The sequence below is a fragment of the Protomyctophum bolini genome (assembly GCF_963924005.1).
Source record: "Protomyctophum bolini genome assembly, chromosome: 15".
NCBI lineage: Eukaryota > Metazoa > Chordata > Actinopteri > Myctophiformes > Myctophidae > Protomyctophum > Protomyctophum bolini.
This window is the reverse complement of record NC_137876.1, coordinates 31,346,759-31,469,286: the sequence shown is the minus strand read 5'-3', so window position 1 is coordinate 31,469,286 and position 122,528 is coordinate 31,346,759. Positions and strand designations below refer to the sequence as shown.

General features: G+C 40.2%; 14 protein-coding genes across 25 annotated transcripts in view; 10 read left to right on the top strand and 4 right to left on the bottom strand.

Annotated features, from left to right (window-relative positions):
* Positions 1-8,711: 8,711 nt before the first annotated feature.
* ankrd66 (ankyrin repeat domain 66) lies at positions 8,712-9,533 on the top strand (the record flags this gene model as incomplete). Its single annotated transcript, XM_080784327.1, has 3 exons — positions 8,712-8,850; positions 9,001-9,229; positions 9,431-9,533. 3 exons carry the CDS (start codon positions 8,712-8,714, stop codon positions 9,531-9,533), a joined length of 471 nt encoding a protein of 156 aa, XP_080640453.1.
* A 615-nt stretch (positions 9,534-10,148) lies between these two features.
* On the bottom strand, positions 10,149-17,629 carry adgrf3a (adhesion G protein-coupled receptor F3a). The gene is made up of 17 exons (XM_080783188.1): positions 17,583-17,629; positions 17,375-17,429; positions 17,255-17,267; positions 17,011-17,142; positions 16,759-16,911; positions 16,310-16,416; positions 15,789-15,847; positions 15,563-15,687; positions 14,979-15,209; positions 13,242-13,493; positions 12,970-13,107; positions 12,557-12,756; positions 12,259-12,441; positions 10,816-12,153; positions 10,610-10,651; positions 10,473-10,508; positions 10,149-10,388 (listed from the first exon to the last, which is right to left on the bottom strand). Exons 1-17 carry the CDS (start codon positions 17,624-17,626, stop codon positions 10,329-10,331), a joined length of 3,168 nt encoding a protein of 1,055 aa, XP_080639314.1. The 5' UTR covers positions 17,627-17,629; the 3' UTR covers positions 10,149-10,328.
* Positions 17,630-19,815: 2,186 nt separating this feature from the next.
* On the bottom strand, positions 19,816-29,515 carry slc5a6b (solute carrier family 5 member 6). Of its 6 annotated transcripts, none has more exons than XM_080784424.1 (17): positions 28,766-29,515; positions 28,068-28,503; positions 27,860-27,925; positions 26,869-26,920; positions 26,710-26,777; positions 25,910-26,064; positions 25,481-25,621; positions 25,109-25,238; positions 24,512-24,600; positions 24,098-24,210; positions 23,855-23,925; positions 23,669-23,755; positions 23,142-23,323; positions 22,870-22,976; positions 22,656-22,777; positions 22,086-22,173; positions 19,816-21,844 (listed from the first exon to the last, which is right to left on the bottom strand). In XM_080784424.1, exons 2-17 carry the CDS (start codon positions 28,413-28,415, stop codon positions 21,834-21,836), a joined length of 1,830 nt encoding a protein of 609 aa, XP_080640550.1. In that variant the 5' UTR covers positions 28,416-28,503; positions 28,766-29,515; the 3' UTR covers positions 19,816-21,833. The 6 variants fall into 6 exon arrangements, with proteins under 6 accessions (XP_080640550.1, XP_080640546.1, XP_080640545.1 ...); XM_080784420.1 differs by having other exon boundaries at positions 19,816-22,173; positions 28,766-28,890; positions 29,241-29,515; XM_080784419.1 differs by having other exon boundaries at positions 19,816-22,173; positions 28,766-28,879; positions 29,241-29,515.
* Positions 29,516-29,642: 127 nt separating this feature from the next.
* cenpo (centromere protein O) lies at positions 29,643-32,879 on the top strand. The gene is made up of 6 exons (XM_080783781.1): positions 29,643-29,788; positions 30,224-30,384; positions 31,271-31,421; positions 31,582-31,847; positions 32,097-32,256; positions 32,747-32,879. The coding sequence occupies exons 1-6, from the start codon at positions 29,782-29,784 to the stop codon at positions 32,854-32,856; spliced, it is 855 nt and encodes a 284-aa protein (XP_080639907.1). The 5' UTR covers positions 29,643-29,781; the 3' UTR covers positions 32,857-32,879.
* Positions 32,880-33,204: 325 nt separating this feature from the next.
* On the top strand, positions 33,205-38,167 carry tp53i3 (tumor protein p53 inducible protein 3). Of its 3 annotated transcripts, none has more exons than XM_080783779.1 (7): positions 33,205-33,325; positions 35,442-35,592; positions 35,728-35,995; positions 36,432-36,644; positions 36,875-36,956; positions 37,097-37,211; positions 37,729-38,167. In XM_080783779.1, the coding sequence occupies exons 2-7, from the start codon at positions 35,452-35,454 to the stop codon at positions 37,930-37,932; spliced, it is 1,023 nt and encodes a 340-aa protein (XP_080639905.1). In that variant the 5' UTR covers positions 33,205-33,325; positions 35,442-35,451; the 3' UTR covers positions 37,933-38,167. The 3 variants fall into 3 exon arrangements, with proteins under 3 accessions (XP_080639905.1, XP_080639904.1, XP_080639906.1); XM_080783778.1 differs by lacking the exon at positions 33,205-33,325 and adding an exon at positions 34,473-34,561; XM_080783780.1 differs by lacking the exon at positions 33,205-33,325 and adding an exon at positions 34,473-34,561 and having other exon boundaries at positions 37,784-37,941.
* Positions 38,168-43,250: 5,083 nt separating this feature from the next.
* Positions 43,251-51,645, top strand: dnajc5gb (DnaJ (Hsp40) homolog, subfamily C, member 5 gamma b). 2 transcript variants are annotated; one of them, XM_080783040.1, is made up of 6 exons: positions 43,251-43,408; positions 44,105-44,230; positions 46,706-46,919; positions 47,193-47,346; positions 48,477-48,527; positions 49,457-51,645. In XM_080783040.1, the coding sequence occupies exons 2-6, from the start codon at positions 44,118-44,120 to the stop codon at positions 49,561-49,563; spliced, it is 639 nt and encodes a 212-aa protein (XP_080639166.1). In that variant the 5' UTR covers positions 43,251-43,408; positions 44,105-44,117; the 3' UTR covers positions 49,564-51,645. The 2 variants fall into 2 exon arrangements, with proteins under 2 accessions (XP_080639166.1, XP_080639165.1); XM_080783039.1 differs by having other exon boundaries at positions 43,251-43,662.
* Positions 51,646-53,689: 2,044 nt separating this feature from the next.
* LOC308329677 (proton-coupled zinc antiporter SLC30A2-like) lies at positions 53,690-57,382 on the top strand. The gene is made up of 6 exons (XM_080784153.1): positions 53,690-53,975; positions 54,151-54,304; positions 54,671-54,857; positions 55,351-55,456; positions 55,595-55,729; positions 56,350-57,382. Exons 1-6 carry the CDS (start codon positions 53,783-53,785, stop codon positions 56,493-56,495), a joined length of 921 nt encoding a protein of 306 aa, XP_080640279.1. The 5' UTR covers positions 53,690-53,782; the 3' UTR covers positions 56,496-57,382.
* Positions 57,383-58,128: 746 nt separating this feature from the next.
* Positions 58,129-70,480, bottom strand: coq8ab (coenzyme Q8A-b). The gene is made up of 15 exons (XM_080784152.1): positions 70,222-70,480; positions 69,605-69,746; positions 68,833-69,111; positions 68,631-68,697; positions 67,061-67,132; positions 66,634-66,759; positions 65,706-65,791; positions 65,476-65,616; positions 65,274-65,355; positions 65,066-65,159; positions 64,183-64,324; positions 63,735-63,842; positions 63,527-63,592; positions 60,969-61,055; positions 58,129-60,072 (listed from the first exon to the last, which is right to left on the bottom strand). The coding sequence occupies exons 2-15, from the start codon at positions 69,728-69,730 to the stop codon at positions 59,776-59,778; spliced, it is 1,773 nt and encodes a 590-aa protein (XP_080640278.1). The 5' UTR covers positions 69,731-69,746; positions 70,222-70,480; the 3' UTR covers positions 58,129-59,775.
* A 577-nt stretch (positions 70,481-71,057) lies between these two features.
* On the bottom strand, positions 71,058-75,417 carry LOC308329113 (putative deoxyribonuclease TATDN3). 2 transcript variants are annotated; one of them, XM_080783321.1, is made up of 10 exons: positions 75,324-75,417; positions 75,201-75,233; positions 74,997-75,070; positions 74,678-74,762; positions 74,501-74,563; positions 74,259-74,368; positions 73,753-73,808; positions 72,517-72,629; positions 71,950-72,030; positions 71,058-71,690 (listed from the first exon to the last, which is right to left on the bottom strand). In XM_080783321.1, exons 1-10 carry the CDS (start codon positions 75,375-75,377, stop codon positions 71,547-71,549), a joined length of 813 nt encoding a protein of 270 aa, XP_080639447.1. In that variant the 5' UTR covers positions 75,378-75,417; the 3' UTR covers positions 71,058-71,546. The 2 variants fall into 2 exon arrangements, with proteins under 2 accessions (XP_080639447.1, XP_080639448.1); XM_080783322.1 differs by having other exon boundaries at positions 71,950-72,027.
* A 239-nt stretch (positions 75,418-75,656) lies between these two features.
* fuca2 (alpha-L-fucosidase 2) lies at positions 75,657-81,148 on the top strand. Its single transcript, XM_080783107.1, has 7 exons — positions 75,657-76,128; positions 76,598-76,785; positions 76,926-77,265; positions 77,411-77,621; positions 79,103-79,293; positions 79,566-79,674; positions 80,482-81,148. The coding sequence occupies exons 1-7, from the start codon at positions 75,938-75,940 to the stop codon at positions 80,617-80,619; spliced, it is 1,368 nt and encodes a 455-aa protein (XP_080639233.1). The 5' UTR covers positions 75,657-75,937; the 3' UTR covers positions 80,620-81,148.
* A 708-nt stretch (positions 81,149-81,856) lies between these two features.
* hivep2b (HIVEP zinc finger 2b) lies at positions 81,857-98,957 on the top strand. Of its 3 annotated transcripts, none has more exons than XM_080783959.1 (7): positions 81,857-81,905; positions 88,762-92,742; positions 93,218-93,378; positions 93,744-93,919; positions 94,080-94,178; positions 94,751-95,559; positions 95,886-98,957. In XM_080783959.1, the coding sequence occupies exons 2-7, from the start codon at positions 88,867-88,869 to the stop codon at positions 96,306-96,308; spliced, it is 5,544 nt and encodes a 1,847-aa protein (XP_080640085.1). In that variant the 5' UTR covers positions 81,857-81,905; positions 88,762-88,866; the 3' UTR covers positions 96,309-98,957. The 3 variants fall into 3 exon arrangements, with proteins under 3 accessions (XP_080640085.1, XP_080640083.1, XP_080640084.1); XM_080783957.1 differs by lacking the exon at positions 81,857-81,905 and adding an exon at positions 85,145-85,323; XM_080783958.1 differs by lacking the exon at positions 81,857-81,905 and adding an exon at positions 85,312-85,429.
* Positions 98,958-99,851: 894 nt separating this feature from the next.
* txlnbb (taxilin beta b) lies at positions 99,852-108,550 on the top strand. Its single transcript, XM_080783766.1, has 10 exons — positions 99,852-99,991; positions 101,303-101,561; positions 101,982-102,073; positions 102,793-102,963; positions 103,778-103,972; positions 104,375-104,494; positions 104,800-104,874; positions 104,998-105,090; positions 106,499-106,594; positions 107,741-108,550. The coding sequence occupies exons 2-10, from the start codon at positions 101,318-101,320 to the stop codon at positions 108,302-108,304; spliced, it is 1,650 nt and encodes a 549-aa protein (XP_080639892.1). The 5' UTR covers positions 99,852-99,991; positions 101,303-101,317; the 3' UTR covers positions 108,305-108,550.
* Positions 108,551-110,468: 1,918 nt separating this feature from the next.
* On the top strand, positions 110,469-113,095 carry LOC308329824 (peroxiredoxin-like 2C; the record flags this gene model as incomplete). Its single annotated transcript, XM_080784326.1, has 5 exons — positions 110,469-110,605; positions 110,948-111,062; positions 112,232-112,354; positions 112,448-112,585; positions 112,985-113,095. 5 exons carry the CDS (start codon positions 110,469-110,471, stop codon positions 113,093-113,095), a joined length of 624 nt encoding a protein of 207 aa, XP_080640452.1.
* Positions 113,096-116,920: 3,825 nt separating this feature from the next.
* The window catches only part of afdnb (afadin, adherens junction formation factor b), a gene marked incomplete at both ends in the record, with an annotated part of 13,140 nt that continues 7,532 nt past the window's right edge, over positions 116,921-122,528 (top strand). Inside the window, 7 exons of the mRNA XM_080784325.1 lie at positions 116,921-117,016; positions 117,415-117,607; positions 119,283-119,488; positions 119,903-120,048; positions 120,989-121,083; positions 121,375-121,646; positions 122,032-122,175. Of these exons, the coding sequence (XP_080640451.1) occupies positions 116,921-117,016; positions 117,415-117,607; positions 119,283-119,488; positions 119,903-120,048; positions 120,989-121,083; positions 121,375-121,646; positions 122,032-122,175 (1,152 nt within the window). The remainder of the gene's footprint in view (positions 117,017-117,414; positions 117,608-119,282; positions 119,489-119,902; positions 120,049-120,988; positions 121,084-121,374; positions 121,647-122,031; positions 122,176-122,528) is intronic.

The following is a 122,528-nucleotide window of genomic DNA, read 5'->3' as shown; positions in this document are numbered from 1 at the left end:
TTTGTCACAGGAGAATGTACAAACAGAAGTGTGGCTTTCGGTAAAGCCGCCCAAGAAGAGCAAACAGATACCTCAGCCTACATCAAACGGTGAGGAAAATAAAATAAATAGAGGATATAATACAACTAGTCCATAGGAAATCAAATCACAATCAGATGTTAGAATGTTTACAGTAGATGGCATATAGGCCTATTATGTGCACAGATGTATGTGAATATGAAAGCAACAACTGTGGTTGTGTGTAGCCGCAAGCAATTATAGATGCTGCGGGATGAGGCCATTGAAACAGAAAAGTCCTATCGGATCGTATTATTAGCCTGCCCTACACGACGTTAAACTCACCAGTCACCAACATTTCAGCTGTACGGAAAGTTTGGTTTATCCTTTGTATCGGTCAAGTTTTTGTTTTATAAAAATCCGACCTACTTTCTGTCAGAATCCAGATTCCGCTTGTTTTCGAAATTGCATACATCAACTCTGGGGCAGGCCGAGCTAGGGCAGGCCCTGAAACATGACAATTTCGCCCTGTTTTACACAGTGCTTTATTTACAACATCTACATAAACGTTGAGATTTCAAATATAAAGTGCTCACCCCTTGGCCACAGATGTTAACATTTTTGCTCGGGCATTAGTTAGGCCTACTTTAAGGTAGGCACCCGTGCCTGCCTTCGGTATTGTTTAAATAACGTCAAACTCACCAACATTGCAGCTGTACGGAAAGCTTGAATTATCCTTTCAATCTGTAAAGTTTCTTTGATAAGAATCCACCATGTTATGAGCTAACCTGACTCCGCCAGATGGGGCAGCAGAGAGTACTCTGGGTCAGGAAGGGGGAACCCAGTGTACTCTCTGCTGCCCCATCTGGCGGAGTCAGGTTAGTTATGAGCAACTTCCTGTATGAAATTCTCATAACATGTCTAACTGTACAGTGGATTTCTGCAAACATTTTGCAGATGGAACGAGGATAATTCAAGCTTTTCGTACAGCTGCAATGTTGAGTTTGACATTGTTTAATACAATTAGATACGACTTTTCTGTTTGGATGAATGGGAAGTTGCACCAAAGAGATTCTATAAAGAGACAGTCCTTAAATATTTGGAATAGCGCATAACTCCAATATGGCGGCAGCACTTTCTATGTAACACTTCAAAGTCAAACACTCATGTAAACATGCATGTTCGCGTGTGCCCACATGCACCCTGACATTCTGAATTTCTGATATATATATTTCTGCTAAATATGATAAATGAGTAAATCAATACGAGAGTAGAATAGGGTAAAACTACTTTTTGTTTTGTACAGCATGCTTTTTTAATGTTTTTGAAAGTAACTGGAAAATACATCATCACTCCAATATGGCAGGGGCACTGATTGCTACTATGGGACTTAATGGGAGTGTCGTCTCTTTATATAGAATCTCTTTGGTTGCACCTACAGTAGTTGGCACCTTGCTGGCAAGATGGATGCGGTCTGCAATATGGTCAATGGAAGCAGCTGCCCTGTGCTTTTGTCACCCAATTAATAATTATTAATTAATTGTGTCCTCAATCTAGATTGTGTCCCTTCCAATTTCTTGTTTGTCCTGTACTCTAAGATCTCTTGGTATGCCAACCTGAAAATGCATTTTCTGTTTACTGAAGCCATAGATGGCCAGATGGGGAGCGAGACTCCTACTGAACACTCGCAGTGGTTCTGGTACTGAACACTCGCAGTGGTTCTCAAAGTGGGGTCCGACAGAGGCTCCCTAGCAAAATATATCAAACCATTTTAACCCATTTTATACTTGGCTATTCAAAAAGCTCACAACGCATCTTATGTGCATCCCTGGTAGAACTGAAGAACCTTGTACCAGGATGTGGGTCCTTGAGATAAAAATGTTTTAGAATCATTGCTCTATAGCAAACAGTTATATCAAAACATAGAGCATAGATGTATTTAAAACACAGATTTACATTAACTTGGTATGGTATAAAGTTGTTCTCATTCATTTTCATGTCGAGGACCCCAAATAGATTTATATTTGGCCACAGACCCCCATATGAAAATATTTTGCAAGAGATTTGTCAAAAAATTAGGAAACTCTCCCACTCCAGCTTATATGCTATTGCTAATTCTGAAATGCCAATAAATGTAATGGATAGATGTTTGTTTATAGTTCAACTGGGTTTCTGGGACACCCAGTGGTTCCTCAGAGTTACTGCAGGGGGACTGCCAAATTGTGTTATACACTTGAACCCCAGTTCTATTCTGGAGGGAACATTTGCCTAAAATGGCAGATCTACAATCTCTCACTTAAGGGTTGGTTACTTTGGCCTGAAAAACATTGCAGACCCCTGGCCTAGGCCCACCCACCAGTTAAATATATCAACAACCACTTCCAATAGCATACACATCAGAACATTTAGTTTTTATTTGTATTGCTTGAACACAAAAGTTGTATCCATTTAGCTATTGCCGTTTCAGAATTAAATACTTGAGTGGATATAGATTTTGTGTAAATCGCTGCATATTATAAACTGGTAGACATTTTGCAATTTAGCTCATGAATAGTGTATTTTTCCAATAAAAGTAAAAATCCATGTCTTTCTGCTTTTTTGCAGGTGAATCTTTATGGCCTGAAAATGTGTTCAATTCCTGGGCTTCCAACACCATACAAGGAAGTGTCTGTTCTTATAACACGGGTAAACTTAACCTCCTCTGGTCTTGTATTCTTGTGGGCTTACATCGATGATGGACGCAAACCTGTTTATGAACAAATGAGAAGGGAAATTCAGAATCCCAAACAGCGGTTCTGTAAGTCAGAAGGAAAACCTGGAGACCTGTGTCTGGTACAGAAAAGTGAAACATGGCACAGAGCTCGGATTAAATCAGTTCACAGGCAAAATTACAATGTCTTTCTCATTGATGAGGGACATGACCACATCACCACAAGTACCATGTTGGCATGGGGCCAAGATGACTTTTTTCTTCTAACCCCTGAGATGGAGTACTGCGTTCTTGCTAATGTTCAATTCCTTGATAATAATTGCTCTGAAAAAGATACATTTTTGAAATCATTACCTGGCAAAACAATTAGTGGGTCTGTTCAAGATGTACTGATGGCAGATAGAATTATTGTCCTCAACATTCCGCTTGTTTCTAAGCAATTACGTCAACGTGGATTTGCAAAGAAGATTCCAGCAGACCAGTTTAAAAGCCTTGTCCTTTCGTTTCAGCGTTCACCAAAAGGAGGGGGTTCTGAGGCCAGTGCTCAAAAGCCAGAGGAAAAATCAAGCAATGTTGACCTGGAACTTGAGCAGTACTTCTACCCAGAACTGCAAACGGGTGCATTTGAAAGTGTTGAAGTTACGGAGATCAGTGACACACGGCACATCTTTGTCCAACTCTCAATTTTCTCCACAGAGCTCAGGAAGGTATCAGTGCAGATTCAGCAGTACTATGAAAGGACATTAGATCTTGTGAAGGGACAGCCACGGGCCTGTTGTGCTCCATGTGCAGCAAAAGGTACGAACGGAAAGTGGTATCGCTCTCTGCTAAAGCATGACATTGTGACAAGTGATGGCACTGTGGAAGTGTTGCATGTTGATAATGGAAGGAGTGAAGTTGTCCCAGTATGCAACATCAGACCACTACATAGAAAATTCTTCAGGATGCCAGTAGTAACATTCCGCTGTTGCCTCCATGGAGTAGCAGAAGAGGATGTGGAATGGACGGTAGAGCAAGTCGATTACCTGAAATCAGTGATCCTGCACAAGTCTGTTGCAGCCCATTTTGAGAAACTTGATGAACCAAATGGTGTCTATTATGTGACACTTTATGGAGATTGCAGTGAAAACATCAACAAATGTTTCATGAAGATGGCAGTGCGTACAGAAGAAGCACAAATAAAACGGGAACAACCACACCCTGAGAGATGCCATACCCCTGGAGAACATCTGGTCCAGGAGGATCCTATTCTGCTTGTGTGTGATCCATACACAGATAACTGTACCGATAACATTGAGGTGGGAGGGAAAGAACATGTGTGGATAACATGTTCTGAGACTGTTCATCACTTCTATTGCCAGCTGAACAGAAATGCCAGTTGTTTTGAAAAACTGTCAGGAAAGATTCAGCAGCTGTGTAACCAGCCGCAACACACAGCTCACCCACTAATGCTTGACACCCCTTGCTTTGCCAAATACACTGACAATCAGTGGCACAGAGGTCAAATTACAGCAACGCATCCAAACATCCAGGTATGTTTTGTAGATTATGGTGACAAACTCGTGGTAAACAAATCTGATATTCTTCCCATTCCTCTCCAAGCAAGTACAGTCCAATCTGTTCCTGTGCAGGCTGTTCGACTCGCACTGTTTGAGGTACCAGAAGAGGTGCCAGATGAGATCAATAGCTGGTTTAGTTATCATGCTGTCAACAATGTCTTCAACATATCGGTGGTAGCAAAAGACCACAGTGGAAAGCTGCTAATTGTACTCTGGGATGGTAGCCTAAATATCAACAAAGAAGTCAGAGAGAGGATCTCGAGAATACGGAAACCAGCTGGCCCAGTCCATAAGGGTCAACACGCCCCCTCTTACAGCGAAAAACACACTATAGCGGGTGTGTCAAGAGACGAACAAGAGACTGTGCCACCATTAAGGGAGATTGTGAAACGAAATGAAGTCCAACGCAGTAATGGAATGTGTTCTGAAGGTGAAGTCAGGGCAGATGGACAGTCCACACCTTCAATCTCTGTGCCACAAGGTATGAAGAGCAGTAATGGAGTCTGTGCTGAAGGTGAAGTCAGGACGGATGCACAGTCCACACCTTCAATCTCTGTGCCAGAAGGTATGAAGAGATGTGCTGAAGGTGAAGTCAGGACAGATGCACAGTCCACACCTTCAATCTCTGTGCCACAAGGTATGAAGAGCAGTAATGGAGTCTGTGCTGAAGGTGAAGTCAGGACAGATGCACAGTCCACACCTTCAATCTCTGTGCCAGAAGGTATGAAGAGATGTGCTGAAGGTGAAGTCAGGACAGATGCACAGTCCACACCTTCAATCTCTGTGCCACAAGGTATGAAGGGTATAGATGAACATGGAAAACAAGCTAACGAGCAAAGGAATATCAGAATTAATGACTTGCCACCAAGACTCATTAAACAAGGCTTTGTGACGGAGGTGTATCTGTCTAATTTCAACAATCCCGGCAGTCTTTTTGTTCAACTGAAAAATGAAGAAGATGACTTATACTATCTGGAAGAGAAACTAAACAAACCCCAGTCATTCTGTGACACACCAGTAGAGTTTAGTGCCCTGCAGATTGGCGATTTGGTTCTCACAGAATTTCCAGAGGACAATGCCTGGTATCGTGCAGTTGTCAAACACAAACTCGAAGACAACGTTGTTGCTGTTGAATTTATAGACCACGGTAATGAATTGGCAGTGTCACATCTCAAGACACGTTACCTTGACAAGATGTTTGCAGTGAGTCCAAGGTTCAGTGTTCCCTGCACACTTGAGGGCGGATGCAACAATGATGTACAGTGGGATGAGGGTGCAGTGTCTGAATTTAAAAAGGCCATAACGGAGAATCCTAAGACACTTTCATGCACATTCATTAAGGAGATGGGAAATACTTGGGACATCGGGTTGGAGGATCAAGGTATTAGTTTGGCAAACTCATTAGTCCGAAGTGGTCCAATTGAATCGGAGGTGACACAGGTTAAATGCCCTGAGGCAAATGTGACCTGTAGGTACAATAAGCCAAACATTTCTCTACATAAGACTGAGGAGGTGTATTCTTCCACCATAGCAGCACCCTACTACTTCTGGTGTCAGCGTGCCAACTCTGAAGAACTGGACAGTGTGTGTAGTCTGGTTCAGGAATTGGGTCAAGCAGGACAGCAGGATGTGTCATATTTGGAGACCCTGGAACCTGGGAGTGCCTGTCTCGCGCTCTATTCTGAGGACAAATTGTGGTACCGAGCACAGGTCATTCGCAAAACTGGAAATATTCTATATGTCCTGTTTATTGATTATGGAAATGAGTCTGAAGTTGACATCAAGGACGTGAAGTCAGTCCCTACCACTCTGATGGAGAGGGCCCCACAAGCATTTGTGTGCTCTCTGGATGGATTTGATGAGTCCAAGGGCACCTGGGATGACAGTGCTGTAGATAAATTCTATGAGCTCATTGTTGATAAACGGCTCAGTTTGACGGCACTGCATGTGGAGGATAATGTTGAGAGTGGGATTCCTCAATATATTGTGAAAATTGAGCTTGAGAAGATGGATGTGAATCAATTGATGGAAAAATACTGGAAAGTGTCTTTCACAGATGATGCAGAGTTGGCAGCAGACGGCCATCCTGAATCGGGTCAGTCAACTAACTATACAGTATCTATTGTTGCCTCTGAAACTACAATTTATTTACGTCAGATTTGAAATCTGATTTTGTATGTTTGTAACAATTTATTTTGAACTGCATTCCTATGAATAAAAAGTTGGGAGATAAAGTTTGTCTTATCTGTACCTTCTTGTTCTGTTTTCTCAGGTTTAGCATCATCATGGGGTCCAAGACATGCATGAGAATGTTGGAACCACAACCATGGAAGCAGGTGATGAAATGGTAGTTTTATATTGGGTTTCACTGACATTGTCAGGTTTACAGTAGAGATGTCTATCAGCTGGTATGAAACATAAAAATGTAATGTGTACATATGCTTCAGCATTTCAGAATGTTTATATTAGGAAAGCCTTTAATTTATGACTGCATCCAGTGAGGCATCACAATAAATGAGTAGATCATAAATAAAATAAATCATGTGTTAATTCCACAACATGTGGACATTGGTTTTGGTGAAAAATCCAGCATATATTGTCAGTTGATTGAAAATTAAGGTTTGGACAATATCGGATATTGGCAAAAAACAAAGCCAATATCAGACATCCCTAGTTTAGTGTCACGTGAGTTCAAATTTGAGTTTCATGCCTAATACAATTTTATATGTATGCGTTCATGTTGAAAATGGGAGAAACCAGCAATTACAAAGGATACAATACATATAGTACTCCATTGTGTTCAGAATGCTCTATAGTTGATATATACTGTATATTTGATACAAGTTTTTGTTCATTTGTTTTCAGAGCTGAACCCTGACCATTTCACTGACTGGGGAATAAACAAATTGTCAGGATTTGCTGAGCTGACGCAACCTGGCCATGCCATTTTTGTTTGTATTGTTTTAAGTAAATGCGTTTCAGCCACCCACTGATTCCAATTTGTCAATAAAGTTGCCTATCGGCAGAGTTAAATGAGCTTGTTTTTTTCCACCCCAGTATGTATCTTGATTATCCAACAAGGAGGGAGAACTCAACAGATCATTCATCAGATTAAAATGTAATTTCTTTTGCCATCACTTACAATTTCAGTTCCCTGTCCTGTTTGGGCAAAATTGGTAAAGGTAATTTACATTTGGAGAGACTTGATTTATTTATGAAGTAGTTTTATAATGACCAACGTCAACCAAAGTGCTATACCGATCAAAACAAGACGGCAGAATAAAAATATAACTGTAAAATACAACTTCAAGAAAAAAACAGTAGGGCATGGTTTTGGGGTGTGAGTGAGACTGGTCAAGGTCAGTCTCACTCAAGGAAAATAAATTAAATTGGTTATTTTTTAAATTGCTAAGACTATAGAAACAAAATGTGTCCCATTCAGGACGGGAACCCCTTTTGGTGTTTCACCCCTTCAGGACGGGAATCTCTTGGGGTTCATGTACAGTATATTGTCAGCATAACATTTGAGTCACTCCAATGCACAGCAATGTGTCGCTGGTTGTCACTGCTGTGCAGCCTGACCCACACACCAGGGAGGAGGGCTTGTAAGTTGTACAGTACAGTACAACAGCACCACTCAGTTCAGACGGGTCTGATTTTGAATAAATATTTGACAGAAGTCTTATTTCAGTATTTAGAATCTGCCTCAGTCCTAAATGGGTTTTAATAGATTTAAAATGAGGCAATTTTGGGCATTAACAGTTTATGGTCCGATGTGATCGCAAATGCCATTGTCGGATAGTGAACCTGATTCTCGAATGTTTGTGTGTGTGTGTGTGTGTGCTATTTGTCTTGCCTTTTATGACTTATTTTAAATAGTGTTTTTTTCTGTAAATGTTTGTAAGTTGCAACTTTGCATACCCACAGGGCTCACTTTTAAAAGAGATTGTGTATCTCAATGGGATTTCACCTGTATAATAAAGGTAAAACCAAAACTTCAGAATATCAATGGCCTCCACCCTAGTGTAGGCCTATAGTAGTTTATTTAGGCCTAGGTTGTAATTACTGATGCAAGCTAAGAATTCATTTCAGTTTGACGTGACCACTGGGAGGCAATTTCTTTAGTTTAGAAGTGAACCAAACCGACGCCATAGGAAGCAGCAGCATCGTGAGTTGACCAGTATAGTACTCTTTAGTGTAGAGATCATCTCCAGAAGGGAGTTTTCGTGTTGAAAACGCTGATTTTAGCCAATGTGACGAGTCAACTAATATAAATAATTCTGCTGTTTTGTGTTATGCATAGAGGTTATGTGCATGTTGACAAGACAACCAAATCAATAGCCAATCACAGCTCGGCCAGCCATGTCCCCGGCCATGGGATCATCCACCCAGACTTTGGTACCCTCTTGTTGATACGTTGCTTGGCAACATGTTCGCCCTGAGAAATGACAGAGTTACACCAGGCAGTAGCGGCTGGGGACTTTGATGTAGTTGAGGAAATTATGAGAAAAAATAAATGCAACCTCAATCACAGAGACATTGACTGGAACTACAAGACGCCTCTCCATTGGGCTGCTGCGAAAGGTAGCGTATTGCCACGGGATAGGCCGCTTACAGCTATATGCCCTCCTCTTGACTTAAATTAATTTAGCTCAAAATTAAATAACTAATTAGCCAAATGAATTCATTGTTTTGTATGTGTACAAAAGACAACTGTATTTTACACTGTTTCAGGGCACACCGAAATTGTTAAAATCCTCATTGAAAACGGAGCCAGGTCCTGCCTCAGGACCGATCAAGGATGGACACCTGCCCACTTTGCTGCAGAGGCAGGGCGACTGGCTGTGTTGCGTTTGCTCCACTCTCTCCATGCCCCTATAGACAAGGAGGACCGCTGTGGCGACAAACCTGTCAGGATAGCCGAAATATATGGACATGAGAACTGTGTTCGTTTTCTTCAAAAGTAAATAACACATTGAATATGGTTAATTTCTTCATATCTCTCTAAAGTAATGTTGGCCATGAAAATGGTCTTTAGGACTTTAATTGTCCTAAAGACCTCATGTGACAATTGCTCTTTCTCTAGTCTACTTAAAAATACAAAACCTTCAAATGTATATCAAATCAATTAGACAGTAGACTAGTACTTCTGTTTTTATTGCAGTGCTGAGTCAGAGTCCAAAGCCTACCACAAGATGGCAGCACATGAAGACATTTCTGTGGATGACGCCGATGAAGAATGGGCAGAACCAGTATTTCGCTTTTAAGGTACTTAAAAGGGTAAGTGGTTTTTTGTGTGTGCGTGTTAAACTGTAAAAGCTCTATATTTGTTTACTAGGGGTCTCCCCATCTGTTTAGCTATTATATAAACAAAATATATTTTTAGGTGCGTTGCCAATTTCATCCAATCAGGAGAAAGTACCCATTCATCAGCTTCAATGTTCCAATTTGGTCTGCTCATTTCTGTGTAATCACTTCCAATTTCACTATATTTCATACAGAAGCTTTATTAAATAATATAGCGCCTAAGAGCCCATACCCTGATTGGATGAAATTAGTATCCCAACCAGCTAATGCCTACCTGCTTGCTTAGGGATAAATTGAAATTGAATTTGCCAAATTAAAGCACAATATTTGCCTTTGAAATGTAGTAGTGGAAGTCAGTGGAAGTCAGTGGAAGTCATGCACCCCCCCCCCCCCCCCCCCCCCCCCCCAATATATTAACTGTACTTTACAGTAATACAAAACTGTTGGTTCAACAGACCATATGCATCAGATTTGTGTATGGTCATGGTATGAAAGTATTACTCAAAGCATTTATCAATAACCAGATAAACATAATCTTTAACAAAACTGAGATTACCAAGTATACAGTAGGCTATATGCCGTAATGATCGTAGATTTAGCTACAGGTTTCATTTAAATTAACAAAACAAAAACAACAGTAGAAAAATCTCTTTAAATAATGATTATAGGCCTATAAGGCAACATCTAATTTACAGATACAGATAGAGTCAAATGTAGCTTGAAGTGGAATATTGTACACAGATTTTAACCAGTTTTCATTTCTTCTTTGATGCTGATTTAAGCTTCATGGAGTCCTTGGTATTTTGTGACTGGTTCTAGGGAAAAGAGTTGAAATGAACAGGATAAGATCAGCTGTCGTGTTAAATCTAAAACATATTTTAAATGCATTGTAGACTCACTTGAGCTTTACCACGCTTCATCAGTGCATCTCGTATCTGTTTAAATGGAATAAAAAAAAAGGTTTAACATTTTTTTGTGCATCATGTTTTCAATGACTATGATTGTTTAAACCATGTTTAAATTAATGGCACTCTACCGCTTTATCTGCCAAACATGTTGTCAGCAAAATGAAGAAACCCTAAAAAAAACAAAAACAAACAAAAACATGACATGTTACTAAACAGGGTCTGATGTACCGGTACTTTATGATGTAAGAACAATGGCCGTCATGTGAACATGGTCAATGCACGCATATATCTAAATGTTTGCTTGAACATGATTTTATTGATTTCAGGATCATACCTGGAATGCATTCAGCAGGGCAAAGGCGTAATTGACAATGTAAGCAATGACTCCATATGTGAGGTCAACAGCCCATACGGCAAATCCAAAAATCCATGTCGTACCAAAGATTGGAGTCAGGATGATAACTGTCCTCAGGATGTGTTTGGAAGCTGCTTTTTCAGCACGAAGGCTACTTGTTAAACCCTCGGGAGATTCCAAAAGCTTCAAGATTACCAACACCATAGTGAACATATTGAACATCACAATTATACCAACCGGCATAATAAATGTATGTACAGTCCCTTTCAGGAGCCCAGAGTAAATCAGCCAGCATGTCTCAGAGGTGTAGTAGAGGCCTTCAGAACCACTGCCATTGGTAATGAATGTGATTGCAACAATCAAGAAAGGACATGCATAACCCAGAAAAAATGAGATGCTCATGTACTTTCTTTTGGTAAACTGATGTAGCGGGAAATAGGTTTGATGTAAAAGAATTAAGCTCAGACACAGCATCCAAAAGAACATGGACAGGTAGCAGAAGTGCTTTACCACCACAAATATCTGACACCAATTCTCTGTAATTTTGTCAGGGAAACTAGATGCGAGGAAACTGCAATCTGCAATCAGCAAGGACAAGTAGATGTTGACGAGTGCAGTATGGCGAAGGCATGAGCTTTTGCTTGTGATGACATCATTCCAGACTACCAATTCTATTCCCAGACAAGTTACAAGGGAAATGATGGACAAAGCCAGTCCTACATAGGTTATCTCATCCATCCCTGGAACGTACTGTGGGTCCTTGGACATGAGGATGGCGAAAGAGGACAAATGAACACACTCGCAATATGCTTCATTAGTGGGACCACCCCACTTACAGCCATCTTTAGTCCACTGTCTTTCACTTTCACTCCATGATACACACTCCATTTCGCTGTTACGAGGTCTTTTGTTGATCAAATGGAAGTCTATTTTTACCTTCGGAGATTGGTTCTTGTCAACAGTTGTTGAAACAACAATGCTATTAATCTCACTCTCTTGGTTCTTGGATGGCAGGTATTCACCCAGCCTTCTAAACCCTGCTGTTTTCACAGGGCTGGAACCTGAGTTCTCCACAGAGACAGTGATGTTGAACACTGTGTTTGTACAATGTGACTCCTGGGTACTGCTGCATGCCACTAATTCTACGTTTGGCGTACTCACATTGACACCTGTTATATTTGTTGCATTAATCAGTCCCTCGACTGAGTGTAAATATCTTTCAGCCATTGTCAGATTTTCTTTGTAATGTTTTTGGTCCTCTTTCCATGATTTTTCAAGCGAGTCACTAAGGATATTACTTGCTGATTCAACAAGGTCCTGAAAAGAAAAGAGAATATAGTTGAATTGCAAATCTACTAGTGATGAAATGAAAATGAAATGAAAAGCATGGTAATATAGGACATCTAAATTTGCTTAACTTACATCCAATACAGTCCCTTTGTATGTGTAATCTGATACAATTTTTTGCATGTTCGAGAGAATGCTAACAGACGCATTCACGTTAGCATAAGTGTTTATTTTCTCTGTGTCAGTAGTGGAATTCTTGAGACGAACAAATACATTTCCAGCATTTTCATCTAGACTTCCAAGGCCTTTGTCAAGAATCTGTAGAAACAATTATGATTTATTAAATTTTCTCAAAGTGCATGTCCAATTGTCCATTGCCTGAGTTACAGTGCTTAGCAAATGACAATGTTAAGGAATTTAAAGTAGGCCTTACTGTTGTGTCTTCAAGGATACTAAATAGGTCAACGTTCACACACTGTGATAGCTCATCCTTCCACGATCCATGTTTTGCACGTTCCATGTTTTCACATTTCCTAAATCTTTCTCCATGACGTTCCTGACATCTCAATCTAGCAGTATGGTCAGCTTTGGTATTTGGCCAGTCGCCCTCTTCTTCACAATATGTAGAAGTAACTGTTAAAATAATAATAATACCAGCAGTTAAAATGATTTACTTACAAAAGGCTGCATATACATTTTTGAAAAACACACAGAAATGTTCAGGACTGTAGTGTTCATAAGAAAAACTAATATTCTGATTCATAATTCTTTCCTACTAACATAGTTAAAACTTATGTGACCTATAATTGTATATGTTGATGTAGAAGTAGAAGCAATGAAACATACCGTAAATGACTTCAATTTTGAGCGAAGCACTTATGTTTTGCATCCCGTTACTGAACATGCATGTTATATTTGCTGGGTGCTTGTCATCCACGCATCCTACTTTTGTTTTCGCTACATACGTAACTCGGTCTCCATCTTCTGTAGACAGATGGAGATTTGTCATGTCAGTAAATAAAAATATACATTCCAACTGGTTTTAATGAATGGATGAATTAAAGAAAAGAAAACAAATGAGCATCAATGAGCATAAGAATGTGTGATGACACACTTACCATAAACGTTTACATTTAATTCTGTTTTGTTTCCTGAGCCTCCCCATTGGACATCATAAGTTTCAGAGTTGTTCTTTATCTCACATTTAACTGCAACCATAACTTCCTCTGTTGAAGACCTTTTACAGAGTGGGAACTGAGGGTTACTGATGATGTCAATATCTGGCAGGACTGCTATATCCAGTGTTTTACTGGCTGAGTGAAATATTTCCACAGAACTATTTGTTGGTTTGAAGGTGCATGTTAAGAGTCCTGTAGATTGAAGCAAAACACAAAATAAGGGAAAGGGTTTTGTTAATAATAATCCAGATAACATAGGTCTCATCTAGCTCTGGTCCATAGCTCTAATGCCATCGCATTTAGAGCTATGTTACTGTCGACTTCCGGTGCTCGCATAAATGCAGACCAGCCTCTCGTCTGTAGCATAAATATAAAGAACGTTTTACCTACCTACCAATACAAAAGCGGCTTGTTATTAGAAAGCCTACTTTCCTTAGTGGACCAGAAAAATACTTTTAGTTACGCCACTCCGCCCTCTACCGATATTGCCAAGAGAAAACCCTCATAGACAAGATTTTTCCTTCCGGTGAAGGTGAAAAAAAATCCCTTTCTGGCTAAAAAGTGCATTTTATACATGTGGTGGGGGCCGGGGGCTCAGAGTGTGTCCACTAAGGAAAGTAGGCTTTCTAATAACACCTCTTGAATCTTGAATCTTGAATCTTGAACATTCTTTATATTTACGCTACATATGAGAGGCTGGTCTGCATTTATGCGAGCGCCGGAAGTCGACAGTAACATAGCTCTAAATGCGACAGCATTAGAGCTATGGAGTATAGACCAGAGCTAGGTCTCATCAATGCCTCTACATAGAATATATCTATATATGAGTATCGTGCCTGTCACAGACATGCGCAGAGCAAGTTCAGTCAGGAAACTCAGTGCAGTTGCTGTAAATGGTGCATTTATATAGCGCCTTTATCCAAGGCGCTTTACATAGATTGTGCATTACATTCACCCATTCAGACACATATTTATACACTGATGGCAGCGGAAACCATGCAAGGCACCAACCAGCACATCAGGAGCAATTAGGGGTTCAGTGTTTTGCTCAAGGACACTTCGACACTAACTCTGGGGGAGCCCGGGTTCAAACTGACAACCTTGTGGTTACCATCCAATCACACACCATTCCATCTTCATACCGGCTGTTTAAACTGGAAGTTTGCACTGCTCAATTTGCTTGCTTGCTGTTGCATACTGATATTGCTTCGCTGCTGTCTGCTTAAACTTTTGCTGCTCACCCTTCTCCACCCCAGCTACCACCTGTGGTTTTGGATCTTCTGTTTAGGTACGGGGGATTCCGAGTCCCTTGCGCTTGATCTGAGTACCTAAACTATATATTGCTCATTTTATAATCAATAAATATATATTCTATCCATTCATGAGTTGTCCTGACTCCTGACTGAACTTCAATTGCCTCTTGAAAATACTACGAGTAGTATTATTATTATATCAGTGGTTCTCAAACATCTTTATGTCAAGGACCCCCAAATTAGCTCTGTGCATAACTGTAGTCCCAGTCTTCAGAAGGTGGCATGCCTGTGTCTAGTTTCAGTTCATTTTCAGATAGCTTCATTCGATCGTGTCCGAAGCAGATTTGAACTGGAAACACGCCTTCACATGTTGTTCCAGTCCAAACCTGCTTCAGACCTCAGCCTATGGCTTAAATGCACGTACCTTCCCAGATTGCCGATGGTCTTATCAGAGTGAGTGTAGCACTCCTGGTTGTTGATGTCAGGTCAGACTCTGAACCAATGGTTATGTTCAATATTTGTGTCGGTTTTGTCCTATGTGTTTTTGTCAGGGTCCATTGTGGCTTTGGATCCATTTCTTCATCTACTGAGCAGTTAATTTTGGTATGACCGTAAACAGACAAAGGGTCAGACGGCATGTACATTTGAACATGACCTGTGGGAAAATGCGCACAATGAACCCAATATTAACGATATGCTAACATTTAACAAAACTTAAAAGAGTTGCAGCTGACTTTTTCCAGATTCACTTTAAGAAAGGTAAACCATACAAATTGCATGAGGAAGTAGTACTTCAAAATCAGATTTCTTTCCACATGGCATTGAGAATGAGAACCAAAGTGAAGAAGAATCATCTAACCTAAGTCAAGGCATACAGGAAAGAAATTCTGAGAACCTCTTTTTGAGACTCAGAGGTTTACTTCGGATGTTAGTAAACTAATTATATTTTCTGATGAGATTGCTAATTCATTGCAATTTATATGCTATAGTTCTCCATACTTTACTTACCGGTTGTCTTCAGTATAAAAGTAGCGTTGATTACACGTTGCAACTCTTCAGATCTTTTGGCCAGTTCCTCAGAACTGACATCAGAATTCAATGTAATTTCAAAGATTGCAATCACAGATCCACGCCTTACAATGGAGATAGAAATCAACAATTCTGTTAGCTATGGAAAACAAGTTAGATAAACTACTACAAAGTGTACTTTCAGTTGTAAAAATGCTTGGCCTACCTCAACTCTTTTATTCTCAAAGTGTCAAATTCTTTCAAAGTGCTGTACACTGGTTTCATCTAAAAGATAAATAACATTATAATTATAATGTTATTATAATGTTTGTATTTACATTAATTTAAGAGATTCTTCTGAGATGTATTGCCTTATTTGCCTATAATAATGTGTTCCGATGATAAATCTTCCTACTATTTATTATTATTATTGTTATTTTGCTGACTGTATCGATTATGTTACACATTTTGTGCTTGTAGATCGGCTATATTTGGCATACAACACTGTGTACGACGAAGTCAAATTGGGTTTAAAAGATTCTGTCACCTCAAGTTCCCAAGGGAATTATCTATCTCTCATTCACTTAAAGGGGCATTTCATTTTAAAACACTTACCCCTTGAATTTCAAACCTAGACTAATTGAAAACTTTTGTCCCTAGTTTTAGTGACTGATATTGTCCTTCTAATGTGTGAGTTATTTTATATATACATTTAAAGATTAAATGAAATAAAATACTTCAGCATACCTGATCTAGCAGCTCTTTACTCAGCTTCTTAAATTTGTCAGAGTTTGGGTCTGCCATGCTGTCGAAATATCTTTCCTTATGCAGTCTGCATGAGCCAGTGATAACGACTAAGAGGACAAATAATGTTAGTTTCAGTAGTCAGCAATTATGTAAGAAGGCGCGTGCACACACACACACACATACACTGACGCACGCACACACACACACACACACACACACACACACACACACACACACACACACACACACACACACTATACATACATAGGTGCCATTATTATTGGGACTTTCCATTCACTATAGTTATTCCCTACCATCTAAGCAGGGGCATAACCATGAGAGCTAAGCCCCAAATAGAAACTTGGAAAGTGAGGATGACCACAAAGTCACATACCCAAACACATACAGTACACACAAACGGTATGCCTAATATATGTTATTCACAATACCTCTTTTGTTTGTATAACACATTTGAGGGGTTTTGTCTGGAAAAGTACAATTTCTCTCCCCACAGCACTTGGGGTGAGACTCACAAACTACAGTGCTCCATTTGTGATCTGGCTCACAGGCACAGTTCAATTCATCCCCGAGAGTCTGACATTCTAAAAAGAAAGAAGATTATGCATTTAATAACTGGGTTTATCACATTCTCAGTCAAAATGAGGAATAGAATGTAGAATTTACAGCAATACACAGCTTACTTGTTGTCATTTTAAGGCCATCAACACGCATTGCAGAGTTAGACACACTGAAAGTGTTGAGTATTTTAGTTATGTTGCTGATGGCGCTTTCCTCAACACTTAGAATAGTATAGTATACTTGTGTTGAGTTGCCTAAAAGATACACACAAAAAGTTCAAATATATGAAATAGTGGAATATAATTAAAGTAATTGTAAGTATAATTTTATGATTATAATGAGTTCTTTCAAACTATTTTGTTCCACCTTGCGCAGAAGCCTAGAAAAGACATAGATGAAGTTTAAATCAATGTCTAACAAAGGAAAACATTCCAATTTTGAAAACGAATGTTTTTTTATATCTAATGTGCTAAAACTGTGACCAACCTGATTGTAGATTAGTCCCATAATGAAAAGAAACATGAATGTCCTCATTCTGATCCTGCCAAGTGGAACAGGCAGTCAACTATTCTGTATTATTCAGCATTATTGGCAAAAAAATATTTTTCTAATCTGATATTATATTTCATAATATACAGTACTTGGAAAAACTACCTGTTTTTTTACTCATAAATGTAAAGATAGATCCACCTACCTGTACTTGATTTGTATCAAGAAAACATAAGCACGCTTTGTCATCCTTTCCGCATCAATACCCACATAAGTTGATTGAAGTTTTGCAGAGAGCCACTATAACTATACATAATATATTCTAGATACAAAATCCCCCCTGTCCTCTTTGCATTATTTACAGTACAGTCAAATTTGCTGTAGACATGCAAAGTAGTACTGTGTATGTGACTTGTGGACCTTCTACTTTGACTATCAAAATTGGAACGTTGTATGGCATGTTTGTGTTTGGTATTCTAGAGTATTCAGTCCAAAGTTCCACAATCTTTTCCATGTAAGCTGTAATACTATTATCCAGTCTTAAATTAATGTCTGAAATATGAGATGCTTATATATAAAAAAGTTCACATTATATAGATAAAGATTATTATCACAAAATGTTAAACCGTTTTCTAGTGTCAACATCTATATTGAAAAAGAGGCCTGTGTATACCACACAGTACAACTGCTAGCCCCTCCAAAGCATGGCTTTCTGAAATTACGTCAATATGTGGAAGTCTATGGACTTTTAATGTTTGTTTAGAGCCTAAATAAAAATAACCGGTCACCAGCCAAGTCTATGGACTTTTGTTTGTTTGTTTAAGGCAGTAAATGACAATGTAAGACGTACATCTTGCTGATTTGAGTACTGGACTCGCTGCGTTTCTCACTTCACACGAGTGTGATTTATTTTTTGTCTAATTATGTTGTTGAGAATAATACAGTATGTTCACTGTTGATATAATGCATAAAGTTAAAGTACATTTCCTCTGTCATCTGATATGTAAATAATTATGACTGGAAACATTTTGCATGCATATTTTGCATGTTGTTTTTCCCATGGTTTTGGCCTATTCAAAGCCTGCCATTATACTATTACTGTGTATAATAATTAAAAGAAAGTTAGTACCTTGGCCACATTTTCACTGATAATCTCCATGATGATAGATATTTCTAGCCAGTGCTGCCCAGGCTAATATGCTGCTTTGTAGGTTCAATATGTGTTCAGGTCCTGTCAAGTGTGCAACAGTGCACCTTTTAAAGCATTTCGCACTCCCATCATGTACAGCTTTCTTGTGGTGCACACTGCACATACAAGAACGGTAGCATGCAGAGACTTAAAGTGGCCTACAATGATGCCCATTACCCCAAAATATATAATATCTGTGATAATCACACTTTAAAGTCTTCCAGCTTCGACCTTGGGTTTGAACAATGTAAGGAGATGGAAGGGAGTGGTGTGCAAAATGTGAAAAAAGTGGCCAATTTATGTAATTCAAACAAATGAGGGTCAAATATGATTTTCCATCTTCACATTTCTTTCGCTATATACAGATAAGCAGTTTTACTAAGACACATGTTGCTATATTATCAGTATCATACTTTAAACAGCATCAAGCACTTGATAGCTTTCAATGTTAGTCCAGGTAGTAGAGCGGCCATGTCAATTTTATACCAGACACTGTTCAAGCAGGTGACAATCAGGACAGGCAACTACAGGAACTATCCCTTAGTGAGGATTTTTGCTTAACATGTTTTACGAATATTCATTCCATAAATACTCAACATAATTTCATTAAATTCAAAGGAATACATAGATTGGACTACTCGAAGGTTAAAGTAAATAAGATGTATCACAGTGTGTCAGCATTATGTAACAAATGTAAAAGCCATGATGGCACTCTAACTCATCAATTATGGCCTTGCCCAATCACTACATTCTGGTCCTCTATATTTGACTTTGACTCAAAAGCATTTGACAGTGGGTTCCCTGCCCCCCTGTGGTCCTCAAACAAAGTAGGCTTGCCTTGTACTCTGGTAGGGAGAAGTAGTCACTGGCAAAAAAACTCATTTTAAGACGTTGGAAGTCTAATGCAGTACCCTCATTTGAAAAGTGGTTGAGAGAGCTGTGTTTAAGTCTGCCATAATGTTTAATTATCTTTGTTTGCCTTATGTTTTTTGTTGTTTTGTTTATTGTACGTGTATGCAGTGCTACTCAGAAAGTCTATTTGGGTTTCCTTTATGCTGCTATTAAGAATGGCAGTTACAAGTTAAAAGAACAATAAGATTCCCTGGATTGATCAATGATTGTATGGAGAAAATATCTCCACAAGAATGAAGTTGAACAAATTACAAAATATTTTAATCGTATGACAACATGGAAAGGAGGGACACCCACTTGTTTGGTTCAGAGCATTTATTGACCTTCCTCAGGCTTAACAATCGTATGACAACAATGGCGTTTCAGCATAACTAAGGCACATATACAAAGCCTGACATATACAACTGAAGCCCATTCGTACAGCAGTACCACATCAACCCCAGACTGAGTCCCTGTTCTAGACATCGATCTCATAATAGGCAAAAATGGCCAATCTACAAGGTCACAATGGATCGTGTTGCGACACGTGAGCTTTGCTATTTTCGGTAAGAGAATTGGTGTAAACTGTAAAGGGATCCAGGAGGCCAAGTATAGACCCCAAGGGGACACGTGGTCAACAAAGTAGTACAGTATATAAGTAATACTGCACACAGAGTATAAAAAGTATAAAATCGTTTTTCTCATACAGCTCGGAATAATACCACATTTTAACAACAAAAGATGTTCAGACATGGCTCTGTAGCTTAAGCAACTGTACAGTGTTCAGACTGATAAATAAAGTATAAGCATCTAATGATTTACAATCCTGCACAAAAAAATACATTATTGACCAATTCGTCTCAACAATTCAATGGCAAACTTTTGTCTATTTTGCATTAACAAAACAAATTACCAATAAATGCCGTTAAAAACATGCACAAGTATTACGGTCATCGTACAATAAAATAAATAAAATAGGCAAAGATTTGGTATAGAGCAGTGTTTTTTAAACAGTGGTCCTTGAGGTTCCAGTTGATCCCCAGCTAAATGATGGAAGAGTTGGTAACCAAATGGACATTTAAAGATCTTTAACTCTTGAGTGTAAAATGTACGGGTCCATTTGGTTTCATTTTACACTCTCAAGAGTTAAATTATTTTTAAACACCTGCATTACTTAATTTACAAGAAGTCTACAAAATTGGAGAATGTAGAAGAGTTGTTATTTTTATCAACGTTTGCCTGTTATCAATAGCATGGAATTGTGGACAAAGGTTTTGGGTCTGAGAGGCTAAATGTCATCAGATGGTGGTCCATGGCTCAAATGCAGAATAAACTAGAACTGCACTCTGTCGAGTGCCTACTTGCGCGTTGCACACAAGTAGGCCATAAATGGTCTACTAGTGCGCAAGCAGAGCACGCAAGTACTGTCGACCGCTACGAACTTACAAATCTCAGCCTCTCTGTAAAACATTGAAATTAAATACTAAAGTCGGGTTATAACTGGCTTTAGTAGTAGTAATAAAGATAGGTTTCAGATTACAGACATTACCATTAATTCACCCGCCACTGAAACATATCCTAATTACGTCACCATCGACAGCCAGTTATAACCCGACATTGATGACATCAGGGATCTCCATTCCTGGTGTCACGTGCTCCATCCCTGATGATGTCATGTGATGTCAGGTGCCCGACCAACACACAAACCGACGGGAAATGCGCGATTCCATAGTTAACTGCGACCTTAGGTCGCAATAAACATCACACCCGCGTGAAGTGAGGGGTGCTCTTATACATCACCTCAATCTGGCCAATCACAATTTGCATCCTCACCTTCGTCTTCAATGTTTGTGTTTACACAAACCCTCAAAGCTGGCCATTCATTGTCAATGGCATTCAATGTTTGTGTTTACACAAACCCTCAAAGCTGGACATAGGAGGGACTAGCGCCCCTCAAAAATACATATACAGTATATAGGTATATATTTGAGCAAGTTGACATACAAATGTATTCTGTATTCATGTTTTTCATATATAGTAAAAATATATATAAAATAACTGTAGTTAAAATGCAAATACAGAATTCAAGGACAATTCAAAGAAACACATTGTGTTGAGCTTGTCAATCAGATATTTTCAGTGTGCATGCACACAGCTAGGCAAATTGTTTGATTATTGAAGAAGCAAGTTCTGTATACTAACTAAACACTTGTGCCTCACTTCTCTCCTGATAAGACGAGCTCCATGCTTGTCTTAAGTTGGAGCGCAGTCTGTGGGGAAGATAGTCCTGATCGCGCTAGACCACACCTTATTTTCAGATCAACACGACTGCAAACGCATGTCGTGGTATCTATATCACTGGTTCCAGTGACATTTTCAAGTGGATCCTGATACAGAAAAGGTTGAAAACCACTGATTTTAAAGCAGCGTTGGGGTTGTGCTGGTGGAGATATACTGTAGGTGGCCCTATATCTCTATTTAACCCCTTCCCTTAACCGTCTGTCAGTCACTAGATTAGTGTAAAGCAGAAAAAACAACTTTATGTCACATATATTTTCTCTCTTTTCATTTGACATCAGACAGCTGTCTCATGCTCTGTCAGAGTTGTGTGAGAGTTGAGAAGAAAACCTGCTCTCTCTTCCTGTAATGTCCCATCTTCTAGAGGGTTCACCAATCCATTGGTTTCTTTGTGTGGTCCATTTTGACGGGTTGGTAGCTATGACAAAACAAAACACAGTTCTGGTGAGATACAGATTAATATCCTTATTATTTTTGCCAAGGTGGATTTGGACAAGGAGGACTCATTGTGGGTTCAAATCCAGCTTGTGAGTTGGTGTGCACAGGTAAACCTCTTTCTCTCCCGTTCAACTCATCTCTCTCACTCATTCATCAAGAATCAAGAGGGGTTTATTTCTCACTCACTCACAGGTACAAGCAACAGAAATGTTGGAGGGACATGTTCTGCCATAACACAATAATAGAATATAACAAGATAATAATAATCAGGTATGAAGTGAAACTAAATAAAAGGTAGAATAGCAGGTTTGATAAATCTCTTAAGGCAGGTAAAGGCAGGGAATTATATCTTTAGCAGCAATGGGTAAATGCCATGGGTAATATGTGAAAGAAGATAGAAGGCATACTGTATGGCGACAAACTTATTAAGTCACAGAGAGGCACATTATTTGATTTACTTACTCTCTGTCCTGGTGGGGTGGCACAGCACAGCTTCAGTTTGTTAGGTTTATGTAGAAAAAACAGCACATTTCCCAACAGGGGGTAGACAGTGCCAGGTGTAACATCCTCTTCTTTCATTGGACCTCAAATTAAGAAGATGGATTTTTTTATGGGATAGGTCCATGGTAACAAAATGTACATGCATGTATTCTACTCTATTCTACTAAGTCCCTACCTGTGAGGAAACTGATGACCAGCCCAACAAGAATGACCGTGAAGCAGCCGAGTGCACTGTACCACATATAGGACAGAGAATAGAATCTTCTCAGCCCAGTGGGCCTGCTGAAGAATAAACGATGGCAATTAAGTTATAATGAATTAAGTTAAATAAGTTTCTTTCCTAAATGACAAAAACCTAAACAATGATGACAACAATGTTTTCTGAATAATGTCTGAAACTAAAGAGCAGATTATGAGCAACTTTTAAACAAAACAATTTCCCCTTACTTCAAAGTGACAGACACAGCTGAACTGAGCGTAGTTTGAATAACTGCTGTGGCATTTCCTGACAGTAGCGTGGCTGTGCAGTTATGAGATACAGATCTGGGGCTGGAGCTCTGGGTGACAATGCTCCCAATACCAACCCAAAAAGCCACCACCAGGCCTGCTCCGAGACCGGCCAACGCACCCTGGTGAAACGCAGAACAAAAAAAAAGCATCATAGAGGATTTGTCAATAGACATATTAGCTTAGATTGTAGGCTACAAAGGATAATGTGATCTTTAATACCACACTATACCAGTGGAAATAGCTTTCACTACAACATGATGGGATGGAATAGCCACTACATATATGGAGACATGCAACTAGACCTAAATCAATACATCACAATGGGTATTTATTATTTAAATGTGCAGACAGAAACAAAACACAATTTGTGTCCTATAATGGACAATCACGCTCTAGATAAATGAGCACCGATGATTGTCCTTGCATGCAGTACTGTACATTTCCTGCAGGGGGAGAGAACTTACATTGGAATTGGCTGAAGAGAAGAATATGCCAAGGCAAAATAACCCAAGAAGAGGACCACCAACCATTCCAAAGATTTTCAAAGCCACCTGGTGTGTAACAACATTAATGACAGTTAGTTCTAGCATAATATGAAATAGTCAATACAAATTAATTTGATCATTTGATTTTGCATTTGGTATGCTTACCTGTAAAACTGAGTCGCCCATCAAATGAGCTAGATATGCCATGGCCAGACACAGTAGCCCATAGGACATTGCTAGATGGGAGGGAAGGTTTTTTGAATAAATTAATATTAGAACAAATGCTTACTGAGAATTTCATCATCACAACCAATCTCATATTATATGTCCAATATGTATCAACCATTACTTGGAAAATGATCAATTTACTGTAAATATAATATAGTGAGAAATGCTAAATTGATGAACCTAGGGCTTTGGACAACAGGGTAGCCCTTGCTTCTGTCATTGTAGGGAAGTGAGGTTTGATGAGGTCTTCCATTGTGACTGTGGCCAGTGAGTTAAAGGCAGAAGAGATGGTGCTGTGGAACCAGATCAAACAAACTTGAACAAACAGGTCTGCAGCCGGAATCAAACAAAAGATGACTACTGCTTAAATGGTAAAGGACGGTGAACTCAGCCTAAATAATATTAGACCCTTCCCTTGATAACCTAGCCAAACTGCAAGCATTCCTCATAGCTTTATCATGCACAAGTTCTACAAAAATGTCTTGGGATTGAATAATGAATAGTATTTTTACTTCCATAAAGTTCCAGAACATCACTGATGAGCTCTAAACAAAACGAGTCATACATTTTGAGAATAAAATACACATACAGTACCTGAGTGCGGCACTGAATAAGCAAGCAACAAAAAGGCCAGGGAGACCAGGCAGACCTTGTAGCATATCCATAACAAAGTATAGCACCATCTGTGGAGAGCATGGATACTGCATTACCATGTTTGTCCTGGTAATTCAGATGTTATTAACTTTCCAGGAAGAATCTCAACTCCTCCACCACATGGAAAACAAGGCAGTCAGTTCAACGGGTAGTAATATTTACAGTTCAAGCACAGTGTAAAATGTATTTGGCATAAATGTGCCATCATGATGGCCTGGGATACTGTGGGGTATGCTCTGCATCCTGGTGAATTTGGAGCAAATAATAAACTTTCTACTAAATTAAACAGTTACCTGATTTCTTTGAGTTTAGTGTTGAAAGTGAAACACACATTTATACTCCCCATACATACATTTAATAACATGGAAGATGGAGAAGCAGGAAAAAATAGCAGGACACTTCAAATGAAGTTAAGTGTAGGAACTAATAACGAAAACAACTGCCATACTGACAATTCACTGTTCTGCTTCCCCACAAAATGTAAACAGCTGTTCCAATTAATTACGATACATAATTACATTATTATGTACTACTAACCGCATCTCTTGAAGTGGTACCTAGCCTGCTGGAGTGATCCTCTCCACAGTACCGTGCAAACATTACCAGTCCCATCACACAGCTCAGACCCAGAGCCACCTGCAGAGAGGGAAATACCATGTAGCAAGACCTGCCAAAAAATAAACAATAAAGACATGTAAAACAAAGAGGCAAGAACAAATGCATTTCATGTCAGCAGTAACCCTTATTCTAGTTTTCTTCCCCTCTCTGTTCAGGGGTTTATCTTGGTGACATCGATACAAAAAGGTTAATTTACTGTATACATTCAATTTTACTGCTTATTCACACACATCAGGGGTCTGTATATTAAGTAATGAAAGGTGGTATGTATGCCTACTGGCCTTACAGTACCTGATAGCATCTCTCTCTGTGCGAGAGCTGAGGTATCTCTGAACCTGAGCCTGATTGACTCCATACAATGACCACATGAGGAACACCCCACCGACCCCCAGTGTCCAGAAGGTGTGTCTCTCTGTAGGATCTGGGTTTAGACTGACAGCAAGCAGCATGTTAAGAAAAATAAAGGAATTTCTGATGAACAGAATTACAATCACTTGTCTGTAAAATGTGTTAGTTCAAATAAAATGTAATATATATTTTTTTCTTTTTCACGATTAAGTACAGTATGAAGTATGAACATTCAAGAAAAGAATATCAAAGAAAATATTTATTTTTGATCATACTTATTTTTGAAAAATTATAAAGGGTGTAACATATATTTTCATTTATAATTTTCTTTTGCACATTTCTTTGCAGTATTGAGGGGATAAGTGCACTCACTCGAGGCCAGAGATGCGGTTCCCCTCCCGTGCTTTGGTCCAGACCTCAGAGACCCCTCCAGTCTGCTGTATTCCTACCACTATGACAGCCAACTGGCCCGCAAACATCACCACAGTTTGAAACACGTCTGTCCAAATGACAGCCTTCAGCCCCCCCTGGCAAGAACAAGTCCAGGTGTGAGAATTGTTATTACCGGTCCGGTATAACAGAAACGAAATGTAGTTTTCTCTTATGCCTGATTTAAGGGTTATGGTTGCATACCAGTGCCGGTGTGTTCTTAGAGTATATCTAAGGGTGTGTTAGTGCCAGTATCAGTCTTGGAACTTCTAAAATCTACTATTTTGGTGCGTGACAACCACTCGCAACCAAGTATAAGTTATAACTCACATCTTAGGCTATAGTGTTACACTGAACAACAAGTATTGTCCTGGAAATGTAATATCACAATGGTCAAGCTTGTTAGTTGTTTGATAAAGGGATAGTGAAACTAAATGGATTGGATCTTAAATTGTAGATAAGAATCTTGCTTATGTCCTGCATTAAATCCCTGTGTTTACATCTCTCTAGAATCAGATATGGTTTAGTCTACTCAAAAAATAAATTTTATTTTTCTAATTCAGCTCATTGAACTGGTGTGTGAATGTAGATGGAAGTAAGTGAAGTGAACGTGCTTGCCTGATGCCTTGTGTGCCATCAGATATATACTGTATATATATATATATATATATACTGTATATAGGGTATGGATATTAATCTCTCTTGGGAACTGTTTTACATCTAACATGAATTATTTTACTTACTAGTGTTGTATAAAATGCGCACACTAGTCCAGTGGCCAGCACTGTTCCCCATAATTGAAATCCAGTAACTAAAGAAAGAGAACAAAACAAAAATAATTGAAGAAAGAAGAACTTATGTTTACTCAGGTTTGTAGAAGACAAATAGATGGAGTGATTTACCTGCATAGAGTGCAAAGGCAGGAGTATATACACATACCCCCATGTAGATAACCTATAATAAAACAGAATAACATTATTTGCAAAGTATAGCCAGTTCAAACATAGTATACTATATACTGTATAGCCGGTTCATATCTACTGAGTAAAATCTATCTAGAGAGATAGATGGAAGACTAGATTTCTCCAGGGTCTCCAAAGGCCTATGCAATAAACACAAACTCGTTATACACAGTATATCACATATTATACAAGTGTCATTTTATCATCTACTCAGGCTTTTGTGAACACCCCAGTTTTTAAGTTGCTCCATTCATTCCAATCATTTTATCAGACAGGCCCCCTTCCCATACAAACCCTTAACCCATTGTAACTTCAAACCACAAACCATCTTAGATTAATCAAAAATGCAAAAATTATTGTGTCAGGAATTGTGTTGGAAAAGAGTGTGTAATTGATAGAAAATAAAACTTTTTTTGGGGTGAAATACTCGTTTAAGACTTGCCTGTATATGAGAGCTTTTTTGTAATTAGATTTTTTGTTTGGTTTAAAATCTAGTTTAAAGTGGTCTCCATATATGGGCATGTTATAATATGTTAATTAATTATTTTTTCTGTCTGTGACTTTTTATTCTTTTTCTTTTTTTAATTTGACTCTGGCATTATTTGGTACTAGAGCATGTGGCAGTTACAGCCATAGGGCATTAGGGCGTTATCTTCGCCAGTGCCTTACCCCATATCCCTAAACTTCTTTGTCGTTTTTGAGCTTGTAGATTGGCTATATGAACTATTCGAAAATGTTTTTCAAAATCGTAAAAAAAAGGCAAAGAAGTTTAGGGATAAGGAGTAAGGCAGTGACGACAATAGGGCCCTTCTGGAGTTACACAGAATGCCATGTGAGCATTGTAAAACATTATTTAAGGTCTTCTTTCTGGAAATAACAGATTATATTTTGTCTTTTAGTGCCTTTTTGTTATGTCTAGGATGGAACTTACCATCTGAAATATGAAGGTCAATGTCCCACAGATACGTACTGGTTTGCTAAAGCGCAGCTCAAGATACTGAAAAACAACAGTTCACACCTACACGGTTATGGGGAACATAACGAAGTTATTTCTCACCAAAAGACATAATAACAAAATAAATCAGCTCTAGGATACATATTTCATAGTGAACCTTTGCTTTTCTTGACCTTGGTCATACCTGGTAAGCACTTGTGAGATGCAATCTGTAGAACACTGGAATGAACACATGGGCAGGAATGATTAGGCCCAGAATGTAGGCACAGCCTATGAACCAATACTGAGTCCCATAAGTGTAGATCTCAGCTGGCACACCTATAATAGCCACAGCCGACTGGAACGAGGCAATGAGCGAGAGGGATATGGGGAGGCAGTGCATGCTCCTGTCTGCCAGCAGAAACTCCTGTGTGGTACGCTGGCGCCCACCTGACAGTGCATGGTAAATCCCTATGCCCAAAGAGGCAGCCAGTAGGAGAGCAAATATAACATAATCCACAACATTGAAGTGCTTCTGGTCAGAAGGATCCATCTGGCCAGTGTCTGAGCACTTGGTGCAGATAATGGCAGGAATAAGCAGAGCCTTTTTCCACTCCCATCAGTTAGGACGTCCCTGCAGCCTTGAAGAAGAGTAAATCAAATCATTAACATTTATATTTCATTTGAATATAAGCAAGTCAATAAACACAAACTCGTAATATAAGTAATACTATAATAACATAAGTTTTGTTTCCTTAAGTAAAATCATGCACAACAAAGTCCATATTCTACGGCTATAGGAGTATATATCTGGCTCAAAAAATTAAACCAATTAAATCATGCACAACAAAGTCCATATTCTGCTCCAAAATAAGCCAACCAATTGGAAACCACATACTGTACCTTCATCAGTCCTGACTTCCAGTCTTCCAGCCAGGTGTCAAAGAGTGATTGTCTCCACATTTTGCTACATTTCTTTCCATTTCTTCCCAGAGAAATAAAGTCATTGTTATTTGACTGGAGGCACACTGCAGAAAAGCAGAGGGAAGTAAACTCTAATCTTTGGCAGGAGAATGGTTACAGACTACAGAGGCCAAGGTCAAACAACAAGCTCTACGTGAACTTTAGCTTCATTTTGGGGACGCAAACATATACGGACTGGTTCACGGTACTAGTAGTAGGCTAGGTTCAAGACACACAAGGGGGCGCTCTTTTGCTGTAGCGGTGTGTATGTTGTTTGTAGTGAGTGTGAGTACTACTACTACTACTACAGTCTACTACTACTACTAAACTACTAAAGCCACACGCTGTACTAGTACAGAGGATAGTTCCACTAAGTTAGAAAACTAAACCAGTTAATAAAGTGATATCACATTACCCCAATACGAATAGGAGGCGAGAAATAGCCACACCACCCGAGAAGACGAGATAGGGAAGCAGGTTGTAAACCTGAGCAAAGTGACATTCAAGAACGCTCACACAAACTTGTCTTGGTGAGTCTGTTGGTGTCCACTCTCTCTAGTACAACACTAAAGGTAGACCAGCAACTTCTACTATGAACACATTCGCCAATCGATCAACTATCTTTCTTATTTGCATTTGTGGTGGTATAATATAAATCAATGCTCCATCGGCATCCTTATCACTCAGACGACTTATATGTCGGTGGTTCAGGTTGACTCGGACTCCACGTGACCCCACTACGCTACAGCGGCATCATAACATTGTAATTTTACTTCCGGGTTGGTTGCAAGGAAGCTGTTGGTTCTGAACTCGACGAAGAAGCTTATGCCGGTTGCCGCGGGGCGCCAACATTTGAACCGTTTTTCTGGACTCCATGTAAACAAACTTACCAAACGTATTCATTTTAGTTTGATGTATGTTTTTGGTTACCGTACATTGAACATTCGCAGTGAATCATGGCGGGTAAGTGCTGCGCCTTTTGTGGAACTTCCGTGGGGAAACAACTTTTTACAGTCAAGTAACATAGCTCTGCTCTCCCATTAGCCCCACAAGCAGAACCCAAATGGTACTAAAGTTCTGGCATTTGGTAGACTTATAAAGCGATCATCCAAATTTCATAAAAGCTTTATGGAGGGTTCCGAGAGGGGCTACTCTCCCATCGTGGAGAGCGAGATTCCAAAAAATGTTTTACCTGCAGAGTCGTGTCCCATGAAAATTATTACGAGCAAATCCCTTTAAGGTATTATATTTACGTTTAGCATAATTTAATACGTTTTCTTGGCAGTATATCAAGTTGTTGTAAGGGTAGAGTCGTCATGTGATGCTGCCAAATGAGTGCTATCAAATTGGATTTAAAAGTGTTAATTCCGTTATGTTTAATGTATTTAACACACACAGATCTTATCAGTCACTTGAGTGTGTTGGAAGAACAGGGACGGAAACGTAAGACTAAAACCCAGCAGCACGGTCACCGTGGTGTGGAGGATCTGAAGGCAACAGTGGATTCACTTACCATTCAAAGAGACCAACTGAAAGAAGAGTTAGCTGGTCATAACACAGTGAGTGAGAAAACATCAAAAGATTGATACCATTACTCAAAGAGACCAGCTGAAAGCAGAGATAGCTGGTTTTAACACAGTGAGAACACAACACAAGAGACCAGCTGAGAGGTCATAACACAATGAGAGAAGATATTTTAAACTTAAGCAGTGGTTCCCAAACTTTTAGCTCGTGGCCCAGGACCCAAATTAGTGAGAATAGCACATCTACAAGCTCACAACGTGTTGTGACTCATGCAACTCGTGAGCTTGTAGATCGGCTACCCTCACAAAAAACATGCAGTACTCCTGGTCTCTAAACTACCTCCCTGGCCAGCCCCCTGATGGAGGGGAAAGGAACTGGTTGGAATAACGTGTTCCTTCCTTCCACGCGCTACGTCCGGGGAAACTATCCCCTGTCAGGTGAAAAGAAGCAGCTTGGACTCCTCATGCATAGAAGGAAGCATGAGGTCAGTCCGCTGCCCCCCCAGGTTGGCAGAGGAAGTGTAGTGCCCAGGATTGCATTAGAATGATTAGATAATTGACACTGGGTGACAAAATGGGTTGCAAAATCATGGAGGAAAAAAAATACACATTGATACATTCTGTATTCTGAGAAAACAGCTCACATCAATACATTCAGCTTAAGTGAATAATTTGTACAAATGCTGGAAATACGTATTTTTTTCTATTTTGTGCCATGGAACATTCTTGAAATATTGTAATTAAATAAACATGCTGTTTATTGTGACATGAGTCACACACTCACAAAATGCAGCCTGTGCTATAACATATCTAAAGACAGATTTGAATTAAATTGCGCATTGTTCAAACTATGAGGTGCTGAGGCAATGTTGTCCAATTGATTTTGGTTGCTGATTTATTTTTTACTTGTGCCACACTTCAGTTTCTGCCGAAACTGAAGACAGTTTTAGACAATGGAGGAGCACATGAAGGGAACGAGGACATGGATAATGGCTCAGAGAACAATAAATATTTGAGGCTGATGGCACAACATGCACAACTGAAAGACCTTCTTCGTGCTCATCACCTTATTGGTACTACAACTTTTTTCCCCCCATTGGATATGAATTAGATTTAGATAAAGCCTTCTATAACAATTTCACACTGGTTGTGTTCAAATCAGTTACAGTACCATGTTACTGAATTTTAACTTGTTTTCTATCTCAATTTCTCTCTCATGTTTATGTACTTTAGGGGGGTATGATCTCATGAAAACTCGTGATAAAAAAGTATGCATCTCACTAGCTACTGAATATGGCGGAGTCTACTTGGAGACCTACAACCTGGAGATAGAGCTGAGAGAACCACTGAGGATCAGTCGCCACAGCATTCCACATTTCATTCCCCTGAAGAGCCTGGCTGAACAGAGTATGCAGACAGACATAAGGGGGTTTCTGGATACCCTCAGCCTACATCTAAATGCCTACTCTGGTCGCAAGCAACAGATGAAGCTAATTAAGGTACAAGACCTACTGATTATATTTTTATTCCTAGGGTTCATACAGTTACTTTGAACACATTTTTGGGTCAGTTTGTTAATCAACTATTAATCAACAAATGTAACATTTGAGTTCCCCATTATGAAATGCTAAGAAACCACTTTTATTTGAGAGGCATATCTGTATAGAAATCTTGCTTGGACGAAGAAATGGTTTGGTGAGAGTGTGTGCAATTCATTACCATTGTGGGGATATTTTATTATCCTACAGGAACACCATACATCTGTGGAAGTGATGGAGAGCAACCCCCCTTGTTCGAAATTAGTGTTGATGCTCACTGTGTCAAAAGATAACACTAAGATATGCTGCATGTTGAACTACAGTGACCTCACAAGTTGTCTTCCCAGAAAAGTTGTAATTGAATCGGATGGTAAGATTGAATATTTATTAGAATGGTTACGCAGTTTAAACTGCTGGCTGTAGCACATGTATCAAAGACTAGCAATACAGGCTTATCTATTATTGAATATTTGTATTCAGTGAACATATTGAACATTCTATTTTCAATTTGAAAAAGTGCAGTAGAAGCAAAATATTAAAAGAGCAATAAAAAATACCAATTAATGTAACCATTGTGTGAATTTGTGCCATTTGAGTAGTGAGGACAGTTAGCCAAAGTGTCTGCTTAACAAATAGTGAAAGCATTGCCCTTCTCATCAACTTCCTTTCTTTACTTCTTTAACATTTGTTATTATCTATTCTGATTGTACAATTCAGCCATGCAAAAATGTAGGATGCTTTTAATAGAAATACAAAAAATAACTTTATTACATATACATCAAGTATTTCTGTTTAACAACATGCTAGTTGTATAATTATGTAATAACTATCTCTATTCTCTACATGCTTTGTTCTTGCAGATAAGCTTGATTCTAAACAGTGGAAGAAAAACCGCACCCTGCTCATGGAGACTCCAGTGCACACTGCCTTGACCACCATAATGGGGTTCATGGAGTTAACACAACTCTAGCTAGCCCATAACATGAGGGAAATTCCATTAATTATTCCAATGGTGATTCGCCAGTTTCCAACACTGGACTCTTACGTTCTTTTATGTAAAGCGGGTTACATAAATTCAAGCAACTATTATTATTATTCCATTTCACCAGTGTCATCAAGCTTTTCAATAAATGCTTTGACTCTCTGTTGTAAAACCTCCTTGTGAAATGATCGAAGTCTCTCCATTTCTCCTCTAGCATTGCGCTGCCAGCTGGCCAGCTCCTTTTGTGATATGCAGTCAATCATAGCAATGTTCTTTAGCTCCAAAATGGACAGCTTCCTTCCACCAGCCTCTGTGTGCCTTGCAGAGCCCATGGAGTTATATGATGTCGGCGGTGCCGATACAGATCGCCGTAAACTGTATAATTCAGTCGCTCTGCCTCTGTCATAGTACAAGGCAGTACTGGAGTACAATCTTCTCCCAGGACTGTGGACATCCCGTAAGTCAACTGCAGATTTTTTGAACGTGGCTATATCTTTCATTGCTTTGTTGACCGTCGCTTTGGTTTCACAGATTTTCAATAACGATACTCTTGAGTGCTCTATTATCAGCAAGTCTTTCCTCCGCTTAAGCATTTTCAGAGTGTTCCCATACTGTGTGTCTAAATTATTTAGTTTATGCTGAAGAGCTATATCCTCTTTGAGATTCATCAGTCTTACATCCTTGTGTTGGCCAAACCTTGATCTACTGTAGCTTTGATCCATTGTTCATTTGCTGGAAAGGAAAGCAGTGTTTAACACAAACTTTTCATTAATAGTAATGTTTCCTCTGTAACAGTGTTGATTTTGTTGGCTAATACCATGAAAAAAAATTGCAGATGCAGATCTACAAGCTCACAGCTTGTAGATCGCCTATTTTCAGATCAGTGTAAAATTGTTTTGTGGACAAAATCAACTAAAATCTTATATACATAATATATACACTAAAATATGTAATTTCTAGTGGAGAATTGGTAGGATTATAGTTTACTTACCTTATTTCTTTTCCACAGACAATGCCATCTGCCACTAGAGCTATGAAGAGGCACTTGCTGCTATGGTGTCTAATACTAGTGTATAATAGTCTATTGTATTTGAGCAGTTTACTCTGTCTGGTGGTAATTATGTTTGCCTTTGTTCATTGTTACATTGTTTCGCACCAATTTATTTTAGGCTAATGAATTGGTTTCCAAACCTAACCATAGGAGAGTGTTTTTGCGGTTAATATAATTCAAAACTGGGGTTAATTGTTTGAGTATTTGAGAATATTGTCGTTATAAACGTGTCCCTTTGGTCTTGACAATGAAGGGAAAATGTACAGGTTAAATGTTTGTTTTTAGTTCAATATTTGTTTTAAAAACGCCATTGACAATGAAGGGGAAATGTACGTCATCTTGTCTCTAACACAAACATTAAATGCCATTAACAATAAAGAGAATTTAATGTTTGTTTTGTCACCGTTTGGTTTACATCACCTAATCAACACGAGTTAGACTAATGCCCCTCACTTCACACGAGTGTGAATTTTAATGTTATAGGTCGATCAGTATAGCTAGCCCTTTAAATGCCACCCGTGATGCAGAAAACCTGCCCCTTTTGGATTTTTTTTGCTTTTCCTTTTGGTAATTGTGTAGGCTACTGTATAAAGTTAGCTTTAGCATCGTCTGCAAAGTGAAAGCCGATACGGAATTCTGTTGGTAAGTTATCTTGCAGCAGTGACCACGTAAAGATCTGCGCAAACGTATGATATTGTTGGTCGGTTTGGGCTGTTTGTGAAATTATGTGACTGACTTTTACCCCGTCATGATCAATAACAACTTCGAACTGGTGCGCAACTAGCCTTGGAACATTACATGAAGTCCTTGCCAACGAATGTCATGTGAACCATGGCTAGTGCGCAACGTGAAATGGCGTAAAATGCTAGTTGGCCTACAATGCGAATTGCGAAATCAATCAGAATGTTTGTCAGCTCAGCCTCAGCTCAAAAGTACAACATTCTCAAACTGGCGCGTCCACCCCCTGTGTGCGCAAACTGCCTCTATGGGGTGCGTCCGTGCATTAACAGTGCAATGGTTGTGCTGGTGTTATGTCTGTATTATCAACAAAACAACACATAGGCCTACATTTCTCTGAACTTTGACCTTTTACCAGACAGGTCAGTTCACCTTTTCCTTTCAAACCACGTGAGGTCATATTATATCACTGCTTTCCAGTTTTTCATAGAAGTGTATACTATTTGTGCGTCTTCTGATCAATTGAAAATGGAGGACCCTGATGTAACAAGTCTTGAGTGCTTTTCATGGTTTCGTCCTCAAAGTAGCAGTTTTTGCATTGACTTGTGCTTTCGTTTGAAATGTACCCATACTGTGAAATACAAATTTCAATCAATCAATCAATGGTAAACATTGTATTTACTGCACCAAATTGGAGAAATTTCCCTTACTCAATTTAATTAGAATGTAATGCTAGCTCTGGTCCATATAGCCCTAATTCCATAGGGCTATGGACCAGAGGCGAGCTGTTTTAATGCTATCCTTAGTATTTTTTTATATTTCTTTTTTTATTTGAATGTTTTAGATTTACAGACATGATGTTGGCAGTATGTGTAGATGTCCCGGGAGATCCAGATAATCTCATCTTGCGGAATGTTCCAAGACCTCAACCCAAAGATGGACAAGTTCTTATTAGAGTCCATGCAACTGCCCTTAACAGGGCAGATTTACTGCAGGTACAGTACAGTTGCACATCACAAGGAGCAAATAGATGTGTTGAAATGAAGATGTGTTCAGGGCAAGTTCTTAACTACTGCACAACTCAAACCTTTGTGAACCACTGACTAATACTAATTTCCTAATTAATATAGAGACGAGGTCTTTATCCTGCTCCCCCGGGTGAAAGTGATATCATAGGCTTGGAAGTGGCAGGTACAGTGGCTGCTGTCGGCCCTGGGGTGAGAGTTGGCTGGAAGCCAGAGGACCGAGTCATGGCCTTGCTGTCTGGAGGAGGGTACGCAGAATATGTTGCTGTTCCAGAAGAGCTGCTCATGACTGTTCCCCCTCACCTCAGTCTTTCCCAGGCTGCTGCAATACCAGAGGCTTGGCTCACTGCGTTTCAGCTGTTACACCTCGTAGGTATGAGATGAAACTCCATGTTATAAGTGATGTTGTTACATGTAGCCTACAGAAGTAAGGAATAAGGCATACTGTAAACCCTCCATACATGAATTACTTACAAGCTCACGTTGTGTGCTTCACTGCTTGTATATTGGCTATTTTCGGCAAATGTTCCCCCCAGGATAGGGAGGCTATATATAGGGTTCAAGTGGTTGAACTTGAATGTATACTTTTTTGCAGGCATGTAGCTAATTATGTTTTCCAGAGCGACTTACAACTTCAGCTGAAGAATAATAGATAATAGAGAGTTTTTAAATAAAAGGGGTAGATTTTTATTCTGAAATTCTATAGTGATGATGCAAGAGAGATGTGGCAGTAAAACAGCATGAGGGCAAGGGACACGTCCAAAGGTATACTGTAATTGTGTGAGTTTTATGTGTCCTGTCCTCAACAGCTGAAGTGAAGGAAGGAGAGGTGGTGCTGGTGCATGCTGGAGCGAGCGGAGTTGGAACAGCAGCTGTTCAGCTGGTTCGACTGGCCAGGGCCATTCCCATTGTTACGGCAGGGAGTCCAGAGAAACTGGAGATGGCTGAGAACCTCGGGGCAGCAACAGGGTTCAACTACAAAGAGGAGGATTTTGCAGAGAAAGTTCTTGATTATACAAAAGGTGTATTGTGCTTATAGCCCCTTCATTTCATCCTCAAACACTAGCACTGGAAGAACCCTGTAAAATCCTGAATATTAATTTAACTCTTATGCGACTGCTTGTTTTTTTTGTTTATTTACCCAGGGTAGTAGCTGAGCACAAGTGCTCATTTTTAACAACGCCCTGCTTGTACAGCAAACCGAGGACAAACACTCTGAATGAGTTGTGCAACCATACTCTTAACTTCACAGGCAGGGGTGCAAATGTCATTCTTGACTGCATCGGTGGAAGCTGCTGGGCGAACAATGTGAGCTGTTTAGCTACGGATGGCAGGTGGGCAGTGTAGTAACTAAGTACATTTACTTGAGTACTGTTTGAAATTGCAATACAGCAATGTGTTGATATTAAAAAGAAAATGTACTTCGTAATTTGCACTTGAGTATTTACTTACTATACATTGTCCAACACTGCAGGTGGGTTCTGTATGGAACTATGGGAGGCAGGACAGTGGAGGGAGACCTGCTAGGAAAGCTGCTGTCCAAACGAGGCAGGCTCCTTACAAGCCTCCTCCGCTCTCGTAGCCTCCAGGTGAGAATATAATATCTAGGATTACAGATAGCCATTGTCTGAGCACTATAGATTTGAACTTGGGCCGGGGTACTTAAAAGTTTCTATAATGGCCCGGACGGTTAGCTCAACCGTCTGGGCACCTATAGGCTGCCACACCAGCCGGACGGTGTGCCGCGAGTTCGACTCCGGATCCTGATGGCTATTGCCGCGTGTCTTCCCCATCTCTCTCCCCATTTCCTGTCGGTTTACCTATCAATGAAACCAGAAAAGGCCAGAAGAATATCTTAAAAAAAATGTTTCTATAATATTGGTGATCTGATAATTGAAGGTCATTCAGCAGTAGAACATGGATGAACTTAGTTGAAATAGAAAAGTCAAATGTATTTATTAAGGCTTTAATAAAGAGGTTTGTTTCCCACAAAGAGCATGACAATATTTAGAGGACACAGAGTAGATAAAGATGTGTTATTGGGCATGTTTGTGTCTTTGTATGCCACCCATTTTGACATTTTGCACTACAATTCTCTTTTCACAGTACAAGGCAGAGCTGGTAAGGACTTTCTCACAAAATGCCTTACCTTTCTTCTCAGACCAGCCAACCACCCTCATGCCTGTGATTGACAGCATGTTCAACCTAGAGGACATTGCAGATGCTCATAAGCACATGGAAGCCAACAGAAACATAGGAAAGATTGTGATTAATGTGACTCAACAGAACCAGAGGAAGCTCAGTCAGTGATGAAGTTCTCTTGGAATTTACATTAAAAACATTAGGCTACTGTTTGATTAGTTTGACTGTGTGATTTCTCCATGACTGATCCTGTGGGTGTCAATCTAACAAGACACAGTCAATTTACAAATAGCCTACAATTTACGCATTTAAACTATGTAAACATATTTGAAATATTGAAATGAATATCCATGCAGGCCATATCCATTTGTATAAAATGTTTTTGTGTGTTTGTTTACTTTATGTTTCCAGTGTTTGTTCATGAGCAAGAGCCCCAAATGGGTGGGCAAATCGATGGTTATGTGTATAATACCTGAGTTGATCCGAGAAGACATACTCAGCAGTGTTGCAACTGCTGTCCTGCAACTGGAGCCATAGATGGAAGCTCCCACAAAGCCTGATATATTCAACTGATATACTGTATATCAGTTGAATATATCAGTACATTTTTGACCCCTACACAGAACTTTATTTTTTGTGTCCATATCACTACACCCAAAAAATAGTTACATGTGATAGAGTGGTCAAAGTTGAACGTTAATATTTTAGAAATAGGTGAACAATAGCTCTGGTCCGTAGCTCTAATGCGTTTCATGCATTTAGAGCTATGGATCAGAGCTAGGTCAACAATACAAATTACGTTAGTTTTGTGAATTAATTTACTTTTACTGCGTGGCCCCAGTGCCCCCCACAAAATGACCAGAACTACTTCCAAAACCAGAGCAGAACTAGTTTTAAGTGTAACTGGGGTAGCAACTTCTGCGTTGCTTACAGAACGCCCTGCGGGCTCATTCCTGCAGCATCGCAGGCGTGCATTAATGACATTAAACCACCCCCTCTCGTGTAATATTGCTTAAGTTAAAAAAAATCTGAACTATCCCTTTAAAGGGACACTTCACCCTTTTTGCAAAAAAATATATGTTAATGACGTTTAGAAGCTTTAGATCACTTTCCTGGGGGTATTTATGTGTGTAATATGTGGTTTTAGATATTTTAGATTGTAGCAGTGAGCCTGTTGTCTCTGATGTCATGGACACTGGGCTTCCTTCCTGGACTACATGTTGTCTCAGTAAGACAGCTCTCCCCCCTATCCACAAGGAGGAGCAGTGCACCAAAGAATTATGGGAATTGTAGTCCAGGAAGGTAGTGAGACCAGTGTCCATGACATCAGAGACAACAGGCTCACTGCTACAATCTAAAATATCTAAAACCACATATTACACACATAAATACCCCCAGGAAAGTGATCTAAAGCTTCTAAACCTCATTAACATATATTTTTTTGCAAAAAGGGTGAAGTGTCCCTTTAAGCCCAAGATTACCTTCCTATCTTGAGAATTGCTCTTTCTGTAGCCAAAATGCTGCACTATACCTCAAATCGGTCAGTCCGTATCAGCTGTACATTTGGAATAAATGAATGAATGACTTGGCTATATGCTATATGTTAAAAGGTTGGCAAATTATATAAAAATCAGACCCATCTGAAGTGAGTGGTGCAGTTGGGGTGTCTGACGATTGGTTGTCTTACTATTGGTTGTTTGACTATTTGTTTTGTACTTTGCTGTACTGTACTCTACTGTACTTTGTATTACTGTACTATACTACACTGTACTGTACTGCACTTCATAGTACTTACTGTACTGTGTGTGTGTGTGCGTGTGTGTGTGTGTGTGTGTGTGTGTGTGTGTGTGTGTGTGTGTGTGTGTGTGTGTGTGAATACATACACATACATACGCATACCGTACATACATTACACACAGCTCCGCATAGGAGTGCCACTCAAACACAATTTTCACTATATCAGACAATATTGTACTTAAATTAACAAATTAGGTGTCTAGACCTATGTTCAAGGATCTCAGTGAAACTATTCTTAAACGTTAATGTTAAATTATACAAGCGAGCTGATGTTGATAGCTGATGCTATTGTGGAAAAAACAATGATGAAGGGCAGGGATGGTTGAAAATCAAAGGGGGGTTGAATTCAGTGTGGTCCTGCAGTCCGGTCCTACCAACCTGACTGGTTGATCTCCTTGTCATTGGACAAGAAGACAAAGAAGCGTGTTCTATGTATGAACACGATGACTGATTAATGTGACTGTGCATTTGGTTCTGCATGGTGCAGGCTAGGTGTATAGGGTCAGGGTGGTCACTATTTACATACTGTTGCTTGCCTGAGTGTGTACAGGGTGGATACTGTAATGGATTGTGTGACTGTGTGTATTTTGTAGTGCATAGTGCAGGCCATATCTATAATGTGCATACTGAGCAGGATGTTTTTTGTAAGATGTTACGCTGTATGCTATAAAGCAGTGGATTTCAACCAGTGGTCCAGGAACCACCAGTGGTCCTTGAGGGGGTTCCAGGTGTTCCAGGTCCAAGTTAAATGATGGAAAGTTGGTAAACAAATGGACCCTGATTAGATCTTTAACTCTTGAGAGTGTAAAATAAAACCAAATGGACAAAGAGCTAAGTTTTTGTTAAACATTTGCATTACTTAATTTACAAGAAATTACACAATTTAAGTAATGCACAATAGATTCGGATTTTATGGGGGGCAGTTTCAAATTGCAGCCGTCTGTAGGTGCCCTTTGAGAGCGGATTTGAAGGAGTCAAGGGATTCACATGTCTTAATGACTGTTGGTAGGGTGTTCCACATTTTGGTGGCATAGGAGTGAAAATAATTTAGTCCCATGTGCCGAATCTGGGTTGCACATGGTTTGTTGCACTACCTCTGGTGTTGTTCGTGTGGACTTCGTTAACATTAAGGCGAGACACCCCAGGTGAATAGGGAAAAAAAGTTAAATAATAGCTATCACAATGAAACTTATCCAGTTGATTACTTATATTAAAACTAAGATTTTTTGTATTACAAGTTTTCTGAAATTATATGTTTAAATATGCAAATTATGCATTATATGCGCTTATTTGCATACATTTCGGGACGATAAATCTGAAGATCGGATAAAGCCAGGTTCAAAATTATCATTTCATTTTGTTGACACATTAGAGACAAAGAAAATTACACATGGGATTTTTGATATCTCTAATTATCACTCCACAAATCAGAAAATAGTGTCAACAGGCATAAAAAACCCAATTTTCGGCATTTTTTTGGTATAAAATGTGATGTAAATCAGGCTGTGAATGATATATCAACAAATCCATGTGTAAATGTCTGCGGAATATAGTTATGAATAAGACTGGAAAGTTTGGTGTATGTGAGTTCAACTGAAGTGGAGATTCTTTGTCCCAAGTATGAGGAAAACTCATTTTGAGAAAACGGCCTTTAAAGATTTGTATTGTAAAATTCCAAAACGTTTTATTTGAAGCCACTATTTTGAGACAAAATATCTCATCCAAACCTTGGCAACAACATATAATGGCATATATCATTGGAAAGGTCTGGACCTCAAGCTGACTGTGGTCTGATCCAAATATGGTCACTTCCTTTGTACCAACAACCAATCATGAAAATAGAGATGGTGGCTTTTCACCCCGAAAAACGAGCTGTCATTGGCTAAAATAAACTATCCAACTAAACATCTAAATCTGTATTTTTAATGTGTATTTTGCTTTAGTTTGAAAGAAAACATGTTTAGGAAGCAAAATAGCAAAAAAAAAAAAAAATGAAAAATCATGATTTCACCTGGGGTGTCTCACCTTAAGGAAGTATTTTCTGTACTCTGTCTTCGACCCTAAGCCATTCCAGCCTGTCAAAGTGGGCAGGGTGAGATGGATTCGGGGGTGAGGCCATGGGGAGCCTGACAAGTTTGCTTTGGGAAGTCTGCCTTGTTTTAAGGGCCTTTGAGGTGCTGTGGTACCAAGAGGTGCATGCATAGTCTAAGAAACCTCGTAGGTGTTTTGTTTTTTGTTTGTTTAAGGTGTTTTTGTTGACCAGTGAGGAGATCCTGTAAAGGAATCTTGTTTTTTGGTTGACGTTTTTGATACCATAATTATTTGTAAAGATATGTGGTCACTTTCTTTCTTTTCAAAATCTTTTTATTCAGGTTTTTTGTAACAGAAGCCGTCAAACAGTCTAGAGGAAATACAAAATAAATTAATATATCTATATGCACATATACACAAAAATACATGCATACATAATTACAACATTTTTTTTATAGCAGAGCAGATTTTGTTTCTGTTGTGGTTTGGCGTTGACCGAGGCATAGGCACAGCACACTATGCAGTTTGTGTGTTGTGGTAGAATGTCATAAATAAACTTTTTCTCAGAGCCGGCAATTGAAAACCTTAACATCTCCATCTCGAGACAGGACATTATATCACAAAGCCACTGATGGAGCACGGGCGGGACAGCATCCTTCCATCTGAGGAGAATGGCACTAGTGAGCAATAAGGCAAAGTCGACCATACAACATTCTATGCGTGTTAAAGGAAGGTCATCCCTTCCAGCAGTGCCAAGGAGAGCCATTAAGGGATCTGGTATGTGGTCACTTAAAGAATAGTTTTGTTCATTTAAGTGCAATATTGGCTCATTTGATTAATTTGCATAACAATGGTAGCTGGGACACAACTTTTTAACATAGCTTATAAGTATGAAACAGCAAGAAATATTTCATAATGTGGAGTCAGTTTAAACCCAGTCATTCATTCATTTCATTCCAACTGTAGGCCTATAGCTGATAGTGACTGAATATACAATTTTCACCGATTTGAGGTATAGTGCAGACTTTTGGTTACAGAAAGAGCAATTTTCAAGATAAAAAGGTCATCTTATACAAGTGAGGCAGTGATATTCATCATAATGTGCTGGAAAATAACCATCGTTGTTATTTGTTATAAGCGGAAGTATATATTTGTGTGTTTCTGGGGATGATGTATAACAATCATAGACTAACAATACAATGGTAGCAAGCCCCAAAATCCTACATATGTGTCAGGATACTCCATGCTCCTTTTACACTTCCATGTGTATTTATGTAATTTTAGTGAATTAATATTTGCCTTTACACAATTTCGCCAGAGACATACCAAAAAAAGGGTTTTTGGGGCCCCTGAAACCAAACGGCCCCGAGTTGGGGGTGTTCCCTTCATTTTTAGATGAAAAAAGGGTAGCAGAAAACATTATGAGGGCTGGGCCTAGCTCCCGGACTATTATATTGACACTATACATAATTTAATATAGCTAAGGTAAGGTTTTACCCACTAATGATAATGAAATGTACTGCAGTGAAATGACAGTAGGAACAAACCTTTACTGCGTTTCTTCGCATGCGGGCTTAAGGCGCAGTAGTGCGCACGCCAGATTTTTTACCAATGACGAAACAGGATTCATTTCTTTTTTTCATCTTTGAAACTTCCTGCATAGACTGTGCGTGAAGTGAAACTTATTTTTAACTGATAATAAATAATGTATCAGATTTAGATCATGTACAGAACGTAAAGTCACTCTGCAAACTAGTTTCGGACTATGAATTATACGGCAGACGCAAACCCAACCCGTCAACATTTTGTTTAATAAGTAAGTAAAATAATCGGAACGTGCAACTTCACTTATTTTGGCGTGACTTCCGTCTCATGCAACCAATTTAGCCGTGTCGCTGTTGTTGTGAAATTACCGGGCTGTAGCTGTAGCATACCGATACACAACTCATTAAAGCCTAGGTCGAGTTAAGGACCACTGATGTGTTAACTGGCATAGCATGTGTTGACTTCACCTGGACCCCGACCATCACAGAGCACGCCAACACAGGCTTTTCGCTCACAAACAATCAAGTAAGTAAACTTACTTTATATAAAGCGCCTTTTGAAACAATGTTACTACGTGCTGTGGACCACGATATAAAACACTAAGTTAAAAGAAGGCACAAGACGAGCAATAAAACGCCAAGAAATAAAGCAAAACATTGACCTGCATAATTAATGTTCACAATAATTAAAATTCTCCTGACACTTTTAGTTACAACGATCTTGATTTTTCTGTCCTAGCTGCCATTGAATGGCCGGGAATAATATTATCTTAAGGAAGTATATTAAATGTTCTTGCTTTGTCAAGATCAAATTGTGCTTATCAGGAAGTGAGTTCAATGACTCAACTTCTCAAGGATAAGTATTTTTTTATGTCACTTGTCTTGTAATACTGTTGTGGCGACATTTGTGAAATTCTTGTTTAGAGCCAAATCCTAACTCTGTGATGTTATGTTCCATAATGTCACAGCCAGCAACAAACCATGGCAGACCAAAACAGACCTCAACGCAAAATGTCCACAGCAGGGGACAGTTTATACAAGATCTTGGGCTTGGAGAAGGGAGCATCCAATGAAGAGATCAAAAAGGCATATAGGTATGTTTACTGAGAAGACCTCTATAGTTCTTGTTTAACCTGGCATGGCCAGACTAATAGGCCTATCACTGCATGGATATCGATATCAGTGTGGATGTAAGTTTTATTTCCAAGGGGTGGTTACAAACAGATTCCAACGTTGCAGCAAAAAAAAGTCACTTTGAATTGTGGGCTCTGATTGATGTAATTCAAGTGCCAGACCAATATCTCCCCAGGGCCCTTTTTTCCTGTGGCAGATTTGTCTGGTTTCCAGGCTAGTTCTTGTTCAGTTATTAATTTAGGTTCATATTATGGGTAGCCTACTCTTTTTTTTTGAGGGGCGTTGAGGGGTTTAATGTTTGTTTTTAGTTCAATGTTTGTTTTAAAAACGCCATTGACAATGAAGGAAAAATTTACGTCATCTTGTCCCTAACACAAACATTAAATGCCATTAACAATAAAGATAATTGAATGTTTGTTATCACACCGTTTGTTTTACATCACCATTAGAACACCTAATGATCATGAACATTAGACTTTAATATATTAGCGCCCCTCACTTCACATCATGGGTGTGATTTAAAAAAAATATATATATAAAGAAAATGCTATTAAGGTATGGCTTGCAAGTATGATCGAACCCTACAAACCCTCCACTCAAATCAGCCAACTCAGGGAAACTGGAAGTACCTTCACAAAAAACGCCGGGACAACGCTCCACACAAACTCCCAAAGTCCCAAACTCTTCTCCCTTCTGGCTCCAAAACTATGGAATGCATATAACAAAAAACAAAATACATACATACATGGATGCACCTGGGACGTATCCTCAGTGATGTATCCCAAGGTCATCAGGGTTTCGGCCGGGTCTCCCAACATCATACCCCTCACTCAGATGACCCAGCCGGGGTGATCAAGTCCCGATTTATGTCCCAGTAGCTACCCTCGATCAGTCCCATTAGGGAAAAACCAGGGCCACACAATCCGTTCCTCCTGAACTACTCTGCCGGGACTGGGAGGTACCATTCTGGCGCGTAAAAGGACTAGGCTCTGTGGGTTGACTCCTGTCCGGGCCCCTCCTACGCCTCACCAGGTCTACTCCTGCTCTCACCAGGTCAGGCCCTGTGCGTTGCACCAGACTCCCAGCACCAGGCACTTTATTCAGGAATGGTGGATTCTCAAGCCGTAACGGTTCCGCAGGCTCCACCTTGCCCTTGGTGGTGCCGCAGGCTCCGCTTAAGGCTTGAATGGCCCTCCTAAAGGCCTCACCGTGGGTTTGTTGGGCTTCTTCCTCACGGGAGACACAGGCTGGGGCGCCAAGTTGCCAACCCATACTGCTCCCGGGTGCCGTCTACTTTCCGGCTGCCACCCGTCTCTCCGGTGGTCACCAGACTATTCCTGGATGTCACGTATAGTCTATTCCTATGAGTCACTATAAATAGAATAACTATAACAAAATACATACATACATGGATGCACCTGGGACGTATCCTCAGTGATGTATCCCAAGGTCATCGGGGTTTCGGGTCTCCCAACATCGTACCCCTCACTCAGGTGACCCAGCCGGGGTGATCAAGTCCCAACTTACGTCCCAGTAGCTACCCTCGATCAGTCCCATTAGGGAAAAACCAGGGCCACACAATCCGTTCCTCGTGAACTACTCTGCCGGGACTGGGAGGTACCATTCTGGTGCGTGGAAGGACTAGGCTCTGTGGGTTGACTCCTGTCCGGGCCCCTCCTACGTCTCACCAGGTACACTCCTGCTCTCACCAGGTCAGGCCCTGTGTGTTGCACCAGACTCCCAGCACCAGGCACTTTATTCAGGAATGGTGGATTCTTAAGCCGCAACTTTTCCGCAGGCTCCACCTTGCCCTTGGTGGTGCTACAGGCTCTGCTTGAGGCTTGAATGGCCCTCCTAAAGGCCTCACCGTGGGTTTGTTGGGCTTCTTCCTCACGGAAGACACAGGCTGGGGTGCCAACCCATACTGCTCCCGGGTATATTGTATAGTATAGTATGTTATGAGTTATATACAGTGGTTTCATTATTGCGAACGCAGTGAGCACTTACTATGAGACCTAGCAGATCATGTCTGTCTGTGTGTCTGTCTCTGTGTCCCACCTTTGTGCCCATATATGGAGCTGAGTGATTTGTTTGTGATTGATGCAACACACTCCATATTTGGACGTATAGCTGCTTTGAGGACTCCTTATATGGTTATGGCTAACTTAACTTAAAAATAACTTAACTTAAATATGTACGAGCTGCGTTCGCTTCCCGCGTTTGCGCGTCTTACTGGTATAGATACTCAACTGTTACGTTCTTAGCTTACGCATGTTTCATGATAACTACTTTTTGTGTATGTGATGTATTGCCATGCTTTTTGTTGTTGCTTAATGTAAATCGCTCTGGATTAAGAGCGTCTGCTAAATGCCTAAATTGAAATTGTAAGTTTCCTTTCTACACTACCCAGAATCACCCAGAAATGTCATTTACAGGAAACTGGCATTGAGGCATCATCCTGATAAGAACCCAGACAATCCAGAAGCTGCTGAGAAGTTCAAGGTGATCAACAACGCCAACAGCATCCTCAGTGACGATGACAAACGGAAGATCTATGATGAGTACGGCTCTATGGGCCTCTACGTGGCTGAGCAGTTTGGGGAGGAGAGTGTGAAATACTACTTCCTCATGCATAAGTGTTGGTTCAAGGTGAGAATCCTGTTCGGACCAGGACTGTAGTGTGTAAACTATAGAGCACTTTAATAAAGACTGAACACTTTAATTAAGTCTGCCCTAAGACCTTGCCGCCTTTGCCCAAGTTTGCCACTAAAGTCCTTTTCAAGATAATTGGAGGAATATATACAAAGAGTATAATTTAGTTTTGCTTGTTTAAAAAGTTTGTGAATTCTCAATTTTGAAAATAAACAATGCAATTATAAACATGCAAGCTCATCAATCTTTCTCTATGTTGCCTCCTCTCAGACACTTGTGGTTTGCTGTGGTATTTTCACCTGCTGCTGCTGTTTCTGTTGCTGCTGTTTCTGCTGTGGGAGGTGCAAGTCTCCAGAAGATGAGGTGGACTGTGAGTATATGGACGTCGATGACCTGGAGGCACAGGTCAGAGAACAGGATAGAGGTGAGTGAAGCCTGATTTATGCTTTGTGTGGTGCACTGAAAATGGCCAATCTACAACGCAACACAATGTGAGCTTGTTGGTCTGCTATTTTCAGCATGTGGCATGTGTTGACACACAACCTGGACAATAGAAAAAAAGCAGAAAAAGGACGAGACAGAGAAAGATGGAAAATAGCAAGCAGTAAGACAACAAATTAGAAATGCAGAATGGTGGATCAGCAGAACTGTCTGGATCAAAATGTCCATTAAACCAATAAAGCCCCTTTCTCTGTGACCATGCACAACATGTGACGGGTAAATGTTAATACTCTCCCAGTCCTTCCCCAACACCCTCCAAGCACAGTGATAGCAGTAGCACATATGACTGATTTGTTATGAATTATTTTCTTTCGTTTGGCATAGGACTGGACCTATGTGCCAAGTTTTGTTTATTTGCATGCACGAGAAGCCAGATTTCCTGATTACCGTAGATAGAAGGAAAACAAGAATGACTCAGTCATAATTGCCAGCTGCAGCAAGCTCGTTTATAATCAGTTTGTGTGTCGCAGCCTCAGCTCACGGCATCCATGTTGCGGCTTTCAAAGTATGGGTTTTATGCCGTTCAGACTAGCCAATCATGAAAACGTGTCCACTATGGTCAATACTAGAGGTAAATGTTATTAGAGGTAAACATTTAACAATGTGTAAATGTTGTCCAGTTGCTTCTCAAGCATCTGGAAAAAAGAAACGGATACGTGAGGGACCGGCATAGGAATATGCCCGATAAGAATACAGAAGTCATACAGCATTATTTGATGCAACATTTATTTTAGATATTAAATACTCACATGTCTGTGTGTAATCTCCTATTAATATACAACAGCATTTATCTTTTATTTAATCTTATAATTCACAAGATGATGTCTGGCAACATATACTGTGATGTCCATTTGCTTTGTTTGTTGTCCTTTGTGTGTTTTTTGTTTTTGATTTATGAAAAATGAATAAAATTTGAAGTTGGAGAATATATATGAAATACTCACAGTGAATTACTCACAGAGAATTACATGCTCACAGTGGTTAAGTTCACATTGTTCAGAAAGAAACTGCAATTTCACTGTGTGTGTGTGTGTGTGTTTTGTCTCACAACAGGTGACCCTATAGTGATTCAGCCCAGTCCTGATGCTACCTCTCACAATTCAGGTGAAGTTTGTTGATCTGCTTTGTAGAAGAGTTTGGACGCATTATACAGAGCATTTTTTATTTTATTTTAATTTGTTGTGTTTTTTCCATTTTAAAATACAGGACATGCATATAATAGACACAGACATTACAATACAAAAAATGCAATAAAGAGAGCATTCTTAACAACATATAACCCACTGATGTGTATGAACTTGCATAAATATGACGTTGCTAAAGAAAATTCTCAGTTCTCTGCTGTTACTGTTCCCCCGATGTACTTTTCTTTACTAACAGCACTTCATGTGATATTTCACCAATAATTTAAACAACACTTTGTCTCTTTTACGACCAACTCTAAAAAATGTTTTGAACAAAATTTTAAATGTACAGCAGTGATGTAATTTAGCATTTAACTAGAAATAGGCTTCATATAGAAAATATGGAGAATGTGACAGTGGAACCCCCAACCCCATGTGTCTGAAGTCTCTTGGATATAGGAGCTGAACATTGTGCTACCAATGTGAAATATGAAATATCACTTTTAAATCTCTTACGTTGTGTCTTAATCTTTCTTGTGAATGTCATGGACCAAATTAATTCATTATTAACCCAATATTTGTCTTGTTTCTCATATTAGTTATTATGCCTTTTATAATACGTTGTTTTAACAGCGTAGCTATTTGCCAATATTTGTAAATAATGGACCTATAACCATCCACACTGTTGAATTTAACATACATTAATATTTTCTCCTATTGACATAATGTTTGATTATCAATTATGGGAATTGTAACTTGAATGAATACAGTATTTGACAGATTAGAGATTATACTCGACCTAAAAGGACCTAACATTTAGCTTTATGCTATTTAATTAGCTTTAATGTTTTAGATAATGGGTTTTCTAGCTGACTGGTCGTATTCACATTTCCCTGCTTCCTCCTGCAGGTGAGAATGTGCCAATAGTGATCCAGCCCCACACGACAGCCAATGGAAATTCAGGGCCTTCTGGCTCTTATGGCACTGCAGCCTACCACCTTGCAACAGAAGAATAAGTGAGTGGCTCTCTTGGTAGCCCGAATGCTACTATAGAATCTTTACAATGAATCCATAGACAATGACCAACTCCTTTAGTGATTAACTTTGACTGTGGTTGGTCATGGGTTTGAATGGTATTCTTACATTACAATATTGAATGTTCTTTATTTCTCCAAAGACTGCAGTTGCTATTAAAATGTACTTGTTATCAGAGGTTATTTGTTTACAGGAGTGATCGTGCTATTATGTCTTTAATATATACATGGCAAGTCTTTCTTAATGCTAAGGGTTTATCTTTGCTTTGATCAAACATTGGAGGCTATTTATTTAATCCAATTATGTTTATAATTGACTTTCCACTTATGGGTGAATTATGTTGCACATACTGTATAAGAAATGACAAAAGCCTGTTGAGCAAATACTGATCATTCCCTCTGCATTCTTGGATGCTTGATATTGATGTGCAATGTAAACCCTTCAGCCTCAGTCTAAACGTTACCACTGTTGGGTCAGGGCCTTTTGGCACATTCAAAAACAAAGTCCTTACAATATTACATCTTGAATGTATCACAGTGGCCTGGGACAAATTGATAGAGACCAAGGGGTGAGGTACTCATCCATTTACAGCAGATACAGTAAAACTGAATGGTGCTCATAGACACATACTGAGAAAATAGAAGTACTGGTAGTAAACCAGATACAGTACATGCTTGTAAATTCACATCCAAACCACTTTTTTACATTGTTGTAAAGAATTTGTATTACCCTGGGATGATGGATGATTAACCTATGTCTGCTTTGGCAGACTTGTTTGTTGACAGAAGACTAGAATTTTAGAATCAGATATTGTAAGGCTAATAGAAAATAGATGGAGACGCAGACACATAAAGACTTGTAGCATCACTACCAAATTAGTTGTATCTGTGTCTATAAGGATCTCATTGCTTATCAGAGTTATCAAATGTAACATAAGACTAGACACACAACTTAAAATTTGGACATGGAACTTTTAATTTAGAATAGCCAATGATCTACTTTCCCCTACACCATGCAACAGCACATAGATTTCGGTAGGTTTAAACTAGTTTATACTCTTGCTTAGAATTCATATAACCCGAGACATATACCCATAAATATTGTTAAACCCATGTCTGTGCTAACAATATTTTAAGCAAATAAAATGTAAGCTCAGTTTCAATTACTCGGTTACTCCTCTGTGTCGTCAGAGAGAATACCTGAAGAGCCTGTTTGTGTGGAGAGGGAGCCAGTCAATTATTATTAAGAAGCTCTCTTTGAAAGATGATACTCGCTCCATAGTGTGAGAGAGGTTTTATATTGGCTGTAAGTCTTGTGAAATTATTGTGAAGATGGGAATTGTGTTTTTATGTACAGTTACATTTTTCATTCTGTTACAGCTCAACATAATGGTCTGTATTAATTTGATATATTTTCTTTAATGTTCACTTGTTCTACAGAGACCTGGGTCAATGGACCATATTAAAAGGCAGCCATTTTGCACTTATAGTACATCATACCTTGAAAAAGTGTCGTTTCCCTGCCCCTTAGTATGACATGAAAGAGAAATGGCTGGCATGTTTGTATGCAATTGCAAATAACTGTTGGGACCTATTTACAATATATGTTTGATTAATTGAAAACACTTAATTCATAGAAATATTTTTGCAAGTAATTTAAGTAAACGGTCTGAATGGTCCTGATGTGGTAAACTAACCTGTATGATCGAGTGTTAAAACAAATCCTAAATGTTATTTGCAAAATGTACTTGACCTACTGTAGGTTTAGTTTAGGTCAGTGTGTCGTAGTTTATGAAAATCTATTTTGCAGTGAACTGAAGTTGTATAACAAATTATTTTCTTTTCCACAATTGTTTCTTGTTCTAGATATTATTTGGTTTTATTTTATTGCATTGTCAAACTGATATTTTAAGCTTTTTGATCAAAGATTAACACGGAATAGGCTTAATTTTGCTTTCAAAAACATTCCCAGAAATGATTACATTTCAAACAAATATTTCTTGTCAGTTTTTATTTCGGCTACGGTACGGAGTGCATGATGAAATAAAGTTGAGGAATACTGTACATGCAGTATACTGCGTGAGTTTTCTTCTTCCAAGAAGTACCCTTATACTGTATGCATGCACACACTGTATACACAAATATTTTTATGTACATTCAAATATTCAAATATATACTTATATTTCAAGTTGTGATAATCCATGCATGAACTGGTCGAGCCAGCAGGGGGCCCTGGTTATTTATTGAAAAAGGTGAAAGCACAGGTCCAGCTGATGTCAGTGGCTCATATTTACTGCAGTGGCTGGATGAATTTGTACAATTCTTCAATGTTCTAAATCGCTATAGTATAAGAGTACAATTGTGTTTGGCAACTTGACATTACAGTAAATGGAAAACATTGCAAAAGATCATGTAATCCTATGTTAGACTGGAGAATGCGGTGCCCGCTGTTGAGTAGTTTGGATTTGTGAAGAACTGATCATCCAACCATTATGCCCATACAGTATATGGGCAATCCAATATTATGGGTCCAATATAATAAAGTTCTCTATTCTGGGAATGGTGCCTAATTTTATAGAAACACTATTCCTTGAATAGGAATACACAAATGACTCCTGTTCTCTGTTTCAAAGAAGAGGAAATCGAATCGTTTGTCCCCAAAAGAGAGAGAATTTCTACTCAAAATCCAAATATTGTCTTCAACAGAATGTGGTCTATGTTCCGTTGTAATTCTCACCTGCAGAGCCATGTAACGTGTCTAGAGTCATGTCTTGTCATTGGCTCTTTGCAGCCCCAGCTCTCCACCCCTAGCTGAGCCAAGGCCACAGCCTTGCGTCTGTAAGTGTACACCTTTTTAAGCTCAAAAAGCTTTATAGCTTTAAGCAGGTTACATGGGAAAGAAATTGATTCTTATACGATGCAATAAAAGATTTGGAAATATCAATGGATTTGGAGAAACGCCCTCTCACTGAGGATTATTCTTCAGCTCATTCAATCCTTATGAGGTTGGTATGTTTTCATAAATGGAGGTAATTTGTGTGTAAGTTTTATTTAGTTTAAAATTCATTTATGGGGATCTGAAATATTTACTATATTACTTTTTGTAATAAGCACAAATACTTTTGCTGTTTCATGGTTTTAATAGAATTGCGTGCATGCTTCTGGAAAATCACTATTTGTGGGCAAGGAAACGTGGCTTATCACATAACACTTCTATACACTTCTATGGGAACCATGTAACCTGACAGTACTTATTTTCCCTCAGGCCATATCAGGACATTGTGAGAGATGACTCCCCTTCTACAGAGAACAGTGACGGTGGATCTAGTGTTGACAATGTAAGGCAGTCTCATGGACATTGCCATGAAAATGACACCGTGTCATTGATGGAAAGCCACGAGAAGCGCTTTGCCAAAAGGAGGCTTATTATGGCCTGTATTGTCAGCCTGTTATTTATGGTAGGAGAAATGATTGGTAAGATTAAACTCAATAAAAATACTTTACAGCAATTCAAGTTACTCAACACACTGTCCATTACAGAGAAGAGAAGACATAGAATATAGAACAGAACGAATGTATCTACCAGTGTTGTACTAGTATGTCTTTATACAGAATGTGGTGTGGATTCTGGATCAATCAGAATATTGAGGCAAACAGAGTTGGAGACTTTAATATTTCTAAGAGACGACTTGATTCCTTGAGCTCACAAGAAAAATTGTGGTTGAGTACATACCGGTAATATACAAAAGCAGTTATACATAATACAGATAAGATGGGCGCTTGTGTCATAGTTGTAAGTTTGTCGTAGTTACTCAACAATAAGTACATTCCAGGCCAGCATGTACTGGTGTCTTGGTTCTATAATATTGAGATTGTAACAATGAAAAGAAACAAATATTTCACTGGTAAATACAAAAAGTGGGTAAACTATGACTTCCACTCATGATCAATATTAGACAACTTTGGGGCAATCTTGTGACATTTTAAAATTACATTTATTTACCCATCCTAATTATAGGAGCAGTTAATTGTCTTTAGTATCATTAATTTATGTATTTTATATTGGCATACATATAACTTGTTTAGGTGTGTTTATCCTCTACATGTGCCAGTTTATACTGCTAAAATGTAACCCAAAGAAACCTCTTTACATTTGAGGACTTTAGTGATTCTGATGACATAATTACAGTCTTCCCTTTTGATGGAGCTGCTAGATGAACTGTTTCCTTGTGTTCCGTCCCCTGCAGGTGGCTATGCAGCACACAGTCTGGCCATAATGACAGATGCAGCACATCTACTGACAGATTTTGGCAGCATTATAATCAGCCTATTTTCTCTGTGGATTTCATCCAAACCCCCCACAAAAAACATGACCTTTGGCTGGCATCGTGCAGGTTTGCTCAAAAGACCAAGAACTATAAAATGATATGCATGTTTGTCAACCCTAAACATTGTACAATGCATTCATTAGTCTTTTTGTATTTTTCATTACTTTTATATTATATTATTACATATAGATTGCTCTTGTATGCAGGTGCCAATGACTAAACTAATATAATCAAAATACAGAGATTCTTGGAGCATTGATGTCACTTCTGTCCATCTGGGCTGTGACTGGTGTGCTGGTGTTCGTAGCCACCCAGAGGATCATGAATGACGATTATGAGATCCACAGTCACATCATGGTCATCACTTCAGGCTGTGCTGTGGGTGTCAACATCCTGTAAGTGTGCATGTGAGGTCGGTCACTTTCTTTATGGGGCATTTCAGCCATAACACATCCATACAGTATTTTGTCTCCGATGCAACTAATGCCTAATTTATACGTTCTTGTATGGCTGTGTGATATGATATGACACTTACTGTATAATTATTTGGTGAGAGCGACATGGCTGAAGTATACATTAGAGTCGTTCTGCAAGAGATTTTCATTCCAGTCTGTAATTTAATGATATATTTGGCTGTTTTTTAATTTAATTTGTTTTTAATTTTTAAAAATCTCAAGTCAAGTGTAGAACAACTTTCAATTGTTATTTTATGTTATGTATTAGTATGCATTCTAAAAATAGGCTTTCATTTGATTATTCAGAATGGCTCTAATTCTCCACCAGTCTGGAAGCTCACATGGTCACAGCCATGGTCTTTCCTATAGCCAACCTAAAAGAGACTCCCACTCCCATGGCAATACCAGTGTAAGGGCAGCTTTCATCCATGTTGTAGGGGACCTGTTGCAGAGTATCGGGGTCCTGCTGGCTTCCATCATCATCTATTTTTGGGTCAGTACAAAGGGAAGTATGGCATGGGACACAATCTACTGTACTGTATGTTAAGGAGTGTGACACAAAAAGAAAATCTGCTGGTGGGGTATCATGCCCAGTGTCCCCCTTAAAGGACCACTTTTCAACCTATCTTCATATAATAGGTCCTCACTAATAATCATGATAAAGTGACAATGTTTTTCTACTCAGTCTGTGTCTCATAGGAGGGCTGTGGGCAGTTCAGAAACCCGTCCACCAGTGACATCATCGTTGAGCAAAACAAGATTTATTCTATTAGCTTGGATTCCTCATTGCTGATGTCACTGGTGGACGGGTTTCTGAACTGCCCAGACCCCTCCTATGAGACACAGACTGAGTAGAAAAAAACTGTTTTATCATTATTATTAGTGATGATTGGTGAAGTGGTCCTTTAACAACCAGGATCGGTTTAGTCTAATATTAAAAGCTACCCTAATCACACTAATGTGTGCTTTTTCTGTATGATCCACAGCCCAAGTTCAAAATAGCAGATCCTCTTTGCACCTTCCTGTTTGCTCTTCTTGTTCTGGGAACAACGTTCAAAATCTTAAAGGATGTTTTAAGAATACTCATGGAAGGTAAAATCATGTCTCCGGTGTGGCAACATTATACTGTACAGTAGTAGTTTTATGGTCTTATATTGTGTCACATGGTGTTATGTCCTCGATGAATCAACACATTATTCTTCCCCATATATGTATTATTTGTCCCAACAGGTGCCCCTAAAGATACAAACATTGACACTGTGAGAGCATTGCTGTTATCTGTACGAGGCGTCAAGGCTACACACAATCTGCACATGTGGGGGCTCAGTATGAGCCATTCGCTGCTCTCTGTCCACGTGGCCATCGGTAAACTCCCAGCTGAAACAAAAAAACATGTCTGATGGTGAACGGTGCTTGGTACAACCGTATCAGTTTCTATTTTAAGCATGGAGGCCGTTAGTTAATACGGAGTAGTCTCTGGCTTTTGGATTAACAATAACATTTTGAAAATTTCCTTAAACATTCATAATATTCATCTTTTTACATGTCAAGTATACTGTAGTCTACTGCAGGGGTCGGCAAATAAGTTTGGCCATGGCCATATGTTTTTCTACGTATTAAATTTAGATGCTGAACATAATCAATGGCTAATTTAGGAACTGGATCTGGTGGCAGACCAACTATTGTTATAATAACTTGATATAGCTAATAAAGATGTGTGGTGTAACTGCACACTGATACAACTGTGTGTGTAATCAAATCGTACAGGTGTAAATAGAAAACATTGTCTTAATCATTTTGTACTGACCACATCTTTGAATGTTGCACAAGAAGAGGACATTTAGTTATTTTTTAAAAAGTTATATTTTTCATATAGCTGGTGGGCCGGTTGCCTACAACTGGTCTACTGTATACAAATTAACTTCAAAGCTCAGTTTATTAGTTGGTTTATAACACAAAGCAAATGTTCTCTGTTTCTTGCTCAGAGGAAGATGCCAACCCACAGATGGTCCTCATGGAGTCAACAGATCTTCTCCGCTCTGAGTTTGGATTTTCCAGCATCACAGTCCAAGTGGAACATTTCTCTGATGACATGGTCTACTGCACACAGTGCCAAGACCTCACAGACTGAACACTGATTGTGGCAAAAACATTGACCCTTTTGAGAGATTGGATCTTTTGTTTGTTTTTTGTTTTAACACGCTTAGGCTACTGTGCAACCAAGGAATGTTTGCATTTGTAACTATAGCCTGTAACAATGTCTTTACATACTGTATTATTTAGATATTTATGTTATATCCTTTTGACAGATACTGTATGTACAAATGTTTATCAATTCATGTGAATTTTGTAAGTAAAGATGTCAATAAATCTATCAGAATGAACACTGGGGAATCTACTGTGTACTACTGAATCAGTCAAAAGGTTGAAGATATATTTTACAAAATTGAAAAGTTTATTTTCTTTTGACAGTTCATTACAACAAATATCACTAATTTGTTATGAGTCATATATCATGCTCATATGAGCAAAAGAAAAATAATTCCTCTTAACTCTTTGCCTGCCTGCCTGCCTGCCTGTCTGTCTGTCTGTCTGTCTGTCTGTCCATGAGTAGTTATTTGTCTGTCTGTCAATGAGTAGCTGTCTTACTGTCTGCCTGTCTATGAGTAGCTGTCTGCCTGCCTGTCTATGAGTAGCTGTCTGTCTGTCTGCCTGCCTGCCTGTCCAATTGTCCATGAATAGCTGTCTGTCTGCCTGTCTGAGTAGCTGTATGCCTGCCTGCCTAATTGTCCATGAGTAGCTGTCCGTCTGCCTGTCTATGAGTAGCTGTCTGCCTGCCTGCCTAATTGTCCATGAGTAGCTGTCTGTCTGCCTGTCTATGAGTAGCTGTCTGCCTTCCTGCCTGTCCAATTGTCCATGAGTAGCTGTCTGTCTGTCTATGAGTAGCTGTCTGCCTGCCTGCCCAATTGTCTATGAGTAGCTGTCTGCCTTCCTGCCTGTCCAATTGTCCATGAGTAGCTGTCTGTCTGTCTATGAGTAGCTGTCTGCCTTCCTGCCTGTCCAATTGTCCATGAGTAGCTGTCTGCCTGCCTGTCCAATTCTCCATGAGTAGCTGTCTGTCTGCCTGTCTATGAGTAGCTGTCTGACTGCCTGCCTGTCCAATTCTCCATGAGTAGCTGTCTGTCTGTCTGCCTGTCTATGAGTAGCTGTCTGCCTGCCTGCCAGCCAGCAAGTTGGTTAACAGAAAATAAATTGTTATGGCTGAGTAAAATAAAATACAATAAACACAATTTGCCTGAAAATAGATTACCCAGCTATGACCTTTTTCATGAAAAAAAATGAGTAGTGATATGGCTGACTGAGTAAAATAAAACAATCTACCTGAAAATAGATAGCTATAAGTGACGCAATTTCCGCAATTACCATTTCCTCAATTTCCTCAATTTCCATTTCCGCAATTTCCATTTCCGCAATTTCCTCAATTTCCATTTCCGCAATTTCCATTTCCACCATTTCCTCAATTTCCTCAATTACCATTTCCGCAATTTCCGCAATTTCCATTTCCACATTTCCACCATTTCCGCAATTTCCGCAATTACAATTTCCGCAATTTCCATTTCCATTTCCAACTATTAATGGCAGCTGGGTTTCATCATTCAAATAAAATAGAATTCTGTCCGTTTAGCTATAAAATTATGTCAGGGAATAGGGATACACAGTATATGTCTTTCATTTGCATTGCATCTCCCCCCCCCCAAGCTTTTATTTTCGTTCGAGTAATAGTACAACTCTAATAGTATTACTTATAATAATGTAATTAAAGAAAACTTCATTCAGATTTTTTTTTTTTTATTTCATTTTCCAGATTTTTTTTTTTTCTTATTTTTTTTTTATTTTCATTGGTGGGCCAGTCATAATGGCCACATCAGGCCCGCGGGCCTGAGGTTGAGTATCACTGCCCTAGGGGAGAACATTCGGGGAGAACATTCAAACTCCGCACAGAAAGACCCTTTCGCCAACCCCACCTTGGGTATGGGCACTGATGACGTGCCCCAGGACCTTCTAGCTGTGAGGCGACAGCACTGGTGTCTGCCCCAAAATGGCAGTCAGGCACTCGCATGAAGTGATCTTTTTTCTTTTCTTTTAACACAGAAATGTACTAGCTACGCCAGCAGCAAAACAAGCTGTGAACAGATGCTGTAATGACACTTACAGTAGCTACCAGAGGTGTTGCCAAAACACTCCATTAAATTACATAGTATGACTTAAAGATGTTTTGAGAGGCATATAAATAACGGAAAAAGATATTCAATAAAAATACAAAGGGCCCACATGTCAAAAGGTCTGGTGTGGTCCTTTAACAGTTTAACCAACTGGTTCCCAAACAGTGGGTTATTTTTTAGTTTCCTACATTTTGTATTATTGCAAAACATTTTCAAAAAACATTCCCAAAAAAGCAAAACAAAATACAAAAAGAATCATGAATTAAATACAAAATTCAATGATTTTTTTCCTCAGTAATTTCATGAAGAAGAAATCTAAGAAAGTCCATAAATTAGAAAACAAATGTTTAAGAAGTAGCGAAAATAGCCCTGACATGTTCAGTAGATTTTTCTGTGGTTTTCTGGCTCAAACAAGTGTTCTGATTTTCCTATGGACTGTGATAAGAGTCCACAAATCCCATATATGACATTACAATTTGCCAGCAGATGTCACTGTTGAGGCCTGTTTGCCCGTTTTCATTGCAGCTCAAAAGGCTTCAGAACACAGAGAAAGCCCCAGGCCACAGAATGTTCAAAGTTCAGGTTGTGTGGGTGTAATTGAGGTTATATAACCTAAAAGAAAAAGAAAAAATAAATGAAAATGTCATGAAACCTTTAAATCTAAGGCATAAGGGTTTATCCCAGTGATTGTCTTTTCCACATAATGTTATACAATTGGTTATTGAATAATACAGTAGGTATGCAAAAACTAAAATGTCAACACAAACAAATACAACCTTGCCTGACCTAGCATCTCTTGTTCTATGTTGCTCCATTCCTGAGATATGACTGATTGTCATTTTGACCTTGAGGACCTACAAGTTATTATATCTATTCATGATTACCAGGTACCACTAACTTTCATGACAAAGAACGCATCCAAGTTATTTCTTTCACAGACAGATATACAAGACAGTTATTACAAGTGAAAATCATTTGCACAATGAATTTCTTCTGCCAGTGTAAGAGGTCAGATGAACTCCTTTGGCTGTTCCTGCCTATGGATTTTACTGAATTTAGTCCCCTCCCCCCCAAAAAAAAAAAAAAAAAAACTTTAACACTAAGTAAATCTAACATATCTACAATAACCAACAGATAAAGATTATGGTAATGCTATCACACTTCTTGGGGAAACTGACTGGATCTGGTTTACCGATGAGCCGGCTTCGGGCGACCATCTTTCCAGTAATTGGCATAGGTCTCCTCAAACATGTTCCTGCAGGATATTTTAGCATTAAGTTTGGAGCAGATGAGGAAAGAACCACCCATCTTGCGGTGGAGGGAGTAGGTCTCCTCCGGTGGAGGTGTGAGGCGTTCCCTCAACATCACAGGGATGAGCTGGTGAATGCGTTCCGTGGTGCTCTGGGCTCCAAAGTGGAAGGGCTCTGTGGATGAGAAGGCCTCGCCCAGGATCATCACTGCATCCACATGGGCATTCTCCATAACCTTGTAAGACAACATCATTAGTGCACACAACCTTTAAATAAGAGATGATGTACCATGACAGTCGTTATTTGTGCCTGACCTAGTTTGCCTTGAAGGGATTTATTTTCCAATAATCCTTAACTATTTGGTCTAAACCAGTGTTTCCCAACCTTTTTTCAGCGAGGGCACACTTTTCATAGCCAAAATATCCCAGGGCACACCTAGATATACGGGGTGTGTGTGTGTGTGTGTGTGTGTGTGTGTGTGCCGCGCACGCATATATACAGTATATATATATATATATTATTATTTACACCATATATCTATATCCACACACACACACACACACACACACACACACACACACACACACACACACCTGCTGCAACAATGTATTTGGAACCAGAACAAAAATATTTACTCACATGTAGGCCTACACAGGTTGTAATAAAGATGGCCGAGAGTCGCTTCACTAAATGAACAGGCGATTGTCTGTGTGTCCGTGATGGACGAGTTGTCAATGGAATGCAGTTATGCAGCGCAGCTATTGTTGTCCGGGGAGGTGTTACATTCATTCCATTTCTTTGCCTGCACACTTGGGCATTTCAGACAGCATACTAAAGTGCCGCAGTACACAGGTTGGGAATCACTGGTCTAAACCACCTTCGTTATTCCCTTACACAACATCTCTTTGCCAAAGATAGTCGATCTGAGATTTCCGTTCAATGTTCGCCCCCAGGATAGGGATTAGGGTTCAAGTGGTAAATGATTGTTACAGTACATTTTGGTCAATCTTTGATATATGTTATGCAAAAATACAAATTTCTTTACTGTAAATCAGTTATTTTGTTGTCTTCTTTACAGACCTTTCAGCATAAGAATACTATAGAATAGATGTTTGAGTTTCTGATTCATACCTTTGTCTCATAGCCTGTGAGGAACTTCATATCCCTTGATCTCAGCAATACACCTTCTCTGTCTTGCCGTCCTGCTGCCTTGATCAACTGAAGATAAGAGACTGAATCAGATTATTCAGATCAGAGGCCATGCATGTCATATACTACAGTAATAATAAACCCTTTTCCTGTGGCTTTTGGCTGGATTGTAACCGTTGAACAATCTCTTGTAACATTATTGTTGGAAGAGCTAAAGTAAAGCACATGTATGGCAAAATTTGTTATCTATTACCTTCAGTATCTAGCCACTACTACTGCTGTAAATACATGGCAAGAGGCTTCACATCCAGTTTGCTTCCAAGACCTTTTCACACTTGACCATAAACATTCTGGGACCATGTTTATTTCATGTTGCAGTGTACCTGACAGGAAATTAACTTCAAAGCTGTTCGCTAGCAATTCAATTCCACTGACACATACTACCAGTAAGACGCCCTGAGAAGCAATGTCTCGTGCACGCATCCGCCTGGGTGACGGCAGACTGCTGGGCGAGCGCTGGCGCTTTGGCATGGGGGGGGGTCAGATCAACATATCCATGAATTCTGTATTGGCCATATATGGAGCGAATCACCAAGCTGCAGCGGGTGATTCGCTCTGCGGAGAGGGTGATTGGCCGCCCTCTGCCCTCCCTCAAGTCCATGCACGAATCCAGGGCGCTGAAGAGAGCGAGGAAGATTATGGCCGACCCCTCCCACCCTGCCCACGGCCTCCTCTCCCCTATGGGAGAAGATTGTGGCTGCCGTAGGCTACGAAAGCCCGCCACAGACAAAGTTTATTCCCCTCAGCTGCCAGGCTGCTCAATGACCCCTGCCCCTATAGTGACACCGGCACTTTAAACACCGGCAACATTGATGCACTATGAACTATAACCCTGCACTTTATATTTATTTCCCTGCACAGTGTTGTCTTGTGTCTGTTGGTATTTGTGAAAAAATAATTGAATGCACTCATTCAAAGCAAATTCCTATGTGTGTATACACAATGGCAAATAAGGTATCTGAATCGGAATCTGAGTGTACAGGGTTTGATGAGGGCCCAGGTAGGGCCGGGCCTTAAGTTTCGAGCCTGTTTAGTTTCGAGCCTGTTTAGTTTTCGCCGGCCATCTAGAGTTTGAATGGACAGGTATCAGTCAAAAGGGAGAAAAAAAAGGGGAAATCGAAGATGGACGGGTGGGGTGGATCAACATATGGGTGGTCAGAACAGGTCAGCTCCATATATGGAGATGGAGGCATGATGTCACGAGGCGTGACCATATATGGAGGCATGTCACGGGGTGTGACCATATTATATGGAGGTGTGACGTGACACACGGAAATGCAGGTTTTCATAGTAATTTGGACCTTCGGTCGCAATGACTTTATTGCCTCTCAATAAAAGTTAAACTAGATAAATTGCCCCTCGGGCCATTTCTTGGCGCTATAACAGGCTGTTCTGGAAATTTGGGGCAGGGGTTCATCGTTGGCATCCAGGGAGTGTGTGTACAAAACTTGGCATCGACTGGGTTAACGGTGCCGGAGATTAGCTGGTAACAGACGGACGGACGGACGCACACACAGACGTGTGCAAAACATACTCTCTCCCAATGCGTATATCGTCGTACGTCGTCCGAGCATAGACATGGTAACGCCCCACCTGCCTCTGATTGGCCTACAGACACCATATGCCGGCCTTGCCATAGTTTCCTCCGAGGTGGATAGCGGCTATGCTGGATAGTCTGATGTGAGGTTACTCCTTGGTAGGAAATAAATAATACAAGTGCGATATAATACAAGAGAATGACAGCTTGGCACGCGCGACAGTAACTTTTTTTTGTTGTAGAACAGGCAAACTAATATTCTTTATGCCGTTTATTTACATACATGTATAAACTTTAAATATTATTGTACTGTAAAAAGGTCTCTTTTCCCTTGATCTTTTTTAGTATAATAGTATTAGTTTACTATAATTACATTAATACACGATAATCAACACTAACACTTTAATTAGAACACACCTAAATGAAAGCATACAACGTACATGTTCAATCAATCATTCAATCAAAGCAAACGGCATAAACAATATTAATTTGCCTCTTCTACAAAAATGAAAGTTACAAGTTACTGTTGCGCGTGCCAAGCTGCCATTCTCTTGTACAACTGTTTCCCACCACGGAGTAATCTCGCGTCTCGGAGGACAGTCTGGTCAATGAGACCATGGGGGCTAGACGGGCAGTGTCGGTAGGCCAATCAGAGGCAGGCGGGGCGTTACCATGTCTATGCTCGGACGTAGAATAGATACGCTCTCCCCATGCCTTCGGCCTGGTGGAGACAATAAAATACAACCAATTGCCATTGTCAACCAGTAGGTGTCATACCCAGCACCCAGGTCAAAAATGGAAGAGTAGGGAGACCACCTCCAAGTTAACCAGACATGTTACAGATTACGTAAAAAGTGCTAAATGTTTTTGGTTATATTGACACAATCTCTTGCAAGATGAATTTCACAAGCCAACTAGTTTTTATCAAAACTTAGTTACTTACCTCAATATAGGAATCAGTGAAACTCTTATCAAATTCTCGGGTAGCCCCAAAATCTAATAGAGCAACCTGAGGGAAAAGGGTAGAAATACATAGTGAAATGAAAACTATAGGCATCTGTAGCCTATGGATGCAAGTTTATCACAGCTTCATATTCATGCATAGCAATAGCCTACTGTATATGAAAACTGAAATATGGTATCAAACTTACCTTGTTAGCCTGTATATCAAAGAAGAAGTTGGACCAGTTTGGATCAGTCTGCATGAACCTGAACTCAAACAGCTCCCTCAAACATAACGTCAAGATTTGTTCACAAATCTAGTAGAGGCAAAACAATATAACAAGTCAATGTATTATTTTTAAACAAAATGTTAAATTGTCGGAAAATCTCAGTTTGCATTATTATACTTGAAGTAATATGGCAATGTACTATGCTCAATCGTTAAATGTCAGGAGTTTCTATCAGGATTGCGGTGTATAAAGTAGTTACATGATGAACTTGTGTTGCTATGGTTTTCTGGCAAGACACCAGACGTGTTAAAAGGCTGAGCATCTCAGCATTTGGCACATCAACCTTGAACATTCCCAAACTAGGACCACCTCTTGGCAGGGAAAAGGCGTGCAGTGTTAACAGCTGTGTGAAGTTCTATGGGTGTACCTCGTTCCTGAGCTCCTGAGAGAGATTTGTGGCTTGGTCCAGGGGGTAACCCTGCACCAGTCTGGAGGTGAGGACATGCTGGCTGCTCAGCTCATCAATCACATCAGGCACGTAGAAATAAGGGTGATCTTTCAACAGCCCCCTGTGTCACAACAACAAACTACAGGTAAGTTAAAAGGCAAGGGCATACAGAGCATTGCCCTGTAGGCCAGGTGTAGGCAATCAATGCTGACATGTCAAGTCACGATTTATGTGACACCTCAGCTATGGCTGCGCCCAGGGCACCCCCAGCTCCAGTATGAAAGTGACGCCACTAGCGTTGACACTAGTATGAGCATGTCGCCACTCTCTTCTTCTATGGCTCTGGGCACCCCTCCGTGGATTCGTCTATATATGGAGGGAGGGAACTCCCCTTCCTTGCCTTGTGTTTATAAGACTGTTTCACAGTCAAAACATTCATAGCATTATTGCAATAGTAAAGACATTATAGCATACAATGTGGTCATTTCAAATTATTTACAGTAAAACCATTCAATCTCATTTCATATGAGATTGTTTATGAATGGAGAAAACTAACTGAATTATTTAAATTAAATACTAAGTTAAAACCTGCAATTGTGTGTTAAAACCACCATTGCAAAACAACAAATCATTAGATCATTAGGATCACAATATAATAATATCCATATTATCCAGCCGTAACAAAATCAAGAGGATATCGTTACGATCAGGCAGAACGTTTTTTTCCTTTTGTTTTTTAGATCTACAAGCTTGTAGATCGGTTATTTTCACAATTTTAAAACACCTTTAGGATAATAAAAAACGAATGGATTTGGACATAGGTTTCCACCCGACATCGACATGATGAAGTCAGCCAACTCACTGGAATCTTTTGGTACACTGTGCCTCTCTTACGTAATCGCACTCCAGTGCCAGCTCACGGCTCATAACCTCAATCAAGTGCTCAGGAAACAGACCTGTTAATAAAAGTTAAAAGAACAAAAGAGGAAATAAAATGAAAAATATGACATGTCTGAATAGTGAACATTATAGTTTTAAGTATATTATGGATAGATTTATTAGTGTTTTACCTTCAGGTAGTGCATTGCTTAAGCTGAGAACAGTCATGATATTGTTCACGTCACTGTCGATACTCTGGGCGACTCCAGGGTACTAAGACAAAGGCAAATTAAAATAACTAAAATATTATCTCAATCTCGTTAAATCATACACCTTACACTAATTAATTCGATACCTGGGTTGCAACTTGCAACACAACCCCCTGAATCTCACCTGAATCTTCATAGCCACTTCTGTACCATCTTTCAACCTTGCAAGATGCACCTGGCCAATAGATGCAGCTGCAAATGGCTTGTCTTCAAAGTACTCTACCTTGTCTCTCCAGTTTGGCCCAAGGTCACCGGCAACAACTTTCTGTTGTAGAGATTAGCAAAAGAACAAATAGCTTATCTGTGAAATGGATAATTATGTGTACTTAATTAGCCACAACTAACACACTATACCAGCATCTGGTTGGTAGGCATGAAGTCTGCACTTTGTCGAACACGTTCAAAGATTTTGGCCAACTGAGGGTTAATGAAGGCATCATCTGAGAGAGGAAAGAAACAATCAAGGGCACTTAATACAAAGTAGCAATAAAACTGTGCTTTATCTACAGATTTGAAGGTAGTGCAATATACTGTAACAAGGAACAACAAACATGTCAACAACACTGTCAATTATGCTGCATTTATGAAGACAACAGCACAGCCGACTACACTGCCCATCATTTTCTGAGAGCAAATGTAGGCCCTGAGGCCCACAATAGTATTCCTGGAATGGCACTTATTGTGTGCAGCTGGTCCAGAGGTTTATTTTAGGTGATGACATTTCACTGATGGTCCAGGGATCTAGCTTAGTGCTTACTGGTGACTGTGGATGAGACGAAGGATACAGCACTCCAACTTGTTGGGAAGGTGATGTATGAGTTGACTTTCTATGTATATTTTTGGTCCCCGTTGAATGTGTATTTGTAGAAACATGCTGGGCAGCATGTCTTGCACTGTGCCGCACAGTATATTAAAGTCCCTTTGACCTTGACTGTTAAGGCTCATACATAGTCTGGATTCTCGGTGGTGGGGTGACCACCGAACTACAACATGACGTCACGAGCTGCGGTGAAGAGCAAACCACTGCCACCGCTCCAGCCCTTCTCTCTGTTTTTACTCACCACCCCTCAACGTTATTTCAGCTCCGGTGGTCAGCTCACCACTGGAGCAGTGGTCACCTCACCACCGAAAATCCAGACTATGAATAGGCCTTAAGTAATTGAAACCTGAAGTTGTAAATATGCCTCTATGCCAAAGTCCTTAAAACAATTCTGATGCCTTTATTGTAGGCCTACTTGAGACAAATATAACAGTCAAGGATCTCCATTCGGTCACTCCTCACCTTGAATGCTGAGCATCTGCCCCATTTTGAGAGCAGCACCTCGAACCTTGCATAGTGTTCGGACAATTCGTTCAGCATTTGCTTCTGAGAGAAAGGCATTGGAATCCATAACAGACGATTTATCCCCTAAACAAAAATGGACACTATGTTATCAATTTAATAGGGGTGCAATGAATGGTTGACTAGTCTGTCTCTATTGGTTAATACTCTACATATGAGTCCTTGTCCTATTTCAATTATCTGAATTGTTTTAAGTCTTTCCAGAAAATCATAAGAAACTATGTGTTTTTGGTCTCGCTAAATGGCTGTACATGTGATTTGTAACATGCACACATCCTATACAATTATGTGTTTGGTAATGTGCACTACCATTTACCAGACAGTTGAGCCCACTTCATAAAATTAAAATAATGCTCTAAATTACCACCTTGTTGTTTGGGTGTAAAGCTCTTCTTTGCCACTTCAGCAATTGCTCCAAGGCCAAGTCCAAATGCCAGGCCTGCATAAAGACACAGTACAGATCAATGAACACAATTAATCTGAACAGCAATACATTACTTTAAACAGAGTATCAAAAATATCAACCCAAGTAAATCAATGTAAAGTATTTGTCAAGTATTGCAGCCAAACCCACACATCTATTCTTAAACAGTCCTCAGGCCTCAATAACACACTACAGCACTTATCAATGAATGCAATTAATCTGAAGAGCCTCACACCATTTTTAAATAGAGTAACAAAAATATCTACCTCTAAAGTAAAGCAAGTGTCAAGGATTAAAGTATTGCAGCCTAACATTTGAGAACCCACACACCTATTCTTATCAAACAATTTGATCCAGTGATGATGCCAGCCCTCAATAACAGCACTTGAATGCAATTAATCTGAACAGCAAGACACCATTTTAAATAGAGTAACAAAAATATCTACCTCTAAAGTAAAACAAGTGTCATATATTTCAGCCTAACATTTGAGAACCCACACCTATTCTTATCAAACAGCTGGATCCGGTGACAGGGGCAAAAAACAAGCAAACCTTGCTGAGGGTCTGAGAACTTGTGATAAGAATTATCAGTATGTTTACTACATTAGCACTAAATTAACCTGACATAGTTCTAACCTCTAAAGGGCGACTTTGAGAACCATTGGGAGTTGAGCTGTGAATTTAGAAGTGGTGCTAATAAAGTCAACGCTACAGGTTGAGAACACATTTGATATTGTTTGGGTTATCCGAGTTCCCGGAAGCTCTCATATGTCCCAGAAAGATTTCCTCAGTTATAGTATCCATACATACAGTACATAAATGTAATTCCAATCCTGTGCAAAAGCACACATCTGTACTTCCCACACTCTGTCCATAGCACTATAGAGCTGATGAATAAGTACAGCAATATGGAACATAAGTCTTTTAAAATAATTGTACCTTTTATTTGTTCTGGGAAGTCTTGTTTTTTTTGCCAAGCTTTCATGCTCTTACATGCTTCACGTCCATAGAGTTCACTTTTCCACTACATGGTTGGACAACGACTCGGCTCAACTCACTTTCATTAACAAGTACTTTGTTTTCCACTGCAGATACTACTCCCTCAATGTAGCTGATCATCATACTAGCGAGGTCAACCCTCTGCATGGAGAGGGCTAAAGAACATAGAACAATGCCAACATGTATGGACATTATCTCTATTTAACTTATACAGCCAAACAACAAGTTTCTGATAAGATTTTAGGTAAGAAATAGGCCATTGCAGTTGACTCATTTCACATTTACAATGGCTAGCTTCAAAGTTTGTTACAAAATCAATTACACTAGTGATAATTCTCTGTTGATGTTTTGATTATGTCACTTTTTGTTATAACCTAAGGTTGCTTGAAACCTTGACAGAGGTGATACCAAAAAAAGTACTAGGTACCAATAAGTACCCAATTGAAAAAACATTAAAGGCAAGTTGAGTCAGTATTATGCAATGGAACACCATCATGCATGCATGCAGACCTACCTCCGAAATTAACCAGTCTCCCAAGACGTGTGACAGGCACCTTCTGCTCTCTGGCACTCTCACTGAGCTGGAATTAAAATGAAGACATTTTCAACTCATATTATTAATAAAATCATCCCTGTGCAATCATGGAAGAGAACGTACAAGTACAGTGGTAGCGAGTGATTCAATATTGTTAAACATAACACTTGAAAGGAGATACCACTTGTCTGTGTTGCTTGGAGTCGATCTTCTTCTTGTTTCTTGCTTTATTAATATCCTCGGATGTCAACCGTCCTACAGTGGAATTGTCCTGGCTGAATAGGCGTGTATGTCCAGAGAATGGACGACTTGACCAGTTCCTTTGATACTTTGATACTTGTTTATTGCTGGACCTTCCAACGCAACCCTTTCCAGGACACACGTTTCCAGAAACACTGAGACATGCCATTGTTGAATACTTGTGAATCGATGCGGTATTTTGCAGTTTCTTGAGCGCCTCCTATAATGGAAACACAATGTGAATCATATTACCTGGCATGTGCTTAAAGCTAGGGCCTAAGTGATATATATTTGTGTTCAAATAAGTGTTAAATAGCTCAATATTCTGATACAGTACACATTGTTATAAAGTATTTGTTCAGTAACAGAAGTCTCCCTGTCTCTCCGGCTCTTTAGTAAACAGAAAATCCATTTTCAGGTTTAGGATACCAATTTTATCCAATCAGGACACGGTATCAGGATAAACAAGTGATGAGCTGACACAAATACTGTAAATGAGCATGCAAAATTGTAACCGGAACATTACAAACTTTTAAGCTGATGAATGGGTACTGTTGCCTGACACATTCTTAAGCCACTCATCTCACAAAATGTTACAGCATTCTAGTACCGACAGTGACCAGGTCATGAGTTATCTGGGTTAACATCTTTTGTGAAACTCTATCCCCTCTTGCAGGAGCCCGGAGGTATAAATATTGTGGTTGAACGCTCACCTTTGCTGAGCTGGTGCCATACATAATAGTGGCAGTGGAGTTTACCAGTCTCTGGGTCGCCTGAGTTCTGCTGGCCACTTGCTTCATCCAGACCATCCCCCTCCACACCACCATGTCACCTGTCATGGTGTACTTTTCAGACCTGCACAGCCAAAAATAACAAGAGTGGGGACAATTGTTTTACAGTGCGTTGTGTGGTCAGTCAGAGACATAATGGTTGGGGGCACTTGCACTATTAAGCTGTCTTTCAGTTACAATAAGGTGGTGGCTAGTGTGTTTTAGACAATATGGCATCATTACAATACATAAGCCTTCAATTGTTTGTAAAAAAAAAAAGAAGAAAAGAAAACAGAAAAAAACATGGCTGGTACAAAACTTTATACCCTTCACTTGCTTTGCAACAACATGCAAAACAAATACTCATAGAAGTGTAATATTAACTTAGTTGGCAGTATGATAAGGAGCCAAGATAACATATTATGCTAAAGTTAGTCTATCTAAATAATATCTAATCACAATAGGCATATAGCCTATAAGCCTATATATAGCTAAATGGAGCTATTCAGATAAGAATGGCACTTCATTAAACGAAATGTATCGATCAAAGGAAAACTTACCCCAAACGCCACAAACTATAACAGAGTAGAGTAGAATAGCTAGAGAATCCTATTCGTCTCCGACGTACATATTATAGGCATATGCAGCATTGTCAAACAGCAACAGAAGCTGACGTTCACCTTCCTTTGACCTGACACAGTTTATTTTCAACAACACTACGAGGGGAACAGTGAAGGACATGCAAATTTACCCGACGGTACATTTAGTACATGTAGACCGGACCAATGAAGCAAAGTTCAGCAACATCTTCATGTATCAACAGATATTCTAATGGTCGGAGAGGCTGTCAATATTGCTCCAGCAAGCGTGACGCTTGACGCCCACTGCGCTCAGGGGGTGTGCCCGACCCAAAATCTTGACAGACTCCACAACTGTGGACTATATCTGAATCTGATCCAGAGTCAGTGACAGTCAGATTCAGTCAGGTTCCAATTTTACACGCAGTGGTTACTGGTTAAAATACCACAGTTAGCGTAAAAGTTATTCTGCATACAAAACAAATATCAAAGTATAAAGTTGTAGGCCTATTTGATCAAAAGGGGTAACAGGAAATTTAGTCATCCATTTAAAATTGACTATTTTGTCCAAAATGTAAAAAATAAAATAAATAAAAAAGTATGAATGATCGTCGAAAGTTTCTAAAATGTCTAATTTGTTACAAAATATCTGTATAATTTGGGCATAAAGAAGTTTGGGTCTGATGATATACCATGTCCAAGGCTAGGCTACCTTAAAGATGGGAGTGCCATGATTTTTTTCCACCCTAAAACATGATCATCAGCCATCAAGTATAAAGGAGGAAGAACTTTTTCAAAAAACGTGTACAGTATTTGTTAAAATGTCGTTTTTATGCAGACACGCCCACACAGCACTCCGTCTTTAAATTATACTTACAGGCTACATGCATGATAAAATTCCACCACTGTTTACACACAATGCAATTTTAGTTACAGTAAGCAGTGAGCACTGTGATAGCACAGATGAAATCTGACACATTTTGGTTATGGCAAAGGAAAACAATCAATTACTTATAGTAGAGTTTAAATATTGTTAACAAAGGTTTTACAAGGAAACACATCTTACAATTTGGTCAGTACTTTAATATTTATTAATTCAATAAAACATATTTTATAATAATAGGCCAGTTGGATTTTACAATCCAAATCTCAGAATACATCTTCTACCATGTTTCTACACAGTCCCATTCAGTTGATGTGGAGAAAATCTGATACATGGACCATGGTTACAGAAAGCTTTGGATGTATAATCTCAGAGACACTTTTCTGAGATTAATGATGAGATGATCTTCCAAGGCTTGGGTGGGTCAAGGTCTGATGGCTGATTTAAGCTTTGGAAACAGTCGGAGGGCATTCTGTGTTGTCACCTCCACCACTTTCTCCAAGGGCACTCCTTTGATCTTACTGATGTACTCTGCACAAATGGAGATGTTCCTTGGCTCATTTCTCACCTGTTTTAGGATTAAAACAAGGAATGAGTTTGCAAATAATAATTATACTAATATTTGTTGAAGTTACAAGATCTTAATTATTAATTTATTCATTTGAACAAACGAGAAGTAAAAACATCTTGCCTAAAAATAAATTACAAAGGCAGAATTAATAATAATAGCCGTGCACCCTTCACTAGCAATTACAATTACTTAACTACTTAATCAATTAAAACCTCAATTAATTGCATAATTGTAATACAATATTGTGATATTTTACCTGCTTTTCTGGCCCCAGGGCTGGCGAATCCGTTTCTAAACAGATACTCTCTAAGGGTAGCTGTTTCACAAGCTTCTGCTTCTTGGTCGGAGAAGAGAATCATTAATCATTAACATTTAATGGGAAATAAGTCAATAAAATAAAAGTTAACATGCTTCCTAAACAGACCGTGGTGGTTTTATTTATGTAACAAGTGCTTGTACTGTATACAAACACAGGGGAATGTTTAGTATTGAATGTGTGACATATACACAGGGACAGACGGTCTGGGTGTGATTTGGTACAACTATACCTAAATAAACAGGTGTTTCTCAACCAAGTGTGTCGGGATCCATCATGATATATATGCAGACAGAGTCGCTGATTAACAACACCATGAAGAGACTAATATTGTGTTAGTTAACTATTAGGTCCTGAATCCATAGTCAAATGAAACATCATTATATTGGTGTAAAACCAGTTGAGAAAGAAAGGTAATGTGGATCATGCTACAAAACTTAAAAAGGTGTATGTTCCTTTACAGTGAAACTGGTGGTGTGTGTACAGTAAATAAGTAATCTGTCATACCTGTTCACTCCTTATTATAGATGGTGGAATAGAGAAGAAGTAGCCTGCTTTCACTCCTTCCATGGCAACTGAGGGTTTCCCATCGAATGCATGGAGTAGGACTTTTTCGACACCTGGTGAAATGTCAACGGTGCTGCATTTAGTTTACATACGGTATACACATCTTACACATCTCTCTTTTTTTGTTTACTATAGAGGGTATGCGCGTGACATCATCATCAAACCCGGAAGTTATGCAGGAATGCCTACTGGGTGGCAAAAAACTACTTTCTGGCCTTGATAGCCCATTCATCCAAACAGAAAAGTCCAATCTGATTGCATTAAACGACGTTAAACAATGTTAAGATCACTTTGCCTGTTGCTTTGCCACTCGACGTTCCATTCACTTTAAGCATGCGCATACCCTCTGCCTCTATTGTTGTTGTTTTTCGCAGAGGACAGTCAACTGCTATTCTTCTCAGTTCCACACCTCACTGAACAGGCACCCTGAACAAACACAGTTTGTTCAGTGTTCAGTGGCAGTGGTGTAAATAGGTTTTCAATGTAATGCGTCCCAGGACCCAGGGGTGGTCTTTTAGATGGGTCCCAGGGACATTTTATTATAGGATGCAGGGTGCAGGCTATTTGTATCACTGCAATGGGGTGTGCAGCAACAGAGATTGCTCTTGCCATGCAGGATGCACTGTGGAGGATTCTAACCCCTATTCTCTGCGGTGTTTGGCAGGAACTTGGATGCCAATCAATGCATACCCTTTTAGGGGTGCATACTTAGTTTAGACTAGTCATTGGTTAGACATGGGTTTAGGTGTGCTGCCCCGTGGGAGGTTAGGTTTAGGGTGAGGGTTTGAGATAGGTTGTAGTTGTAGGACTAATGAAAAATGAAAGACTTCTGTACAGCTGCTCTTGTGATCAAACTCTTGTGATCGAACTTTATAGTTCATCAAGCAGTGCAACAACATTTTACGATCTGTCAAAATACTGTCGAGCATATCAAGAATAAAAAATTCTGCACACCAATTTCTGCTCCCAGACATATCTTTTACTTCAATGTGGTAACGTTTCGGGCCGAAGGGTCCTCAGACCTTTTTATTCTTGATATACAGTATGTGACTTTGATCCGGCACCCAGCCTATTAAGGTACATAGATGTGCGTGTCTTTTGGCTGTTTTTCAGCCTTGTCTGCCAAAATATTTCCGAGCAACATGGCTGTGTAACAAAGTATAAATTAGCACTTACCATGTTCCTTTAAGAGGTTGATGGTAGGTCTTCCTGCTGACCTTGAATGAACATTTCTAATATTTAAAGACACAAGACAATAACTATGTTTAAAGTAGGCTAGCACTAAAAACTTTGTGACAAAAAATATATACTCTAGTGAGCTGAGTTTAATTTGATCATTTCTACAACATATTATTAGATAACTTTCTTGTGACCAACTCGCTCTGACTTATGGTGCGTTACCATCACTATTGTAGAATAGCTGAAGAGGTCGCACACACGAAGAATATACTTTTAAAGGCTTTATTCTCTGCAATACATCACAGGACAAACGTTTCGGCTATTCAGCCTTCATCAGTGTCACTGCGACCTCTTCACCTATTCTACACCATATTATTATGCGTCAATACAAGAAACAACAAACACAATGAATTATAGAACACATTTTACAGCAGCAAAAATACTAACAACCAGTTAGTCCAGTGTTTTTTCCATTTACAGTATATCAGTATGGTAGAACTCACAGAGGCAGGTCCAGTATTTTGGCTATCTCTGCTTGACGTATGAGCACCTGCCTCTGGTTATCTTTATCAGTGTCATTACTGACATATCTTGGGGTGAAATCCAAGCCCACCTGTTAAAAGAGAGTAAAGCACGTTCAGCATGTTACTGATGTACATGGCTTATTTATGAACAAAAGAGAAATTACACTGCCTTCCATTAAATTAAGTGATATCAGGAAGACTTGTTGAATACAGTACATTACCTCCCCAATAGCCACAAGGTGGTGTTTGTATTTCTCTATGATGGGTAAAGCAGCATCTAGATCCTGTATTAAACAAAGCAAATTAGCAATTAGATTTCACTATTGCAGAAACCCATACACGAATCCAAAGATTTGGATTGTCCTCACCTAGCCATAGTATTAGTAATCCATATTTACCTGGAGATTGGCTCCCCTCTGTTGCCCAGAGGGTGATCCTTGAACAGGATGGACTCCTAAACAAGGGAATATAAAACCTGAAAATCTGCAAAAAGAAAAACAAAATGCATTATAATCATTCACTGACAGATTCCTCACAAATTAAGCTAATAGGTCTGTATATGATTACAAGGACCTCATAGACAGACCATACTGCTCCCAAGAGAAATTCAGTTGTCATTACAGCACCACCGGTTGAAATGTGTTACTTACTGTATTGTAGTTTAACTTATAGCAATATAAAATACAGGATAAAGACTTTATACTGCCACCATATTACCTCTCTGATAACTGGATGATCTTGTCAAATTCTCCAGCATGCTCTGCCACTGCTATAAGTGCCAACAGTCCAGCCTGTGTAAGTGTAACATAGAATGTAGTGTACATTACTTAAATACTTGATAATGTTTTACGAACAACACCCATGCAGTCAAGTGTACATTTTAACTTAGTGTGTAGTGTACTAATAAGACTGACTGCATACCTGTCTTGAATTCTTTATTACTTCTTCTATATCCTGACAGAAAGGAGAAACGTTAACAACAATCAAAGGAGTTCAAATACGTTTATCCGCATATATTACTGTCACTCCTCTGACATACTGTACCTTGTCAAAATCCCCTGCAGAGATATGACAATGGCAGTCAATTGATCCATACATGTGTACACTGTACAGCTGAGCACGCTAACGTCCAAAACCATGTACACTGCGCAAGTGCGCATGTCTGCAAATTGGTACTATTAGTTCAATGTTACAGAGCAGCCCGGGCGAGCGGGGGTTTCTTCCATATACATAGGTTTCTTAACTTTCTTCCCTTGATGATCAGAAGCATAAGCCATTGCCTTGGCAATCAAACATCCCAAACCCTGAACGAATCAACGGCCTTGACCAGAGCGACGTACAGTAGTGAGTGACGACTCCCGGAAGTTCACGTTAGCAGTTAAGTAGGGGGAGGGAGTGCGCAGCGCGTGCATATATCTATTCTACATATGCTGCAGATTCTATGCAGCCAGCAGGAACAGTTGCAGAAGAATATAATATACCGCTTCTCGTGCACTATCATCATCACGTAAAATCAGAGTGTATTTCTATTATCACATCTGAATCAAATTAACAAAACTGGAACTAACGATCAAGCACCTTGAGAATTCGATATCCTGCACTATCTAAGGTCGTGTTCTTTGTCATTTGTTTGTTTCCTTGTTTTGACTTCCGTGAAAATGTCAATCGTTGCTTCACTATTTGCTGTAGTGTTGATGATGATGGCCAGTACCTGCCGAAGTAAATATGAGCCTAACTGGGAATCTATAGACTCTCGACCACTACCGGAGTGGTATGATCAAGCCAAGTTTGGCATCTTCATACACTGGGGAGTGTTCTCTGTTCCAAGCTTTGGCAGCGAATGGTTTTGGTAAGTTTGTTTCTTTTCAACACATGATTACAGACAACAGTGCCCCTTTCGGAACCCTGATAGTACTGTACTACATTTTTTGTATTTGGGGTCTCAAATACAAAAAAGGCATTATGATCAGTGTTCCGAAAGGGAAATATGTATTTCTGTGTGCAAGCTCCATCATCTCAGTATGAGTTCATAATAATGGGAAGTGAGAATGTAGAAGAAGGAACCCAGAACAAATCACACGATTACAGGAAGGCACAGTTAAATCAAGTATACTGTGCAAGTCCAATAATTCAAAAATTAGCAATAGGTAGATGGCGCTACAGTAGGCAGAAATTATGATTGTGCAATTGGAAAACATATCCAGCTTATGAAAATAGCAGTACGAGGTGTATAAAATCAAATGTATCTGGTAACGGTTAAAGTGACATAATTGTTAAGAAATTTAAATAATATGAATGAGATATTTAACTTCTTCCAGGTGGTATTGGCAGAAGCAGAAAATGCAACCTTATGTTGAATTTATGCACAAAAACTACCCACCGGAGTTTAAGTATCAAGATTTTGCAGCGCAGTTCACTGCTGAGTTCTTTGATGCCAAGGAATGGACTGATATCTTTGTCTCATCAGGAGCAAAGTATATTGTACTAACAACAAAACACCATGAAGGTACAGTATTCAGATTAACTTAAGTATGTTTCTTGATTTATTGGCTGCTTTTGGAGCTAGCTGTGACTAAAGGAAGGGCATGTCTTTTGTCATTGACCTACAAAAGATATTTCAATAGAAATGTATTTTCTATTTCCTAGGTTTCACACTATGGGGATCAAAGAACTCCTGGAACTGGAATGCAGTGGATATTGGGCCTAAGAGAGACTTGGTTGGGGAAATGGCAAATGCTCTTCGTGCTAACAGCGACCTTCATCTAGGGCTCTACCACTCTCTCTTTGAGTGGTTTAACCCGCTCTTTGAACAAGATGCAGCCAATGTCTTTACTACCAACTACTTTCCTACTACTAAAACATTGCCTGAGCTGTATGAAATTGTCACCAAGTATAAACCAGACATTCTGTGGTCTGATGGGGATGGTGATGCTCCTGATAAGTACTGGAACAGCACTGGCTTCCTGGCTTGGCTTTACAATGACAGGTAAAGGGAAAAGAAAAAGCGAACTGTTTAATAATGTCTAGTTTCAACCTGACTGTCACCTGACTTTCATGAGTTTCATTTTCATTTCACCTACTATAAACCTGTTGATTAAAACCTGTGAATAACAAGCATGTGTCATCTGCAGTCCTGTGCGAGACACAGTGGTGACAAATGATCGATGGGGTTATGGCTCCATCTGTACCCACGGCGGTTATTACACTTGCGCTGATCGCTACCAGCCTGGACACCTGCTGAAACATAAATGGGAAAACTGCATGACCATTGACACCAAGTCCTGGGGTTACAGACGTAATGCACAGCTGAAAGATTACCTCACCATTGAGCAGCTTTTGACTGTGAGTAACCATCCTTCCAGTTTTATCTCCATCTCACAAGGATAATATGAACGTTATATTGCCTGGAACGGAAGTACTGGTGTCTAACCAGAAGTACAGGGCTATATATTGTCCAACCTACCAGAACGTCTTGTGGCCCATTACTTCCTCATTACTGTACTTTCGGTTACACTACTAGTAGTTATTGTCCAGCCTAGGTGGTGAGAATGGAGACTTTATTTCATTCATCTGCTTTCATACACCTGTCACAGTTGGCACATCACACAGTTGTATGATTAAGGCCTCTTTCAGACGGCGACGGTCTCCAGAGAAACGGCAAAGTCTGTTGAGTTCTCATTTTTTATTGACCCTCTACACGAGAACGCACACTTTATGAAAACTCTATAATGTCGCTAGGTGGTGGTAACGGCCTGCCAGATAGACCAGTCACCCACGTACAAGAAGAACCCGGTAGCTTCTTCACGCAAGTTGACGCAACCCGTCCGCTGGCAGAGACAGGCCACAACTCTGTTGTGGTCTGGAAGCGTCATATAAAAGTAAAAGGGTTTTTACTTTTGAATGACTCTTCCAGACCACAACGGAGTTGTGGTCGTCTCTGCCTGCTTTTAGTCTTAAAGGGACACTTTTTGCAAAAAGAAATAATATGTTAATGACGTTTAGAAGCTTTAGAACACTTTCATGGGGGTCTTTATGTATGTAATATGTGGTTTTAGCTATTTTAGATTGTAGCAGTGAGCCCGTTGTCTCTGATGTCATGGACACTGGGCTCACTTACTTCCTGGTCTACATGTTGTCTCAGTAAGACAGCTCTCCCCCTATCCACAAGGAGGAGCAGTGCACCAAAGAATTATGGGAATTGTAGTCCAGGAAGGTAGTGAGACCAGTGTCCATGACATCAGAGACACTGTGCTCACTGCTACAATCTAAAATAGCTAAAACCACATATTACACACATAAAACCCCCCAGGAAAGTGTTCTAAAGCTTCTAAACGTCATTAACATATATTTTTTTGCAAAAAGAGTGAAGTGTCCCTTTAACACATCGAGTAACACACAGGCTGACAGGCAGCCCAGAGGCATGCAGGCAGTGCGCCCCATGGGATGGTTATATTTTATTTATACATACATTAGGCTACATAAACGCTGCTGCCGCCTATCACAAGGCTTTTTATTTACACCATGATTTTACATTCACCATCGCTGATAAGCGGCGAGGAGGGAGGCTTGCTCATTGTAGGAACTCTTCCTGGTTTTTAGACCGCTCCACCCACGCCACGGGGGCAAGCTTTTCCAGGGATCTGGCCGAGGTCGTGGTTGGAGCTTCATTTCCATCCACCAGCTGTCTAAAAACCTGGTAGAGACGCCTGCTTTTGTCTGCACATGGAATCCTAGGTGTGCTTACACCCTCTGTCTGTGTCTCTCCCTTTTTACCCGTCTCTGGTAATTATTGTCTTAATTTCTGACCTTCCTCTGTGCCTCAGTCCTTGGTAGAGACGGTATCCTGTGGTGGAAACCTGCTTATGAACATTGGACCCACACATGATGGGAGGATTGCCCCCATCTTTGAGGAGCGCCTTGGACAGATGGGGAAGTGGCTTGGGGTCAACGGGGAGGCCATCTACAACACAACTCCATGGAGGGCTCAGAACGACAGTGTCACCCCCAAAATCTGGTCTCTCACACACACGCACAGTCGCGCATGCACACAATAAAATCCGGAGTGATAAATTAGCTGTTAATAAATGCATAGATGTATACTATAAGTATCGTTTCTGTAATGTGAATAAAAACAATTGATAACCACAATCTATAACATACAGACAAATACATGACAACTACAGTATTGCACACATTGTATCACAATGATCATAGCTCATGTCGGTCTCCATCACTTTATTTCCACTTCCAGCAGCCAACTTTGCATTTATGACTGTTTTCCTGCAGGTATATTTACAAGACGGAGGAAAAGGCCATCTATTCCATTCTTCTTGAGTGGCCAAATGATGGATCTGTTATTCTGCATGAACCTTTGGTTACTGAAGGAAAGACTCAGGTACTTATCTACCAGTAGACTAAATTTATACTGCACCAAAAATATATAGTACATCTACAAGCTCACAATGCAAGGCTATGTGAAACTTAACCTTGTAGACTGGCTATTTTTGGTGTGTCACCAACGTACAAATCTTGCATACCAATTCAGTTCATGTCTTCCTATCCCACCGCAAGTATCCTGTATGATTTCTACTTTATTGCATTACTATATTATAGATTCTTCAAGTGTGCCAATATTAACTAGGCAAATTGAATTTGCCTACAGTAAAATCTACGGTAAATTGACTGCCTTTCTTGTCTCTTACCATTTAAAGCGCTCCTCAATGTTACTTCACAGTCACCCATTCATAACATACAATAGCACAGTCACACATTTAATACAGTACACACACTGACTGCTGAGATAACCATGCAAGGCGCCAACCTGCTCATCGGGATCAGTTAGGGGTTCAAATTACACTTTGACACACTGCAATATCATCCTATAGCTGAAGATTTTGATTAACAACAAATGTCACAGTATGACTACATGTCTACATGCATGCGTTTGCCATAGTTATTATTAGGAATTACATTTGTATAATTCCTAAACTTTTCATGACCTGAAAATGTTAAATTTTCTACATCAAGGCATGCTTCTGAGATATGCATAGGAACTAAAAAATAGCAGAGCTTGCTACAAGCTTGCGTCATCAAGCTTGTAACACATTGAGATCTTGTAGACTCAGACTGGCTATTTTTATATATAAAAAATGATGAACGATGCAAACTCAATTTCCACTTTTTTTTTTTCATTCCAAATAAGGTGGTGCTTCTCGGTCATGGGTCTCTGATATGGGAGCCTGTAAACCCAATTGGATTGAGGGTTCTCCTTCCCCAGCTGTCTTTCAGTCAGATGCCATGCCAGTGGGCCTGGACCCTGAAGCTGACAGGTGCCACTTAAAGGGAAGCCGTATCATTGGTGAGGGAATTGGATAAGCTACAGGCTGTCTGGATGGATACTGTTGGTCATTGTTAATGAACAAGTACACACTATGTTTCTCAAATTGTTTTTGAATGGTGCCTCGTCACTGTCACTTGCTTCTGAGGAAATGGTTGTTAAATTTCAATGTAAAAATAATGTAAACGTAACAAATATACAACCTAAACAACATACAGGGAAAATATCTGGCGATTAATATATGTTTAATAATTTTGATTTGTTTGATTATACTGCATATAAAGGCCTCCTAGACCAAAGGGAAGCATGAAGTTCAGTATTTACAAAAGTCATAATATTTACAATGTAAATATTATGAAATATTTTAAACTTTTTATTACACTTGTTTACAAGAGGGTCCATCTTGTTCTGATGTAGATTGTACCTTTAATACTTGATAGCCTATTAGGACGGTCTACCTTCCGATTCATTCAATAAAGTATGTTTTAAAAAAGTAAAAGCATTTGCCGGAAGTGTACTGATTAGACTTCCAGCTCATTTACTTGCCGTGGATTGATTGAAATTCTTTATTTGGAATACCCCTTGAGATACAATATCTCGTTTTCGAGAGGATCCACAAGCATACAATCAATACAAGTTAATTAACAGAAAAATAAAAAGGAAAACTAAACAAAACACAAAACGGGGTATTGAACTAGACAAGCAGAATAGCAACAAGATGGAAAATTTGTTCCGTCAGTATCACTGTCACTATAGGTCAGCATTAAGATACATTTATTTTGGTTTTCAGCATTGGAGAACTTTTGATAAAGAGAAACATTAAGTTAATCTTATTGATTGTAAATTCATTGTTTGCATGAGCGTATAGTAATATAGTAATAAAGTAAGAAACTACAATGAACAATCCTATTGAAACCTTATGTCCCATGGGGAACAAGAGGAGTAAGTAATATTAAGTAATAAATATATTGATAATAGATCAAATGGAGTGAGATGGTCATGGGCATGTACATGAGGTCGAAAAATAGGAAGACACTGCGTGGGCGCAACGAAACTCGTCATCGCCACATTGTGAATGTGTCATGTTTAAATTTGTACCGATGTACCATATGTTGTGGCAATGGCAATGTACCCATGTTCCACTCTTGAATGCAACACGGTGACCTTTAGCACCCTCTACTGCCCACAACGTGAGCAACACGACAGGCACCAAGCCAGGCCATTTTATTAAAGCACACCCAGGAATCGACCCTACAGCCTACACGGCTGACAGCGACACAGCTGCTAAGGTGAGGAGTGAGGACCACAAGGAAGCGATGTCGGATGTCCCTTCCTAGATAGTGAAGCTGAAAATGTAGGTTAACTGGAGTCTTGAAGAGGCATCTTTTAATGTTATGCAATACCATGTTTGTAAACCTCGCTGGTGTGTGTCACGTCATTTTGCGCGAACAGGGAATGACCTTCCAAACCTATTTTGCCTTGGCCACTACTATTTGGTAGTACGAAGTCTAATTCGTCACCTGAGATGGTGTGTCCACTAGAGCGGGGGCAGCGCTCCGCTCAGTGTTGTGTCTGCTGTTGCACGAGCTGAAAGGTGGGAGGCACTCGAACAGTGCCACCGACATTGGTGGCTGTCGAATTATATGACTATAGAGGTCGCTGTTGTTTCTTGTTGAAAATGGAAACTCCTAAAAAGTAGTTATGATTTATTAGCACTTATGTCAAGCATTAAACGAATAATGACCACAGAATAAATTATAAAAAGATGTGATTGGTTTATTACGATGGTGAGATCCAGGACCATAGATATGTCTATGGTGAGATGATGATCTGGGTCCTTCTGGGATCCTAGAAAATTGCCAAATTGCGACCTCTGGAGTGACATCATTTGAATTGGTAACCAATGTAGGTGTAACACCGCAAATGTTCCATGACGTGAAATAGGGGGATTGCAAGGGGTTGTCAAATTCATGCATTTTCACGACGTGGGTTACCATGTATTATGTGGGCTATCCCCAGCCCAGGGACCTGCTTGTAAAACTGCCCTCAACGAAAAGGCACATAGTCTTAGCCAAATAATGCTACATGCACGATTGCACGCCGGGCAAAGCATGTTATTTTCTTCAACATTTTAGTCACTTTATAGGCTTTAGCTATGCACTACTTGTGACTGTTGGAAATAATTGTACTGTAATACACGGTTCACCTGTGTGATTATGTCATGATCACACAAGTGAGTTATTGATAAACATGAGTGATTTTTTATTTATTTCCACCATTTTGCTATGACATAATGTAGATGCCGTAATCTGTGTGGACTTTTAAGTACTAGACTAGGCTACTAGAATACAGAATCCATTACGGATATTGAATTGTTGCTATGGAAACACATTTTCCAAGCAATGCAGTGAGAGTGGGATAGGCCTGTGGATATGCAACAGACAAAAGAATGAATGAGTGACACCTCAAGTGGTGAGTAGAGAGGGCTTATACAGTTACAGGTTGTTGTCAGGGTTCACGGTTATAAAAATTATGATTTGTCTGGTCAATATTTCTAGTCATTGATCGTATTATAGACAGCTAGACTACACAGCCACCAGGGAGTAAAACTTGAATTCCTTTAATTCATAAACATCCCTCCCCCAACTAAATGAAATACTAATTATATCATTAGGGGCTCTCTCTAGCATGAGAGTGCATATGTGGCATTCAATCACATGCAAATTTGTGGCGGATTTGAGCCGGTCAGCAGAGCTGTGCCTCAGATAGTGGAAATGCCAAGCAGTGTGTGGAACATCCTAGGGGACAGACCATTATATTTATAGAGATGAAGCTGACTTGACCTTCACTGCACATTGAGTATCAGCCATTTTAGCACTGCTCCTACAAGATAGTGAATACAGCATAATAGACCTCAGCTGCAGTGCAGTTAGTTAGCTTCAACTTCATCTGTGAGGCTCTGATACAGGCTATAGCTAATAATAGCCTTTCTGCAATTCCATACTGTAAGGGGCGCAACGAGACACAGTGCCGGCCTGCATTCACTCCTTTTCAGCCCTTTCCCCCCAGCACTTCAAAGTAAATGTACTACTGAGCTTAAGACTTGCTATCTTCAAAGGTAGGGTTTTCAACACGTCCAATAAGATGTTCTGTTGGACTCTATACAGACTTGTTACATAAGCTGAGCAAGTAGTCCTTTATTATTATGCTCTACGGTGGCCTTATGTTACAAATAAACCTGTCTTAAATATCCTCTACCTATAGTGGTGAGCATAGCTGGTGCAAACCCCTCATTCAAGGACTCCTATTCATAGATGTTTCCAGCCAGTTGTTCTCACCTAATGGCACACACGGAAACTGAAGAGACTGATCAAAGCAGGTCAAATATTTATAGTTGTGCAAATTGTATTGTGTTAAAAGGCCAAAGTTTCACACAAATGACAGTGGTGGATACTAGATGGCCATTATGTCAATAACAATACTATATTGATCAGATCATTGTTTGTGGACAAAGCCCAGGTTTATGTCACTTTTGGGGCCACCTGCAAATATTTACACCATCAACCAAGCTAATACATGTTAGTAGGTCTTGTAGGTTTGCTGTTTCTGCCAGTCACTTTGTGAGATTAATATTTTTCTTCTATTGCCTAATCTAGAAATCAGATTTACTTTCTAAATAATTAATGTGGAGGTTGGATTTTATCACCCACTACTGTGACCAACGGATCAGAAATTGTGTTGCCTGCTTTGGTTATATTTGCCCAGAATTCTCTCACACAATTCTTGCGTGGCAGCATGTTGATCAGGAAGTATTTACTCTGAAGATGCTGTGAATTTGGTGCATTGATGTAAAGACTGCAATGGTACCAGCTGATACTGTACAGCTCACCGAATGAAGCTTGCAGCTGCATGTAATCTGCAGTGCTGTCCTAATTTTGCCATCTTAATGACACTCATTATGACTCTCCATTCACAAAGCAAATGTCGCCATGACAGAAGGAACCGGGTACAGTTTAAACAGGCTACAGATTACTGTAATTCAGGGAACACATTAAACAATTGCAGTGCCCTGAAAACCGAATGTATTCTTCGCAGCAATTGAGGCAATATACACTGAATAAAATCTGCTTCAATTGTCTATTTTTACCAATCTACAGTGCTCTGAATTTAGTATTATTTAAGTAGTGTGTCAGGTGCAAACTCAATATGGATATGGGTACCTAAATACATTTTCTCTGAGCTCGAGACAAATCCATAAGATTCTGACCCTTAAATTACATTTTGGCTGTCTTGGTGATACCTAGATATTTGCTTTGTGAAATCCAGCTCATCACTGTGTTTGTATGCATTCATACTGAGGCAGCTGCTGCCGTGTTCCGTGAAATACAGAGAGAGCAAGAGAGGGGGGGAGAAAAAGAGTCCTTAAACGTTGGCTGTTGTGTAATCCCTCCCAGGGCCCCTTTGCTATTTTTGTGCCTGGGTCCGCACGTCACAGTTGGGTATTTTCTCTGGTGACTAGCTCGCATCAATAGATCTTCTAATGTACACCCAGTCAGCCAGCAGCTTCGTGATTGATGGGACTTTACCTTGCTAATTTATTTCATTATGATTTACCCAGATATGTGGAGAATGGAAAAATGGACTATGCAACATGAGGACTGTCACGTGTGACTGTCGCTATGGGACAGGGGACTTTACAAATGTCAGGTTTGTATGAGGATTATGTTTGATATCAGAATGTCAGCTGCCGTACAAGCAGAGGGCTGTTTCCCATAGATGTGTGTCTTCTACAGAATACTGAGCAGAATGTACAGTAAGCTGTTGGTTGATTCTGCATGCGATGTGTCGTTACAGTATCACAGGGGGCTTAGAACCCTCCAGGTTCTCTGAAGCAGTGTCATTCGCTCATGATATTTATGGATTTGTTGTCAGTGTAAGCCTTCATGCTTGTTCCCTTTAATGGCCATCTTAGCTCCTAATACTGTAATGCTGTGGCATAATGATGCTTATTTCCATAGCCCTGCATTTGTTTGGCTCATTGTCCGCTTGTATGTGGAAGGTGGATAAGAAAGGGAGCATGCAAACTGTCCAAATGGATGTTGTGCTAAAGTCATTTGCCCATCCATGCCAGCGGTTCAACATAAGATGCTCTGTAATGTGACATATAATTATAATCACTGCCCACAGTCATCCAGAAACACACTTACTGCCACCTGCCCCCTGTTGTGGCACGTCATTGCTGCTGTGTCATACATTTCTCTGTACAGGTTTGTTACTAGGAGACCAGGAGATTGATAAATAAAAGGGTGCCTGTGGTTTATGGTTTCTATACACTAGTCTTGTCTGAGTGTTTCTGTTGAGTAGACTTGTCAGTGTGACTTGGGTGAGGGTTGACTGTGTGTGCCCCCCCCCCCCCTCTCTATCTTGCTTAGTTCAAAGGTATGCATTGTTTCTGAGGGTCTTATCTCCCTGTCACTCTGCGCCCATATTCCCCCTTTCCCTCCTCTCGTGGCTCGGCGAGGAGAGGATGGAAACTAAAGCAATGAGGTCAGACTGACCTTGAAAGGGAGCTCCCTCCCGGGCCTCTGAATTTTGTTACCCCTCGGGCCACCCCACACTTAGTTTACCTCAGTAAACCTCCCTGCTGGAACGTGGACTGTTCCGAGCCAAGGCAGCCCCTGCCCCCCCCTCCCTCCCCTCCCCTCGCTTGATATGTGTTCCCTATCCTATCTTCCTCTGTATCCCCCTCAGGAAGAAGCCCTCTCAAATCCATCTCACTCCATAGCTATTAAGTCATCTGTAAAAGAATTGAGGGGGCATTTGCCATTCGATTCAAATATGAACAGCGGGGATTATGGTGCTTGCGATGACTGCTTTTAAAAAATGCAGCTTTCTCTGCATCTTCTCAAGAGTCACCTTGAATAGAGCGTATCCACTGGTTTATGCCTAAGGAGTGCACGAGCAGTGTGTTAACAAAGAATGAGAGGGATAGAGAGAAGAGAGAGAGAGAGAGAGAGAGAGAGAGAAATAGAAAGCGAGAGTCAGAGGATGTCCTAATTAAGGGGAACTCAGAGGGTTTGAACCAGATAATCTTACATAACCTCGTTAGGGAGGACGCAGCCTTTGATACTGAGAAGATGGAAATGACGTGCCCTCAGAGACCCAGCCTCATGGTATGGAGCTAAAGTGTAATGCCACACCGATTCACAGTAGCCATGGGGGTGAAGCGTGTAGTATTTCTATGTGAAAGTTCTGTACATGAGTATGTGTCCCCGTGGAGATCAGCTGATGGACCTTGGCACTGATTCTGCCAGGATGTCGTTGGGTTTGCTTCCTGTTGGGGACACCCATACTACAACTGTATACACTGCATGGTACCGTAGTGCCAAAGGCTAGAAGGATTGTGTATTCTAGAAGATGGATGAGAGTGTAATGTATAGCCACGTGATTTTATTTTATTATCGGGGTTCTAGTAATATTGGTTAATTGATAGTGCCAGGGAAATCATAGAGTTTTATCTATGTGTTACTTATCTATCTGCATGCACATAAAAATAACACCTATATGCATTGGAATTGGCACTCACATGCTCAGTGATTTGTAATTACTGTAGTAGCCTATAGTTGTTATTATTATATTGTATGCTGCATTGTATCATTGTACCATCATTATTCATCACATTGTGTTATTACACAGTAGCTAGTAAACACTGTGTAACTTTGGTAGTACAGTCTTACATTTTAATTTGGACACCGCCAAATAATCGTTTTCCAGCCTCAGCTGCCCTTGGCTCCACTGTCATTGTTGGCAGTACTTCTTTTCAGGACACCAAATGACAAAATGTTAACTTTATTATTATTATTTATTATTATTGAAATGTATTTAAAGGATAAGCCCCAGTTATCGCATCATCTTGTTTTCGAGGGGGTCCTCTGGCACACTACGGTGTAGTACGGTCTAATTGTCCTTGTTTGTAGATGTCACTCAAATAGGCCTACACATATAAATTAAAGGGATGACATAACGTTTTTTTTTAGGTTTTCTGAGCTCAATTGCACCCAAAAAACCTGAACTTTTAACATTCAGTAGATTTTCTGTGGTCTCAGGCTTTCCTGTGGACTGTGATGTAAGAGTCCAAAAATCCCATAATGACATTACAATTTGACAGCAGATGTCACTGTTGAGGCCTTTCATTGCAGCTCAAACGGCTTCAGAACACAGAGAAAACTCCAAATCACAGATCCAAATCCACTGAATGTTCAGAGTTCAGGTTGTGTGGGTGTAATTGAGGTTATAAAACCTAAAAGAAAAAAGCCATGCTGAACAGTCAGTTATGTCGCCTGTTCATGAACTTTTTGCGAGATACAGTATACATTACATATAATGTGAAATACCACTTTAAGAAAAAGTCCTTCATTGTGATTCTCAGTGTTGCCAGATGAAATAACATAATGTGGTGGACATGGATTAGATTCCTATCAGACTCATGTCAGCTCTAGCATATCCTTACACACACACACACACACACACACACACACACACACACGCACACACACACACACACACACACACACACACACACACACACACACACACACACACACACACACACAAACATATACACATAACACATTACACATAGCCATCCACAAGTACATGCGTACGCACGCACGCACACATGCACGCACACACACACACACACACACACACACACACACACACACACACACACACACACACACACATACAGATGTGGCTCCAGCAAATGCAGGGCATCTGCCAGAGGTAGGATGAGGTACTGTAGGTATTTTAGAGGCTGGTAAAGAGACTGATTTTTCCATTCCTGCTGTGAACAGTGCTCATTATGAATTTTATACTCGCATTTTATTAGGAGGCCTTTTGGGAAGCAATCTTAAATAGGCCTTGCTTTCAAGGAGTAGATTTACACTCATATTCAATTGTGGAATTGTTGATGGTTGAATATTCTTCTCATGTTCTTATTTCCTGACTGCATGGAGCTATATCAAAAGTGCATATTTCATGTCACAATTTAGATGTTTGATGTCCACACATTTCTCATTTTCGTCTCCCTTGTGCTTTCTTTCACTAATTTCTCATTTCTGTCTCCCTTGTGCTTTCTTTCAGATGACCCTTCCCTGCAATCAATTTACATGAATGATAATATTACTAAGGTTACACAACAGATATAGTCCTTGAAAAATCAATCCCAAAGAAAGTGACATTGGATTCATGGAGTCACTTGAAACTACTGCAGAGGTGAAATGCTCCACGGGGGGTCAGAACACAAATATTGCACAGAAGATGTGCATGTCGGAGCCGACGGCTGCACAGACTAAGAGAAGACCATCAGTGGAATTGGAGGGCAAGGGGTGGCACCTACAACCACAAGGAGGTCAGAGCAGAAACACGTGTGGTTCGGCAGAAATGTCTGACTCAGGGAAATCACGGCAATTAGAGGATCAGCACTCCCACCACCACGCCGCAAGCCATCAGGAGTACGAGCTCTCCTCGTATCCACCACAGGGGGGGAAGCCATTCGGCAGACAGAAGGCTGTAGGTCAATTAGTTTGCGCACAATCCCCAGGCAGCTGTGGCCCCGCTCCTCACAGGAAGTCCCCCAGTTTACCCGAGGCCCTCCAACAGTGTTCCCATTCAGGGCTAGATCAGCTATCTGAGAACGTGTGTAAGATGGAACAGAAACCACAAAAACCCGGGAAGTATGTTTGTGATTATTGTGGAAGGGCATGTGCCAAGCCCAGTGTGCTCAAGAAACATATTCGCTCCCACACTGGGGAACGACCCTATCCTTGTGTCCCTTGTGGATTCTCTTTTAAAACCAAGAGTAATTTATACAAACACAGAAAATCCCATGCTCACTCGGTCAAGGCCGGAACTGTGCCATTCTCAGAACTTGGTTCTTACAATGCCAATACGGAACAGGGGTCTTTTGAAGGAGAGGGCGAGTTGTACTCCGATGGGGATCAGAGCACAGACACAGACGAGGACACTGTCAATGACCCTCTGCTGCTGTGTGACTCTCCAGTGGAGGGATCAGATAGCACTGCTGTAAAAGTACTAAATCTCATTGCTCAGAAAAAGGGAGTCACATCGATGGCGGCTCCGGATGGTTCATCCCAGCTCCAAGAAATCAATGCACCTCCTCCTCCTGCCGTTCCTCAGGCTAGCCGTGCAATCCAATCCTGCACCATCAAACAGAGACTCGCACTTCGGCTCTCTGAAAAGAAAAGTGGAGACTCTGACCAAAACCTCTCCCTCCCCAGCCAGTCCAGCAAGGGCAGCACAGACTCTGGCTACTTCTCACGCTCTGAGAGCGCCGAGCATCAGACCGGCCCATCCAACACAAATGCCAAGTCCTACCAAGAAATCATGTTCGGTAAGTGCTACAGGCCCAGCCCAAAGCAAATGACTGATTTTGTTACTTACAGCGAGGACTCAAGCGATTACACAGGGAAGCGTGCAGAGAAAGGCGTCTCCCGGGTCTTCACGCAGGAGAAAGATACTGTCGAATACATCAAAATAAACACAAAGTCGCTCACTAGGGAGGAGATAAATGAACCGCTGTTAGACAGTGGCTCTGACACCGGGCCACTGATCAGGAGCAACTCAATGCCAACATCCTCAGCAGGCTGTCTCAGCATGCCACAGGGCCTCAGGGGCAGCCACTCCTTCGATGAGCGAACAAGTACAGGAGGCATGAGAAGACTCAGAAGGCAGGCCGCTTTCGAACACTCTGCACATGACGGGCATACAGAATCTGACAGCCACAGAAAGACACCTGAGAGCAGTGGTGCCCTTTCACCACCAGGATCAGAAATGGAAAGTTACTCCATCACTTCGCCTACCAACACGAACCAGCAGAAACACGCTATGGAACTGGCCACACGCAAACGTCGGAAAGAGAAGAGGGAAGAGGAGGATTTGCCTGGTCAGTATGAGGGACATCTTGAACAGTGTGAGGAAATGTTTGACCCGTCAAAGGACTATGATTCAAAAGTTAGCCAAGGTGTTCTTGGTCTTATGGCGTTAGGGAAATGCCACTCTCAAAGTATGCATGGGCAGCCGGACAGATGTGACATGGACATATCCGTCTGCCCTGAAATCTCTGTCCGGAAAAATTTGGGGAATGTTATTTCTGTCATCCAACACACAAACTCATTAAACCGCTCACAATCTGAACAGTCTGAATCTTACAAGTATCACGGGCAGAGGCAGGAAAACATTTCATCATATCATGCTATAGAGCAGACTGAATCATATGAGATGGAAAGAAATGACAGTAGACTAAGCCAGTCATTTCAAATCACCCCCAAGCTAGTGCGCCAGTCTAACATACAAGTCCCCGAGATTAGGGTCACAGTTGAGCCTGACAGCCCAGAAAAAGCACCAGAGGTGCAGATGAAGGAGCCAGAGCGACACGTGGAGGAGTTTCAGTGGCCTCAAAGAAGCGAAACGTTATCACAGCTCCCCCCTGAAAAGCTGCCCCCAAAGAAGAAGCGGCTACGCTTGGCTGACATAGAGCACTCCTCTGGCGAATCTAGCTTTGAGTCTGCCTGCACCAGCCTCTCACGCAGCCCCAGTCAAGACAGCAACTTATCTTACTACTCCACCTTCTCCTTTGACAGGGAGGAGAGCTTCAAGTCAGTGTCTCCAGCCAGGCAGGATGAATTTGGCAAAACACTGGAGCTCCTAGCCGTGCCAGGAAGCGGGCACTCCCTCTCTGTGCTCCACCAGCGTCAACAACATGAAATGAGACGCTCCTCCTCGGAGCAGGCGCCTTGCATTTTGCGCAAGGAGTTCCCAGAGGTACGCAGCATATCATTTGACTATGGCAGTCTCTCTCCAACATCCAAAGTTAGACACGCAGAGCTCAGCACTGGCCACTCTGCTATGAAGGAAATTAGGAGGGGTAACTTGGTGCGTCAGGAGTCATTGAATATGGACACTGAATGGATGCAAACCCCCCCACAAATGTTTCCCCAGTACCTCAGCAACACCCTTGCATTCACTCCAAGTGGGGTGCTGCCACAGACTTTGCCAATATTTGCCACAGGAAACACATGCCCCCAGCAGTCACACCCTAGTCTGCTAGTTCCGGTTAGAATTCAGACCTACGTGCCATCCTACGGTAGCATTACATACACTACAGTATCACAGATTGTAGACAATCAGTATGATGGCCTTAGCCCCTCCACAGCCACATCTCAGAATCAACTCTCGCGCTTGTCCGCAAGTCTTGATCCAGCGAATGTTCTAGGTCATACAAGGGCACTTTCAACGCACACTCTCAACATTGAGGCCCTCGATTTGTCATCAACTAAGCTCAAGACAGGCATCCCTCTGTCTCTGACCTCTAGAACTATCTCAACCACCAATGCCTCCAGCGGCGGGGCAAACAAGCGGATGCTGTCACCTGCCAGCAGCCTGGATATGTTCATGGAGGTCAAACAGCAAAAACGTGTGAAAGAGGAAAGAATGTTTGGTCAGATCGTAGAGGAGTTGAGTGCAGTGGAGTTAGGAAAATGTCATTTGACCGACGACAAAGGTCATAGGTCAAATACACTACGGAGTACGTCCACACCTCATGCTCAGGATGTCTCACAAATAGGCAAATTTATCCCGCTGCAGCAAAAAGCTACAGAAGCCACTGATGGTGCTTATTCAGCTATGGAAAGTACCTCCCCTGAACCCAGCTCACCACCGTACTCCATGATGTCAGTCAGTGAAGCGGAAGATGTTGGCACGGACAAAAAGTCACAGCTGGTCCTGATCTCAGACACAGAGCATTCAAGAGTGTTATCTCAGTTTCCAAGTCTCCGCACGACAACAGGTGTGAGCTGGTGCTATCTCAACTACACCAAGCCAAGCTGCTCTCACAGCAACACCCCTTTCTTCTCTGTGTATACCTCCTGGAGTGTGAGTTCACACAACCCAAACCCCCCTGACTTGAGCACCAGTGCCGCCTTGGCTCTCCTGCGGTCTAAACAGAGGGGCAACGAGGTGATCTACACTGTAGCAACCATGTGTCAGCCTGGAACAGGCAAATTGGTCTCCTCCTTAATCTTATGGAGGCAGAAGATGGAACAGGTGAGAATATGATCCTCTGCTGAGATCATTTATAATGCAAAGTGCTGCTGACAATCACCCTTTGTTTATGATTTATAGTGCATATCCCTGCTGTCCCTTGCTGTTGACTGATAACATTTTCAAAAGGGAACAATGCATATTGATATTTTCATATACATTTTTTAGAATGACAAAATGTCAAAATAGCTATAAACTTTTCAGTTCAGTTTCAGTTCAAAGAGCTTAAAATGCCAGAGGGGCTATGTATGTGCTCTACACATACATGACCGTGTAGATCTTCATTTTAGATGCTGTAGTGTACTACACACATGGGAGTCACAACGATTTCCACGACAGCATCAATATGGGTGTTTGCATTGGGAACCATGCAACCACATGTATGACATACAGCCTCTATAGAGCATCGCATTACATTGTGTCGATATCCTGTGTGCTTAAACTACGTGTTGACAGAGTGTTTGCTCGTCTGATTCAGCTGCAGAGGAAACCGGAGCTCAAAGAGGTGGACATCACCTATGGAAAGAAGACGAAGGACATCGGCTCCAGAGGGAAAAGTGCCAAAGAGGAATGGAAAGAGAGGGAGGCAGTAGTCACCACCCAGGCAGTGCCAACACGCATTAAGATCTTTGAGGGAGGGTCAGTGCACTTATTTACTATAATAACTTTCATGTGGCGTAAAGCTACTTAACTCAAATACTTTACGCAAATGAGAAATTTGTAACAGGATGAGTAAAAGAGAAAGACATTCACAACCCAAACAGTGCAAATTCTTATTTTGCTGTTAATATTTGTAATTTGTGTGGAAAATGGCTACAGTACGCATGTTTATAATAATACTTATTATTATAGATATTGTGATATCTATAGAAATCTACTCTAGAAGAAGACTGTTAAATTAATCTTGAAGGTGGTCTTATATACAGTATAAACACGGCGCTGGTATCAAATGAACATTGAGGATATTGAAGTGATGGAAGTAACAGATTGTTCCCACTTCTCAGGTACAAGTCCAATGAGGACTACGTATATGTCAGAGGTCGAGGACGGGGGAAGTACATTTGTGAAGAGTGCGGCATCCGCTGTAAGAAGCCCAGCATGCTGAAAAAGCACATCCGAACCCACACAGATGTGAGGCCCTACATCTGCAGGGTCTGCAACTTCGCTTTTAAAACTAAAGGTGAGCCTTATAGCATGAAACACATAAGCAGAAATTAGCTATGGATCATTAACATTTTGTGTCATTACATATATGAGTCTCAAGGCAAGGAGACAAATTGCTAAATTGTTTTGAAATAATAACAGTAAATCACCAATAAAGCATACCATTCCATCTGCAGGAAACCTGACCAAACATATGAAGTCAAAAGCGCACATGAAGAAATGTCTTGAGCTGGGTGTGTCTGTCACAGTAGATGACACTGAGATTCAGGAACATGGTGAGACACTGATCTGAAATCTGTGTGAGATTATGGAATGTTTTACATTATTCCCAATCCCAATGGCCCTCAGATTTAAACTAACTAACACTAACGATTTTATTTATTATTTTTACTTATTGCACATCACTAAAATGGGGGGTCACGGATGACGTTACAAGTTTACAACCCATAAAAAAATGTATGGGTTATTATAACGTCATTTGTGACCCCCGTAGTCTATATCTTGGATTGATATCAGCATAATAGGACATGAGGATTTATACCTGTTCAGATTAGAATATTGTCAATAGCGGCTAAATAATAATGCCATCACGAGGAGATGGTTGAAAACAGACCCTCCTAGGGTCTGTCAGATTCTAAAAAATGATTTATAATCTGAGGACCATGGCAGAGCCATTTGAAAAACATTGGGGAAAATCCCCCCCTTTTTTTCTTTGTTGTTTCTTTTCTGTACTGGTATGTCTTTGTCTTGTATCCTTTTGAAAGTATGTGTGTTTTGTTTTCTTGTTTGGAAAATAAAAACAAATTTGGGAAAATGACCTTTATCTTTCATTTTCTTTACACCAAAGTGGACGAGATCCAGCAAGAGTCCAAGACTGGCCTGCCTGGCGCAACTAGACACCAGTTCTCCGATGCTGAAGACTCTGATGGCATGGATGAGGACATTGATGAAATCGATGAAGACGAGGATGAGGATGACGAGTACGAGGGCGACTCCACTCCCAAGCTGCGTTCCAGAAGCACGAGCCCTCAACCTTGCGGTGTCACTTCCCTGTCGGTCACTGCCACAGCTGCCATCCACGGCTGCTCCCTCAGCTCTCTGCCCGGTGCTGAGATTCACCACCAGGCAGTGTCTTGTAGACGGACTGGGACAGTCATCGACCGCAGGGCTGTCCTTGGCATGGCTGACCCAGAGCAGAGAGAAAGGTCCGTGGACGAGGACTCCCTCACGATGCTGTCTCCTGACCAAGGATGTTTCCTGTTTGATCCTTACTCCTCTTGTCTTCTCTCCCCTGGCTGGGAGTCCCCCCTTAGGGAGCCCTCACCTTCGCGACTGCGCTACCCTTCCCCAAGGAGAGAGCTGTCCCCTCGAGGTCGCTCCTCTCTGAGATGGGACACCTCCCCGCTGAGGCCCAGCTCCCCCAACTTCATACCCATTCAGCACCTGTCCCCTGGGTCCATTGAAAGACCTCTGTCACCTGGAACAGCAGAGCTGGCTGGGAAGCGTGAGCCATCAGCTAGAGGCAGGCAGAGGGTCGTGCTCAGGGCTGTGTCACCTCGCAGGGGCTCACACCAGCACAGAGGCAGTGGTGATAAAGGCAGACACCATGCAAAGATTGACCTGGCGCAACAGCAAGGAGCCTTTGAAATGGAATTGGTATGCAGAAAGATAAAGTTACTGTACCTCATTTTACTGGCTTAATTAGCGATGGTTATTATTATGCCCATGAAAATATGAAACGTTAATGGCATGTTTTTGTCATGTGAATGCATACTTGTTGCATGCACAATTAGACGTATTTGTTTTGTCACTGCCATTTCTACATTTTGTTTGTATCATTTTACGATACAAAATAACAATACAAAGAAACAGGAAGGATAATACTACACAGAATAATTCTCAAAAAACGTTCTTACAAGGAATCAGCTTGGAGACGTTAAAACCGTAACAGCATTCTGATGTCTGCCAATGTGTTGCTTTAGGATCAAAGGAGCAGCTTGGCCCTCTCTTCACCCATCGCTTCCAGCCCTCATCACCAGAATGTCCTCAGCCACCTCCCACTCCACTCTCAGCAGCCAACACGGAGCTTACTCCCCATGGTTCCCATCGGAGGCGTCCAGATGTTGCACTCACCGCCTCTTTCCAGCGCCGATGTCACCCCACCTTCCTCAGCACGGAGCCCTGAGAGCACCGATAGCCAGTGCTCCAGCAACGTGGAGATAGCCGGAGAGGAGGGGAGGGGAGGGCGCGTACATGACCGACCGTCTGCCCATCAGACGGTAGCTCAGGATGCTCAGGCCAAAAGCCCTGAGCCCCTCGTCAGGGACACCAAGCAGGAGGTGAACGTACACACCTGCATGACAGCCATTGCCTCCCTGAGGATCACCACAGAGGACCCTCACTAGGAGGGTGTCTCTCTCTCTCTCTCTCTCTCTCTCTCTCTCTGTTTCTCTTGAGAGAGAGAGGCCCAGGAACAGATAGGACACCAGAACGCAGTCCTTTCTGCAACCTACCATTGCCAACCCTACAGGCACATAACCTCATCCTTATCCCATTACAAGCACTCTAATAACACGTCCTCTAGTCAGCTGTGTGTGTGTGTGTGTGTGTGTGTGTGTGTGTGTGTGTGTGTGTGTGTGTGTGTGTGTGTGTGTGTGTGCGCGCGCGTGCGTGCGTGCGTGCGTTTGTGTGCGTGCATGCGTGCGTGAGTGTCTGACATACAGACAGCTGATGTTCAGTTTGAGTCTCAAACTTTCACAACAAAGGAGCAACCCATCCTGTCCAATGGGGCTCCTCTCCACTAAGACTCTTTGAAGTGATTGGATGAGAAGCAAGATGGTAACAGTGTGGAAAATAGTTACCAATGGGTGCAGGTGCAATATGGAAAGTTATAATGCTAATATGCCTTTGTTTGACCTAGTAGTTTGCGTACAATTGCACATAAATATATTTATGGATTCTGTAAAAAATTATCCCAATGTATTCTCCCTTCTTAGACGCATACGAAACAGTGTATTTTACGTGTACTTTGAAAATAGACTGTTGTTTAATGTAATCATATCGAGATGTGATACTGTAGTGCAGTAAAATGAAGAGTTAACTATAAGGGAAAAGTATGTGTATTATAAAACAGTCTGACCAAATGTTGAGTAGACTCGCTTTCTTGTGCAGTTTGGTGCTTCTGATCGAGCAGCAACGGTCTGTGCCTTTACTTTGCTTTAAATCGTTTTGTTTTTCTAAGAGCTTGTTGAATAAGGAAAGATGTCATGGTACTTCATACAGAAGAACTTTTAAGATGTGGAGAGCGTCATGTCCGAGGGTTTGCTATAAAGCGCATATAGCTTTTATCTGTTTGACCAGTTTTGGCTGATAGAAGCAGCTTGATTTACATACAAAAAACGAAACAAAAAATTAAGAAAAACAGAAAAATCTTAAGATGTTTCTTATGTTGCATTTGTTTCTTAATGTTGTGGTTTTTATCTCGATAAAATGCATGGGATTTGCTATTGCACAAAAAATAGAGGAAGTTAATATGTAATTATGTATACTGTAAGATGTATTTATATATTAGAACATAAGCACTTATTGATACCAGTTAATATTTGACTACTATTTATATATGGTATATCTGTACTTATGCAGCAGTGATGCAGTTATGCAGTGAGCCACGCTGGCATTGCTTTTGATCTCCTGTCTTTGCTTTTCATTGAAGACAGCCTTTTTGTTGTTGTAACTTATACAGATGACCATAAGCATGTTTTATGAGTTTTTACATTGCACTTTCATCCTTTCATCTTTAACAACTAACTGACCTGGTCGGTAGGTGGTGAGGAGAAAATCACATTGTGTTATATTGTGAGTTGAAACATTCCAGTACATTTTTCTTTTCAACAGAGTTACAAGTTTCCCACTGTGTGAAACGTGTTGCACACAAAATTCAAGGGCCTATGATTATCAGTCGGTAGAACCTTTTCATGTATTTCTAGTGTAACAGGAGAAATTATTATCACTTACTGTAAGTAATACTTAAAGTTTAAGAGCGTGGGTTTGTCAACTATTACTATGCTTCTGCTCAAAATGTAACTAATCATTCACCAAATGCATTATTTCTCCTCTGTATATATACTATATACATGTGTATTTTTATGATTTGAACTATTTTTGCAGTGTTGAATTCTGATAACTTTTTATGTGGGTTTATATCTCTTTGAGAGGTAAAATGTCTGCAGTTGACGTAATGAAGCTTTCATGAAGGAGGAAAGGGCACAGTGTTGAATGGTAACACCTCGTGTCTCATCTTTTAATTTGTTTCTTTTTTAAAGATACGTTTATTTACGCCTTCAAGTGGGTACGACACCAGTTTGAATGGATTTTGAAATCAGAAAACACTTTGTTCACTCATGTTTACATACTAAAGAAAACAATTGCAGGTGCACTGCTTTTAATTTGTGTTTCCTTTTTATAAGGATGTCTGTACTGTAGCTATATGATTTTATAGTTATGTGTAAATTTTATTTGTTATATTGACGATACAGAGTGCTGATGAAAATGTGAAAGGGAAAGTGAAGCCTTTTATTTGCTTTTGCATCTGTATTCAGATTGTGTTTTTGTTTTGTTTTTATTGTGTATTCATATTTACTGAACTGCATTGTGCCTCTCATGTCTTTGAAAATTCCCTGTTAATGCAGAGGAAAAATCATTCATCTCTCAGCTAAGAGTTTTGAGGATAAAGCCTCGGTAGCCAATCCCTTGTTTTAGCTATTTGCATTGAAACTGGATCGTCATGATGGAGTGCCTCTTTTATGCTATGAGGAATTTATTGTTTGGTGCTCTACTTTTTAAGATTAAATTCAAAAACGTTTTAAAAGAATATACTTCTAACCCAAGAATGTGTGTTGCAGATTATTTCATATCCTTTCCCTCCCTTCCATGTGTTTCTTTGCTCTCTGCTATTTGGATTTTTCAAAATGGCTCCCTACCTCTCTCCTTGCATAATTCACAATTGTTTAAATTAGAGCATGCCTGGAAGGGTTTTCAGATGCAATCATTCATATTTTGCCCATGGGTAAGACTCTTCGGAATTAAGTTTTCAAGAGATTCTGAGACCACTGACATCCTCTGGTGAAAAATCATTACTACAGTCATAACATGGTACAATAAAATAATTGGTCCCTTCCCAAAAATATGTATCACCTTGTGAATAATGTTGAACTATTTCAGGGCTTCTTTGTCTGCAGCCAATTCAATGTATGACATGCATGATAGCCATAGCATATTGATTACAAACAAGCAACACATGCTTTACTATAAGCCAGTAGTTCTCAAAGTGGAGTCTGCTGCTGATGTTAAAGGGATGTCCATTTGGTTAATTTGGCTCCATGCAGTTGTACATGGAAAGTAAATACTGTGCAATACATTGTACGCAAGGAGGGGGCTCTATCTATGCATACATATATCATTATGTGGCTTCCTTTAATGCTGTTATTAGGGTTGGAGAGAATGTCTGTTGTAATTCTAATCACTAAGAGAGAGAGAGAGAGAGAGAGAGAGAAGTAGTTCAATCTTTTTCTCTCTTCTCAGTGACCAGGCCTGTCAGGCCCATCTGTTAGAATAATTATATGGCTGTTAACAGCATCCTGGCTTAAAATAAAAATTTCCATCGGTTGGTGGTTTCACGCAGTGAAGGCATTGCATAAAATGGCTGCTTTAAACACCCATAGACAAGGTACAGTGTTAGGAGGCACACATACGCGTAATTACGCTTTACTCCACGTGACAGTTGACTCTACTCCATGTTGTTTAATGGGGTCACGTCTTGATAGATTACAAGCCACTCAAAAGGTTTGGGGATTCTTGTTTTGAGAGGGGTGACCTGGACAGGGACATAACTTTACACCCCCCCCACATGCCATGTCCCACCATTCTCTCTCTCTCTCTCTCTCTCTCTCTCTCTCTCTCTCTCTCTCTCTCTCTCTTATGTCCCTCTAGTTTATTTTGAGGAGGTCTTATCACAGCTGTTGTATCAGTGGTGGCAGTCTCCCTAAGTCCCTCTCCACTTCTCCTTTTTCCCCTCTAGACCCTGGTCCTGGTAAGAGCTTGTTCAGTTACTCCTTAGCACAATTTGACACAATTGACACAATTAGATTTTTTTGTTGAAATGGTATAAAAGTGTTTTATTATAGTAATATTTCAGGTTAGCTCATTTGTTTAGCTCATTTAATTATAGTAATTCTTTCTCAGAATTCTGACTTTTGTTAGAGGTTAGAATTAGTTGACTCTCTTCCTTGGCTGTGAAGCTCACCAAGTTGAGAGTGGAACTTGGCTATGTCCTTATGTAAAAAGAAAAGTTCATGATAAATAATGTTCTCCTGAAATAGCATTGCTCTGTGAGAACATTGTTCTGTTTATTCCACTATCTTGAGTCCTGTAACAAGCAGTTCACCGGCTGTTTGGAATTCTTCTAGATTGTTAATATAGTCAAGTGTGGGTTTGTCTGCCTTTCTTTGCAAGGATGTATTCACGATTGATTTTAAATACAAATGCCTAAATCAAGTATTCTCTTAAATATTGACCATTACCGGGTGGGGGTTTTCTTTTCTTCTTTATTTTTTATTTTTTTTACTAATTACTACACCTTTTTGTGTGTACAACTGCTGACATTGACATCAATTAGAGTCGATTAGAAATAAATAAATAACTTGACCATATTAAGAAGTTCCTAAAATAGACTGTGGGTCTGGAACAGGTGCCATATGTGCTCTGGTTGTGAAAGCAAAGGGAGTGTGAAGTCGACACAGGCAGGCTAATTTTATGCACATAAACAAGCCCCAGTCATGAGCCTGTAAAAAAGAAGCAGATAGACGCCGAGATTCAATCAAACCTGATTTATCATGTGTGTTTAAAACAGCTCTTTTCAACCCAAATTGACAAATTACATAGTCACTTGTTAAAATGGCACACATTGTTGTGTGTCACGTGTTCAACATCAAGTGCTTTAAGATTAAGTGTTGTGCCTTTAAATTAGTTTGATTTGTTTATTTTTCCCAAGTAATACTTATTTTGTCAGGATTCAGGAAAATCTAATATTTATTGTCATGTCCGTAATCTGTATAGGCCTATTATTATGATATTTTTAGAAAGTGATTTCAAACTAATGTTATGCATGGGTCATCTTAACCACATCAGCTGTGGATTAAGCGCTTGGACATGGGCAACTCTAATTGGCCGTAGTTGTAGTTTAGTTGTAATCACTTGCCCCTACCTGAAGCTTGAACTGCTGGCCTCCCACTTACAATTCTCAATCCCTCTAGTCTAGTCTGTAAATGGTCCCAGTGATACTCTTACAAGGATGACGTGAAACAGAAACAATGTTTATTTAAATGTTTTGCCTTCCTCTTAGCACTAGCCCAGATTAATGGAGACTTCTCAGAAGGCGGGTAGCCTCATGCAGGTGGGTCCCCAGGCGGGGCCAGCTGAGGGTCAGCAACGTATTGACCTGACAGAAGACCTCGAACAGCAGCTGGAGGACATCATTAGCACCTACCAGGCTGCAGAGATCCCTGCTGAGCTAGAGGACGCCAGTGAGGCGGTCACAGCTGTCAAGGAGGCAGATAGCCGCAAAGACCAGAAACTGGAGAAGAAGCTGCTCAAAAATCTAGGTGCTTTGTTTTTGTCTGTTTTTTCCCCCTTCTAAATAAAGTTGTATTGATTCTGGAGGTAGGTGGGTTCTATTCAGCTCAGTCAGCACAACTGGAAGGTGTACGGTAATTGATAGGGGTGTAAGCATAGCTGTAATGGTTGTAAGTGCATCCATCTCTAACAGACCTCAGATGAATATAGTATTCGCAAATAATTCGAAACGTTTGTTTTTTGTCTATTTGGAGTAGGAGACGGATGTAACAAAAGGAACATTCCAGTCACTGTCAAGGATTAAATAACCATTTTTACAAGCTTTTCTGTAAACCAACCAATCTGAATTGTGCAAACTCATCCATTTGTTTTAAACTGTTTAAAACAATTTCCCACCAGTATTTGCTTTAGGACATAATTGTAACCTGCTCTCTATACTAACTATTCAGGAAAGGAGGCTGCACTATTGATGCAGAGTCTGAGCAAACTTGGCACTACAGAGGAGAAACTACAGACCTCGGTTAAGAAGCATGCTGAGCTGGTGAGTGGCACATAGGCTTAAGAGAAAACCTTCTTTGCGCACATTCAGTCCCTGTCCCTCCCTGAATTCCTTATGACACCCTGGCTATGATTGATTGATTGATTGAAGTATTTATTAACAGTTTGCACAATTACAGTACATTTCAAGCACAACTCAATACAAAAACTGTTAACTGTGAGTGGATGACCCAATAAAGCATTACACTTGTTTACAAGAGGGTCCACCTTGTTCAATTCATCAACACATTTAGAGACAAATATACACTTCTATAATACTCCAACAAGTGTCCTTCTCCCTCCTGTGGAGTGACCTCTCCCCCAGTTAGGACTGCAAGCTCACTCCCCATTTTCATATTTTTTGTAGCATTAATTGTTTTCTTTGCGATCTATTTCCTAATTACCCCCTGTCATTTTGTTGAGGGTTCAAGCCATTTACTCAGATTTCGCTCTTCGTAATCGTAAGTCACTCTCGATAGATGTATGTCTAAATTGTAATGTGTATTACATGTCTAGTATGTACATTGTTTGCAATAACTAGTTACTGTAATATATTACTGTAATATTGTTTCTTTCCCCAGTGTAACAAAATGAACGTGATTTTGTTTTTAACCAAGATAGATTTCAAAGGAGTACCGGTAATACATAACTAGTAGCTTGCCCAACATTCATCGAGCCATGTGTGTTTTATGTGCTATCTATGTATTTGCATATACTCCATAGTTGGAAGAACATCGCAGTGACCAGAAGCAGCTAAAGATTCTGCAGAAGAAACTGCTCCAGGTGATGAAGGAAAAGGACCAGCTGCAGAGTGAGCACAGCAGGGCTGTCCTGGCACGCAGCAAGCTGGAGGGACTGTGTCGAGAGCTGCAGAGGCACAACAAGACATTAAAGGTACCTCAGCAATCAGCACACATTTTTGATGGTTTGAAGTCTCAATACATAAAGTTGCAAAGTAATACATCTTAGCTCTTAAAAACACAATAAGACCGTAACCACTTAAACTCTTATTCTTAGTGAAACCGAGTTGATTCTCTATTTTGGTCTGCTCTTGTTTCCTTCTATAACACATCTCTTCTCCAGAAATAGCAGGTCTAAGTTCACGACATGTTGCGAGCTTGTAGATCAGAATATTCAGATTAAGAAAATCACAACACACCATCCCACTGTACCACAAGTACCTCGAACCTTGCAGAGTTCATGGATTTCTATGATTTATTGTCAGATTTTCTCAGAACTAGAGTTATTGGTTTACACTGTGAGGAGCTTGTTTCGTTCCCAACAGGAGTGCTACAAGTTTGCATATTTGCATTCTGTGTCAAAAAACAAAGAAAAAACGAAATAATAAATATATAAATATTTATGTGCTTGGGCTCTTGGATAACAAAGGGGTAAAAGAGCTTTAACATAGATCATAGATGTAGGATGTTACAAGTCTCAGTGCTTTGTGCCATAACACTGAGGAAGACCGTTAAGGTTGAAACGTGTCCGTTATGCTCTGTCTGGGTGAGGCAAATAAAACTACCATAATATGTGATAAGGACATTTATTGAGCTCTGGCTGTCTTCTTCTTCACGTGATATTGTTGGGCCGTGCACCTCGAAACTTTCATTTAATTCGACATTTCTGAGTGTTGTGGGCATTCTCTCTTTTCTCTCTGTACTTTGTACAGACATGTCTAAATCATTCCTCTGTGTTGGAAATGTAGGAGGAGACCCTGCAGAGGTGCAGAGAAGATGACCTCAAGAGGAAGGACATCACCACGCATTTCCAGGGCACGCTCAGCGAAATTCAGGCCCAGATTGAGGAGCACAGCACCCGTAACACCAAACTGTGTCAGGAGAACAGTGGCCTGGCCGAGAAACTCAAGTCGCTCATTTCACAATATGACCAGAGAGAGGCGGTATGGGCCTGTTCCAGATAATTAAAAGACTTGGGTGAAATAGTAGCTTCAAATAATTTGTAGGTTAGTAATGGAGAATGTAACAGTTGTTGAGTTGTCCAAAGAGGACAATGCCATGAGTTCTATGTTTAGACTATATGGCTTTCAAATATTATCCAGGAACTCTAAATACCATCTTTGGTATTTCAAGAACTATCAAAACATATATTATTTATATACTATTTGACCCAAGTCTGATATTGAATCTTTACAATATCATCTCTATAGTAATTACATAGCAATCCAGTGATATGGCATGAGATAACCTGATCAAAAGTGTGGTTGGGCTGGAGCCGAAACGAATACACCATGTTGCCAAAATTTTCAGTGAATCTAACTCATCTGATGTCTTCTGTCTAAAAGAACCTGGACAAGGTCTTCAAACATAGAGATCTGAAAGAGAAGCTGCTGGAGACCAAACTTGCACAAGCCAACATGCTGCTTAAAGAAGCAGAGGAGAAGCGCAAAATAGAAAAAGAACATGTGAGTCTGGAGAATTCATGTCATTGAATGGTACTGCAAATCCTGAGTGTCAATTTAGCTCTTACTCTGTAAACTGACCGTTCCATTTCTCACTCATTTGAACAGAGTGACATTATATTTATATTTCTTCATCGAATGATGGTGTCCCGTAATGCAGAAAAGCAGTTGTCAGCAAGTGGCACTGTAGTACAACAGGCTTCTAGAGTCTGAGTCAAATTGAAACTGAGGATTTTACAGTGCACACTGCACAGACAAATTCTGTTCTCACAGTGACCTTGTTAATGGAAATGATCAATTCTCCACAGCTGCTGAAACAAGCGGCTGAGAGCAAATTGCAAGTGAAGGTCATGAAGGAGCAAGAATGTGGCTTGAAGGCCCAGGTACTGTACAGTCAGGGGTCATCATGCATGACTGAGATGTTTGACTTTAAGTTCCTTCTTTTCATGTAGGCCTACTTCAATACAGAAATGATTTAGTTTTTTGTTCTTGTCATCTGTCTCCAGCTTGCTATGTACTCTGAGAAGTTTGATGAATTCCAAGGCACCGTATCAAAGAGTAATGGAGTATATGCATCGTTCAAACAGGACATGGACAAGGTCAGAAACACTTTGTGTATTTATTAGACTATTCAAAGGAATTGCTCCATATGTTCCTTGTTAAAGGGATAGTTCACGCCCAAATAGCCTTTTTTCTATCGATTACTCACCCCATGGAGACTGGATATATCATATTTGTTTTGTTTTTGTTGCATTAAGCCAACTAGATAGAGCGTGCCCGTTGGGCACTGGCCTACTTGGAACGATGCAAGTTGGAAATACATGCCCCACCCAGTTATTATGTATGTGTTCCTTTTATGACCATATATGGATTTCTTTGTCAGGCATGCCCAAATATGGAGTCCATGCAGATGTCAGAACATATTTGTGATGTCAGAACAGGCCAGCTCCATATACTGTATGGAGCCTGCAGGGCCCTGTCCAGAGCCCGGGCAGAGGCCTTTTGTGGCGGTTCTGGACAACCGTGGGTCCGACTGACTCGACACTGGGCACTGCACTCCCTGTGGGGGTGTGGAACACGTGTGTCGAATTTGAAGTCGGCGGGGCGAACGGTTCTCGTGTTACGTGGATTTCAGACGTACATACAGTACACACACTGAACAGCAGTGGTTCCCCATGGAGACACAATAGTGTCTCAATAGTGCTCATTCCCTTACAACTGACACAGTATGCACACATGCATCTCACTGACTTCCAGTTTTTGTCCGCACCTGTTACAAAGCAGTGATGAAGGCAATCAAGGGCACGGCACCCCCTTACCTTCAGGACATGATACACCCCTACACCGCTTCCTCCCTTCCCACACACTTAGATCAGCTAACACACAAATGTCTGTCCCTCCCTTCTCTATGACACCCTAGCCAACGCTCCAAGACCCTCCTCCCTCCTGGCTCCCAAGCTGTGAGCTCAGTCAGGACTGCAGACTTACTCACTTCAGATTCTACTTCATTCCTTATGCCTATTTTTGATAGAGGCTAGTTATACTATGTAGATATACCGTATATTGGTTACTTCTTCATACTTATGTACAGTAGCCTATGTGTTTTTCTATATAATGTTGTATTATGGTTTGCTTGTCCAGAAATGTATTTTATTTAGAAATTTGTTTAGACAGATGCCAGGTTTCATGTTTCCCCGGAATCCCTCGTATCCTAGTTACTTCGGAGCAGTATTGTTTGTGCTATACTTATAACCATTTAGCCTGTCCTTTGTTGACTACCCTTTCACTTTCTAAGTTGCTCTGTTGTGTCTGCTACAGTAATTACCTAAATTGTCATTTGGAAATACACAAAACCCATGGGGCTTATAAAAACACATCACATCTCACCTCAAAGACAAACAAAAAGAAGTCCTCTTTCTCTAGTTCAGGATTAGGGCTGAATGTCATTTTGGCAGCTATTTTTAGAGCTATTTTTTCTTTTCTGAATGCTGTTGTTCTGTGTTGCAGATGCACAAGAAGATGAAGAAGCTGGAGAAAGAGTGTATGTCATGGAAGACTCGCTTTGATGGCTGCAACAAGGCTCTCCTTGACATGGTGTCTGATGTAAGACATATTTGTTATCATCTGTTGTACAGTAGCATATGTAGCATACGTACAGTAGCATCACAGGTAGAGCTGGTCAGTGGTTTGTGGAGTACAAGGAGAAATCAGGTGATGTGAATTCACCAAATGGCACATGTTTGAAGACTGTGAGGGAACTTGGCAAGAAGCATGTATATTTCCAACAACACAATGTTCAAACATAAATGATGATAGGCGTTTTACAGCACATATGGTACATCAGCCTTTTTAGGGTTAGTATAATTCCACAGCTGTGATCATTCTTCCCAGTCTGTCTGTCTTATATAGACCAAGCATACCTGATTATCTGTGCTCACTTCTCACATTTGTAGTTTATCAGACTGCGGATGCAGCCACTAGTTAGCAGAGCCGCCTCAGGCTCTGTCCACCAGCAGCTAACAGACACCTTAGAAAACACAAGTCCACACAATAGCTCTGCTCCACAGTGTTTTAGGCCAAGATTGGCCTGATGACTGGCCATCAGGTCACCTGATGAAGGCCGGAACGTCGTTACTACATGTCGGTGTTTAAATAAATTAAACACTGTGGAGCAGAGCTGTTGTGCGGACTTCATTTCATTTGCACTGTGTATCCACCTTTGTCTAGCACCAGCGAGGGACTGGGTGTGCGCAACCCTCTCGTTTTTTAACCTTAGAAAACACCCCCACAACCATGTTCAATGTTCAAGGTTTTTACAGCGTTGCTCATCCAGTGGGGTGAGCAATCTAGAAGAGGGTCTGTCTGTCCGTGTGTCTGTCTGTGCGTGCGTGCGTGCCGCGCGTGCATGCGTGTGTCTGGGGTGAATATACCAAACCATTGGACCAATCAGTATCAAATGTCTTGTGCACCAGCAGTATAAGTCAAAGGTTGGACAAACCAACACTGCAGTCAAAGTTATGTCTCTTCAACAGTGTAGACAAAAATACAATACAATAAGATGATGAAGATGATCATAATAAACCAAAATAGCACAAAAATGAATGTCCTGCTTATGATATTTGATTAGGGCTGTTACTGGACATTTACTGCTGTCTGTATGCACAAGCATCCAGCAAATAGATATGTGAAAAGGTTAACAAGATTGTGTAGTCTAAAACATTATGTCCATTATAATTCAATCCCTTGCAGAAAACACTGAAGGAGAAGGAGTTTGAACTTTTCACCATTAAGAACCAGAAGTTGGAGAAACTGTGCAGAGCACTGCAAGAAGAGCGTAAGACTCTGTACCAGAAGGTGCAAGAGGCCAGTGGTCATCCAGATGTCAGCTCAGCATCTGAGCCAACTGAGAAGGAAAGCCCTGCGGTTCTGGAGACTGCTGTTGAGAAACCAAATGAGGAACAGGCTAAACCGTCCACTGAAGCACCCCCTGAGACTCCAAAAACCACCCCCGCCGCTGAAATCCTGCTGACTAAGGAACTGTCCAAACTTAAATCTGAGCAGTCCCTTCTGCAGGAGCTCGCAAGTTCGTTCAGGATTTCCCACATCATACCTCAAGAGGAGCTTTCCCAAGAAGACAGCCAGTTATATGGACTCACTGAGGTCGTCCAGGATTCAGAAGAACAGCACCACTCAGAGTCATGCAGTGGTGATCAAACCCAGGAGATCACTTTCTCTGTGAACGGCACAGATGAGGATGGCACAGATGGTGGATGCCAGGAGCAGAGAGACCTGGAAATGGAGATGGTTGATTAAGCCACCAAATTACTGTGAATAGTAGCCTATAACTTAGCAATAAAGATTTATAGAAATTAAGAAAACTAAAAAGTTGTCTTTGTCTTCATGTGTTTTTGTGAAGGATAACAGAAACGGTAACCGAAAGAGTATAGGCACATAGGCACTGTGGGCTGCGTCAGGTTAACTGTGGGCACCTCAATGTTAAATTGTCTATTTTTTCCAGAATGTATAAGCATAAAGAATAAATATATGCTTTGGAACATGGTCTGAAATAATGAAATGTACACATGATTTGAACACTGAATGTTTTTCATTGAAGGCCTACAATTTCTACTATTGCTACATGATAGGCCTACATCATGGGCACAAACAAGAATATATTATATAAGGGTCTGATGATGTTGTAGAATGGCCTACTTTATAACGCCTACTATAATAATAATATAGGCCTACTATATAAGATTCAAATCCAACATCTGAAGTACGTTTGAGGCCATCAGGCTATATATATATATATATATATATATATATATATATATATATATATAGCCTATATATATATATACACACACACACATGACACACACACACACACACACACACACACACAGTTTTTTTTGGGAGGATAGGCCTACAGGAAGATTTATTTTTCTTTTTCCAAAATGCATAACTTTATTCCTTGACGCAGTGATGAGAAGGGGAAGTTAAGTGTGTTTGACACTCACACCATTCATGTCAAACAAAATTATTCTACCGGTATCTCAGTCAGTCTCATATCACTTATGGCCGGGCAGCATACGTCCATTGAAACGGCCTACACTGTATCAGCTAGCTTGGCTTGTCCTGTAAGGCAGGCTGTTTCTGACGAGTTGGGTTGATCTGTGTATTTATTTATTACTGACCTTGCTTTAAAAAGAAATGGCCGCGGGGGAGGACACTTCGGCACTTTCTCGTGCGAAAGCACTGATTACTTTTGTTGAAAGGGGTAAAGTTCTGCTGGAAGTCGCAAGGAAGGAAAGTAAGGAAGGTAGGTTATCACTATTAGGGTCAAACAGTTCCATTAATGAAATCACGCCACGAATGCGAATGATTTAAGTCCTACAGTAGACATTTATGCAGTCACTAACCATGCATGTTTACTTCACCATCGTGGCATCGTCCACTTTGTCGTACCGGTACCGTATGACGGTGTACAGTGTACTGTATACAACATAGGCCTAAGCATTTATGTCTCATAGGCTCCCTTGAAGAATTCATCAGGAAGAGAATTCGTATTGAACGAAATGAGTGCATGCTGGGTTTGATTGAAGCTGGCGCGGTATTGTATACAAGGTTGTTGTTTTTAAATACAGAAATCCATAATGCTATATAAAGCATGAAAGTTAATTAAAGGTTTTGTAAGTGATAGGCCTGCACGCAGGCTACGTGGTAGGCCTGTCGTAGTTAAAATAAGTAACCTGCCTCTCTAGTAAACATCCTAGCTCTGATCCATAGCCCTTGGCTTAATGCTTCTATGATTCTGCCCTGCATAGAACCATTAGGGCTATGGACCAGAGCTAATCCAATCCAATCAGGAGAGATTGGATTGATACCATATAATTAATTTCTGAATAAGGAATAGGAATAGGCAATGATTACTATAACATATAGAGCTTTAACTTTTTATCGACTATATAGCTTACAAGAACAAAAATATTTTACCACCTTACACCACCTTTAGCCTATTTGTTTTTTATTAGCTTAGTTTATATATACGCACACTATTTGAAAAATATATATAGTCTGGGATACTGTAGGTGCAGTACATGATTCTGCCATTCATTGTTTTTCTTTTTTAATATCTTCACCAGTCTATCTGTAAGGACAAAAAATGAGGCAGAGGAGCTGTGGAAACGTGGATATCAGTAAGACCAAATTTACAGAAATATGACATCAATAATAAACATAATAGCCACATGCTAAGAACTACAGTAGGCTATGGGCTCAAACCTAAAGAATTGTTGCAAACTGCAGGTGCTCTGCATTGCGGGATGCCGTGGAGGACCTTATGCAGCTGGCAGTGAGTTATATGACATATAGTCTTGCTAGAGGCCAATTACTTAATTTATTTATTTCAAATATGTATCCAATATAAAAGCAATTCTCTGCAGTTTCTTATATTGACTTGGTAGTTGTGCTCAATATGAAACAGGTGGAATGGGATGCATTTCTGGAGTACTTGGACCTTGAGCTACATCTGAGTGTTGAAATGCTGGACCATGGCCCTCAAGCAAGATTTATCTCAGCTGAGACACCTCTCATAAATGCCAGGACTGGGGAGTGAGTTTGATTAGTTTCACTCAATGAATTTTAAATAGTTGTGTTATGGTGTTTATAGTTATACAGGGGTCTCTGTTATAATTGAGTGTGTACTGTACCCACTGAACAGGATATTAGCTATATCATCTCATTTTCATAAAACAATCATAACCAAAATGCCCACATTGTCCTGTTTAATAAACATCCATCTCAGATTCTCTTCTGACGTTTCTTTAATCTTGTAGCCACTCCAACTCCGCGTCTTTAGTCTACTCAGGAGGACATACAGGAGTACTACACATACAGTCATTTCGGACAGCTTTTAACTCCTGTGGTAACCTCTGTTATTCTACTGTCTTCAAGAGCTCTAACATTGGAGAGATACTTTGGGAAAGGTGAAAAGATTCTTCTGGTGTTAATCCGTCAGTTTTCATGCCTTCTCTGCCGTCTCCATCTAAAAGATCTGGAGGCCAGTCAGGTAATCACAGAGCCTGGGTTAGTTAGTAAAAATCACACCTGTGTGAAGTGAGTGGTGCAACTCCGTGGGGGGGGGGGGGGGGGGGGTTCCAGACCCACAGGAACGCACCCAGGGTGCCGGCCCGGTTCCGGTTGCACCACTCAAAAATATCCATGTTTGTTTCGGCTTTGACTAGGAATACCAGATGGGATAAGTTTGCCACATATTAGAAAAGTACAATAAGTTCTAAGAATGACTTATCTTATTTGTCCTGATGCTGTAAAATCTAGCCATCTGTTACTCCAATACTCCAAACCATTTGATTTGACCCATGCAAGTCTGGTACACACACACACACACACACACACGCACGCACACAACAATTGACCTTTGTTTTTTTTTTGTTTTTTTTTTAATTTTTATCCCACGATTTTGTAACCCAGTTTTCTTTTTTCACCCAGTGCCAATTATCTAATGTAATCCTGGGCGCTACACTTCCTCTGCCAACCTGGGGGGGCAGCGGACTGACCTCATGCCTCCTTCTATGCATGAGGAGTCCAAGCTGCTTCTTTTCACCTGACAGAGGGGAATTTCCCCGGCCGGACGTAGCGCGTGGAAGGGACACGTTTTTCCGACCAGTTCCTTTCCCCTCCATCAGGCGCCCTGGCTGGCCAGTGGGAGGTAGTTTTAGAGACCAGGATTACGGCATGTTTCTGTGAGGGTATCTACCCTAGGGGACACGGGGAGAACATGCAAACTCCACACAGAAAGGCCCTATCGCCAACCCCTGCCTCGGGTATGGGCACTGATGACGCGGAGGAGGGAACACGCCGCCAGTGCCCACAGCGTCCCCAGCGGGAATTGAACCCAGAACCTTCTAGCTGTGAGGCGACAGCACTACCAACTGTGCCACCGTGCCCCACAATTGACCTTTGTTTAAATTTACTAGTGAAACTACTGTACTTAATTAAACAATTGACCTTTGTTTAATTAAGTACAGTAGTTTCACTAGTACATGGGTCTTCACCTGGGGGTCTGTGCCCCTAGGGTCCTCAGAGTTACTATAGGGGCAGGGACTGCCAGGTTTTTGTGTGATAGGAAAAAGGCTTGTTTTGTATTTTTCCAAAGACTCCTGCTATATTCAGTGCTTAATCAATAATCAATATATTATGTGATTTTCTCATTTTCAGAGAGCCCTGGATGCACTGTCAGTGCGCGTGCTGGTGGTCTCATTTGGCTGTCAGGAGGGAGCTTTGAATTGGCTTCAGGAGACAGGCTGTCAGTATGATATGCTATTGGACCCAGACAGACAGGTTTGACGTCCGATACGAAGTTCTAATTTTACAGTGCTCCTGCTGGTGGATTGTATCTGTCAGAAATAAAGAATGTTTTATTTATGATTACAGGTGTACAGGGTATTTGGGTTGGGAGCATCTCTGAAGAAAGTGTTGAACTTCGGCAACATGCTTCTCTATGCCGAGTATGTGGTTGCCGATATGGAATTCCCAAGAGGGCTTCCATCGATTGAAGATGACATGTTCCAGGTAAAATGATACCTGTAGCTCAGAATGTAAGCTGAGAAATTTAATTGGTGAGCATAATGTCAAATGAATCTAAAATCACTTGAACCCCATCATCCCTATTCTGGTGTGAAGAAAATAGAAGATCTACCAGGTCACAACACGTGTTTTCGCATTTTGAGCTTGTAGATCGTCTATTTTTGGTGAAGAGATTGGTGTAGAAGAAAGGAGTGGAACAAGAATAGAGCCCTTGGGGATCCAACTAAGTATATAGGGTTTAAGTAGTTACAAAAGGAGTCAAATCTTGGCATTTGCCACAAATAAGGCATTTTGCTCTATCATTTTATGGTTTGTCCTTTCAATTTTTACATTTGGGAAAAGTTGAAATGCATGAGTTTCTTTTTATGTTGGTTAATCTTTCAGCTCGGAGGTGATTTTGTCCTCGATGAATATGGAAAGGTGCTGTTGTCACACTGCTGTCAGAGTCCCATTGACAGACCCTCTGTGGAGGACATACTACTAGCAGCCTCTTAACTTAACTTAATGTAATAGTAATGCTTATAATATAATGTATTCAAATTACACTTTTGTGCAAGGTGCTTTACCACTAAATATTACTGAGAAATAGAAAATAATAATAAAGCTAACAATTATGGATGAATAAAGGAGAATGAATATGGATAAAGGTAATATCAATTAAACAGCAACAAAAAGAGAAACAGTGGTCATTATCACCTAAGTAAGATGTAATAACTTGCCAAATCATTGTTTTTTTTGTAATGATCAAAGTTTAACTTTGGCCTAAAAAAGGAGTTTTCAAATGGCGGGGAATTCCATTTTGAAACCTATCCAATTGAAAACATGCATGATCATGGTTGCTGGCTAAATTCCTCATCTGCTATGCTTCAGCATGTTGCTCATATATCACAGCCTTTTGGTTATACCACTGGGACAGAACATATGTAGCAGTTTTGTGTTATGTAGCGTGAGTTCATGATTACCTGTCACTGAAGTAAATAATTAGGTTCTATTTGGTCATTACAGTAGACAGAACAGATGCTGTGTATGTCTCATCGTAACAGTTTAGGCTATCTTTGACAACCTCCAGATAGGCTGATTGATTCATTGTGTTTATACTGACCCAATCCATTTGTTCAGCATATTTCTGGGACGTAATCCTAATTTAATCCCCAAATTTGAGAAACAAATTCTGATTCCAGGTGAAGGAAATTGTGCTGTTCTAACTTTTAAGTGTTCTTGAGATAGCTTGAGTCCAGATGTCAAATTGACCCCATAAGGCCACAATAAACTGTTCCAAATGATAAAGTGAAGGGAACTTTTTGGATGCTTTGAATGTTTTCGGCTATCCTTTTGGTGTCATGGATTTAAACTACTTCAGTATACTAGTATACTAGTCAGTATAAAGAAGAGAAACAAACAAATTGTTTATTCTTTCGATTTGAGAGAGAGAGAAAGAGAGAGACTGAGATTGTGCAATTACACTACTACTACTACTATTGCAAGTTTTCTTTTTACCGTGAGTTGAAGGAAATCACTGTCCCACTCACTGGCTAAGCTTCTTTAGTCGTTATGAGCAGTTTAATGTGGACCAGCTGGAGCACATAACAGTATAACTGCAATAAACACTAGACTGGCTTATGACCTCTAAAATGACTCAGGTGTTGACTTGTGACAGCGGATCGATGTTTGAGCAGCTTCACAGTACATTTAAGATCTCCACCTGTGCAGAAAGGAGGGGGTCTGGTATAGAACCCTGGGTCAACAAAGGATGTAGTGTAGGGTTATGTGGTTAGTAGAGGTTTACAGTACAAGTAGAGTAATGTTCCATGATCTAAAGGTACTCTGTCTGGGGATTTATCTTGGTGTTCAGCTCTGCTACATTTTGTCCCTGCTCGACACAATTATACAGCCATCATTAAACATTAAGAGCAGGGAGATACAGTAGATATACAATAATACCCCCCCCATGGGGAACAGAAATAGCAATGCCCACCGGTGGTGCTGGGGTGGCGGTGGGAGACTGAGAGCAAACGGCACATAACATCAACCAGGAACCATATGCAGAGAAGGAAGGCAGGAAGAATGCAGTCTTATGTAAGCTTAAATACCCCGCCCAATTGGTCAGCTGACTGCCACATCAGCGTATGACATGTGGGTTCTTGCAAACACTGTATACACCCACATAGTAATGTAGTGTATTAACCCCTCGACTATCTGACTGAACTAACTCTGCAAGCTACGTATCATTTACAAATATTAAATAAATATTTAAATTATGTAAATTGTCCAGAACATATAGCCTTGTCTAGTTTGTCAACCTGTGAATATTTCGAACAAAATATATTTTTAATAGTCAATAACATAAGTGTACTTCTAGAAATAATGTTAATGAATAATAATACTGCTCCAATGTGATGCTGCTGGCATTATGTACTCGGAAATACATTTTCGGTTGTGGTGATGTCATGCTAATTTGGTCTGTAGGGACACTAGGGTTCATGTCATTAAATTAACTGGACTTTAACAAGTTCAGGCTGCGGGTGAGATGATTCGTCCAGTTTCTACATTATGATAGTGTCTTCCCGGTTTACTTGCTATTTATTTGCACTCCTACTGTATAGCATTGAAATAAGTTCATACAAGGTCACTCTGACTAACAACCCCTCCCCTCTAAATCCAGCAACTGTTGTCTTGGTTTCTGGATGTCATCAAACATTTATTTTCAGGTCCAAAATAATATAATGGTAATATGATAGGGTTACCACACACTGAGTTGCCCTTTCTTTATTTCAGATGTGATGTATGTGTTGTACAGTGTATTAGTAACCCTGCTGCCTGTCTGACATGAGAGGTGTTTTAAAAAAGTTAAAATCTACAAGCTTAAAGGTCATTACACACTGGCGAATTGGCGACGCGAATTGGCGACGCGAATATTTCGCATTTTCAGATCGCTTATTCGCATCGCGTTGCTAATTCGCCAGTGTGTAATGACCTTAACACTTCGCATCATGATTGTGTTGTGAGCTTGTAGATCGCAGTTTTTGCATACACTGTTGCATAAACAAAATATAAAATAATACAATAACATTTATTCAATTATATATATATTTCCTTTTTGATTAATTGAAAAAGTTATAGATAAAATCATTAGAAAATTATCGATATTTGCAGCCCTAAAATCAATTATCATTGTTTAAGGTAGTTAAAATTCTTAACTGAATATTCTATTCTTGTGAAGGCTAAATTCAGCCATAGGCCTACGAGTAATACTACTATATCTTAGAAACATTTGATAATGAATATGCAAATGTTGCCTTTGTCGTTATTTGAAAGCCTAATATTTCTACTATTACTATTTTAGTCCAAAACAACTTTATATTTGAAGCAAGTAAGGTCTTGGATGGACAGATTTGATAACATTTAAATATAAAGTTTCCCACAACAGCAGTGTATTCAGACATACCTTTTGCTGTAACATGAATCATGGGAGAGTCTGTAAAATAATGTGTTTTTATAATCAAAGTTGTCCTTTCTGCATTCATCCAGACAATAATAGCCTCTGTTGTTTTTGTGTTTTCGTGTGTACACAGACTTACTCTATAGGCTAGCCTATCTAATTAGTTGTTGATGCAAGTTATGGCTTTTGTTCTATTGTAAAGTTTACCCAGAAAAATATCTGTGCCATTAACAAAAGCTGTCCCACATAACACGGCACTGCCCCAATGGGGAGACTGAAAATGATGGGTATGTGGAATTCACTCAAGCACAAACAACCGTGATGCTAAGAGGAGGACGGAATGCTCTCATGGCAAGTTTGAGTGTGAAATTGTTCTGGGACTCCTGCCCCCTTCCATAGACTGGCAGAAGCATCCCACGGTGGTGATTATAATTATTTATTTTACAAGTAGTCAAGTTGAAAATTGGTCCATCATAAATATACTTCTACAACATACAGTACACTGTGTATAATGGCAAACAGCCTAGCAGTACACACCCTGCTGCTGCTGAAAACATTGCACATGAATTAAGACAATATAAGGTTAATCTGTCTGGTTCATTATTAGGAAATTAGTCGTTTGCTTGGCTGCAACTGATTAGGACTCAATTTGACTCGCAACACAGTGATCCACTGACCTGTTATTAATCGAGGGCAGAGGCGGGGGTTATTATGGATGAAAATTCCTCAGGGGCTTGTGGTGGGTTGTGGGGTTGTACCCCCCAAAAGTGAACTGATGTACTGCTGGATGGTCAGTTCTTTACCCCTGTGGAATTCTACAGTATACAGTAACATTTTTCAATTACTTGTAGTTCAAATAGGTATTCTGGTGCTTTGTGAAAATGCCTGAAGAGGGAGAACGACAGAGATTAGCTAATGTCATCAGACAGTGGAACAACAACAGGCTGGACTTGTTTGAAATAAGTCAGCCTGATAAGGTGAGTTTCCCTTCTCCGACAGCTATGTTGATGTTAACATCAAATGTAACTTCTTTGCTTTAAATTCTGCAATCTGCATACATGCAAAATTTTAAAACTTAAAATGACATTGAATGAATGTTTAAAGAATATCAAACAACATACTGTTCATAAATGTTTGCTCAGGGCAGGGGGGACAACGTTGGACTTGGACTCTGCTCTAAATGTTAAGTGTCTTGAGACAACTTGTTGTGATTCGGCAGTATAATAAAATTCAATTGAATAAAAGTTGACACTGAGTGAAGATAAAACATGCAATAATTAAATAATGTTTCCCGTCTGCTCTAATCTGAAAATCTACAGAAACTTTTCAGCTATTACAGACTATCTCTGCTTGGTTTCTTTCTTTTCACTTACAGAATCTAGAGTTCCATGGTGTGATACGCTTCTACTTTGAGGACCATATTGCTGGCAATGTTGCCACCAAGTGCCTACGTATTTGTAGCAGTTCCTCTACTCTGGATGTAATTCAAACGCTCTCTGAGAAATTCAGGCCTGATATGAAAATGCTGACCACCTGCTATTCACTGTATGAAGTCCATACCACTGAGGGTAAGAACCAGTTACTCTGACTGAAATTACACCAGGAGTGCTTCAACTTTGCGGCATGTCTATAGGGCAGTGGTTCCCTATAGCACACTTATTATTTACTACAATATATCAGTACTTTGTGTCTATGTGTCAATACAGAGGCAAATTCTATACCCTCAAAATATATTTTAACCACTTTCAACCTGGTGTTTCTATTTTGGGCATATTATTATAGGCAATTCCCCCCACCCCTTTTTAAATAGGAAATCTACAAGCTAACAATGTGTCGATTTGTGATGAATTGTGAGTTTGTAGGTTGCCTATTTTACAAGTGGCCAAGCTTTTATTTTATTATCCTCATTGCTTGCTGCCTGATTGTACATTGTGATGTTGTACAATAGAATAGAATAGCACATTATTGTCTGACCATGCATGGCTAGAAAATAAATCTATATAATAGATCACATATAATTAGATCACATACGATCATATAAAAACAATTATACATTTACAGATGGATATGTTTTTTTTATCGCCCTGCACTGTTTATTTTATTTATTTGTTGCTAAGCCTGTGTCCCTATGTTTTATGTTAACAATTAACATTCTCAACATGTCATGTTGACCCCTGACATGGGTCATGTCATCAGCCACATGTCCTGGGCCATGCCGCTGTTCTTTGAAGTTTGTAATTTGAAAAAATACCAAAATAAAAACATCTTAAATGATTCAGTCATCTTATACATGACTCACCTCCCCTTTTCAGAACGTAAACTGGAACTCAATGAGAAACCTTTAGTGGTACAGTTAAACTGGAACTCAGACAACAGAGAGGGACGTTTTCTGCTGAGGAGTGATAAGGATATTCTGCAGGTACGGTACTCATCAACTCATTGTGCATCTCATAATTAATTAAATAATTAGGTGTGTATAATCACACACAAATTACTGTAGTCCTCAATTGCCCTCTCTGCATTCCTCTTTCTACTGTGTGTTCGTGCCCTGTTGAAAAATAAAGGAAAACCATGAGCAGATAGAAAAGGGAGGCATGATCCAGAACTTCAAGAGGACACTGTCGAGAAAGGAAAAGAAAAAGGAGAAGAATAAAGCTAAGCCTTGTGACAAGGCAGTAGGAGATGTAAATGGGTAAAAAAAAAGAACAGCTTCACATTCCCCACGTGAATCCCCTGGCCACCATTCTGGCCTCAAGCCATAGAACCAATGAACTAACAGGCAGAATAATAACTGTTCCCTTTTTCAACAAATATTCAGGTCAAACTGCATTCGTGCCTCCAACTCTGCGACAAAAATGAGTGGAAACAAAAAGAAAGAACAATGGCAGTCGGATCCAGGTGAATACCCCACAAACAATAATGCTGTTTAAGTGCTCATGTTTCATGTTCATGTTTAGTGTTCATGTAACAAACCACAATCATATTTGATAATATTAGGTCAAGCAACAAATCTCACACTTAAGTGACCAAATCTCTGCTCAAATGGTTTGCACAGGAAGGCCCACTTATTCTGAACAACTTGGACTCCCAGTTGCAATTAAATTCAGGGATGATTGTAAGTAAACGAAATTTAAATTATGTTGATGATTCACTTGACAAATAACTATTTTGACACTGTGAGCTCACCATCCTTCTTTTTCAAATCTTCTCCTGCCACCTACTGGCGACTTTTTGCATTTTCAGCCGAGGAGAGCTTCTTGTCTGCAGTCATAAATTACACCAACAGCTCAACTGTCCACTTTAAGTTGTCACCTGCCTATGTCCTCTACGCTGTGGGACGCTTTGCTCTCCAGCACCATCACAGTCAAGGCTCCCACACATCAGGGCAGATACACAGAGTGACCTCAATCACTAACAAGATGGTGGACATGACTGAAAAGGTCATCCAGGCAAGTCAACCAATTACCAATCGTCTGGATTTGTTTCAACGTTATGGATATAATCGTTGAATTTAATTTAAAACAAAACCTGTGTATGTGAAGTAAATAATTTTGTACAAAAAACAAACAAAAAAGATATACACCAATTAAATACAGTGGCAGCTATGCACCTTTAAGGTAAGAAGACAACAGAAAAAAGAGAGGGGGTCAGTAAGTTCTAATCATTCTTCGAGTGAGTTCAAGGTTGACAACAGGATAGCACTGCGACAAACTGAAGCAATTATTTTTTAAATTATTATTATTTTTACGGCAAGAGACATTTTCCTTCTCCAAACAGCCACAACATATTTGGGAAATGAACATTCAATGTTACAGTTCAGTTTGGATATATTGTGAACATGCTATGCTGTGTCTCTCCTTCAGAAGCAGCAGATGATTGCTGGTGCTCTCGCCTTCTGGATGGCCAACTCCTCTGAGCTCCTGAATTTCTTCAGACAGGACAAAGATCTCAGTCCTCTCACGCAGCAAGCTCAGGTGGACCTGTCCCACTTGGTGCATAAAGCTTACAAGTAAGATAATCCACAATGTTTGTTTAATTAAATCAACCTGACATCCCTATTTATGTTATCGGCAAACTTTTTCAAGAATGTTGTTGTCTTAACCATTATGCCAGCGACGTGCATGTGAATAGTTAATCTTGACCTTAAATGTGGTGCTTGTGGAGTTCAGTTGGAAAGGAAGCAGTTTGATTCCCCATGGGGCCACCCATAATTAAATAAAATAAGTAAAGTATGCACTCATTGAATTGATAAATAATCTGAATAATAATAGCAAGCTGACATCTGGTTAGTGTAATTAATAAATAAATACTTCATCATTAAATAACCAATAATACAATTAGTAAAGTATGTAAGTATCTACTATCTAAGTAATAAGTAAAGTATGTGTGTAAGGCGAAGCTCTCGTCATCCTGCTAAATACCTAACCGACACTGACATCGCGCTTATCAGTCAATCATTGGAATGCGTATTCCAATGCGTATTTCAGACTCTCCTTCAGTCTCTTGAGCAGGCCTCCAACTGTGTTCTTCCCAAAATGACTTTTAAACTAGGAAGGGTATGGCCTGGTCAGCCTGCAATGACATGAATAAGATCTGGTCATCCCAGCTTAGTAAGATGTTAAAAGTAAAAATATTTAGGACGACCGTTGAGCCGATTCTACTCTATGGCTCCGAGACATGGACACTTTCAAAGAAACAAGAGAATCGGTTGGATGGCACATACACCTGCCTTCTAATGAGAGCGCAAAATCTGTCTTGGAAGAGCCACCCATCGACTAATCTAATATACGGCAACCTTCCGCGTGTTTCTTCACTGGTACGATCCAGAAGAGCGCAGTTTGCCGGACCGGGAAGCCTGGCGTAGCATTGAGGAATCCATGATCTCGACCGCGGTCGAAAAATGATGATGATGTAAGTATTTATTATTCATGTACCGTTTATTGCCTAAGGTGCCTGATGCGGTGTCTACAGAATGAGCTTAGAAGACACCTGCCAACTTTCTTGATTGATCCTGAACAACAAGGTCCATTGCCTGCTGGGATAGGTAAGCCTGCACTTAAATTATGTAGAGCCCCCGCAGTACAGTGTGATACTACCCTTTAACATTTAATCTACGTAATACCCATTGTAAAGTCATTACAATAAAGATCACAAAATCCTTTCCTCCTATTATGACTACATTCTTATAACACACGTGTACCTCACAAGAGCCTCAGTATGTCCTGCACAAACTAATTTCTGTTCTTGTACAGCTATTTGCCTGGACTTGGAAAATAATGTGTTTCTGGCTAAAGGGTTACCATTTTGACACAATGACACTTCTATCCCCTGACAGAGATGGTCCTGAACACCTTAATGAACGCCATGTCTCTGTTGCGGAGGTGTCGGGTCAACCCGGCCCTCACCATCCAGCTGTTCTCCCAGCTCTTCCACTACATTAGTGCCTGGCTCTTCAACCAGCTGATGGGTCCTGAGGCCTGCTCCCTGGGCCTGCGCTCCCATTACTGGGGAGCAACACTCCGACAGAGGCTCACTGCCATTGAGGCCTGGGCTGAGAGGCAGGGGCTGGAGCTGGCTGCTGACTGTCACTTGGGACACATCATTCAGGTGCATTGGATTGAAAGGACAAACCCCAAAACATGACATGGAATCATAAAGCATAAAGTCTAATGAAGTGCATTTTAAGATGTGCTTTCATCCTAATTACAAAGCTGCTTCTGTGTGCCAAGGGCTCATTCTCAGGGATGCTGGCAAGGCCCTGTTTTAGCCAATGCAATTCACTGTTTTATCGTATTCACTCTTTAAGCTTTTCACATTAGTTATTTATGTTGTAGGCCCATACTTACAGTACAATATGCAATATGCAAAAATGATGTGTTGATGAGTAAATGCTTGTGTTTATCTGAAGTCCTGTCTCAACATAATTTTGTATCTACAAGATTTTGTCATAGCTGTGATCGATTTTAAAATAAACCTGGCTGGCTGTTTCCAGGCAACGACACTCTTGACCATGAACAAGTACTCTGTAGAAGATGTGCAGGACATCCTGAATACCTGCTTCAAGCTGAACTCTCTGCAGCTGCAAACACTTCTCTCCAGCTATCTCTACGCAGCCAATGAGCCTCACATACCTCCTGTGAGTACTCCCTCTCCATTTCGTTCCTTATCACTTGTTGAATTGTTTACTACAGTGGTTCTCAAATGTTTTTAATTTGAAGGACCACCATAACCCAATCCTTGGTCCTGGGATGATCTGTCTGGCTCCTCAAATGTATTACATTATTACTACTTGGTTAATCCTGCCAGTAGCATGCTTGTCTCAAAGATTAAGCCATGCATGTCTAAGTACAAATGGCTTGTACTTTTCAAGTCAAGGACTCCAAAATGAATACTTGGCAGTGGACCCCCATCTGAAAATATTTAGTGCCAAAAATATTTTAAAAATAAATTGAACTCTGTTCATTGTTAATGGCATTTAATGTTTGTAGT

Bases quoted from the DNA above. Each gene is read 5' to 3' on its own strand.
- adgrf3a (XM_080783188.1), bottom strand. From the start codon at position 17,626: ATGACAAAGCGTGCTTATGTTTTCTTGATACAAATCAAGTACAG. The intron at 15,848-16,309 runs GTATGCTGAAGT...TTTATCTTTTAG, and splicing joins GTAAAGAGCTGCTAGATCAG to ATGAAACCAGTGTACAGCAC. The intron at 13,494-14,978 runs GTACGTGCATTT...TTCAATCTACAG, and splicing joins ACCATCGGCAATCTGGGAAG to GACTCTTAACATGCACCTTC.
- slc5a6b (XM_080784420.1), bottom strand. From the start codon at position 28,415: ATGGATCCTTCTGACCAGAAGCACTTCAATGTTGTGGATTATGTTATA. The intron at 24,211-24,511 runs GTACTGTATGTG...CTGGTTCCACAG, and splicing joins TTATTCAGTGCCGCACTCAG to CACCATCTCTTCTGCCTTTA. The intron at 23,926-24,097 runs GTTCATCAATTT...CCTCCCATCTAG, and splicing joins CCTGTTGTCCAAAGCCCTAG to CAATGTCCTATGGGCTACTG.
- cenpo (XM_080783781.1), top strand. The intron at 31,848-32,096 runs GTACAAGACCTA...ATTATCCTACAG, and splicing joins AACAGATGAAGCTAATTAAG to GAACACCATACATCTGTGGA. The intron at 32,257-32,746 runs GTAAGATTGAAT...TTGTTCTTGCAG, and splicing joins AGTTGTAATTGAATCGGATG to ATAAGCTTGATTCTAAACAG.
- tp53i3 (XM_080783779.1), top strand. From the start codon at position 35,452: ATGATGTTGGCAGTATGTGTAGATGTCCCGGGAGATCCAGATAATCTC. The intron at 36,645-36,874 runs GTGTATTGTGCT...TTAACTTCACAG, and splicing joins AGTTCTTGATTATACAAAAG to GCAGGGGTGCAAATGTCATT. The intron at 36,957-37,096 runs GTGGGCAGTGTA...CCAACACTGCAG, and splicing joins TGTTTAGCTACGGATGGCAG to GTGGGTTCTGTATGGAACTA.
- dnajc5gb (XM_080783040.1), top strand. From the start codon at position 44,118: ATGGCAGACCAAAACAGACCTCAACGCAAAATGTCCACAGCAGGGGAC. The intron at 46,920-47,192 runs GTGAGAATCCTG...GCCTCCTCTCAG, and splicing joins TGCATAAGTGTTGGTTCAAG to ACACTTGTGGTTTGCTGTGG. The intron at 48,528-49,456 runs GTGAAGTTTGTT...TTCCTCCTGCAG, and splicing joins TGCTACCTCTCACAATTCAG to GTGAGAATGTGCCAATAGTG.
- LOC308329677 (XM_080784153.1), top strand. From the start codon at position 53,783: ATGGAGCTGCTAGATGAACTGTTTCCTTGTGTTCCGTCCCCTGCAGGT. The intron at 55,457-55,594 runs GTAAAATCATGT...TTGTCCCAACAG, and splicing joins TTTAAGAATACTCATGGAAG to GTGCCCCTAAAGATACAAAC. The intron at 55,730-56,349 runs GTAAACTCCCAG...TTTCTTGCTCAG, and splicing joins CTCTGTCCACGTGGCCATCG to AGGAAGATGCCAACCCACAG.
- coq8ab (XM_080784152.1), bottom strand. From the start codon at position 69,730: ATGACAGGTGACATGGTGGTGTGGAGGGGGATGGTCTGGATGAAGCAA. The intron at 67,133-68,630 runs GTAGGTCTGCAT...GTCTTTATGCAG, and splicing joins GAGACTGGTTAATTTCGGAG to GCCTGGCATTTGGACTTGGC. The intron at 66,760-67,060 runs GTGGTAATTTAG...ATTTTTGTTTAG, and splicing joins CTTTACACCCAAACAACAAG to GGGATAAATCGTCTGTTATG.
- LOC308329113 (XM_080783321.1), bottom strand. From the start codon at position 75,377: ATGTATGGATCAATTGACTGCCATTGTCATATCTCTGCAGGGGATTTT. The intron at 73,809-74,258 runs GTGAGTTCTACC...TTTAAATATTAG, and splicing joins AAAATACTGGACCTGCCTCT to AAATGTTCATTCAAGGTCAG. The intron at 71,691-71,949 runs GTAAAATATCAC...ATCCTAAAACAG, and splicing joins CCCTGGGGCCAGAAAAGCAG to GTGAGAAATGAGCCAAGGAA.
- fuca2 (XM_080783107.1), top strand. From the start codon at position 75,938: ATGTCAATCGTTGCTTCACTATTTGCTGTAGTGTTGATGATGATGGCC. The intron at 77,266-77,410 runs GTAAAGGGAAAA...TGTCATCTGCAG, and splicing joins GCTTGGCTTTACAATGACAG to TCCTGTGCGAGACACAGTGG. The intron at 79,675-80,481 runs GTACTTATCTAC...ATTCCAAATAAG, and splicing joins TTACTGAAGGAAAGACTCAG to GTGGTGCTTCTCGGTCATGG.
- hivep2b (XM_080783959.1), top strand. From the start codon at position 88,867: ATGGAGTCACTTGAAACTACTGCAGAGGTGAAATGCTCCACGGGGGGT. The intron at 93,379-93,743 runs GTCAGTGCACTT...CCCACTTCTCAG, and splicing joins ATTAAGATCTTTGAGGGAGG to GTACAAGTCCAATGAGGACT. The intron at 95,560-95,885 runs GTATGCAGAAAG...GTGTTGCTTTAG, and splicing joins GAGCCTTTGAAATGGAATTG to GATCAAAGGAGCAGCTTGGC.
- txlnbb (XM_080783766.1), top strand. From the start codon at position 101,318: ATGGAGACTTCTCAGAAGGCGGGTAGCCTCATGCAGGTGGGTCCCCAG. The intron at 101,562-101,981 runs GTGCTTTGTTTT...CTAACTATTCAG, and splicing joins GAAGCTGCTCAAAAATCTAG to GAAAGGAGGCTGCACTATTG. The intron at 106,595-107,740 runs GTAAGACATATT...AATCCCTTGCAG, and splicing joins TCCTTGACATGGTGTCTGAT to AAAACACTGAAGGAGAAGGA.